The 128,863-nt window shown below is 40.3% G+C and overlaps 1 protein-coding gene across 7 annotated transcripts; it reads right to left on the bottom strand.

Moving 5' to 3' along the window:
• Window positions 1-42,872: 42,872 nt before the first annotated feature.
• Window positions 42,873-118,432, bottom strand: ARHGAP12 (Rho GTPase activating protein 12). 7 transcript variants are annotated; one of them, XM_083858566.1, is made up of 18 exons: window positions 118,350-118,432; window positions 112,158-112,909; window positions 86,154-86,417; window positions 80,986-81,126; window positions 79,337-79,417; window positions 70,981-71,106; window positions 67,724-67,798; window positions 64,895-64,956; window positions 63,196-63,277; window positions 56,560-56,664; window positions 56,109-56,207; window positions 53,441-53,543; window positions 52,340-52,459; window positions 49,381-49,479; window positions 47,124-47,201; window positions 46,209-46,343; window positions 45,842-45,944; window positions 42,873-45,419 (listed from the first exon to the last, which is right to left on the bottom strand). In XM_083858566.1, exons 2-18 carry the CDS (start codon window positions 112,824-112,826, stop codon window positions 45,245-45,247), a joined length of 2,517 nt encoding a protein of 838 aa, XP_083714692.1. In that variant the 5' UTR covers window positions 112,827-112,909; window positions 118,350-118,432; the 3' UTR covers window positions 42,873-45,244. The 7 variants fall into 7 exon arrangements, with proteins under 7 accessions (XP_083714692.1, XP_083714693.1, XP_083714694.1 ...); XM_083858567.1 differs by having other exon boundaries at window positions 56,560-56,661; XM_083858568.1 differs by lacking the exon at window positions 67,724-67,798.
• Window positions 118,433-128,863: the final 10,431 nt, after the last annotated feature.

Raw genomic sequence — 128,863 nt, 5'->3', positions numbered from 1 at the left:
ACATCTTGACATTCACATCCATTATGTGAACGGATTGCGGAAATAACTCAGCTCTTACTCTCTCTGTGATATTAATCCCCAGCTGCTGGCTGCAGCACAGAGCTGCCTCAGACCTCAGGCACCCCAACAGCCCACCAGCTCCCCAGCCCCTGCTGCTCTTGGCTGCAAGGAAGGCAGAGGAGCATTTCCTAAATCAGCCTTTCCCTGCTTCAGAATCTGAATCCAAGTTGGCACATTAGAGCTTTCTGCCTTGCTGTGCAGCCACAGGTGCTTGGGGTGAAATATAAGGCCTTTAACATGAGCATTGTGATAATATAATTTCCCATCATGGGAACCAGACGGGCTTCATTAAACAACGGCTCAAAATTGTACAAATGAGAAAGGAGCCTGCAAATTAGGATACACAGCTCTTGTTCACATGGCAAAACATCATTAGCTTTGAGGTGGGAGACTCTGTTACCTTTTACACCCTGTTGACTTTTAATGCTGGTGTTTTTAATACACACGCTGCAAGCTGGTTTGGAAAATACAAACTGTGGTAATTGCTCCAAAGCTCAGTTCATCATTCCTTGGAACAGATGTCAGTGGGGAAGGAACCTGCTGAAGGAGAAGGGGAGGAATGATCTAAAGGGCTCAGGAGTAGAAAAGGAGAGTCATTTTGCGTGAGTGAAATGGGTTACCCAACTGGACACAGAGACAGGGCTGGCAGTGCTCAGGGCTCTGCCATGGTACCTGGTACTTGATTTTACTCCTGGGCACTTGCAGATTCAACAGCATTTAGGAGAAAACACATCAGATGAGGGATACATCAAAAGCTGAAAAACAAATGGCCCCTTTGCTTAAGTGTTGCCTCAGCTTAAACCTTGTCTAGCCCCAAAAAGCAAAGGTAATGCATTTTCTTTCTTTCTGTCTTTCTTTAAAGATGGAAGGAAAAAAGAAGGGAGGAAGGCTTGAAGCGGAAAAACAAAAGCAAACCAAAAAAAAAGCCTCCATGGACCTGTATGTGTGAATGCTGCTGAGAGCAAAGACACGCTGACAAAACAAGCCAGGAATGCTGAGGCCCGAGTTCTGAAACACATACGGTTTATGTTGTTCTTACCACAAACCAAAAATATGTTCCCATTTGAAATGGTTGAATCCACAGCTGTTTTAAAATCCCTTGGTACTTCTGAGACAAATGATCCAAGTCAGACTGTGCTAACAGGGTCAGTTTTAGAGCCAGGCGAGAGCTGTGACTGATGCAGAATCACTGCAGCTCCATCCTTTTCCACATCAATCATAGCTCAATGAAAATCCTGTGGGGCTGTCGGGCTCTCTTACAATATTGTTTACATTACAAGATGATGTAAAGCTCCTCCAGCAAAACTGCACTGCTGGATTATGATCTTCACTAACAGCAAAAGAGCTTAAGTTGCAGCTGCAGGACAGCGCAGGGAGATGCAGGCACATACCCCTGAATTTACATCTACAAAAGCAGTCATTAATGTTTCATAAAATACACCCATTGATTCATCTCTGCAGGCAAATTCTCTCCCTTTAAACCGATGATTATAAAGCACCTTGGGGCGACTCTACATCCTAGATGCTCTATAAAGTAACCAGCTTGTATTGTCATAAAAGCCGAAATGGCTTTAATCCATTTCCTCACAATAGCCATTTTAATTCACTCCGAGAGGGCTGGCTGTCAAGAAAATAGTATTTTTCTCAGATTCACACCTGAGGTCAAAACCTTGCCCTCTATGCCAAAGCTAATAAATCACATTTCTTTTTTCCTGTTCCTTTTGAACAGTGAGGACAGTCTTTTGCAGAAAGACAAAAAAAAAGGGTCTTTGCAGGAGCGTGTGCAGCATTGTGGGGGAGGGATGTGGAAAAAGTCCCAGCAGCATCCCATAATCATGTAGCAGGGAGGGCAGGCTTGCAGCTGTGCCTGGCCTTGAAAAGAAAGACTCAGCACCTGTTTACTCTTGACTGAAAGGTCTCAAGTTATGGCTGTAATGCTCTAATACACCCCATTAAATATTTGCATATTAAACATACAGAAAATAAAACCTTTTTGAAGTGACAAAGAGTGAATAGCATTGCAGCCTCTCCCACTCTCCACAGGTCCCTCTAATTGGTCCCTCTCATCCTGACACTTGATTGCTCTGGAGACAGGGTGGGTTTTAAGGCAGAAATTCCCCAGGCATTCCAGTGGTGCACAGCAGTAGCTGCTCACAGACAAAGCCCTGGCAGTTGCCATCACAGGAACTGGAAGCTGGCAGTCCTTCCCTCAGCTGAGGAGAGGAGACTAGACTGTCTCAAGCAGTGTCAACAGGAGCAATCACAGCAGGTCATGACCTCCCTTCAGCCCAGCTTTCTCACCATCAACATCCCTTTCCACATCAAGGGGATGTCTGAAATCTAGAATTACTTCTTTCTACCTTCATACTCTGCCTGCATCCTCTAGGCCCCTGTGAAAGGTCCTCCTAACTACCACAGCTCCTGCTCTAAATAAAGCCATATAAAAAAACCTCTGGGCTCTCAAGAAAATGCTGAGATGCCCACAGAGCCTGCTGCCCTCAGCCACCCAACAGCTCAGCACACCACGATGGTTTGGGACCACCCTGCCCACCACAAATGCCCTGTACTGATGCCAGCAGACAGAATTGGGTCCTTCTGCACTTCCCAGCTCAGTGGTTGAGCACTTGGACAACCTGCCATGGACAGCCATGGGGCTGGGGAGCACTGGCAGCACTGGCAGCATTCGTACCAAAGTTCCAGAGGCTGGTCCATCCCCTGGCCAGCACTGTTGGGATGAATGCTCTGTTGGGATCAATGCTCTGCTTCATGGCACCACAGTGCCTGGGCCTGAGGACAACAGGAAGTGTGACCACACCAGCCATTTTGCCATACACATTCAGCAGTCTCAGCTGAAGTCAGGCTTGCATGTGGTTTCAGAGGTAGTCAATGTCTGGTCTGATATTCTGTTGACATGGTTTGTTTTCAGTTGTGGTTTTAAACACCAGCCTCACAAGTGCTCCTGCCTGTACAGAGTGTTTTTCATTTGAGAAGAGTGGCAGCAGGGGCCCCCTCAGCTCACAAGCTGGGTTTGGACCACCAGCAGGACAACATTAAAGAAATTGCATCTCTTCCTGGGCTATGAACACTTGTTTTGGGCTTTTCAGCTCTCCAGCCTGCATGTGAACCACAACCCTGACCTTGTAGGGTGCAGGAGAAGAGATTACCAACTCCTAGTATCCTGGCCATATCTGGCATCCTTGCCAAAAGTCCCAGGATGCACTAGAGCAGCAGATACCAGCCACCTCACGCTTTCAGAGACAACCCGACAACCCTGCAGCAGTGAGTCCTCATCTTTACACTCCTGAGCTCCCTCACAGGGCAGTGAGATGATTGCCCTGGCACAGCTGGCCCATGGCCTGGGGGCAGAGGCAGGTGCAGGAGAAAGCCCCTTTTGGTAGCCTGTCTCTTTGCAATCAATGCTGCTGTGTGCTCTGCAGCACCACAGAAAGATGCCTCGTGCTGGCAAAGGATGCCTGATGCTGCCCTGTCTCTAGGGGTGTTCCTTCCACTGCCACACACTGGAAATGCTCTGCTCCTGGCACAAAGAAGCTTTATTCTTATGGCAGAGACTTTTATTGTGCCAAAGGAACTCGTTCAATACAACAGTCCCCTTTGTATGGCTGCTTTGCCCATGAGCCATATGCAGTCCCAAGGCAAGGCCTGAATGCTGCGGAAGGCATTACATGGGCTCTGTGCACAGAGATACATTCAGCTCAAACAGTGTTATTTTTGTCTTACTTCTTGGTGACTGCCAGGGGAGACTGAGATGAAGACAATGGCAGGGAAAGTGTGCAAGAGCCCTGCAGACACTTTATGTCTTTTCACTTACAAACATGTAGAGAGGGGAAAAAGCTCAGTGAGTTCCTGATGTGCCTAATTGCCCAGCAGCAGCAGAAAGTGAATTGGCAGTGTCTGCCTCAGCCCACACCGGCTGGTTCCTCGCCTCACCATATGTCTGCTCAGACACTCACGACTCCCCTGAACAAACCACATGGCAGCTTGGACACTCCATAAGGGCTGTGCATGCTCTTCTAGAGGAGTAATCAAAAATAATTCCAAATGTTCAGTGTTTCTGTCCTTGCCAGAGACTAGAACTGGGCTGTTACAGTGTCATTTTCTCCCGTAGTTTATTATAAGCGTTACAGATGTTGGGAATGTAACCCTGCCCTCTTACAAGTCACATTTTAAACAAATTATTTAGTTAAATTACCAACTAGGTTGGCATTTCCTACTGACTGGATATTTTTTCAGTCAAAAAACATCTTTAATCACAAGTTAGCCTGTAAGAAATGCCCTCTCTGTCAGGCACTACTGCTAAATGACCTTGAGCTAGAATGATCACAGGCTCTCAGAGGTCTGGAAGGTTCAGCTAGTCTTGCTGCTCACCTGCAGGGTAGGTTTCTGGAGCAACACAGCCTTGCCTTCTAGCTAACTCCTGCCTCCATTGCACCAGCAGAAGACAACACACTGTTGGTGTTACAGCAATTGCCCCTTCCACCAAACCAACATTTTTCAGAATTACATTCAACCCTACTCTGAGCACCTATCCCACTGCACAGAAATACCTCTTTACCAGGATATGCACAAGCAACACAGCAGTCTCAGCTTCTTGGTTCTTGCTTCTGGGAGAAGGAGAATGCCTGCAAAATCTTTGTCACTAGCATACCATTGTCATCAGCTCATCAACATTAGGTGCTCCCATGTGATGGAGGGTGTTTTGGTCTGACACTTGCTGTAAAGATTGCATGCAGCTCTCTCTCAGCATTTAGCTTCCAGCAGCAAAAAGCAGACAAGTACATTTCTCTAAATCTGCTGCCCTGTTACAGGCTCAATCAGGCAAAAATCTTGATTCCCTTCTTGTGGCAACGAAACAAAAAACTTTACCAGCAAATAGGACCACAGATACAGACTGAGAAATTCATTACTGGAGGCTCTACATTTTTCTTTCTCAGCCAGTTTTATACCCCATGGCAGTCAGATATGTGAGCTTGTTTTTTGAATTACCTTCAATGGGTGAACACTGTGTAGAGGCAGGGAGAGAGCTCTACCAGCTCTAAAGGCACTGGGAAGAGCTTGGATCTGGCCATGCAGTCACCCAGCCTGGGGCATGCCCCCGGGAGATGGGGTGTGTGGAGCAGTGTCATGCTCCTCTCCTCCAGCAGCTGTGTGCAGAAACGCAGATGGAAATGTTTTCCAAGCAGGCACTTTGCAAACCCTCACCCAGGGGGCAGGCAGCACAAATCCTCAAACAAACAGCTACCAGCTGAGGAAAAGTGAGCAGCGTGGCTGTTGTCATAGCTTTGGGCCCACCACTACTGCTGTGCCTGGCACCTTGGCCTCCCTTCCACCCCTAATCCCTCGCTGCTATCTGCTTCAGTGCAAGGCTAGCCTTGGCTGGGCTGCATTTTTTTTAATCTTTTCAGGCTGCCAAACCCCAAGCTGTCAAATACAAGTTAACAGACCGAAAACACAGATGTCCGTTCTTGACTGAGTTTCCCATGCAGACAGGACGTGCTCAGAACGGCTTTTGAGGTCAAAGCCCTGGTCCCTTTCATCAGGGCTGGTTCCCCAGCACTCAGTCCCTCATTGCCAGTGGTGTCCCCCATGCCTGTCTCTGTCAGCATCGCTTGTCATGCACTTTGGTTTGACAAAGCACTGCCTTACAACATGTGTGGCTACAATTTATTAGGGACAAAAGCAAGGACTTCATGACACATGCACTTTGTGTGATACAGTGCACTGGGGTTCAAAGATTTCTCAGCTACAGTTCTTGAGAGTGGCCTGAGGCAGGGGGATTCAAAGTGTGCAGGAAGTTCATCTAAGGGCTCATCTTACTCACCTGGAAACAGAGATGCTCTGCTTGCCAGAAGAGACTTCACCTGCACAAAGATATGGTATATATGTATTGTTTGTGTTGCCCATGAAGAACATAGCATTGGGTCCTCTTAGGTTTGCTAAGAGCCTCTATTTGGCACCAAGGCTGGGTACTGAACACCTTCTTCATCAGCAGGCTGCAGATCTTCTCCAGAAGGCAATTATTCCTGGGCTGAGATCATCACTCAGTTTCCATTCCACTGAAACCGCAGTTTCTCTCCTGACACTGCCAATAAAACCCCATACTCAATGAGCAGATCAGATCTGTCATTGTACCAGTGTGGGAGAATCTTGGTAATTTTTTCCTGATGAATGTAGACATTTGCCCTCTACCTTCCCTGCTGGCTTACCTATTATATGCACTTGCCATGGATTCTGTTCAGGACAGTAAAGCCTTTGAAAGCAGGAAGTGTCAAAACTGAGATAGGCTTGGGCATGGGCCACCACAGTGGGTCCTGGGCAGGGTGACCTGATGAAGCCTTAACACAGGACAAACTGCAATAATAAAAGCAGAACCTAATTGTTGGAATCAAATAATTCTTGCCAAGGCCACCCAAGCTGGTGACTTCAAGGGCTTTTGAGCTGTAAGTGAAAGGCAGTTCTTGTGTTCAAACTGCCCGAGTGAAATCTGATTTCTGAGACACTCGCCCACAAAATTATCCCTGAGAAGCCACATTTCATTTCATTTTCAACAGTGTCAGGGATACTCAGAACTACATAAATATTAAAGTAGGATCTCTCCTAAAGAAATGATCAATAAAATGAAGCAAAAATAAAGTGAATACAATAATTCCCTGTAATACTGTATTAAGGTATTTTGTTCTCTGTTACTCTAGTCCCAACTACTTTGAGATGAGGTAGTAAGTCTGAGCTAAGTATTTGGGATGCATTTCTAGACAGGTGCATTGTTTTTTAAATTGTTTTTTTTCTTTTGTCTGAAGCATAAAGAATGGGCCACTGCCAGAGGCAGGGTACCAGGCTTGACAGACCAGTGGTCTGATCAAGTCTGGCATATCCTTTGTTCTTCTGTTCCAATTTAATGCCTGCTGGGAGTGAATTCCAGTCATGTGGGGATGTTTTTGCCAATGAATATTTACCAACATCCTGACTACCTGGGGAGTGCAGTTAAAAAACTAACTGCCAGGGAAGTGAACACATACTAGAATAAACACTTAAAGATAAGCTATGAGCTTTTTTCTGTAACACTGAACGGAACAACATTTGGTTCAATTCCCATATACATTTAAGACTAAACTAACACAAAGGCACATGCTCCATGAGTCATTGTTACTAGACCTGGATTTTTAGGCCATTTATAAACATGTGGATCATGTTTAAAGAATATATTATTTTAACAACCTACTTCATCCTTACAGTCCAGGAGACAATAGGCAGGTGGTAATCTGATTTCATTAACTGCAGAGAAAGTAACTTGTTAAAGACACAAGGTTTGTGCAAATAACCCCAAAAATTCTAATCCCTTATTAGTTCCAGGAACTCCTCCATCATGTTGACTCCGTGGATATGTCTGTACCTCTCATCTTTATCAACTGCTGTCCCAGTTATGCTTTGAGGATCAGTTGGTACTTCTCTGTGAGAACTGGTTGATGATGTAAGGTTTGTTCTACCTCTCTTCTAATTGGAGAGCTCCATTAAAACAGGCAAGTAATCAAAGATATTCTTCCCTGGTGTTGCATGGAAGAGTAGGCAATTGCAGCAGCTATGGGAATGGCATGCCAACAGTTGAAGATGAGGTGGGTTCTGTGATCATATGAAGTGGTGGAGGATGTTCTCACTGAGTGATCTCTGCTCCAGTTGATGAGTTTCAACCATCACACTGCATTTTTTCGTCTCTTGAAAAAGCATCAAATGTGAGCTCTTCCTGGCTCCAAACACCTCAAGTCAAGCCTGTGAGAACAGAGGCCATCAAAGGTCTTCTTTCCTGCATGAAGTTCACAAGGAAAAAACCTGAAGAGGATCTTTGTAGCACAGCTCTGCTAACACAGTGGCTGGAGAGAACTCCAGGAATACAAAGCTGCCCTGGCTTGTGTGGTGCTCAACAAACTAGTGTTGGCAGCCTCAATATTCAGCCTGTCTGTCTGCTTGAAATTACAAGATTTTACAGTATCTCCCAACAAGGATGGAAAACTTTTGAATTTTAAGTCTGTTACATGGCATTTGCTCATCTTTTCTAGTATTTCTCTGTAAGAAGGGTTAGAAAGTTGCTGGAGAGTTTTGTATATATTTTGGTTTGTTTTATGCTAAAAACATCCTGTAAAACCTTGTTGCAGTGCCTATGGCTTCAAGAAAAAAGAAATCAAAGCCTCCCCATGAAAGCTCTGGTGCTGGCAGCACAAATGCTCTGTTCTGCTCTGTGATGTTGACCTGGTGTCCTGCACACAAATCCCCAGTCTCTAGAGGGGAGAGGGTTTCACCTTCCCACTTTCATGTGCAAAATGATGACAGGGTCAGGATTTTCTCAGATGGAAGCTGTTTTGGGCAGAGAGGGGTCTAATGTTGCCAGTTTCACCTTGACCCATAGTACTTTGGAGCTCTAATAAAACCCAGGAAGAGCATGCTGGTTCCCCTGCATGCCTTTGCTGGCACTGACCTCCTCCCTGCCCATGCAAGGCCTCACCACAGGTATGGAAAGAGGAGCAGCTCTGAGGACCTTCTTCTTCTTCCTCCTGCCTTATTTGGGCCTCACATGCTCGACTAGTGAATATCTGCATCTCATCAGTGAGAACAAATGGGCAGCACAAGGGTGTTGTTAGTGAGCAGCCTGACATGGGAATGCACATTTGTACCTCCTCTGGTCCTGGATAATTTGGGCAATGAGGAACTGATCACACTGGAAGGAGTGAGATGGAACTCCAATATTTATACAGGTCACCATATAACCACAAGAAAAGTAGGACAGACAATTTTGCATTAACCTGTAATGTTAAGTACTTAATCAACAACTTAAATATTCTTCAAATTCCCAGCTTGACTGACAGCATCTGAATAGCTTTCTGCAAATTAAGTGGGCTTAAATTTAAGCACATTAGGGCTCTCTAGTTAGTATTGACAGTCATAACCAGGACTTCAGCTATGCATATTTATGCTACAACACAGATAGGGTGTTCAGTCTAGATTTGGAGGATTTAGGAATTTTTAGAGTTCCAAAAATAAATGTAATAGAATGACGTATCAGAAATATGACATCTGCTCTTGTGCATGATTTGCAAGAGACTGTAGGTCTGTTCCTTTGATAGCATTATCATTGCCAGAAAATACTAAATCCTAAAAAAGTGTCAACTATAATTTGCAAATACTAAGCCACATTCCTCAGCCATTCCTTTCCAGGGCAGCCTGTCTACTCTGTATCCGTTCAGGATGCTTCTCTCTTTTTAGTGCCAGAGTCTCAGAGTATTAAATGTACATATCTTCATCATCCTTGCAGGGCAGCAAAGTGCTGTCACCAGCCTTTAAAAGATGGGGAACATGAGCCTTTGGCTTGCCCACAGTCTCTGAGGTAAAGCAAGGAACAGAAAGACTGTGTTCAAATCCTGGTTTCCCTTTCATCTTTCCTACTGGGTGGCTCGGCTGTTTAGGCAGCAGCTTTTAATGTGTAGGTCTGCTGGTGAGAAGTGCAGATGAAAGCAGTGGTTCCCCTTCAGCCACAGCAGTCTGGCTTTGTGCTACTGGCTAAAAAAACAAAGTCCATAAGCTTGTCAGAACAGGCAACCTCTTTATTTTTACACAGTGTTCAGCAAATAATAGGCAATTTGCAAAATGTTAATATTTTATACCAGTTTTTCCAAACTTTGCCTGTCATTTCCTCAGGTGCCCTGAGTGCAACTGCTACTTTGTCATTTTCAAAGTGATGAAATCAGAAGTCCTGTTTACATGGACACAGCTTTTTGGCACATCTTCCACACCTTTAAGAGCAAGTCTCATAACTACCAGCAGAAAGGAACTGCACAAGGACTTTATAGAGCTTGTGAAGGCTGGTTTTAGTGCCTCTTATTCAGTTCCAACTTGCCAGGAGATACAGTTCTGACTTAAACACTTACATGATTAAATGCTGCCTCTACAGTGGTTTTGAAAGTCTATTTTTTAGCATGGATTAAACAGAACCTTGATTATAAACAGTTGCTTAGTCTTTCTGTCTTCCCCCTACCCCAAAACTGCATAAATATTTGATATTTACTATATCTCAGAGCCTAAACCTTGCCATATGGGACATGTATACTGAGAGATTCTGAAAAGAGATGTATGAATAATGTTGTTTTTTTTTTTAAATCTGGCAACCAAAACTGTTACAAAAGAGTGAACTCATAAATACTTTCCTCAGGTTGGAGATAAAGGTGGGGGTTTTGATTCTTTTCTGAATTACCTGCCCTTACCATTATGATTAGCATAATTCAAGGTTAAATAAAAATAAGAAATGTTGACTTTTTAAAATACATAAATGAATAATCTAGACGTTTCGAAGTTTCCTTCCTGTTTTGGGGCAGCCTGTTAGGGTCCAGCCCAGGTGGTTCACTGTTCACACTTACTAACAGATTTGATTGTCTTGCAAATTTCTGGACCATCCAGATTGGCAATGGCAGCTGCTGCAGCCTGGGCTGAACAACATTGCTCAGATAAAGGCTCTACTTATTGAACCACCTGTATGGCAGTGGCTGTTTTTTCCTGCAGCAGTTCCTTGGAAGTCTAGCAGGGCAAGTTGTCTTTTAGGCCAAAGTTGGGTGCTTAAAAAAGCAACACATTTTATTATTATATTTAATAAATACATTTATTAAACACATTTATTATTATATGGAAACAATTATAAAGCAATCTTTAAAACATAAAGTCATATTATCAATCTCTGTATTCAGTATGTCACTGACAAAATGGAAGACTTAAGGTACAGACCTATTAGACACTTTGAATAAATACAGTTTTGTGTTTTCAGAAGTGCCCAGTAACACACTCTGCCAACATCTCTGAAAATGCAAAAGGTGTCTTTTTTGTCATTTTTTCCCTATATGTATATTTGAAATTAAAATAAGATAGTACTTTGTGCTTGATGCAAAAATACCAAACTGAAGGTATCTGCGGGGGGAAAAAAAGCCAGCAGGTTCCAGGGGTGGCCTGCTTGGGTGGCGGACTTGGCTTGAATGAGGGACAGAGGCAGAGCACATCCCTTGTCCCAGTCATGCTTGCTCAGAGCAAAGAGTTCTTCGAGATCTGCCTTGGAGGGGACAGTTTGGTAGAGAAAAAGGACATATACTAATGTAGCTGTTAGCTGCCATTAGCAGGAAACCAACCAGGTGTAGACTGTGTGAATATTTTAAGTCTAATTTAATTTGGTGCTGGGATTAGATGTATGTTATTTATAAGCAAGCAATGCCAAGTGGTTTCTCAGGTGTTGCAGCAGGTGGGAGCCTATTTAGTGTGAGGTCAGGGAGCACTGTGCACACTGCAGGGTGAAGCTGGAGCTCTCTGTGGCTGGCACTGCCAAAACCCAGCACACAGAGAAGAGATTTACGTTTTCTAACCAACCAAGGGGTGATTAACAGGCAGGGCATGTGCGTCCCCTCGGCTCTGTAATCGCATCCCTGAGAAACCGCGCAACCTTTTGTGCTGAATAACATTTACATGAGGTGAGGACAAGTGGTTTGTTCTTGCTTTATGGCTCTCCCCAGTAAAGGAGAGGTTTGGTATATTCCTCTGGACACAAAGAGCCATTCCCAGCTACCCTGGCAGAAAGCTGTGGCCAGGAGCTGTGCAGCACCAGCAGTGCTGGTGAGTGGAGTTCAGGCTCGGTGTGTTCTGCACACAGTTTGCTTCACTATCTAGATACTGAATTTTATTGGACACACAGCCCTAAAAAAAGTTTCCAGAGGAGTAAAACATTGTCAGAGATAGGAACAGGGCATTTAACCCATCAGATCTGGACCAGCTGCAACTTTTTCAGTGGGGGACACCATTGGTCCCAGCAAACCCTCTCAAAATCTGGATAAAAAGTTCTATAGGGAATGGCTGAAATCAGGGGAAACTGTCAGCTCAGTTAGTGATTCTACTTCCCATGCTTCTTTGTTAGGGCATGGAAAAAATTTCATAGTGTAGTCTGATGACAAAGAAATTGATAAAAAAGAGATAATATCATTTTGTCTCCTGCTTACCATACTAATATTACGTTATTGCAAAAATAAATCCTTCCGATGGAGCACACATTCCCTAGACATTCAGTCATGGCAGCCCTACACTTCTGTCTGTCTGAAACATGACAGGCACCCAGAAAGGCCGTCTGCTAGTGGCAGGAAGTTTGTCCTGGCTGTCCCTGCACTGCCAGGTGCTGTGACTACCCACTGCTGACTCACAGGTCTGTGCATGGCTGCTGCTATGTTGTCCTGCAGAGAAAACCTCAAATATGGCTTGTCTGGGGTTTGGATGCACATTGTCCCACTAACTGCTTCCTTCTTCTATTCCCTGCAGTTTGCAGGTGATACTGAAATAGGAGGAGATAGATAATTTATATGCTGGAGGGCAGAGCTGCTGCACTTCAGGGCTTAATTGAGCAACCTGGAGGATAAACTGAGAAGAATCTCATGAAACTCAAAAAAGACAAACACAGAGTCCTGTACCTAGGATGAAACAACCCCACACAGCAGGACAGTGTGGGGGTGAAGCAAACAGAGAGTGGTTGGCAGAAAAGGATCTGGGAATCCTTGTGGACCAAATGTGGGACATGAAGCCACAGTGCGCCCTTGCAGCAAAGGCAGCCAGCTCCACACTGAGCTGTGGGAGCGTGAAGCAGAGGCAGAAGGCTGAGAGATATGAGAATGTATCTGGAGCACTCTGTCCACTTTTGGATTCTACAGTACATCAACAAACAGGATTGAGTACAAAGGAGACCACAGAGATGGTGAGGGAGTTGGAGCAGCCGATGTATGGAGAGAGGCTGAGGACTGGGTTTGATCAACATGGAGAAGGGAAAGCTTCAGAAAAGGCAGAACAAAAGGGCAGATGGAGTCATACTCCTCAGTGGTACACAGTGATGGGCAGTAGACACCAGCTGGAACATGGGAAATTCAAATTAGGCAGTGGGAAAACCTGATCCATCAGCAGGGCAGAGGAGGGTCTTGACCCTGCAACAACTTTCCCAGGGAGGCTGTAGAGTCTCCATCCTTGCAGATGTTCAAAACCCAGGTGGTCAAAACCCAGAGCAACGTGCTGTAGTTGACCCTCTTCTGAGCAGCAGGGTGACAAGATGATCTTCAGAGATCCCTTCCAACCTAAATTAGTCTGTGGTTCTAAGGTACTATCCAGGCTAACTGCTGAGTTGGTCTCTTCAAGCATGTGCTCCAGAGCACAGCTCCAGGTTAGGTTCTTTGAACTGACCACTAAGAAACTTCTTACTCTTTATTGAGACCTTAGAGAGATTATGTAGGTAAATAAGTGTGCAATATTGGATTGTGGGAGTATGCTCCTTAATTATCTGTATGCCTGATGGCACAAATAGGGGTGTGAATGCTTAATTCTACTGAAATTCTAACTCCTCCTTTTTCTGGAAATCACAACCTGATTTCTGAATCTTTTTATTCCTTAAAAAATTATTATATACTTATTTTTTCAGCTTCCCAAAAACCTCAGATTAATTTTATTAGTATTGTACAGCATTTGAACAGATGCCCAGCTTAATGATTACAGACATTATTGGTGAGACCAAAGCACTTGTATCACATCCCATCTTCAGACAAAAGTCAGAAATCTGATATACCATATTTTTCACTGGGATTTTCTGTTCACTGCTTGTTTTCACTGTCCCAGTCATTTGCTGTTCACAGAACTATGCAATGAGATGTGAGAATAGTGTTGGTTTCAAAACTGCAGAAAAAACCAACAAATTCTGGCATGAATAGCAGTTTAGGTTTTCCTAGCATTCTTTTATCAAACTATCTCAGTATCTTCTCCTAGGTATTTTTAGTCATTTGCCATGAAACTACTAATGCGTCAGTGCATAAGCTATCTGCAGCCCAGTCCACCCTGCTAATTGAGGTGGAAATTAGGCCAGGAACTTTCTTATCCTACGTTAATTTACATTTCAGCCCTTAAACCTGGGTTATAGAGTGACCTCCCACTATGATCTAGAGCTTTCCCTTGCCCCAGAGTTACTGGCCTATGAACTTCTTAAAGACTGAATTTTTCCCTTAAGAACCATTAAATTGAGAGTAGTTTTCCTTCCTGCTGAAGAGAATAGTCAAAGTTTTGATGTTCCAAGTACCTGAAGCTATTATGAGCTTAAAAAAAGCTCTGGCAAGTTCCTATGACTGGTTGTATATGATTTCATGGCATGGAACTGTAAACCAAATACATTTTAAAGCCTTATCCTTGCACTGCCCTGCATGAGAATGTTTCAGTCAGTCGTGACAGTGTCTTGAAAGCTGTGCCTGCAAGCTCAGGCCACAAAGCCATACAAATCCCTTTTCTGCCCACATTCAGCTTGGTCTGAAATGAATAGAGGTTATCAGGTTGTACCCAAAAATGGGAATCCAGCCTCCTTCTGGCTTACTGGTATATGCAGTCATTTGTAGCTGTAGTGAGATTATGAAACTGAAAGAGGTTTTATCTCCAAAAGCAACTCATGTACCTGGTTATGTTCTAGCTCTGATTGTCTTGAAAAGCAGAAAATTACCTCCCTTTTCCACTGGCTTTCAAACAGCAATGATTGCTTTTGAGTTTTGAGGCACCTTACGTGCTAAGGTGGTTCTTAGTGCTTTCATTAGACCAGAATTAAATTAGAAAATTACGGACCAGAAAGGTCTGTTAGATCTTTCTACCATTTCCCACCAATAAAAGTTACAGAATGGAGTGAAATAACAGCAGCACATTTCACCTCTTTATTTTAGACAGGATTGATTGTAGCACAGAAAGTTTCTGCTTAAGGTTATCAAACAGGAAAATTCTGGCTGTACAGGAAGTGGAAGGACTTGTCAACTCTTCAGAGGCACTTTGTTTGTAAAGGTGAACTCTTTACTGGAGTATTTGACACACGCAGAGAAGAAGGTGTTAATCTGTTCACATCCAAGGCACAGTCTGCAGGCTGCTGGTAATTGCTGCCCCATAAATGTGCCTGTCATGCCTCCTTAGTCTTTAAATATCCAAACTCAAAATAGATGTCTGTGCAACATGTTGAGCCCAGCACTATTGTTTTGTGAGGCAGTATTATTCATTTAGCTTCAGCCAGCTGCTCTCTATATTCAGCCTGGAGGAACAGACTGGAATTTGTAACCAGACAGGCAGGCTGGGAAGCTATAACTTATTCCCTGGGCTGATAAACCAGTGCATCGAAAGTACAGTAAACAAACGCCCACTGGAAACCCATTCCAGTGCTGTGTCCCCTCCTTTCCCCCGCCACAAATAGCAGTGATCACAAGGGAACCTGCCTTCATAAACAAATACCCTAGACCTTAATTCTAGTATCAGCTGCATGACATAGTGTTGCTGGTATGTTAAACATGGCACATAACAGCAGGATACACTATTAGGTCACACATGGCAATATAAAATACTAGGTAAGGTCTATGCCTTCTGCTGGGTGGGGACCTGGAGCAGGTCGGTTGTTTGTAACCACATTGCCCTCTGCTGACAGACGTCCAAAGAGGTTGAGACCCTAATTCTCAGGGGCAGACTGGCCTGCCACTCGTGGTGAGGCAAAAGCAAGAGGTGGTGTCATGGCCCAGCTTGGCAGGAGATACCAGCATTCATCTCCTTTGGTAGAGACACCATTTATTCTAGTCCCAAAGATGGGTACTTGGCTATGAATTGATGTTCTCCGCTGAGAGAGTCTCCTTCTTTTCCTTTTTTGAAAACAAATAAACAATTGTCTGAGCTGTTTTCTCTGCATTCTTCAACCTTTTGTGGACATTGGAAGCAACCATGTGCATAATCCAGCTGTAGGCAAACAACCATTGTGAGTGGGAGTGCCTCCAGCTCTTCTGCAGCACCCTGCAGCTGTGTGGAGCCTCAGCACAAGCACATCCTCTGGCAGCTGTTACTGCTGCTTGAGGAACAGGAATCTTCACAGGGCTCCACAGGGATAAACTAGGAGGTCTGTCTCCGTATGTTCCTACAAGAAATAATAAAGCAATGGGTGACCTCTCCTAAGCCAACAGCTCCCAGCTGATGGCTGTGCTTGCCTGTGGGAGTTGCCAAGGCTGACAGAGCACCGGGCTGAGCAGGAACAGCCTTGACTTCATCTGTGCATCACAGGCTCTCAGTTGGATTGTGTCTGGCCTTCAGCAGAAGCTGTGCTGTCTGCTGCTTGTAACAGGCTCTCACTCCCCATATGTCTTTGAACCGGCTCCAGCAGCATGTGGGTTGCAGAGGAGATGGCACTTGTCTGTGAGGCTGCAGTTTGAAAGGCTCAGAGCTGGCACACCAGATTAAGAAGCCCATGAACTCCTGTTCTGGGACAATAGTGTGTTTTACTGAGGTACTTCACTTTCTCTGGCTTTTATTAACTTGAGGTGGCAACAAAGTTTTAAAGAAAGCAAATGCAATTCTACAGCCATGATAGCATTGTATCTTCTCAATTAGCAATTCATACAATCAAGAGTCATTTATATATGTTCTTTAATGTAGGGAGAAATCTCAGATGCTGTTATTTTCCCAAGGGAGATTTCCACTAGTGCCTTTGCCATAAAAAATCAAGTAGTACAAACTTCTTGTGGTGCTGTGCAATTTTTCCTGTCTCTGAAGATACTATTTCATACCAAGAGAAACCAGTAGAAGAAATATATTATCCTCATGAGAAAATATGTATACATGCATATGTCTGAAAAGAGTGCATAAAGTATGTGTTTGTGTCCCTCTCTACAACAGGATTCATACAATTAAAATCGGCATATTTACTTCAGGCATGAATTATTTTCATTCAATCACTGGTGGATTTGAAATGTTTTCAAAAATCCCATGAAAACAAGTGGGAACATCTGCGAAGCCGACGGACTGTGGTGTGTGTGGGACCGGGTGAATTCAGAGGAAGGAAACCAGCCATTGATCAGCTCACCATCAGGTGTCATCTCCATGGCTGGAAATGCTGGCAAGGAGGGAAGCTGGACACGGGAAGGAACTGAGCAGCAAACAAGCCATGCATGAAGCCCTGGAATAAAAAGTGCAAAAACAATGAAGCTTAGGTAATGGGAGAACTCCTGCCATGTAGGAAGAGGAACAGGCTGCAACTCATTCCAGCCCAATCACTCCAGGACAAGCATGTAAATCATCCGAGGGTGCACACAAGATGCTATTTATAGCTGTTAGTTGAAGTACTTCTTATTTATTGTTGTGTTTATGCAGAAGGAAACTCACCAGTACAGGAAAGATGCTTCTCCAAGACTCCAGTGTTTCCTGCAAATTTTATATATGTGCTTTAGCCCAGCTTTATTTATCTTCATGTTCTTTATTTTTAAAAGCATATGGAATAATGGCACAGTGCTGATAAATGTTTATTGATACCAGTGTGGTCCCCTCCCAGTGATCCCTCCGAAGGTGGTGTGGGGGACCCCTGGGCTGATGAATGTGTGCATCTCCTGCCAGGTCTTCCATTATCTCCTCCCTCAAGGGCACGAAAGGCTGAAACATGAAACGCCCCAGGCTCATCTTTACAAGATAAATAAATAAGTAGCAGGCAGAGGGCTCGACGGGCTCTGGGCTGCTGGAGGGCTGGAGGAGGAGGAGGTGGCAGGTGAGGGCACAGCGAAGGTCAGCTCTGGCTTTCCTCTGGGGAGTTTGTTGTTGTTCCTCACTACATGCTCCAGGGTGACAAAACGCTTCAGTCTAAGAGTGCCAGGGGCCTGCCTGAGGAGACCAGCCCAGCAGCCCTGCTTCCCCCAGGGCTGCTTCCCCTCTGCCACCACTGCCTTGCTGGAGCACTGGTGTAGGGGAAAGCTGGAGCCCCAGACACCAGCCTTCTGGCCCAGTAAAACGCCTTTCAAGCCTGCTTGTCTCCTGTCTCCAGGGGCTGGGAGGGCTAACGATGCATCCCTAAATTGCCAGCTCTACAATGTGGCAGGTCTGCATAGCTCCCAGACATTTTTCCTCTGCCCTTTCAGACAGCAGGAACCGCCCCCAGCTGGTAATGACCATGCAGAAAGAGGAGTGTTTGTGGGGCAGATCCATTTACACTATTGCTTCTCATGGAATGAGACATGAGACTGGGTGGTGGCTCCCACTTCTCCTGTGCCAGCTGGCTCCCCAGGGGAGCATTTCTGTCCTGCCTGACTGCTACAGCCTTTATCTGTTGGGCTGGAGATCTCCTGTCCGGCAAGGAGCTGGCGTATCCTGGATAACATTGTTCTGATTTGGTAAGAGGGAAGCAGAGGCAGTGAGATAGCGCTGAGCTGTAGGAACTGTCCTCCCCATTTCCATGCCTGTGTAATCCCATTTCACTGCTAGTCCTACTGTAACCATCCAGCTCGCCTTTACTGAGAATCTCTGTTTAACCCTTTCCTGAACTGTCGGCTTCACTTCTGTCCTTCCAGAAAGAAATTCACAGATCTTTTATTGACTGAAGGTGTCAGGAGTCCCTGCTAGCATCAGTGAGGGAATACCATTCAGTTCCTTGCTAAACAAACATCTAATACATTTTTTAAAACCCCTCAGTAAGTGCTATTTAGAATAACAGTGCTTTCGTTTTAAACAAAACCCATTCAAGCAGTAAATCCATCAGCTTTTCTCATACAAAATTTCCCCTTTGTTACCACTACACACACTTGTAGTGAAAGGTCACATCATAGCATTGCACTTTGTATTTCAGTATACACATAGAAACACAGTCCTCTCCAAATGTCTTTCAGAGGTAATTTTCCTGTCTTCATAGTATAACTATAACTTGCAGTCTAGAGCTGAATTTCTTAGAGCTGGAAAAGAAGAGTATCATCTTATTTGTTACCTAAACACTTCAAAACCCCTTCAGCAAGCAATCTGGGTATCTTCACAGCCAACAATATTTTCCTGTCATGACTTGACCAGCCTCTTCAGCTGCAATGAGACTCCTCTGGAGTTCTGCTTTTGCATCTACACTAATACAAACTCATTTCGCCAATTAGAGGACACACCTAAATTTAATTTCTAAATTTATAACCTCTCTCCAGGCTGAGACACCTGTCTGTCTCAGCAGAGCCATAGTCAATGAAGACAAGACACATTCACTTGGTAAGTTTTTTGAGTTGGGTGAACTTTGTTAGAAGGTAGAAATTGAAGACTGTTTAGTTAGGGTCTTCTGGCTGAATTGTCCTGGACACCTTATAGTCAAATAAAAAATGCATCATTTTTTTCATATGATTCCTTTCCCTTGCTTTTGCATTTTCTATCACAACTGAGCTGTGAAGATGATGGATTGTTCCTCCAGTTTTGACATTGCAGAATGGTGTAATCTAGAAGTAACCTTGGGAGATCTCACCCAAACCCCATTCACAGCAGACAACATCCAACTTAGTACTGCTAAGTGGAATTTTCCAGGCTCCAGATTGTGTTCATTGCCTATTGTTGTGCGCCTCTGGCTCCCTTTTCCTTCTTCCCTGCCCTCCAGTATCTGTAGACAGCAGCAAGAGCCCTGACAGCCATCCAGCTCCAGGCTGGGCAGGCCCCTCTCAGCCTCTCCTTGTCCAAGTGCACCAGCCTCCACCCATCTTGGTGGCCTCCACTGGGCACAGTTCGGTGTATCAAGGTCTGTCTTGTTCTGGGCACTCCAAAAGTGGACATGCTACTCCCAGTGTACATAATTCTGAATAAAGATGGCTTTCCTAGAAACATGAGGAAAAATTAAACATAGTGGGAGCAAAAGCAGCCATTGCTGTGTTTCTGGGAATGGGGTCATCATAAACAAGAATTTTCAAATCAAAGCAACCTCTTCTTTCCTGTCTTCAGCTAAGGCTTTAAGCTGAGCATCTGGGAGCTTCTCTTCAGTAGGAGAAACCTGCTTGGAAGCCACCTTTCATGCCCAATGTCTCCTTTTAACAATTCAGAAGAGGATTCATTACAAAGGGTAGAGGAAATCAGCTGCTCTTAACTTTCATTTCAATGCTTTATTTGTCCACAAAACCCAAAACAAGACTCTTTTTTAATGTCTTGGCAGCAAGGAAGAGGAAGCATTTAGCCCAGATGCTGTATTCTGTGTACATTGTTTTATATCACTTGCATTAATAATGTCATTATAATAAAGTGCAAAGAAGAAATTTGATCTGCTTTGCTCTCCCCTGAAGGGAATGCATTTCTCTCTCTCCTGAGTGAACCTCCCAGCATCTCACAAACATATGGTCTCTTAGGTGTAAGTGATGCTCACCTGCTTTATTGTCTTTAGCAGGAAGGAACTAAATATATAACAGATGCTCAAGTACCTTGAAATGAATGTATTGTGCAAACAGAACAGTCATCACAGCTCTTGCAGCCACATTTTTCACCTGTTGTATGCTTGTTTATCTGTAGTTTGTTTTGACAATGTGTAAAATGTTTTTTCAGAAGCTTGGAAAACTCCCAGTTTCACAGCTGGGCTGGTGTCTTATGTCGTCATAGGGGGCACCTTCGTATCTCAGCTATTTAGTATCTGCTTAAAACTCAAGTAAATGCATTCCACTCCCCCTCCCCTCCCCTTGGTTTGTTGTGGTTTTTTTTTTTTTTTTTTTTTTTTAATTTTTTTTTTAAATTGTGCTAAATTCGTGCTTGGTAATAGGCATCTTGGCAGAAAAAAAGGTGTTCAATCTTCAGACAGCAGAAGACTTAGTCCTTTTTTGTTTTGCTTGGAATGGAGCCACATATGAAGTCTGGACCTGAATTTGAATTCCTTGCATTTCAGAGGTTTTCAGATCAGACTTCAGGTTTAGACAGAAACCAAAATATACATTCTGGCTCCTGACTCAGTTTTTTCTTTCTTTTCTCCACATCACTTTCACCAAGAAGAGTTTGGATGAGGATTTTTCCTGCCCTCATGTTCCTCTTTGCTGAACTAGATCTGTGTCATGTCAGCAAGTGAGCCAGGTCCTCAGCCCAGGGCCTTCAACAGGTCTTGCATGTTATCAATTTTCCTGTGTTTATCAAATGTCTGATCTTCATAAAAGAAGAAGAGGAAGGTTTGCCCTGGCATTTATGGCCACGGCTTTTATACTTCTGTCTGTTAGGTGATTTATACTACAACCCTTTTAGCACTGAGAAGCAAGAAGTTGGCACTTGTGTCCTCTTGAGCTCCACTTCCCAAGGTCTCCACCACTGCTGCGATTTCAGTGTGAGAACAGCACCCATCCTCTCCTCTCCCCCTTTGTTTCTCAGTTGCCTCATGTCCATGGCTGTCAGCCATGCTGCACACCGTGTATGATGTGTACTACAGAGTTTACCTGCCCCAGAGCTTTTCTCGTGGAACACAAGAGACAGGAGATTTGTTTTCTCTCCACATGTATAAAGCTGTGATGGAAATTGTGGGTCTGTGGATTGAGACCTCAGTTTGAGGTTGTGCTTATTGCACTGTTGAATTTGAGCACAAAGATGCAAACAGCCACATGGCAAAACTGTGGCTAAGTGATGAACTCCTGGGAGAGTCCATGCTGCCAAGCATCCTGGGCTGTGCCTGGTGGGCTGTTGAGCTGCTCCACAGATCACATGTAGGGCAAGATCTCTGTCCAGATACCCAGTGTAAACTAAGTGAAGGCAGTAAAGATTTGCTGATATTCAAGCAGTTTTAGCCTTTATTGTCTCCATAGAATGTTTGAAAGCCTCTCTCCCCAGTGCAGCCAAGTCAGAAGGACCATTTGAGGCACTTCATTGTGATGGTTAAATGGATAGAAGAGAGGAGCTCAGTGCAATTTGCCTCAGAGCTGCTGTACCTGACTTGCTGAGTGAGTTTTGTGTCTCTAGTTTTTTCTCTTTGATCCACTCAGGCTCCAACTCCCCACCCTTGGCCTGTATTGTGAGGCAAAAGAAATGGCTTCTGCTGTGGGGACTGGAAGAGCCACCTTGCCTGCAGCTCAGACCCTTGCTGCAAGTGCACCTGGGGCTGGCAGGGGTGTTCCTGAAGCTACACAGCCAGGGAGAGCTGTACCTCTGCCTCCTACCTCACCAGGCAATGTGCCATTGCAGGATTTATAAAAGGCTGCAGACAGCTCTGCCTGGGGGATATAGGCTCTGTAGCTCCAAGGGTGTCAATTTGAGATACAGATAAGCCACTGCTCTTGCTGCAGGACTTCTATGTTTTCTGGGTACATGGACCAGTGCACAAGACAGATCTGAGTGTTTCCTAATTGCTGTGCAGGGTGACTCCTTACCCTGCAGCTTGGTTTTCATCACTCCTTGTTCAGAGGTGCTTGACTCCCTGCAGTCATACAGTGTGCAGAGAGCCTAGGGATGTAACTCAGGACCATGACTTCTAGTTGGCAAATAAGGTCTTAAAAACCCTTTTTGTCCACCTTACCCTGAGAGATGTGCACTGGGAGTGTGCTGTTAGTAGAGGGTCACTTCCCATGCTCACACACCCCTGACCCATAGCTGGCTGCCACTCCACACCAACACATGCTGGGCTCATTTTTAAGCTCTACAGAAAGTTTTTTGAGTTGTTCAAAGGCTTCACTCTGACTCTGGGATGTGACTCCCAGGCACTGTGCAGCTGTGTTAGCTGACTTGCCTCCTCTTGTATGCTGTGGTTGGGGCACTTAATCCTCAGCAGAAGAGCCCCTTCCTGTCCAGCTCACAGGGGAAATGGCACCTCCCCACCAGCTCCATCAGCTCCAGGAAATGGTACAAATACAGCTCTGCAGCTGCAGGAGCATTGAAGCAGCACTCAGATAGAGTGGCTGGGTTGGGAGGGGGAAAGGCTTTCTAACATTAGCACATTTACAGTCCAGCTTCCTTCTCTTTAGCTGCTCCAGTATCTGCTTTACCTTCAGTAGGACTACCTGGAAAGCCAAAGTGAACAGAGCCTGACTTTTGACAGAGTCAAAAGAGAGTGTAATTTCTTCAGCCCAGGCTTTCTTCTGCTTTACTGTGCTCATCTGTATGTCACTTAATTCCTGGTACCAAACCATGGCAATCTCATTTTAAAAAGTAACGGCCTCCAGGATCAGTCCCTGCTTCCCCCTTCACGAGTGACAAGGTGTCTGGAGGGCTCAGAGATGCAGGTCCTGAGACTGCACAAGCAGAGTTTGCAGGGATAAAGTGGGAATTGTGTCTCTGAAGACCTCTGCTTCAGGGCTCCCTGTGGTCAGGCAGGCCTGGGTGTCTGCTGAGGTCCTCTAAAAAGTGGGCAAAGAGCCTAAATTTTAATTTGATATGAGACCAATCACCACTTACATACTGGAAGTTTCTCTGTTTAAACAAAAAGGACTCTGTCTTGTTAATTTATTTACTCTTTTTACATAGTTTAATAATACATAGAAGCAACATGATGACTGTCCAAATCCTCATGCATCCAAATACTTTCAGGATGAGATACTACAGAGAGTCTTGTATTGGTAATAGAATATTTTTCGAATCCAGAAAAATATTTGGAAGGTAAATGAGAATAATTCTGTATGTTTGTTTGCTTCATGAAGAACATATCTAAGAAAAACTCACCTTTACAAAACTGTTATGATATACCACTGTTGTGGGTAGTTAAGCTTCAGCCTGTTTCTTTGAGTTCTGCAACTTCCAGGCATGGATTAGGTGGCAGAAATTCCCACCTGTCTTGGCGCCTGTCGTTCAACTATTTCAAGTGGCATTTCTCATGGATTTTTTGTTTACAGCTTTATTAAAGGCAAGGCACTCTGAACACCACTTAATTTTGAAGAATGTGTTACATCTTGCTGCAGTGACATCTCCAGCATCAGAGAGTTTCATTTGTCACAATAAGACCAGAACTGTAGAAAATTGAGAAAATTTGCAAAACACATTATGCTCTGGCTGAATACAATTTCAATGTGTATTTATATATTCAAGTAACAATGACCAAAGTTAATTTGACTCTCATTCTCATCTACAATATTCTGCATTTTTCCAAATGTAGGTTTTTGTGGCTATTGTTTAAACTAAGGCCAGCATTGGTCAACACAGGTTTGAGTACCAGCCAAAATACCACAAAATACAACTGTCTGCAAATTCTGAGAAGCTGCACTTTGCAGGTTCTTTACAAAGTTGGCCTGCTGTGATCTACTGGCCTGAGAACAATTCCATGAACAAGGATTGAGTCTGCTGTTAACACCAGGGAGGGTTTGGTAGCAGAGCTTGGCCACTGCAGTGAGCAGCACCCTCTCGTGGGAGCTGGCCCTGCTCCTCCTCTCCCTTCACTCACAGTGATGCAAACATCCTTTTCATCGCAAACCTGGAGGCTGATTTTTCAATCATAGCATGTCTAATTTCCAAAATCCATTATGGTGCACCTGCAGATGTCAGTATAGCCTAAAAAATATATACTCTAAAAAAGGGATCCTAATTAGTGAAGGCTAAGCCGTTCGCACAAAGCTCATGACCTCAGTCAAGACTTGGGGCTTCTATAAGGGAAAAGGCTCCTACAGTAAATGTCCATATGCTTCAGTCCACAAAATCAAGACAACTGAAAGGAGACAAAAAGGGAAGACACTGGAGAAAGTGGCTTGCATTGCAGAGGTAGGAATGGATTGGGCTTTCTGGTTTGTGCAGTAGAGGGTGTGGCTCTGGAAAGCACAGGCTTGACTTCGCTTAGAGGTGAAGCTGTTGTCCATCAGTGCACCTAGAATTTATCTTTAGGCCATACTTCTAAAAGGAACACACACTGAAATAGTGTTTCAGGACACATTATTTGCTTTTAGAAGCTATGCCCATCTGTTTCAACCTGGGCTGTTAGCCCAACACATTTGCAGATAAAATATGGGCATCTTGCATCATCTTTGTGTATTTGCAGGAGGTTAAAAGTGTGCCTTTGGGTCAGAAGCTGGACCCTTTTTATTTCATGTGATTTCTGCCTAGGAGAAAAAGGTAATTACAGAGGTCATATTTCCTGCTACATTCTGAATTTTTTAGGCTAATAATGATGATGGGATGGTTATTCTTAATTTGTCACTCATTAAGTTAATCCTCTGTGCTCAAGGACACTGCTTGCCATGTGAGCTGATGTCTGTGCATAAATTCAATCCCAGTAGAGGCTATTTGCTTGAGGTTTGGACTTGGTGGTCCCCTCTTATTCAGAATATTCTGTGATTCTGTGAACACAGCAGTCTTTCTGCTGCCAGGGCAGACAGAGCACTTTGCAGGAGGGTTGTGGAGGCACTTGCTGCCTTTCTCCTGCAGGCTCTGAGGTGGGTGGAGGTGAGTTAGCTCAGTAATGTAAAGCTATAGGTATTTACATCATGATTTTGCAGCCCATCTGAGGTAACCTTCCTTGGAACTGAGCAGCAGATGAATGCCAAATAGCTTTCCTATAAGGGACTACACGCTAAGCCTTTTAGGAGCCTGGCTTATGGCAAATACCGTGAGGATATAACACAGCAGCAAACAGCCTGTGCAAAGAGCTGGCACTACTCAAGCATGATGTCTCTGGAGATTACTCAGAGGAAAAGCAGCATATCTGTCTGAGCCCATGTGCACAGGTCATTTTTCCTCTTCCCCCCAAAACCAAGGGGGATTTTTTTGCTGGGGCTTTTTGGGGTTTTTTGTTGTTTAAAGGTTGGAGGGCTGCAAAAACCAGTGTCAGCTAGTGCCTCAATGCTGCCAGCAGCCTGCACACCAGCATATGGCCTTTATGCCCATGGAAATCAGTGCAGGGGTGTCTGGTAAAGGTTTGCCTCCTGCATTAACTCCATCCCATGCCAATCATCTGGTTTTGGCTAAACAGGACCATGAAAACCTGTGACTTACCAATGCTTGCATGTTCTATACATAGGGCTTTATGTCATGGGCCCTGAGCTGAGTTCACCTGTGTCTTTTTCCAGGACAGACACTGCAAGTACTTGGTCTGGGTCCAAAATCATGCCAGATCTCTAGGCAGGTGCAGACACAGAACAAATGGACCGGCACAAGCCTAGAAGAAGAGTCCAGGAACAGAGAACATGGATGTGACTTCTCACCCAGGTGTGTGCCGTGGTGTTGCCCACGGTGTGATGCCCCCACAGAGCCATGTCCACAGAGGAGCAAAGCTCCCAGGTGTGGGTGCTCTGCTGGCAGCCTGCACAGCACCACCATCTGTCCCAGCCTAGTGGAGCTCCATGCCTGTTTGTTGATTACTTTATCCCCTTAATCTGTATGTTTTAATCAAATAAACCAGGGCATGCAGCAGCCAAGTACAGTAGAGGAATGAAACAAAAGCTGTTTATTCTACCCAAAACAGTCACACCAAGCAGTTTAAAGCTGACAACACAACAGTAAAACCACTTTCTTTGGCTCTGAGAGTTTGCCCTAAGCTGAACAGAGTTAACAGAAGTCTTCAAGACTGTGATTGTTTTCTGCTTTGGTCATCATTTATTCATAGGATAGAGAGAAAAACCTTTGCAGTTCCTCCTGCTAACCTCCCTCCCCTGATGTGGGAGTATACCAGCCCTTGCTACCCTCAGACTAAGTTGAAAAATAAAGAAATGACTGGAGAAATGAGAATTTGACTGAGTATGATTTGTCTTGCTCGTCTTGATCTAATTCAGATCTCCTGGATTTATATTTATATTATATTTATATTTATATAAATAATCTTGAGGTTTACACCAGACTCAGGATATAGTTCAAGCCTTAGGTCTAAATAGAAAAGCAACTCCTTTGGGGTTTTTTTTCTAGGACCAATTACATCACCAAACTGCTCTTGTCAAGAGTTTCTGAGGTTGTGACAAACTGGGGATCCACAGCATCTTTGTGCCTGGGGTTGGGGCAGCAGAGGATGTCGAGGCAGGCTGAAACACCAGCTGCATGATGCTCTAAAAGTGCCATTTTCCCCTCCCTGAGCCCTGGTGAAGCTGCCAGGGCTGCACCTCCAACAGAAGCAACAACTTTTCAGGAGCCATCTCAAATTTATCCTTTAGGATAAGCTGTGTCTGAGTTGCCCAGTGAGCTGTGGGTGGTGGCAAGTAGTACATGCTGAGAGCAGGAATGTGTTGGATCTGTCTATACTGTAAGTGCTCCTGATTCATTTCTACCTATTATTCTCTGTATTTGGAATCTTCCTTGATGGCCTCAGTAAACTTCAGTTGAGTGACAGACCTTGAAAAAACCTTTTTTTCCTGCCAAGCAACATAATTTAATGAATAGCAGTGGTGCTTAAAGGTCAAGTTCTACTGGAAATGCAACAAATTAAAGGCAAAATGGTGCTAAGTTGTGTGGCCTTGTGTTCCTAGGAAGGCTGTGTGATGCTGAGCTGCCTCACCCCCTCTGCTCTCTGGTGGCTCAGGTCCTGTCTGAACCTCTGGCAGTTTTAGATTCTACAGCTCTTGCAGGCAAAACCTCCAACCACCAGCGTTGCAGGCAGGCAGGAGTGAGAGTCCCAGCGGAGCACTTCCCGGCATGGGAAAAACACGCCAAAGAGAAAGTTCTTACTGCAATGCTTCCCTCCTATTAGGTTTTCAAATAACAGATGTTTCCCTCTGACATTTCACAAAAACTTCTCTGTGAGGTTTTCATTGCTTTCCAGACACTTTCCAGCTAAAAGAAACTTATAAAATTGCCTACTGTTTAACACCTGTTTAATATCAAGACGAGTGGAAACTCGCGAAGCCTGTGCTAGCGCTAAAGGGCCACTCTCTAAACGTGTCACTTCCAGTTTCAGCTCCTGCTGTGCTGAGAACCAGGACATGGTGGTATCTTTGATCTCAGAGGGATGTGGGGAGCACAGGGATGTGAGCAAATGTGGAGACTTGCAGGAGCACGAGTTTGCTGTAGTGAGTATTCCAGCTGTGCCCATATGCACCTGTAGCAACAGTCAGTCAGAAGTTTCAAAGAAATTTCATAGCAGGTAACTATGGAATCACTTTACCAAGCCTTGTCACTCAAAACATGTTTATGTCTTGAATATATTGATTTAAGTACCATGAATGAAATGGCCTCATATTTCTTTAATGATATAAATATACAGCATGTTGACTTGAAGGTTTTTGGCACAGCAAGCCTGCGAGTTTGTGGGTTATGCTGCAGGGAACAGAAAAGCACCATGTTTTCAACAAAGTACAGTACTGGCATAAGAGCAGAATGGTGCTGTAGTTGCTGTAGTCTGCTTTGTGCTCTACTCGTGCTTATTGACCTTTCCCAGCTCCCTTTGGCTTCTATCTTTTTCCTTCTTTGTAACCAGCTTTTGCCTGTCATGATCTCCTTCTATTGTTGCATGATAGGTACTATTTTTTAAGGCAAAACATCTCAAAGCCTTTCTTTACAAACATGTGCCTGAAGAGAATTTTTTCGCATCAAGATAGTTACAAAAACGCACCAAAATATAGGAGATTAAACTGTTCTTCGAACACCTCTTTCCTTTGGACATGTTCATTTTCTTTTTAAGTCATTGAATCCACAACCCTATTACACTCAATCTCGCTCTTGCCCAATGCAATATTCCTTCCCATGTGTGGGTTTTGTGCATGCCCAGTAGGCAGTTTGTGGTGTCAAATCATAGTGAATGCAAATTTTCATGGTTTTTGTATTGCCCTTAAGCTGACACTTAACTGCCTTTTATAAATTGGCTAACAAGTGGTAGGATGCTCTGTGGGCTTCTCTTTAGTGAGCCATTCTTCAGACTTTTCCAAAACTCCTGGAAGGGGCAGCAAGAGAGTAACAAAAGTCTAATGGCTCTCTGTATAAAACTCGTAGTGCTGGGGGTTTTGTAAATTCACCCCATGCCTAAATACATCAAGAGAAACACAGGCTTAAAATCCAGCCGGGCTTTGCTGAGGTTCCCAGTGAGCTCCAGTCTGTAAGCACCAGTGATGTCTTGCCCAGCTGGGAGCTGAAAAACTTGATCTGCTGCATACCTGTTCCCAAGGCTCTTGGAGAGCTCTCTGATAGCCTGCCACATCTAGACACAGTAAGGTGAGCTAAGGATAGCTTAGGGTAAACTTCCATTTTTCTCTTCCTTTATTTGGACTTACAGCACAGTCTTAACTTTGTAAATGGATTTCTTTGTCTTGGCAGATTGCTGTGAACTGCACCATGCTGGGATGACATTTTAATATTAATCACAGTGAAAGACCAATTTAGGGCTTCATGTGTTTTCTGAGATGTTCCCAACATCTGTTAACAATTTGGGCATGAATTTTCATTTTTGCTTTGTCTATGGGTACAGCCACTATTCCAATAGTCAGTAAAATTGTGATAGGAAGGGAGGAGACTGGAAACTAATTGCCTGCCAGCCACTAAGGAGGCAGTGGCAGAGTGGGTTTTATTCCTTTCTGCTCCTGCTTCTTCACAAGAACCTAAAGCCTAAGTGCTCAAAATATTTTACATATGCAAGGCTTCCTCTGAAAGTGAGGAAACACTTTTTCACTGTGAAGGTGACCAAGCACTGGCACAGGGTGCCCAGAAGTGTGGTAGAGTCTCCAGCACTGGAGATATTTAAAAGCCATCTGGGCACGGTCCCAGGTGGCCTCCTCTAGGCATCCCTGGCTGACATCCAGAAGTTCCCTCCAACCTTATCTCTACAGTGATTCTGCTTCCATCAGGGCAAAGTTCCAGAGAGCCTATAGCCGTGGGCGACAGGAGTGGTGGCACTGACTTCCCATTTGTACCACAAGCCTCCTGTAGTTCTTCTGTGGCTCTTCAGCAACCTGCTGCTGGAGTTATAGTCCTGGCAGGAAAACCTGTGATGGCCACTGACATGGCTGGCATTTCCAGAGCAGCTCAAGTTACATGTGCCAGACCGGGGTCAGGCACAGGGCGGACACTCAGGAATGTCCCTCTGGCTCTGTGTGTTTTGGTGCAGCCTGTAATTTTTTGCTCCTTTCTAATTTTTGTAACAAGAAGAAGCAAACATGGAAAATCTTGTTTCAATGCCCAGTTTGTTGTAAAAGATCAGGAATGTCAAGGCTGTGTAGCTGTAGTTGTTCGGAGAGCTGTTAACAGCCTGGAGGAATCTATGCAGGGTTAAAGGTTTCCTTGCCTCCTTTTTAAAGGTTTTCCTTCTGCTCACAGTTGGAATTAAATAAAGAAAAATAGGAAAGGAGCTTTATTAACACGGAGCTCTACAGGGTATTTTTCCTTCATAGACTTTCTATAAGCAACTTTTTGTCAGTTGTATGACATTTCTTCCTATGGCTCACAGGCATTCCCTCACCTGGCCTGGATGTCTCTCTCTGGCCACCTCACACCTGGAGACTGTGGCTCCACCTTCTGCTGGCTCCACTCAGTGTGCACATGCCTGACAGTTCAGAGAGTGACTTTGGCAGAGTTTTGTACCTTCTGACCCCTTGGTGCATGCCAGTTTCTGCAGCAGCCATGCTCTCAGTGAGCTCTAGCAACACAGTGTCCTCCCCCACAGGGGTGAGCTGTGGCTGCACTTACAGTCCATGCAATCCTCCACCCTCCCATCACCAGTGCAGGAGTTGCAGGATGGAGAGTCTGGGGATTTTTTACCAAGTTCTCTTATCTGCAGAAAAATTCCCTGAGTTGCTTTCTCATCCTACCTTGGAGATGCATTTGTCTCTTGGTGTGGGTGTTGTTTTAATTTTTTTATTGCCTTGTTATTTTTATTCCTTGCTTCACTTTTACAAAGACTTTTGCTGAGTCTGGTTTCCAGACAGCTCAAGGGGAGAAACTCCTGCAGATGCTGTCACTCACCCTTCTCAGCATTCCCTACCCTCAGCTTTAGCCTGATGGGCTTATCTCCTTTCTACCCTGTGTCCTTTGCAATGTAATATTATAGACAATCCATGATAAAGCCAGCCAAGATGAGCTTATGCCAGTTACACAAGTTTTTTCTGTAAAAAAATAATTTTGCTCTTTTAAGCAACTCTGTTATTTGAACTAGTGTGTAAATCTTGGTAATGCAGTGTGGAGTAATAAGTAATTAAACAATTCTTTTGACCAACAATAAAGACATATCTTTGACATTTTTGGTTATATGAAAATGTTTCTTGTAAAATCTTTATTTTGTATACTTAAAATGCAGCCAATATTAATTTCTCCATTACAGTATGTGGTAATCTTCATCTTGTTCTTCTGCACAGCTTCAAGTAGAGTCATTGAACCAAGTAATTAATTAAAGGGACCTCTAAAATTAAGGTTTCTGAAATAACTTCAATTTGGTCCTTTTTCCCCCCAGCATTTGTGCCCCACAAAGGGAGGTGTGGAAAGCTCATCTGGCATCTCATGGCCCCTCAGTGGGAGTATGTTCAGCACAAAGATATTTTAGCTGGCACACTCCAGCTGGAATTTATTGCCCATGTGCAGTCTGAAAGTTTTCACAGACTCAAAAATTGGCCAAATTTGGTCAAGCTGGATGGAAATGACAAAATCCCATCACTAACATGAGACCTCTCAGCAAGTTTCTAAATTTCTGCCTTGAACAATAGATGTGCTAATGCTCCCAAGTCAAGGTCTGTCACCTCAGAGTTTTCCTCTGAGCTCCTCCTGAGGTTTCTCTGAGCAGGTTTTGTGACAGTGCCTCACAAACATTACAAATCAAAGTAGAAATCCCACACAGCAAGCCTTGTCAAACTATTCTGCTTTTGATGGGTTTATAATCCACTGGAAAATGGTCTTGAGAACTTTGGACTGCCTACAGTATTCATAATTATAAATGCTGAAATGCCTTGGGAAAGAGGTGGAGGGAGGTGAGTGATTCTTGCTGATTGATGGGAAACATAAAAATTGAAGGTGAAGAAAAAGAAATGGAAGCAGATAGAGAAAAGAGAGAATTATTAAAAGGATCTGGAGATAAAGGCAAATTGCAGCCTTTATCATGTAGGAGAAAACCCCAGAAGTGTCCCAATGGTTGAGCTGAGATGAGACACCCCTAAGCATCTTGCCTGATCATGTCCTGCTCCCAGGTCATAGAAACTCACAGTTAGTGCCAGGTACTGTGACCTTAAAGCAGCATTGACTTTCTCTGGGGCAAAGCTTTTTTTAAGCCCTGTGAGTAAGCAGAAGCTGCTTTCAAACACCTTCTAACCAGAGAGCTGCTCTTTGGTCCAAGCTGGATTCTTCCTCTGTGATTGTGAGCTGGGTTGCAGAAAAGATTCTCTGTGGGTAAGACTTGAACACACTTCAAGGCACTGACCATAAGCATGGTCTGTGCCTCCTGTACACTGCTTTTTCTTCCTTGCTCACTTGACTCATCATTTTCAATGGCACATAGGTCTCATTTCCTCTTCTTCCCCTCCCTGCAAGCTGCTATAGTTTTGGTGGGTCATCAAATACCCATGTCAGGACTGGTGGAAGATGGTGATGCAGTGCTGACTGGAGCAGAGGGAACTACACAAAAACAAACAAACAAACAAACAAACAAACAAACAAAAATATATATATATATATATTCTGCCTGAAAGAATCTGACCAGCACCAGTGAAGCCAATGCTTGTCCTTGTCCCACACAGAGAACTCCTCTGCTTGGCTCTGTGCAGGGTCAGGGTGTCACCAGAGATCTCTATTAGGGATTAAGAGGACCAGGAGCTCATGGCAGCTGCAGGGAGAGGCAGCATGAGCCTCGAGTGATCCTTTTGGGATGTGATGCAGCATCTAACTGAGATGCTTCCCTGTGTGAACCACTTCATAGTGCTGATCTGTGCTGACTCACAGAGCTGAGGCTGTACCTTATTTCAAGCTGCTCTGCTCTCTTAGGCTTCCTTTCAAATATCTTTTGTGCAAAGATGAAAGATGCCTCTCAGACTCCACTCTCTCTTATATATTATTCCAATAACATGTAGATGGACAGAAGTTTTCAGGGGATACAAAGTGTTCATTTAAAAACAAACAAAAATCAGTCCAGTTTTCAAAATAAAACTCTTGAAACTCACAGCACCTCTGTCCCCAGTACCAGAAGGCCTAACTAAAAGGCAACTGCATAGACTTCATGAGCATGAAGATGCTTTTCTTACTTTCTTGCTTTTAAAGCTTATAAAGTATACAAGAATTTTAAAATAGTGCTTTGGAGTCAACACACCATTTTATTAGCTCACCAGTTGGAATGAGTGGTGGTTGTTTACAACCTTAATGAATCTGGATCTCAAGACAGCAGGACTACATGTGAAGTTTAATTAAGATTTGCAGAGGACTTTCTGCTCCCACTCTCCCACAAGCTGCTGGTACAACACTGGAGGGAGGTTGAGGCCTCACTGCTGAGCACAGATGGTGGAGGTGCAGAGGGTAGCACCCATCTGGGAGCAGCATCAGCAGCAACAACACACTCAAAATCACCCCTGTGGGGCTGTAAATGTGTTAACATCAGCACCAAGGCTGTGGACAAGGTAGCCAGTCAAACACAAACCTTTTGGCACCAGCCAAGGGCAACTCCTAAAAAAGAAGGTATTGTCTGCACACTGCTTTTATGCACTTACGCATCATCATGTTCCAAAAGGAGAAAGAGGAGAATTTTTAAAACATTCTCTACTTTCTGTGTTTGCTCTGGGAATAGATAAATATTTCACATTAACTATGTACGTCTGCCAATTTTTGTCGTGAGAGCACTATCTCTGAATTGTAGACCTGTGAATTATAGTGGTAAACGCTGCATTACTTTGACCTTTTGAAATGTCTCCAGCATGACTGGCTGCCTGTCCTCCCCTTCCCCCAGAGGTCAGGCAGGTTGTAAATATAGGCGAAATGGAATAGCCAGATAATCAAATTGAACCCATTTCGCTGCAGTGCGGTGCAATCACAGCACAGCGAAATTCCATCAGCATCGGAGGCTGCATTCGAGTGCCACGGAAATCGCTTTGTAACTGTCCACACAACCTGAGGAGCAGGGCTTGTCGTCTGCCACACTGTGGGCTCTGCATTTTTAAGCCTCCTTTAGCAATGAAAAAAAGAAATCCCAAAGCCACACAAAAAAAGGATAAGGAATAGGCTGACATTTAAAAAAACACATCATCTGAAAAAAATTACCTTGACATATAGGATGATTGATAAGTTATATTTGCCTTGTTGGTTGGTTGCTTTTTTTTTCTTTTCTTTTAAAGACTCTAAAATGATTCCTCTGCTCTAGAGCAGATAACAGAATTGCTTGCTGCATCACCTGAGTACGCCTTCTTCAAAGAATAAGTACTTTAGTTATTATATTAGCAACAGCATTGAAGTACAGCGCATAAGCAGTTATACAAAGAGCACCATAACTGTCATTATTCATGAATATGGAATTTTGGAGCAATGTCCCTTGACCAAGCAAGACAAAAACCTGGAAGTTGAAATCCGTATTGATGTTTTTTTTTAGTAATAGGAGCCAAGCACAGCACTGTGTTTCTGTTTCTTGCAAGCCCAGAGATGTTAGCAGTGGGGTACCAAGGCATAATTGATGTTTACTTACAATCAGCATCTTTCTGTGCCAGCAATCATGGCAGACTGAAACTAAGCAGGGGAACCAGAAACCCTGCTGCTTTCAGCTGTCTGGAACAATAATTACACAGTGCCACGGCACCTCTGGGAGTCTGGCACCATTTATCCTCCCCGACTCTCGCGTTGGTTACCTGCCACAGAGCAATCCCCAAAGCAACCAATCCTCAACATCATTTTCATACAAAAGGTGGAGAGAATGATAATGGCTATGCCATTACTCTGCCTTCAGAAACCCAGGCTGATGGCTTAATTGAGGTTAAAATAAGCTCCAATCAGAGAGGTAAAAACTTAACAGGGCTACTTAATCTTATATAAATACAAGAGAGATACAAGTGCATGAGGAGAGAATAATAACTGACTCTGGTGAGGTTTCTATGGAGAATAATCATTAGCCAAGCAGTGAACAGATTGGACTGGGAACAGGCTATTTAGCATTCATGCCCTGGTGGTAAAGGCTTTGAGCTGGAGCCTAATTTGAATTTTAGGGTTGGGAAAGAGAAAAGAAAAAAAAAAAAAAAGAAGAAAAAAAGAAAAGAAAAGAAAAGAAAAGAAAAGAAAAGAAAAGAAAAGAAAAGAAAAGAAAAGAAAAGAAAAGAAAAGAAAAGAAAAGAAAAGAAAAGAAAAGAAAAGAAAAGAAAAGAAAAGAAAAGACCCATCTGGAGCAAACAACATCAACCTAATTTTTGCCCTAGACTGTGCCAAAGACATTCTACTGACTTTTACTCTGTCACCTGAGTGCAGATTGTCTAATACAAGAGAGAAGTAATTGCAGGGCACGAAGGCTTTCAGTTGTCTCAGGAGCAGGGATTTGCCCTGCCCAGGGCAGTGTCCTCAGACCTGTTTGTACCTCCCTGCTCTCCTCATATTCTGTGTAAGGCTGAGCAGGCAGCCCAGCCTGCCTGCCCTTCAGCAGCAGCACTGGGAATGCTACCAGAAAATTAAATGAAAAGAGAGTTTGTTTTTTGCTGTACATTTTCATTCTCAGAAATGCTTCCCTTTTTAGAGCTTGAAATTAAAGTATTTATTCTTTTGCAAATCACTAGAAAGGTTTGGCAAAACTCTTTTTTTTATTATTTTTCAGGCTTGCAGATTGTTGCTTATCTGTTTTCTTAAGTTAAATTAGATGTTAGATTTCAAAAGTATTTGAAAACACTTCCTTTGTGTAATAGCCCTTCAAATAGGAACTGTAATTTCAATCCTTTTCTGCTCTGTTTTATTTTTATTTTTTTTACCAGCTGCTTGCAAGAGTGGTTTCTGTTACAGTTACTTTCTTTTAAACAAACTATGTGGAAAAATGCAATAACTAGCTGGAGATGTGCAGATCCTGCCAAAGTACGGTTTCTGGGCTCTGTTTTCCTTAGTGCGTATCCCAGAGATGAAGTGATGTCTTTCCCAACCAGCAGCTTAGCTGACATAGTCCCATACCAGTTGCAGCTGGATCTGTCCTCTAGATCTGTAGCTGGAGACAGAAGAAGTTAGAAGCATGTATGATACTGCTGACTGTATTTGAGAGTTTATTTATTTTAATGTAACTTGAGATCTGGTCTCTCCTGTTACTTTTTACTTAGTATTTAGTAGAGCATATCTTATTATTATATAATTTCAAAAACATGTTACATGCACTGTGATAGAATCTGTGGTTTGCTAGGGGCTTCTTCTATGTACTTACTAGCTTTGCTTATATATCCTCATTTTCTTGATCTTAGCTGGAAGTCCTTCAGCTTATGCCCATCAAGAGATAAAAATAAACAGTAGGCTGCAGCTCAGTGTAGCTGGATGCTCTATTACTGTTCCAAAGTACAAGAGTCCTCAGGAAAGCAATGAAAAATTACCCCTCTCCAGGCAGTGAAAAATGTCAGGAGCCTCATGGTCTCTGAGGCCTTAGCAGAGAATAATTATGCTGTGAACAGATTGCTCTGTGCTGGAGACCTCGCTGCACTCTCAAAGGGAAGACTATGAGATCCCTTTAAAAGGGAGATCAGAGCCCTCTCATGGCACTTTTTTAGGAGAAAGCAGGTGACAATAAAAACACCGTATTCCCAAACTGGCTGCCTTCTTGAAGTGAGTGGTCCTGTGCCTTCCAGGACTACTTGCAACCAGGAAAATAAAGGATAAATATGATCCAACACATAATTGGGTGGGTATTTTTAACAAACTGGGCTGTGACCCTCATTGTGCTAGTAGTCAATCACTGGACAGTCAAAAAAAGAGAAATGGAGTGTGAGGTCTCAGGCAAGGAGAGAACTTGGCCTGGAAATTTTCCCGGAATACCCACTTGCCCCTGTGCTTGTAAGCACTGCCTGTCCTCCTGTAAGCGTTGCCTGTCCTGTTCAGGGCACTCTTCAGCCAGAGGATCCAGCCCACCCTGGCCTGGGCTGTACCTCCCGCTTGTGCCCATCATGGTAAGGCCCAGCCCAGAACTTTGCCTGGTTGTTGTGCCTGGAGCTGGGCCCCCCCTAACCACGGGAAGCTGCACCCAGTGTCTGGCTCAAGGAGCAGGATGAGGAGAGGGAATTTTTTTCAGCCTGGTAGCATTCATAAGTGTGCTCTGCAGAGGGGGTGTAATGAGGATGATGACCAGCACCGAGGATGACCAACATGATTGGGTCGAGGCAATTCTGAAGCAATTTGTGCTTGATGGGTAACAGGGGCCAGAATTTGTTAGATATTTCACCTCCCTAGGAAAGGGTCTGACAGAGCCAAGTTCATTATCCTGGGGAAAGGTGACAGTGCTGTTCTGCCAGATTGAACAGGAGCAGGGTTAAGGTTGCAAAAAGAGAACTAGAGTCCTTCTAATTGTGTCTTCCCTCTATTTTCAGTGCTTTAATTATAAAATGTGTTTGTGCAAGACTGTGAGATGCTGCTGGGCAGCTTGGTGGGGAGCAGAGCTTTGGAGGAAGGCAACAATTTTGCCCAGGGTTTGTTTGCAGGGCAGGTGGGAGGGGGCCCAGATGGTGGGATCAAAAGAGCAGTAACTCACTTACTTTGACTTGTACCATCTGCTCTGCCCTGGGTTATAATTTCCAGCTCTTTCAACTTCACCCAGGATTTTGTGACTTGTTTGGGGACTACTTTGTGTGAATCAAAAGGGAAATGGAGGCTTTGCTTCACAGACCTTGAATTTTTGTCAGGAAGAGGATTTGCCATATCTTCCACACAGCAATGTGGGGAAATCATTACTAAACCCCAAACTAACACTGAATGGCTTTACAGGGTTTAAATTAAAGGTTTTTCATGGGTTCCTGTAAATGACAGGAAGTTCAGCTTTGTCGTGCTTTTCCTGGTGTTGCAGGCGTAGTGCTGATCACCAGCTCACATAAAATAGTAATAAATAGCACCTCTGTTCATTCTTTTAATGTGTCAGCCAAATCTGCTAGACTAAGCCAAATGTGCTAGTACCTTATTTTTACTTTTATCTTGGTTCTGAATGTTCAGAGCTTTAGTTTTTTGTACATAATTATAAGATGCTGAGACCCGTTACAAAGTTAAATAGTTCATTGTCACAACAAAATTTGTCTTCAAAATAATAATCAAGCTAAATATGTTTGGTGCTTCTGTGTCCAAAACCTCTTCCAGCTGCCACAAGGTAGCTAACAGCATGGTCCTTCAATGCTGGCTTTCATGCCATGAGCAGAAAGGTAATTCCAACTTTTCCTGGTCTGTCCAGTGCACAGCTGGTGGGGCAGCTCTTGCCCAGATGACCTGACTCATGGAAACTACAGAGCAGGGCAGGACAACGTGGCAGCTGTCATGGTACTGACAAGAGAGGGGAAAGGGAACCACAGGGTTGTCCCCATTTTGTGGCCCTGGCCTTATCCAGGATGTTTGTGAGGTGTTCTAGAGAGACAACAGCAGGTTGTGCCAGGGCTGCTGCTTTGGTGACAGCTCCTGAAAGCCATTCTTCTTCTTCTTCCCTCTACAAAGTCTGTTTCTGTGAGTCAGTGCAGTCCCTTTGTAGTACCCTGGTAACAGCAGGGCAGGCAGTTTGCCAGTGCTGCTTCAGGCTCAGTCACCCTTGCACACAGCCCAGCCCATGGAGCAGCACTTTCTACCAGTGCTGTGGTCCCTGGTGCTTCAGAAAAGCTTTTGTTCACAAAGATAATAAGAGTTGCAGTTACCTACCTGAGTGTTCACATAACCTAAACTTGTTGTTCTGGAAAGGAGTCAGAATAAACAGCTCCTCTGCCCAGACTCAGTGCAGCTGCCCATGATGGTTTTCACTTTCCTCCCTGATAATTAATGCCAGTTCTCCTTGCCAGCATTTCTAAGTAGATGTATAAATTTTGGAGCACTTTGATACATCAGTTGTTAATGTGAGCTTTTGCTCCTCCCAAGGACATGTCCCTACAGATGCCAAGCAGAGTGATCTGCACACCAGCAGGGCTCTGAGTGCTGCCTTGGGTGATGAGGCAGGTTTGCTCAACTGAGCAGTGTTCCTTTAGGACAAAAATGGGAAGGAAGCCTTTGGCCAGAAGTGCTTTCATTTGGTATAGACAGTGAATGGCCAAGTAGGAAAAAGGAAGGTGATGGCTAAATGGGAGGTTACTGCCAATTCCGTTCATAGATTCTCTAAAACCTGAGAGGACCATCACAGTGATGATGTCTGGCCTGCAACCTGCCATGCGCCTTAGATCACAGCCGAGCAAATGAGAAAGGCGGAAGGAAGGAAGGAAGGAAGGAAGGAAGGAAGGAAGGAAGGAAGGAAGGAAGGAAGGAAGGAAGGAAGGAAGGAAGGAAGGAAGGAAGGAAGGAAGGAAGGAAGGAAGGAAGGAAGGAAGGAAGGAAGGAAGGAAGGAAGGAAGGAAGGAAGGAAGGAAGGGCTCTAGTCTCCAGCCTCTGCCTTGTATGACATGGGCAGCACTTCTGCCATCTGAGACTGATGCTGGCAGAGTGGAATTTGCTGTGCCACCAAGAGCAGCACTCATTGTGCTGCATCCCGCCCTCACGTACTCAGGCTTTCTTTTCATCTCAGGGATGCAGAGAAAGCCCAGAACACATTAGGAAAACCACCTGGGGAGTTAGTTATGATTTTTTAAAGCTAATGATGCCGCCCACTGTTCAATGTTTATAATAAACTGTCTTCTCCCCCTCTTAACTAAATTGTGTATATACAGGGTAAGAAGCTGTACCCAAGGACCCTGAGCTCTTGGCTTGCTGCACAGAGCTGCAGTACTCCATAAATAGGAAAGGTAGGCAGAAAGTTATTAATTTTCATGCATTTGAATGGGACAGGCTGGGAAGCTCAGGCAAAAGAAAGCAACAAGCAGGATCCTGGCCTACAGCTGCAGTGTTTTAATACAAACCTGAAGATTGTGCTGTCCTCTTGGCAGCTGGCTCATGGCTCAGCCTACACAAGCGATGCAGACAGGGACTCAAAGGTTGCATGGAAACACATTGCTTTCCTTCAGCCCAGTGCCAAGTCTAATACCTAATTGCTCAGCTTATGTACATTTCTGCAGTACTGGAGAGGAACAGGCACTCTGCGACACGGAGCAGCACACAGCTTGCTTTAACTATTACCTGGAAAGGAACATTTTTCTAATTCTCTAGCCCATGCTTTAATGCTGATGACAGCTTTGTGATGAAGTGTCCTATGGCTCAGTGACCTGTGCCTCAGCCTCCGCCAGGGAAGCAACGCTCTGGGCAGAGCACAGCACATTCCAGCCCCCGGGCTCCAGACTGTTGTACAAATAAGGAAGCAAAAGGTCCGAGCTGGATTAGAGCAGGACTAGCATATCTGTGACAACAGCACTTCAGCTCTGAAACAGCTTTTTCACAGCACGAAATACAGTGGCATCCTTCAACCTGCCTTTTGCACAACCGTGTGTCAGTTTTTCTTCACAGAAGGTGGCTCTGAAGCTGGGCAGGTCACACACGGGTGTTGGCAGAGGCCTTGGCAAGGCCAGCACCCACAGAAGACGCACTCAATCCCTCAGTGCCAGGGGAGAACACCCCTGCAGCAGGCAGGCGAGCTTGGTGACAGCACTGTGCAGGTCAAGTGGCCGCAGCTCAAGCACCGCCCAGCCCAGGCTGATAGGAGAGTTTTCTTGTAAAGAGGTGATTTTTCAGTTCTGTTTTTAGGTTAGTAACGTCCTTTATTGGAACGACTAACTAGTTAGGACACTTGCATGCAGGAAGCCACCAAGCCACCACCAGCTCAGCATCACCCTTTTCATAAAAGCAGAGAGCACTGGCACATCAGTGGCCAGGAAATGCTGCCAGTGGTTTGATTTCAGTTATTTGGCCACAGCACTTGATAAACTAGACAGGCTGACCAATGTTTAACATGTATCTTCCAATGTCTGATATAAGAAATTACAGGTTTTAATTACAGTATTTTATTTTTTAGAGGACAGCTGTTTCTTTCACACTGAATTAATGAGGTATTCTGAAGAGATTTGTACTGTGCATGCAGATCTAAACTAGTTCTGAAGATAGTTTAGCTTGGAGATTTATTTCTTTGGCATACTCCCACTTTTGAGCCTCATGTATTTGTTTCTTCTGGTGTGCTGAGGTTGTGACAGACCTGTGCTTCTCAGGATCTGGTGCCATAAGGGTTGGATCTTGGATGTGGTCCTCAGTGCCACCGGAACAACACTGCCAAACTGAGAACAAGTTTATTTTTGTATGACACAGATGCTGATTGAAGGGACATAGTTCTTGACTCCCATGAGCACGCAGGTGCTTGTGTCCTGGGAAGTCAGATACAAGTGCATCCCACAGGAACAGACACAGAAGCCACTCCAGAAAAGATGGAGAAAGGCAGGTAGTGCTGCTTTGCAATGTTACTTAACTCCACCTGTTTGCAGAGCAAATTACCCTTAAAAAACATAGCCTGGCCTTCATCTGTACTCTAAGATGTGCAAAGGAAGAAAAAGAGAAAATAAAAAGGAACTCCAGCCCACACTCTTGGCAGCCTGGCTCTCTCCCAGGTCTCTGGCCTGGATTCCTGCAGTTCTGAGTGAATGTTTCTTTGCTATCTGGCTTGTCCATCACACCTGCTTTGTCTGTTGCCTTCGGTGTTCTGCATTTACTTATTCCCACACTCAGGATCTCTCTCCCTTTCCTCAGCCCACTATATTTTAGTGTAATAAGCTGTAAGATGAGATTCTATGAGAAATAAAACCAACGCTACACCTGCTTGTTCCACTTTGCAGTTCTGAGTTTGCTGAACGCAATACAGATTTCTTTTATTTTTTTAAAGAAGCAGCTGAGTACCTTAAGAAACTAGAATCTGTTTGGGGAAGTTGTAGGAAACTAATATTAAAGCTGCCATTTAATTCTCAAGGCAATAAAAAGGACTGAGAGGCCAAGTTGCCTATGAATGTCTTTCATGTTGGTTTGTTACACAGTGTGAGCTTGTTTTACAAGTGCTCTGTTTACAAGAATGCTGGGGGAGCTGGAGAGGGGGGGAATGTTCATTTAAGTCCCACATTCACATAGGGCTACTTTTGTAAAGGCCTGATCCAGTCCTACCAGCTGCTTGCCCACAAAACTCCACAATTGTGGAGGCTAATTAAGATTCTTCAGAGGAGCTCTCCTCTCCCCAGCGGCTGCAGGCAGCCTCATCAGACATGCTGTCCCTCCCCCCGGGCCTAGCAGAATGCCCTACTGTGCCTGGGTTACGTTATGGTTTATGAATTAACCAATTGATTCTGAAAATATCACTACTTTAGGGCTAAATAAAGCTGTTCCCTTTAAGTGGAAAAAGTCAAGGCTCGGCCTAGGAATAAACTGATACTGTGCTACCTATAAAATACTTTCTCATGCTGCAAGGCGATAATTCATTTGCCAGGATACAATGAGTTGAGTACAAAGGGAATTTATCATGGATTTGTGTGAAGACAGGGAGGCCTTCCTGAGCCTGGACAGTAGGCATGACCTATCCACTTGCAGGTAAATTAAGCTTTGTGCATGCAACTCTGACTTAAAAAATTAGTTTACATTAAATGATTGTGCATATTTGGCTTGTCTTTTTTGTGTCCACTTCTCTCTCCAGATTCAAAGTAAAGAAACCTGTAACCGGTACGGAACAGAAATTTCAGCTGGCACCAATACATAATGCTGGAGCTCCAATATCCTTTGAGTGGTTATGGCCCCAAAAAATTTGCATTCAGGCTTTAAACTGACTTTAAACTGACTTTAAACCAGAACCAAATCTGATATAGAGGCTGAACTGAGGAATATATAAAATTAACTATGTTTCATCTGATAAACGTAGCTTTCCCCTGGTATGTTTGTGCAAATCCCTCATTTTGATTATTTAAAAGAAAGCTAACTGCAAGAACAAGACAAGATCTTTTAAGCAGTGAAGAAATCCAGTGTGGTAACATACACGGTTTCAAGTTGGTCACAACAAATGTACCATCAGCTTGGACTTCCTCCTCTTCCTGAATGTCTCAAGTGTTTGCCTACACCTCTTTCAACTAAAAAGAATCCTCTCTACTCTTCCCTAACAAAAAATTAGAATATCAAGACAACTTCTCTGCACAAAACCATACCAGATATTGTAATAACAAAATGCTTTATTTTTGGGGAATACAAGGAAAAGTGTGACATCCTAATTATCAAATTGCTTTAAAAAGGCATTCTTCCTTTGAAAAAGATAACGCTCACAACAAAAGGTGACCGGTGAACAAGCCCTCTCATGTAGCAGCAGGAGTTCTTTCTTTACAGCCAAAGACAGGGTTTGAATAATGTACAGCCACAGATTCCAACTCTGTCGATATTTTCTAGTAGGTGAGGGCACAGGCTCAGCACTGCTTGGTGTGACAGCCCAGAGGGAGGCACAACACACCGCTGAGACGGGGCTTTCGCAGTTCTCACCCAGTTCGCTTTGCTACAAACCACAAGACTTCACCATTACCACAAGAAGACACTGAGAAAGCCACAAGGTTACTAATCTTCTTGCTCATCTCCAAAAACTTTTCATGCAAGCCTTATGCTCATGAAATTCGCGTACCATCAGTCTGGTTACAGCTCAGTGTGTCACCACACATCTCCTCTGCTGCCAGCCAGGGCTGTGTGTGAGAGGGACACAGCGGATTGAAGGCTACTGACACAACCCCTTCCTCAACGTATCTGTTTCCTGTACAGCAGGCTTCCAGCTGGGATGTGTTTTAAAGATTGCAAATTTATATCCATAAATTACTTCTGCCCTCTCTGAACCTTATGTTAGAATTCAAGTTGTTAAAGAAGGGGACTGGGAAGTTCCTAAAATTGTCAGGTTATAAAGCAGGCATTCGTATTTCAGTCCAGTGTGACAGCTCTTTGTCACAAGTGGTATCCATCCATGCTAAGGGGTAAGATAAATTGGTCTTGTTTAAAGGGAGTTCATGTTGTCTGAAGTGGGTATGGTAAACTCTAAAAGAACTATTGGTTTTCTTTATTCAGGTTAGACATAACAAATATGTCAGATACAGCAGTTAGTCTAGAAAAATACATTTAAAAAAATCTTCAGCAGACCATGCTCCCTGTAACAAAATCTTTCAAAACCAATTTTACAAATTATTCTACATTAATGTAAAAAGAAAATCTTAATTTTAGCATTGTGGATTCCATTGAACATCTATCAAAACATGACTTTCACTATCTGTAGATGTTAGAATTCATAATACATTTTTCTAATGTATCCTGTACATATTAAATAACCTAAAAGGCTCTTCTTGTAGTGCATTAACAATTTAGCAAGCACACTCAGTATTTCTTCAGTACCATTTGCATTACAGTTATTTGCCCGCAAATGTAATTAACATCTAAAAGTGCACACAGTTAGATCTCCCTCCCTCCCTATAACCTGTTTCCCTGTTGAAACCCAGACATCCACTGGAAACATTATGCTACTGTAGCTAATCTACCCATGATTAGAAATGTGTGACTAAAGGGTTCTTAAACTATACAGGAACTGAATTATATACAGGAATCAAAAGGACAGCCTGTATTTACATCAAGAATGAATTCCACTACCACAGCATTATACCAAATACAGTGTTACAGTCAGTATTTACTTAGGATTTTAGCTTTAGATCAGTATAACACAGAACTTAGCTCAGGACATACCCTGAAAAAAATGAACATGTTTATTAAATATTACTTCTATTATGCCCCAAGACAAATAACCATTGCTGGATATTCTTACAAGTTCAGTGTTTGAAATAGTGTAATAGTGTGCTGCTCTATGAAGCAGCAAAGAACTTCCAGAGAGGCTGCTAGGAAAAAAAAAAAAAAGAAAGAAAAAAGAAGAAGAAAAATTTAAAAAAAAAAAAAAAAAAAAAAAAAAAAAAAAAAAAAAAAAAAAAGAACCAATGACAGAAAAACAGGAGAAAAAGAAGGAAAGAGGGCAGCAGATATCAAGTGAAGAACTAGATTTGAATAACTAAACCAAACTATTAGCACAAGTCTATGACAGTCACGGCATGCAGAAACCCCTTGGAAAAGTGTCATATAGATCTAAGTAGGTTGTAATAAACAAGCTTAAGATGTAACTTCACTGAATTTTTCCATACCAGGAAAAATGGTAGGACTTTTCCCCATCATATGGAAGAATTTTGAGATTAGATTCCAGATTATCCAGTCTGAGATTGTTAGTTTTACTCTCCAAGTAATCCAGTGTATGAAGCTATATTAAGTTCCAATGATACTTAAAAAAGGCAAACAAACTTTTCAATTCACTTTTTATATTGAGCTTTTCAAAGAAATCTGAAGTGTTGTCTTTAATTCATATTAAAGTGGTCAAACATTTCTCCTGTTTCTCCCCTCCCCAAAAGTGCAAAAAAACAAGTTACTGCTTGGTCCACAAACATAAAACATCATATACAGCAAGCGGTTTTCCTTCTGATGGAGTACTGCTGCCAACCCATCTCTTCCAGTTTCTTCTCCAAGAAAAATGTCAGCGTCCAAAGATGGAATTCAATTCCAGTAGAATTAACTCTACAATCTGATTCTGGTATACTGTGTGGACTGCTATGTTACCAGTCTCTTTCTCTGGTTTTAATAAGGTTGGACCAAAAACTATTGCTATACTTTGATAGGTCATTCGGTTCTTTTCTCCATTTTCTACAACTCTGAAAGAGAAAAAAAATACACAAAAAGAGATTTATCAGTGTTAGGGCAATAGGATGACAGAAAAAGACACATCTCAAAGCAAATGGCTATTCAGGGTATTTATTTAATGAGTAGTCTTGCTATTAGGACATACAGCTGCTGTAATTCTCCTCTCTATGAAAATAAGTTCTGTTTTGAAATGTCATTCTTGGTCCTCTCACAGTCCCTCTAAAGGACTTGGCAGCAAACATCACAACTATGAAATATACTGTCTCAAGTCTGGCGCTCTGCAAGCTCATATCCAAATAGACTGATACACTGCTGTTATCAAGTCCAACATAAAAAAATGCAGTAAGAACAGTCACTTGGTACTTTTAATTAGATTCTTTATCTTTAAGGGAGGATCAGCAACGCAAAGCCTTTCCTTCTATCTGTTACTTACCTTTTCAGGTGTCTAAAGAGTACCTGCATCGTGTCCTGATTGGGTTTTGGCAACTGTTTGATTAGATCTTTAACAGCAGGAACACGGTGCCTTGGTTCTTGCTCTGTAAAAGGGTGAGGTTGAGAAACAAAAGTTCAGTATTTTTGTTTAAAACTTCAGCATAAAATTTAGGAGGCTGGGAATGAAAGTCGCGGTTTGCTAATCTGAAATAAGACACTGCCACCTCCCGGCTGGCTGCGGCATCACGGACAGGCAATCCCGGACAAGTCACCCCGTTCACAACCAAAACATTCTTCTTATGCCCAAAATAATTTTAAAAATTGTGCAGGACTTGTTTAAACACCATATGCAAGTTCTCCAGACTTACTAATTGCATTGACAAAGTCATTGAAGTGGTTGTAAGTGAACAGTGGCTCTGGCAATTCTCTGAAGAACATTTTTAGAGCTCCTGTAATGACATGTATATCTTCCCATTTACTGTCATTCAAGTCCAGCTTCTCATCTGAGAAAGAAAAATAAACAATTAATGATAATATTTCAGCTATAACATCTCTTCTTTTTTTTAATTAACTCAACTATTCTTCTATACTTATTTCTTTCAAACCAGCGAAGACTTACTCCATTCCAGCACACTCCATATCCCATTCTGGTATACAGAGCTGCAGCAGCAGATGGAGAAGGCTAAACTCTGCCTACTGCACTACATACAGTTCCCCTACTCCTAGGGCATTTTCCAGAAGGGAAGAAGAGCTGCTGACATAACACAAAATTTACTGTTAGATCCTGTCAATCAGGAAACGAGAGGTCAGATTGTGGATGGGCTACACTAAGATACTGCCAGAAGAAAGGGTTTTATACACAGAGTACAGTGAAGAAGAGCTAAGCCCTCTCCCCCTAAAAAGCAGTATCAAATCTTACCAAAAACCCATTAACTTACAGTTTTAATGCTAGTGGAAGCTTAACATGCTTGCTCTTTTGCCATAACGTAGTGAGTTGCTTTGTTTGAAGTAATCTCCCTTCCTCAAATTCTATTACCATCTTTTTTTTAGAATTCTGTTCCAGCAATGCCTCATGGTCCACATGAGACTAAGCCTCCAGAATATCAGGTTTTTCAAGTGATGTATGTTACAGAGTCATTTCTGTAATTCTGAGGTAACTTTACTTTGAAGATGACAGTCATTTCTCATTATATACTACAGGTACAGAGAAATCATTTTCCTTAGCTTTCTATGAACTTCAACAATCTGAAAATATATGCCATTGTAATAAAATTGGAGCTTACCATGATTGACTGCAAATCTCAGCTTCTGTATCACTGCAAGATTGCCACTAACTCTGTATAAGCCATCAATATCTAATCCTGAAACAAAGGGATAAATCCATTTTAGTGTCTTACATATGTATAGGTCTACTCAGTAAAATTAAAAGCAAAGGAAACCCACCTTGTAACAAAGAAATAAAAAGTTAAAACTAGCTTGTTTTGATGGGCAGGGCATATAAGACAGAGGAGGTTTAATTTGCTGAGAAGTTTGGCAGCATCAAGCCCAAAGTAATCGCTAAAACATCTTATTCAAGTAGTAATGAGGCAACAGTTCCAAGTTTCCCCAATGAGATCAGATGTCTTGTTTAAGATGCTCTTGGTGAGTGGGCAGGGAATACCTGGGAGTCCAACATGCAATAACCAGGCATTTTGTGGATACAATGTTCCATTTTTAATGTATGGTTAAGAAAAACCCAATCAAGTCATGCATAGAGAGCGTCTCAAAGTTGTCAAGTGACCACATTTACATGGAGAAGGAATGATGTACATGCACACTCAGAGCTACCCAACAGCCTACAGAACAAAAATGGGCAGCCCTTGCCTTACAGTACTGGACACTCAACCAGAAAAGAAGAAAACTGTGTCTCTGTGGTTGCTACTGCAGTTATTCAGCAGTGATTAGGACACAAAGAATTTATCTGAAAAGCCACTTGGAATGAGCAGGTGAGTCAGTGCCTCTGAGAGAGCATGTTGCCAGAATACCTGCAAGTCCCTGTAGCTCCTCAAGGAGTTGTCTGATGCAACACAGCACAGTTACCAGCACATGTGACATATCCCTTTTCCCCATAATCCACTAGTAAATCCTTTACAGAAAGAACTGATTTGAAGTGTATTGGTAGAAGGAAGAAGAGTTGGAGAGGTAGGAAAAAAAAGCTGTTCATTTCTGTCAGCTTCCCCTCAGGTATTTAAAAAAGGAAAACTTCACTATCTTCACTGCAGTCCTGCCTTTAAAATAAAAAAGAAATTAAAAGGAAAAAAAAAAAAGGAACAAAGCAAAATAACCCCTTCCTCACAATCTTCAGATCATAAATGGAATAAAGCCTGCTGCCACAGGCAAGGTGGCAGTTTGTCAAACTGGAGTAATGCAATGGAACCAGTTTTTCTCCCGTCCCAGGCCATAAGATTGAAGCATTGACAAAGAGGACTACAAGCTAAATGAAGTTCCCACAGAAGATGCCTTTAGAATTCACATGTACTCCCTCTGTAACACTTACCCTGATACTCAAGAGAATGTTCTCAGATTAACGGACTGGTAAATATCTGAATGGTGATTATGGAGATGCCATAATCCCCTCTCAGTCATCTTTTCCAAGAGATAAGGCAAACACAATAGCAAGAAACAGGCAAGAAAACCCAGAGAGACTACAGCCAAGTCAGGAGTCATGAATTTTCAATAAAAATGTGAAGATGTGTTTTACAGCAGATAACCCAGAATGTCACATATAGTTTTCACACAAAGTGTTCTCAGTTATTAGGTAGGAAATACATATTTTCAATGAAAGCAAACAAAAATTGAGTCAATAAGTGGACACTGATAATCTCCAGAATTGCATAAAATTTAGCAATTTGTGTAACTGGCTGAAGGGCATCAAATCAACAGACTGGTCTTCCGGCAGTCAGTGCATACACAGAGCAGGAACAGAACTTTTTCCTAAAAGTTCATTTCAAGGAAGTTTTAATAGAAGTGATTGTTAGCATGCTTAAACCTTCCAAAAGTGAACAGTTGCATTTTGATAGTCCTACTTTTAATAATTAAAAAACAAAACAAAAACCACAAAAAAAAAAAAAAAAAAAAAAAAAAAAAAAAAAAAACCAAAAAAAAACCAAAAAAAAAACAAAAAAAAAAAAAAAAAAAAAAAAAAAAAAAAAAAAAAAAACAAAAAAAAAAACACACACACAACCCAAAACTTGATGAGCTGAGCTCTTCTACTACTTCTTGTAATCCCTCTTCCCTTGAAGCCTTGCTGCCAGGAGGCTGTCCTGCCTCTCCTCAGCTTGAAATATACTGAAGCAGATCAGTTTCTCATATATAAGATTTCCTCCCCTCTCCCCACTTTGGATCCCACCTATGTCCTCACTCTTGAAAATCCAACACTAACTCCAGATATAAGTTTCAGATTATGTTCCCCAAATAAACCAACAGCATTTCAAGATTCAAATGTCCAACATTAAGAGTGGTGAGCTAGAGAGATTTGTAAACAAAAAAAATCAACCATACCATGTTCCTCAACATGCTCAATGCACAGCTTCACGAACTTTGGCACCGTGCTGTTTTCTCTTTGACACAAGCTGGTGAGATTTGAACCAAAAACTTGATCTGGAACCAAGTAAAGAGACTGATTTACAGTGGAACAGGACTCAAGTGACAGAACTAGTTTAGGTTAAAACAAACCTCTACAAAGGGCAAAGTCTGTTGGATACAATTGTTGCAGTATTGGAGAGGAAATAAAAAAGTTTTGAAAAGAGTTCTCAGCAGCTCCCAGCAAGAAAAAGCTCCCAGTAAGAAGAGCGTCAGCAGCTACACAAACATGAGCCTCCAAGAAAGGAAGTTTTGCTTGAAATCATTTTAATCCATCAGGTGATACTTTTAAGAGTAATTTTGTCAATAATGTTATAGAAATTTAATGGATTCAAATGTGTCCTGTTACACTCCATTCCTGCCCCAAGTTCAACATGCATTTATTGCAATCTTTGTTAAAAATTCGAAGAGATCATGAACTTTAACCTGAATGAAAGTTTTTGGCATTGCCTGGAAAAAAAAAAACTGCAAAGTGTCATCTTTCACCCACTGTTTAATACAGCATTATATATTAAATTTACTTTAACATAGAGTCTTCTGACCTTTTTAAGTTCTGACACAAATTTGTAAATGGCAGACTTTTACCCTCAGAGCTCTGAATGGATGCAAGTCTGACCATGCATAGACAACCTGGCTGCAAGGTCAGAATCTAAATACAGATATTTATGGGCAATGGTAAATCTGAGTCTTATTCTCAAAACTACACAATCCAGGGGGAGTATTTTCCACCATAAAGTGGAACAAAAATGAAAATCAGCTTGGACAGAGAGGAGAATCTTTGCAACATCTCAGTGAATTTTAGCAACATGCTAATTCTTCTTGCCCAGATTGTTATCACCAAAATCTTTGATAGATCCGTTTCTTTGGCTTTCATCAAAGATGTCAAAATAATAGATGGCCTCTTCTGTTCAGATGCCTGAGGGTGACATGGGGTCTTGAGATAGAGAAGCAAAGATCCCACTCTAAAAGGGAAGGGGTGTTTGTTGGTTTGTTTACTCTTAAATTAGGTACATAAGTGGCCATCTTCCCATAATGTGGTGTATCTTACTTCAGAGCTTCTGCAAAAGAGAGGCTGCTCTTGCATTTGCATCATGCACAGCATCTTGCCCATTTTTCATGCTCAATAATTTCAGTAGATTAATAACTCTTGCATCTTGATTAGTGCTTTGGGAAACCCAAACAGCACACCAAACATTTTTTACAGTATGAAATGGGCATTTAATGGCATTATTAGCTGGATATGATGAGGCCAGTGGTCCACACCACCTCAGTGCTGTGGCAGCTACTCACGCAGCGAGCTTTATAAGCAGAATCAGTAGCAAAGGATTGAAAAAGCCCACGCAGCAGAAAGCCAGGCTAGCATGCAGCTGTGGCAGGTAAAGCAATGCAGATTAGGTAGCAGAAGAAAATAGTAGCATGTAACAAAGTAATTTGCTACAATTGCCTTCAACTTTAATAATTTCAACATATACACAAGAAGTATTTTTTCTTTACATCTTAAAAGTAACTTCTGTACTTTTGATTTTCCATGTAACAAAACTTTAACTTCCTTGTCCACTTAGTGCATGCTGTTTCAAGTGGATTTTTTCTTCCAAAACTTTTCACTAGTTTTTCTGCTCATACTTGATTTGCCAAGCTTTCCATTTAATAAGCTTGTTCTGCAGCAGCCACAAAAGTACACTGGGCTTTTAAATGAAGATTTCTGTATTCTTCATTAATATGATAAATGTTAAGCTGTACAGTGCACATCCAACTTTTAAAACTTACACCATGCTTTTAAAAAAAACCCAAACTCTTCATTCCTTAACACCTTTATTAAAAATCCAATCATTAGCACGCACATGTACAAATTAAACTTGGCTTAGTGTTCACTGTTGCCAATGTCAGAAGTTACGTCACTGAGCCATAACATGAATACTGAGTTGTAAAGCAGAGCAAAACGTCAAAGTCTCGGAATAATACTTCCTTATTCCAAACAAAATTTCCATCATTTACAAGTAAATTATATTTGCAGATACACAAATATATCAAACGCCACATGCAACAGAAGCACACCTGTTAAAGTATGCGGTGAGGCAAATCACAGTAGGATTTGGTCTGGTATTTGCCTACCCATATGCTATTTTGACCCTAGTAGAGCACCACCTACAAGTCCTGCTAAAGCATACAAATAAATAAATAAATGAAGTTTTACAATGAGTACCAAGTCAATAATTTATACAAACACATTAACTTAAACCTGTGCAAATACTGTTCTCTCAAATTTTTACAAGTGTGACAAAAAGAAAACTTTCATAACTTTGATTCAAGAGTATTTGTAACACTCTTCGTAAAACAATTAAAACAATGTATACATTCAAAAAAGGTTATGGGAAAAGGATGTTTAAGTTAAGACTCCTGTAACCTCATCCTGGTTTTCCTAAATATTTCATTTCTTATGATATGGCACATGATTGTCTGGGACTAAAACACCCTTGTGAAATGGGTGAGCACTCAGCTTTGTACCAAAAGGGCCATTCTTTCCCCTGTTTGCACAAATGAGGTCAGATATCTGGATTTCCAGCTCAGAAGGGTGGAAAATGCAGTGCTTCTTAGCTAGAGTCCAAGTCCAAACGGCCTCCTGGGCCCCCAGTTTTCACTGCAGTTTGGCCAGCAATGAGCTGAAGGAGAGGGCATCCTCCGAGCAGTTTAATGGCTAGTAACAGCACTCAGAAGTACAGCAATCACCAGTTCCACCATACATCCAAGACATTTGTTAAACCAACTATACACAGGTATGTATTTTACTCTGAAACTAGACCATTTTAACCCCATTTTACACATGAACTACAAAATTCAGCTTTTCAAATTATGTCCTTCGTTAAAAAGGTTCATTTACCCTTAATGTAGCCTTTTTCACGGACAGCTTGTAATGTAGGGCGCCGTGTAAGAAACTTCTTGAGCTTCGTTTTGGTCTTTTTCTGGTCTGTGGAGTCTATATTGCTGGGTGCTTTCACCGCTAAAAAGAGAAGCACATTTAGCATTACTGCCCACAGAACCAACACTGCATTTATCAGCCAAGGAATCAACTTTAAAAGTAAAAACCAATTACGCTCCAAAACACACAAAAAACCTATTCAAATTTGCAGTGCATCCCTAATTTTTTCCTTAACATTCTGGAACTCCTTGTAAATAGCATCCATTTTTCAAACTACCAAGAGACAACTCTGTCACTAAAAACTTGCTAAACCAACTAAATGATAGCTTATGTAAAAAAAAACTGATGTGGAAATTTAAAAATTCAGCTATGTTTCAAAACCAGTCCTGCCTTTCATTAGGTTAACTATTTTGAAAGAAATACTTTTTAGAAAATTACTTACAGGGCCTGGAAGGAAAACACAAAAAACAGTCTGCCTGATTAATGTATTTCTGTGCACAGGAAGTTAATTCCTGCATCTAAAAGCTATTTAGTTCCAAAATTCTGAAGGTGTAATTAAAAATGTTTTGTTTCTCTAAACAGCTGATACATCAGCAGCAACTAAGTGAAATTGCAGCCCAAGTTAATTGTGCAAATATTTACAGATGCTGTGCCACATATAAAGCACAATTCCAATGAGAAAAATGATAAAAGAATTCTTATTCAAAACTATTTATAAAAGTCAGGTACTATTTCTGTGCATTTGACAACACCTTGAAAATAATTCATCTCACCACTGCTTATTTTCCCCCGTTTTAAATGTGTCATACAACAGGAGCTAAAGACATTTCACGCTTCTTTTCTTCTTCTTCCTTTTTTAAAGTATGATTAATACAACATGGAAGAAAATTTACCAAGTAGCATCAAGATGTAGAATGAACTATATTAAGATTGTTTCCAAACTTCAGTAGTTTCATTTTTAGCTGTCCTTTTGAATTCTCCCCTATTTACACATAATACTCAAGATGCAGAAAATGAAAACTGGCATTACTAGAATCAATTAATGGAAAATTTTCAACTCACAACGAAGTTTCTTAGAGTCTTTATTTTCTTTCTCTTTGTCTTGTTTTTCCACTCCAGGGGAATCTGGTACTTCATCGTCTAATGGTTCATCAGACTCTATTACCTGTTGGATTTAAGAAGATATGCAGTGCTCAGTTTGCCAGTTCAGAAAATACAGCATTAACACACACATTTCCTGCAGACAGTTCTACAATACATAATTTTCTCCCCTATAATGATATTCAGTTTGTTCTTTCCTGAACTCTAGATGTTAAACATCTTCAGAGACAGCAACACTCTTCACTGGCAGAGTGAGTTAACTTTGGGAAACACTATTTCATCATAAGACTCAATAAAGAAAACGCTGCTGGACACCGAACAAAGGTACAACCAGCCTTTCATGATAATGCTTCATTACATCAACCAATAAACCACAGAAGTGATTTTTGGTTGGGCTTATTTTCCAAATCAAACAGACAAACATCAGCTATTTAATGGTCTGCCACAGAAATACCTGACTGTGAAGAGTTGAAAAAATTTCTAGAGCATTTACCCAATTTATTTTTTTATAAGTAAAATTTTCTTAATAGAAAATAGAACTATCAGCTGAAAAATCTCACTACTGTCAAAACATACACTGAATTCATTCTGAAAATTAAGTGTACCAGTGCCTAAAATTCTTGCCCTGTGTTTTCACTATTTCAGCATGTTCTCATTAAACATTGTCAAGTGAAAACACAGATCATGTTGAAGTGTGCAGGCAGAAACCAGACTTTGCTGATCTTACCTGCAGCTCATGCTATGTGTGTGACTGCAGACAAACCAGGAAATGGGGAAAGAAACTTTCCCAGTTTCAGTACAATTCCCTTCCCAAACTGTGTATGTCTTACTTCACTTCAGCTGAAGTGAACTGGACTGATACGCAGTTGCCAAAATCTGACTGCAGAGTTCCTTCTTTTACAAGGAAAGAAACTAAAAATGAGGCAGGGTTGGGCACTCCAGAGCACTGAGTGAGCAACAGCATGAATTCATGGACTAAGCTGCTCTTTAGCCTGTAGGACAGTGTCACCTTTAAACACCTTCATTCCTGTTCCTTTCCAAAAGCTTTGGATGGCAGTTTTACACATCAAAGATTGATTTATCCAACTGCCCAAATAATGTCCCCATTAAGGATCCTCTGCCACTCTTCAAGAGGCCTCAAAGCTTTTTAGGATTGGCATATTTTAAAACTATTAAATGCTTTGGAAAAAAGTCACCTGGGAAGTAGTTTGTACTATGCAACAAGTCTAAAGCAATAACTTGAAAAATTCTGTATTTAAAAAAGAACAGCCACATCCTTTGCAGGTAGATGTTCCTCTTGTACAGAAAATTGCCACAATAGCAGCCTGAGGGAGCAAAGAGAACAAAATCTGATCTGCCCTTTCTTTTGAGGAAGATCTTGTCATGCTAGCAACAGTGCCTCAGCCATGTGAAAGAGATCACAGCTACTATTACCATAAACTTTCCAAAATTACAAGTTGGCTTTAGATCTGATAGATTTTTGTACCTAAGCTTCAGTGCTTGAAATTATCAGGTAGTCTAATGCACTTTCTTGACTTATGCCTTGTAGTCTTGGGTCTCCTGGCTACCGGCTCTCAACAGTATACATCATAATTTCTTCCAGAGTGCTGATAAACTCTCCTTACTCCATCATTCACTTCCTCAACCAAACACATAATATTCGCTCACATCTCAGCATATCTCATCCTTTCCATCTTCACTCATTTTTAAGCAAGGAAGCAGTGGCCTCAGTTGTGTTACACAGGGCAGACAGGAGAAAGGTGTCACTGGGTGACACTGCCTTGCCTGGTTATTAAGAGCCATGACATTTCCATAGCAGGATAAAGCAGAAGATTAGGAACCTAAATCACGAGCACTCAGAAAGAAACTGAACCATTCATATTAGTCTGCTGTGTTTTGTTGGAAAGCACCCATATGCGAAAAGCACTATCAGAGGTAAGAGAAATGAAAGCCACTGACTGGCATTGAAAGCAACAAAACTGGAGCTTATGGACAGCAGCCAAGCCTGGAAGTATTAAAAAGTAAGAATACACACCAAGTAAGCTTGATATATGAGAGCAATATTTTCTCCAAGATCTCCTCCAACTTCTGAATTAAAAAAGGGTTAATCTTTTTTGGCAATATCAGGAGCAAATGCCTGAGCATTTTTCTGATAATTAAATACTTGGCATTATGCTGTCGGATAAGAAGAGATAATACAGTATTTTGCCAGGACTTTCAATTTGCACTTCAGTGCAGCCATAGTAAGTGAAGAGCTGTATCAAAGGCTAATAAATGTATGCCATGAAGTTGTCCCTTGGCCATCCTCCTCCTTTCATTCCCTCTCTATCAGAACCTTTCAGGTCACTGAGACAGAACAAGTATTTGGGCACGGAAGTAAGTTCATTTCTGGGATGGATGCCAGCCCACACCTCCTGGATCTTAAGCCAGTGGACCATCTTTCTCCCTTTGCCACTACTAATTATATTTCACTCACCACCACCTGGAACTGCCATATCCTCAAACTCCTGCCTGCTCTCAAGAAAATCAGTAAATGAAGATGCACGTAAAGCATTAGAAGCTGTTATATCAATTAGTTTACTAAATAATATTACTGTGAAAATAGAACCTTCATGATTTAAATACATACCTGATTATTGATGGTGTAGTTAAGAACTTTATACCATTCATTAATAAAGCTGTCATTATCTGATTGAATTAAGAGCTCAGTACCTTGGCGAGTTTTCAGCTTTAACAAAAAAAAAAGTATCATCAGAATTGATAAACACACTACAGTTCAAAAGTAAAATTACCTAAATCAAACTAAACTTCTCGCTAGCAAAATTGTTAGCTAATAAACAGTCACTCAAACAGTCACTCAGTGAGAACAGCCATTAACAGTCTGCTTAAAATTGCAAAGCATATCCCATACAGATATATTAAAAATGGACATTTCTTGCAGGTACTAAGATAACAGCTGCATTAAGCAGGTAGAAGTGGATAAAACTCAGTTTTATTAGGTTTTGATTATAAGTTTAAAGAAATTGTCTTACATCAGTAATTGAAATGCATATAATCCTGCATTTAAATAAAAAATCTACCTCAATAACATTCTTTTTGCTGGATTTGTCCTTCGAGGCCCAGTCAATCAATGCCCCTTTAAGATCCACTGTAAATTCTGGCTTAGACTGATTGACACCAAATTTCTGGAAAAAACAGGAACAATGATGATAAAATTAAACCTGAAGAAATTCTTTACAATCTTTCAATCTTTTAAATATAAAATGTATTATTTCCAGTCTATACAACTTAAACCAGATACAGTACTTCATCACCAATCAACAGGCATGACACCAGGAAAACAAAAAACCTTCCACAGAACAACCTTTCACGAGTCTACTATAAGCTGCTCAACTTAAAGCCCTTGAAATGCCCTAAATTTAAATGCCCATCAGATTCCAACAGAGCTTTTTTTCCTATCACAAGCAGTAGAAATCCATACATCATTTGACTGTAGCTTGATTTTAGTCAAGATAGTCCCAAGCTTTAAACAAAACCAGCTAATAAGTAACTGAACAAAAAATCCCCAAACATTCTGCCACTTAATCGGTGGTTGTATATAAAACCAAAAATCAAATCAGAAACAGTAGGCTTGCTGGACAAGAATCACATCCCTCCACACCGAAAGAGCACTTTCAGTTTGTACATTTATCTATTTACAATTTTTTAAAAACATTTATCCCTGCAATGCTTTTATACTTTTCTGTAGTGCTTCTATTGCAATACTGGAGCATGTCCTACCAAGCAAACAGAACTCCCTGCCTGTCTATTAAACAAACAGCAAATAAACAAAATGATGAGTTAAAAAAAAAAAAAAAACCCTAAACATTTAACCCACAAGTAAGCCTTCAAACAATTTAGAGGAAAACATGAGGGGGCTATTTTTACCTCCTACTTTTACATTTATACTAGGTATCAGAAGTTTTTTTTTTAAAGTACTTTTACTATGATTTCAACATACACTACACATATCTTTGAAATGTAATTCCTCAAGGAAACCAATTCAGTGGCCCACACAAACAAAAAGCTCTAATTGCGAGTGACATGAGTAAAATATGGAACAGGGAAAGCTGGAAGTCACTCAGTTATAGCACATAAAATTCGAGCTGCCATTCCAGGGAAAGCTTGTAGCATCTGCTCCTCTCCTCTTTTCTTATTTCTTCACAAAGTCTTTGATGTGTGAACACTGTTCCTGTGACAGCTCTGGGGGACCTAAGCCCCAGGACAAGCTCCTTGCTGCAAACGTAAGTTTCCAGCCTGTACAAGAACAGCCATATCCAAGGGGAGAAAAGATGGTTCAGAAAACAGGATTAATCTGCTGCTTCTGATTAAACTCCCAGCATGGATGTTAATTAATGTTAATTGTGTTTCAGAAAGGCTGTTTACCACTGGAAGATCTCCATGCCTAGAGTCCTAAGGGCAATGAAGTGTTGAATGGAAAGTAATATCTTAACTTTTTTATTTTACCCATGAAATACCAGAATAGGGCTGTACTTCTAATTTACCCTATACCAATTAGCACTTGGGAAAAAAATCCCCACCACCTTCCGCTTTCTAACTTAATTCTCAGATACCTCATCCAAGAATATTTCTTATTAATTATAGTAGAGCTTTTGAGAGAAGCCCAGCTCAGCAGCAGAGTCCACAGGAACACTCTCTGGGCTATTTTGGCTCTTGCAGCAGCTAACCATTCAAGAGAAAGTGATGTAACTGCTGCACACACATCCAAAGTGTCCAAGATACGCACTTCCTGGCAGTCTAGATCAATCTTGCTGCGTGTTGGAAAAAAAATTAAATCAATTTATAGAGTTTGGGACCGGAGAGGACAGAAACTAATGCCAAAGTCCTCTACAGGATTGGGGGCAGGGGAGTTATTAGTTAAAACCATGGCCCACACGATGCTCAGAATCACAGGACAGGACTTGCTACAGGTGACATCAATATATAACAAGAAAAAAATGTTACCTGTCAGTCCTGTTTTGACCAAAAGAAAAGCCCTCCACTACATTAGCTTGCTGAATCCATACCTGACAGATTACAGCACTACCTCCTACAGCTTTACACTCTACACATCTTTTTGGCCTGACTCCCCTCAGCATTTCAGAGCAGCACAGAAGAAAGCAAAAACTAAAGCCAAAAGAGAAAAAAAAGAAGTCATTTACCACTCCTTCACTCAAATGGTGGCCAAACTGCTGTGTGAGATCCAAGGATGGGGAAACCCAGTCAAACAATCCACCTACCCTGCAAAGCTCTTTTTAAATACCAACACATTACATACTCGTCACGACCTTTTTATTCAAGGACATTTAAAGTTTACCAGGCAAGCTCTCCTTTGAGCTTTCCCATCAAGGTTCTTTTCTGCTCCTGGGTCTATGAAAATGAGATGCCAGCAGCCATTTCCCTCCTCAAAGCTTTCAGGAGCAAACGCTGCACAGGGCTCCTCACACAACCTACACACAAAGGTTGCCGAAGGCAACTGAACCCTCCTGAAGCCAGCAGGTTCTGCTGACAGAAGGCAAAAAAAACCACCTTTCCTTTTGCATCTGCTGCCACACAGACATTAAGTCTGCTTTCTCAAAACAAAGTGTTATCTAGTCAGCAACAGTCAGGAGAAATCCAGCTCTTACTGAGCAGACACCTTACTCTTACTGGATTTCTCTTTTGAGCTTTTGAGGAATTTTGGAAAGGGCAGCAGTGCAAGACAGAAAGAGAGAGAGGTCTATACATGGTGATGCCAGCTGTCCTAGATATAAAGCTGTCCTACAGTCACTTCTGACAGCTTTTTTTAGACAAAAAACATAATCATGGGATGTACTTATGCTGGTTGTATGGGAGAGGTAACTTTTAGGAAAGAATAGAGTGCTTTCTTTGCTTTAGATAAAGTAGATGCTCTGCGGCTTAAAGACAACCTTGAAGATGAGTACTGACATCAATAAATAGAAGGCCTTTTCAATCTTTTCACGATTTTCTCCAAGTCCTGGAAGCCTGCACAGGGACAAACCACACAGTTTTGTACTGTGACAGATTCTAGCATTCTTTGGAAACAGAACTGGAAGTTATTTATGGGAAAACTTTGGATGTACAAATGACACCTGGCTTTCTTGGCATTCTGTTTCTAATTAGAGTTGGCTAGGAGGTTTTAAGTCCTCCTCATCCACAGATGGACTGTGCAAAGAAAGCTGAGGAGACCTGCACTTTTTTGGTTGACATGGGAGTTTCAAAACTACAGCTTAAGCACAAAAAAAAAAAAAAAAAAGAAAAAAAAAAATTCTTTATCATCACAGCAAAATGATGGATTGTTTTTAAACCAGACTGATAGGAGCATTTGCATTCAAAAAAGTTTTCACAAAACATCTGAGCTCCTGTATAATCAGCAGTGCAATACTGAAGAACTGTAGTAATGTACACGTAACATCCTTGGCTAAAACCACATTGTGTAACGCAGACAAGAGTTTGCTCAGATGAATCTTGAAGAGCATCTATTTCCTTGATATTTGGGAAGTTTACAGGTTTGGTTTGCCACTACTGTGCTCGTCACCGAGGACATGTGCCTAACAGAAAGCTGACAGATTAATCCTTCTAGACAGTTACCATTTTCTTTGCTTCATAAAGCCCTGACACTTTGACAATAGCTAATACATCTCATTCCCACCAAAAAAACGAGTGAAAACAACTAAAAAAAAAAAAAAAAACAAAACAAACAAAACACCAAAAACACCCCACAAAACACAAAAAAACACCCAAAAATCTTCTTATAAATAAGAAGATCTCCTTATAAAAAGTAGCCTTTTACGTGGTTACCTGACCGCTCACAAATTATCTGTTCCAGGCTTCCACATACAGAGCAATTAATTTCACAAACAAGAAAGAGACAATTGCACAATTTTAAACACAAAGTTAATTTATGAATTTTTGATAGACAGCTCTTCTGTGCTTGGCATTTTCAAAATATAACTGCAGATGCTTAAATTACATATAAAAATCCTACAAATTAACATCAGCTTTCTGTATGTGGAATATAGCCAGAACATCCTTGTGCTCTTTTTCCTTTCACCTCTTCATGCATAACACTTACATTTTTGGATATTTCAATTACAGCTAGAATTATCAAACAAAATGTACATCATTGTATGTATCAAAGGTATCACAGGCACCATACAAAGATTCTAAATTAGTTGTGTTAGAAAGAAACAGACAAAATATCAAAAATATCAAAAAATATTAAAAAACTCAGCATATCATGCTGCTTATTAGTCAAGGTGGTTCAAATAGTAGGCAAATCTGGGATTATAATTCTAGCACCAATGAACCAGATTTCTACTTTGTTCCAGTGGAATAATTACAGGATTATTACAATAAACTTGTGTTAATTTGCATCTTAGATGACTTTCAAAAACAAGTTACATGAGCTGTTATATGAAGTGTCAAAACTAAATCTTGGAAAAATTCAAGTTTACTTTCAGGATTAGTGACAAATAGCCTTACAGTGACAAGAGGCATGCAACAAGAAAACATACAGTGATAGCTGAAACTTGGGCAGAGTTTACATAGGAGACAGCAGGTCGATGACTGAGAGCATTTTTCCAAGAAGAAAGCAGCGAGAGCAAGAGCTCAGGAATTGAGCCCCCTTGGCAAAATGACTTGATGAGAAAAAGGAAGAAAAGTGATGAAGTCAAAAAACAATGCACAAAAAAAGAAGATATGGTTATATCAATCACTAGATGAATGCTAAATATTCTTCTCATAAGATGAAGAGGAAATGTAATTCTTATCGTATGTCAGACTGCTAGACTTGATTTTATCCTATTAAAATGTGGACATGGAACAAAGTTCGTGAGGTGAGGTGGAATTTTGAATACCTAAAAAAAAATTCCTACAGAGACCAAGAGGAGTGTTTGCTGAACACTCAATTACATATCTACAAAGTCAGCTATGATTATGCGGGTGTAAAAAACATGAAGTCCTTGAAAGAGATTCTCGCTTAATATTTCTAGCTTCATTTCATTCTGTTTGTACTGTTGATACTTATTTTGCTGACCCTACCTAGTGTTTGACAGTACACACAATTGATGGTGTCTCACAGAAATATTCTGACTATAGGACTTTTGCTGCACTTAAATTATCAAAAGAATTTACACTTTCTTTTTTTTTTTATTTATTTGTTAAGATTTTTATTTATTTTTAAATTATTATATCTGGCATAACATGACTTATACTAGTGCCCACAAATCATGCAACTCTGCTTATTGCTTTATCTTTTATGTGTAATTAATTTGGGCACACATCATTTATAACATTATCATATATTCATTAATGTTTAGCATCGTGTGTTTTAATGATATCAACATACAGTTGAAAAAGACAGTTCTTTTGATTTACAGCCACATCTTAATTAACAGTATTAATAGCTGTAATTGAGATTTTGGGACTTGACTAGTTACCTAGGCAAAACTTTTACTTTGCAATATGCATATTAATGTCTGTAAAACTAAAATACTTTTTGGATCTTTGGCTGCAAAAGTCAACCACAGAAGTCACCAAAATCCACTTCCTGCCATACAGGGGAATTTACCTTCTCTCAAGCCTTTCATCTTTATTGTTTTTTCTTCCTTTCTTTTCCCTCTGCTTGACCATCTTGCCCAACTTTTCCTTTTTCATTCTCTTCTACTCCAAACTTTATTTATCCATCCTCATCTATTTTTTTCCAACCACTCCTTCTACAGAAGGGGGGAAAAATTTATTTACAGGTCTGGAAAAAACTCAATAGTATAGAAAGGAATTGTCAATTTCAATTCACTATCCATAATGAAGCCCAGCAGGAAAAAGTGAGCCAAGTAGAAAGATCAGTAAAGCACAGCAAGATAGGAGAGATCTGCGAGAGGCAATTTTGCTGGAATTCACATGACAATACATGGAAATAACGGACACTGGCTCTGGCCCCTCTTTAGTTATTACAAGAGATCCACACAGTTTAATGTCACACCTCCAAAAGAGGCTATGAAAGCCATAGATAAAGAGCTATTTCTGTACCTATTAATGTAGAAATGCAGCTGGATAAATATAGAAAATTTAATGATAGTGTTACTAGAGATAATAAAAAACTGAATAATCATCTTCAGTGTGATGTTTCTCTTTTGGTCTTCATCAGACAACAAAGTAAGTACAAGTGCTTGTCATGCACTATGAAGATCTAAAACAAAATATGGAATCCAGCAAGACAAAGACTAAATCATAAGAGAACAACACTGCATTGCTCAAATAGGCCAATGCAAGAAGCCATGTGTCAGACTATTTTCTTTATTACATGTATCACATTCAAAATTACCTGGAATTCACGAAAAATATCCAAGAATGGTAGAACACAAAAACTTTTTAGACCAACACATCAGTAAAGAACACAGAAGTATTTGGCCTGGAGAAATAACTTCAAGTCTAACGAGCACCTGAATGCTACCAGTTTCTTGCTAGTCAAACATACATATATACAACTGGTTTTCTTCTTATGCTACATCAAAATTGTTACATTAAACTATTTTCTTGCCAACTTACACACAGGTATTTTTTTCTCTATTAGGTATATATACAGGTATTTAGGCCCTGCAAATAAGAGGGCTTTAGTTCATTGTGCTTTACATGACTAACACTTCAATGAGCTTGAGGGTTGTTCCTAGGCTTACCCAGCCAGTTCCACTTCCTTGGGTTTTAGTGAACAGCAGTGATGACCCTTGTAATACTGCCCATGATGACATCCAATTCTTTCTGTAAATAATTGTAAACAAACATAAAATAAATTGACTCTGAAAGCAGATATTTAAACTGTCAATCATTGTTGCTCAGCTGACCTGTATGTTAATATAGTTAAGTACATATATAGTCATTAGTGGCATCAGTAAGTCTTAATTGCTATCATATTTGTAGAAGAGAACATATGTTAACAATCCCAGCCTGACCATCAAAGTCTAAATCAAACAAAGCTAATTAGTAGTAGAAGCAGTTCACCAAGAGAAACACCATGCAATTATAATTTCAAAGGGGCTAATCTGGAATGCTCAGCTCACTGTGTACTTAACAGATCATGCCAAACTACTGCATAATTCTGAAATTCACCGATCTGAGATGCAACTGTCCCATGTTTATATAATAAGCCCATTTATACTGGCAATAAAGTATTTTCTAAACATCTAAAAAATGAAGAGAAAGAATGAGTTGTTCCAGTTGTCTATTTGATTTTATGCCAGTAGACCCATCCTCCTGAGGTTATTAAAAAAAAAAAATCTTGACAGCCCCTGAATATCTATTCCCATTGCCCAACATGAATTATTACCAAACAGCTCTCAAAGTGACAGGATGGCCACGTTACATCTTTCTGTTCAGCAGTGCAACAATCCAGATCAATGATTCCAGCAGATGCAACATAAATGATGACAGGACATTGTACCAGCAGCAGCTTACACAAGCTACTGTCTACCCAGCCCTACCAAACTCTTAGAAGCAGCTCTGAGGAACCAAACTAGAGGTCGGATGTGTGGCCCAGCTGCACTGGACTAGGTCAGGGTGGGTCTACATTAACAGCTGGGTGTGGCTATTTAATCCTCAGGACAAGCATGCTTCATGTATCACAAGTCTGGGAAACACTGAACTAGATATAACACACTATTAGATCTAAAAGATTAAATTAACAAAAAAAAAAAAGGGAGCGGGGCCGGGGCAGGGAAGGAAAGAAGCAAATCAAAATTAACTTTGAGGATGTGCCACACCTCTGCAGTATTTGCCATTGATTTTTTGCAAAACACCAGAAATGTAGTTAGACAGCATCGCCTGATTACACACTATGATTTATAGAGCAAATTGCTGCCTGGGATGCAGGGAAAAGTTGGAAATGAGGTCACTCATCACCTACAGGAGACTGATGTTGGGCAATACACTGCTCCAAAGCCTTCGGAAGCACAGGGAAGGAAGACTTGGGGAGCACATGGATGTATACTCCTTGGAAGTTAAAGGACAGCAAGTGAAAATCTGAAAGCTCCTCTTACATTGATTTTATCCAAGGACCAAGACACACTATAACCTATACGGATTTGCTCTTAAGTAAATCAATCAATCCCATTTTAAAAAGCTGTCTCTCATCAATACACCTTCATGAAACGGCTGGTCTGTGTGAAGCCTTGACACATGAGCCTCTGGATCCCTGCAGTCCATTATCCTTAGCTCACTTTGACAAACACTGGTTTAACACAAGGTTAAGCTGTGTCATACAGGAAAACCTCTAAGGCAAATTGACAAAAAGTAAGAACTTGCAAATCTCAGTATGCTGTCCTAATACAAAAGACCTTTCATAAACCCTAAGCACATGCACTTTGCAAGTCCAAGACTTACCGAACTTTCTTCCCATTTTCTGTAATTTTTGTCACATTTAATAACCCATACTTTTCTTGACCCTGTAAGATAAGAATAAGACATAAGAAATAGAAGAAAAGAAAATCTGCTTCTATTAGCATCATATCACAGAATTCAATCCCCCAAATAATCCATTTCTGGCAATGAGCCATCTTTGCTCATGTTATAACTTGAAGAAACTGTCTTTAAGCATATTTAAATATTCAGAGATCAGCAAAATCAAAATTCCTCTGGGAGAGTACTTATTACCATTCAGACAGTAAAAACGTTTCCTTCATCAAGACCAAAGTTCTTTGGACAAGCCAAATTAAATAATTTGTGATAGTAGACAGTGAAAATTATGAATGTAAATTTATAATGCTTTGTATAATGGCACAGTAGTCCTTTACTAAAAAAGGAGGTGGCTGATAAAAAAAAACCCCTAAACTCCTATATTAATTATTCCTAATACTTTTAATATAATTTCATATTTTAAATAAAACATGGTTGAAGTGCATAAAAATTAACATATTCATGTTAAAAACAGAGGAGTGAGGCATTTCTTTGATGTCCTCTTTTTTCCCCATCCCTATGGAAATCAGTAGAATTTTAAACTACTTAGTCTTGTTGATGGAAACAATCTATATAACCATACCTACAAAAAAATTTCAAAGACCAGTCAGTGATTGGTGGGAAAAGAACACTGCTGAACAAGAAGGCTGTTCGCAAGTTTCAAATATTTGGAGTGAATATTTCTACTTTCTGTGTAAAAATAATAAAACGACAGAATGTTCGAAAAAGCATTCTAGGATAAAAAGATTCACTTAAACCATCATCTTAAGATGAGGTACAAAAATCTACCATTTTCTTCTGACACCCCAGCCTTGGCCTACCATCCAGTGGTGCTAAAAGAATGCTAAGTCATTTTTTTATCAAATCCTTTTCAGTAACAGCTTCTAACAGTTCCTAATGTATGAAATAAGCTATTAGTTGAAACAATCAACTAGGGAATGGATCCAAATTAGTTTTATCATTTAAAAAATGACCTCAATTCTAAATCCAAGGGAAATAGAAGATGAATCCTCTTCAGAATTTTTCTCTAAATCTCAAATTTAAATGGACCATAACTGCACAATACAATTTGGAAGAATTTTTTTTTTGCTGGGATGCCATGGACAGCACTCTTGTAAGAGACATAGATCTGTTTTTCATGGACCTTAAAAATTCTACTTACATGTTTCAAGCCCAGCACATAAAATACAGAAAAGACACATTATCAAGAACAAAAGTATTTAGCTGGTGGATCAGATGTTACTTCAGTCCAATAATATCTGCTGCTCTTACTCAGTTTAATATCTTCACTGGGCTGAAATGCTTTTCCAAGCCAGTGACAGATGCAATATTCTCCAAAACCAGTACTTTCAACAGAAGAATTGAGTCCCTCCCCTCACCCACTCTCCAAATGGCCAAACAAATTAATTATTCCAATCTTTAGATTACTCTATCTGTGATCCATGTAGACCATGGACCAACAATCCCATGCATTGCAACCTTTTAAGCAACCTTTGGCTTTTAACCAGAAGCAGAACAGCCAGCCATCAACTTTCACAGTGACTGGGAAGGCCTGTGCTCACCTCCCTAAATAAATCATGGTTTTAATCATTTACTCTCGGTGGAACCAGTGGGTGTGTTCCAGATAATTATTCAAAGTCTCATACTGCCCTACTTACCAGCAACACTAGGGGGTACTAACGGGAAAATTAATGGAATCAGGAAAAAGAAGAGGAAAGCAGGTTAAGGATCAAAATTCTCAAAAATTTACCAGCTTTCTTTGGAATATTTAAATCCCAGAAAATAGCTAAAGAAAATACAGATGTTTTCTCTATTATCTGAATCAGGAGTGAACTCTTCCACGAAACACAATTTAAAAAATTCAAGATTTGAGCCATATTTAAAGAAATTAGATCACATGCAGCAATAATTGCTTCTGTGTAAAGCCATCAGCTATGCTTGCTTAATAAACAATGATTATTTTATTGTGAAAAACTGCTTGAAGTATTGTAAGAATGGATTATCACGACTAAGCCAGAGAACTATTCCCCTGCATGCAGAGTAAGAAAGAAACAGAAGTTGTGCCTTTAATACCCTGAGGTCCCTACTAAGGAGCTGATAAAACTGACCAAGTTACTTATTTAAATGCTACTGTAGTACAGTTCCAAAATTAAAAATAAAAAAATATAAAAATTAAGTTTTTTATACATTTCTCACTGTTTGAAAAGGAATGGTCACATTTATAATATAAACTGAAATTTAAAAAGCTGTTTAGCAGGCTTAGGTTTTTCTCCCAGAAGTTATTCTACTAAATCAAAACTACATAGTTTATTTATGCCAGGTCCCCTATGTCTCTTTAAGAAGGGCAAAACACAAGCCAAAATTAGAGATATCAAATACTACAAAGTATTATTGACTACTAACATTGAGGGATTCTGTGAAGAGAGGGAATTTGTTTCTGTTTTTACCTTTCAAGATGCTACGTAAGATGTGACTGTTAGAGGAAGCGAACTGAGTTCTACATAATTTGGCACAATTTGGCCACAGTGAATTTTTAACTTAATCTACTATCACTAAGTTGCATTTAAACAAAAGACATTCACATTTTTTTCCTGAAAGCAGAGCTGGATGTAATGCACTCTTTTTAAAATGCAAAGCCTTCAAAGAGTTTTATCCCATTATTTTTCCCAACAAGAAGGCTTACCCTCAATTCTCTAACCATGAATAGCTCAGTTTCTACAACATCTACTTATCTATTTAAACACTTTGTATACTGACTGTGGCTTGATGCTTTGGTGAAGAAGGAGATGATTCATTTTCAGGAAAATTGGCCTTAGAAGCAGTTGATGACTCCTATAAAATTCAAATAGTCAATGTCAATGTCAACAGATACTGTTATTTCATACAATTTTTTTAACCTGAAGATGTTTTCTATCTCTCTTTCTTTTTACATACTCTTCTTTTTACTTCTTCTAAGCATTCATAATATTCTCAGTTACATTCTAAACTTGCTTACTAAACAGTGTTCTTACAGACAACACTCAAACTGGGTTAATTAGTACATAACCATTTGAAAAAAAGATGTTAATCAGCTTCAAGCAAAGCCTTCATCCTTACAAAGGGGTAATTTTTTGTATGACACTGCTATCAAATTTTGCTGTATATTTAAAATAATGGCTTATTACAAGGTAGGATAATACTAAGATTTTAAAGAGCACAATATGTTTCTGTGTGGTTAGTCAATACAAGATTAGCATAAAATTATATATGTAGAAAAACACATACCAACTCTACTATTTTTTGTGAGTCATGATCATTAATCTCCTTATAATGAAACACTGAAAATCTCTAGAGATTTGGGGTTTTGTTTTGAACTGTTAACTACAGACCAAAATAAAATACTAAATCTCTGAAAACTAGAAAAATTGCCCATCTGGAGAAAAAAAAGCATGTGAGTTTCCTCTGAAGTAATGATTGCCTTGCACAAACACACTGCTTGAAAATCTGGTAAAGAATTTCAAATGGAAGAAAAACATCATTTGTTCTCTGTTACTGTTAACACATTTCTCCCCCTCTCATTAAATCCCTTGATAACTCTCCTTAACCCAGTTTGTTTTTGCAACACTACATAGCATTCTGCAGACTTGTGCTTTATAAATCACTTGCAAATCTATCTAGAGAAGTGGCCCACTAGTTCTTCTAGCAGCATAATAACAGAGAACTTTAGTGTTTCTAAGTAGAACAGCCTAAATATTCCATATTTTCAGATGTCTGCAAAGAAAAAAAAAAGTTGTTCAAATTAAGAAAATCAATTGTCCCTCCCCGGGAGGTATTTTTTTCCTCTGCTTATGAATTTTTTTAGCTGATGGCTATATGCAGATATGTGCCACAGCCAATAAACTGTTAACCAGTATGTTTGGTATCATCAAATTTTCATGAGCCATGGCAACCCATACTTTCACTCTGACACATTTCAAGAACTCTTTTGACTGCCCTATTTTCATACAATTGAGTTCCATTGTTTCTCCACAAAAGAAACAAATAAGGAAAATAAAGAGAAAACAGCTTCCCTAGGAGACAGCTAAAAAGAAAGCTTGGGGTTCATGTGCCCGTCCAGACAAATACCAGTTGCTTGCCTTTCTATTTCATTCTGAATTTGAGATAGCTTTCATACAGCAAAAGCAACTCTGGAACAAGAAATCCAGTATTTGTGGTAATGAAACATTCCCTTTCCACATACTAATTTAAAGCAGAATATATTAACAGTGTGCCTGGTAGAGCTAATAAAACAGCTGCATTAATGCACTAGAAATTATTTGTCTTTCCATAAAACATTAGTTTATTACTCCACTACACGTTTTAAATTTTCTCAAAGCATTAATGTTGTGCTTCATATAAACTATTTTTTCCTCACCAATAAAAAACACATGCTGCCTACATGTTTGGAAACTGTTAAAGGAACTTTAGGCTGCTGACTTAAGACTTCACAAATGCAGCTCAAATAGTTTCTTTTGCTTATTACCCACAACATTTGTGCATTTTCACATTTGCTTCACTAGGTTTAAGCTCTTGATATGTGAACACTGAGCCTTGAAGAAATGTAAACAGCTTCACTTACTCAATGTTTTACAAAAGCTTTTTCATTCAGTGCAGCACTACATAAAGTTCTTTCCAAAAGAGCAGCACATCTTATGCCAAAAAATAAAAAGTTAAGTCTTCCTTTAAAAGTGAAGCCAGAACATCTCCAGCAAAATTGTTCACACCTGGGAAGCACAAGCTGCACATGAGGCTAGAAGTGCCAATCAGCTTTAACTTATCAGAGGCCCATCTAGGCTGTGTCTCACAGAGTGTCCCAGCACACTGAGTACAGAAGGATGACTGAGGCAGGGAAAGAGGAGGAGGGAGGGAAAAGGAGCAGCAGCAGGATCGCAGAATTGCTCGAGCTGAATTAATGCTGAGAGGTGCAAAGTCTCCAGCCAAGCACAGCCCACTGCCTCCTCAACACCACACATGATATATCCCAATCTGACAACTCAAAAGCTCAAGATCAAATCCAATACATCCTGTTCTGAAGAGGTAAGTCAACTCATGGAAAGCATGTCCATTAAAATGGAAACAACAGGTTGAGCAAGTAACATTCTGGGCAGCAGATCATTGTCATTACAACTATAGTGTTTTGTCCATTCAAGTTTGGTTTTGACATCAGTGATTACACAAGGCCACTCACAGGCTTTTCATTACCTTTTCAAACCTGCATTAATTTATTTGTTTTTTCTCAAAATTTAGGAAAAGGGAACTAACAATACCATTTCTTGGTATTTTATTCTGAGAAGTTTGTGCTAAGATTTAAGCACCACAAAGTTATTTCATTTTCCATGAATCTTGGGATGGACGGCAGCAAAGTTACAGAAGTCAGCATGTCACCACCGTACAGGACCCGTTTCAGTTCCTCCCTGCTCAGCTCCTATCAGCCTCTCCTCACTCACAGACAGAATGGCCCAGCACAAGCAAAATGGCTAGGAAAAAGGTCAAAGCAGAGGAAGAGCAAGGGAGAGACCCTGTTTCCTTGCTGGCCTAAACATCTGTTACGGTACAGCCCAAAAAGACTACCAAGAACATGCTCTAAAAATGGGCAGAAAACAGCTTTTGTTGTTACTGACTCACAGCATTTTTCAGACTAAACACCAGCTCAGCTCTGGAGAAGATCAAAGCCAAGTGTTTCAGCAGTTTCAGTACTGTTCTCTGCCCTTCAATAACAATATTACAACTCTGTTGTAACTATGCACAGCTTTTCCCCTGAACTAACACTAGTTAAAATACTTCAAGGACAAGAAAAGAGCTACTATTCACAAAGTAACAGTAGTGAAGTTACTGAACAGTCCTAGTTTTGCTGCATGTTACACACAATGATACAAGAGACCCAAAGAAAAACGAAATTCCAAAAATTCAGGCAGAGTAATTTCTGGTACGTTAAATATATCATACATCAGAGACAAGTGGCATTTCAGCACTTTCAGCTGATAACTTGCTCCTACCTTGTCGTTGCTGTCCAGCACAATTGAGCTGTGCCTCCATTTTGTTAAAACTATTGGTTCCTGTAGCCTCCTGTCCAGACTCCTACTCTTTATTATATCTCTCTGCTGCTGTGGTGAAGCATTATACTAAAGAAAAGAAAAATAACATTTTAGTAGAATCTAATTCATGCAAACAAGACCTGGACATACCGTTCATATGCCTAAATAGTGCAAACTTTCAGACTCCTGATGTCACCACCCATAGTGTGAAAACAGCCATGATTTTATTTTGCATTTAGTCTTCAGAATTGTCCTTCCTCCTGTAGTCCTCTCCGAAGAAGTAACTAAGACTGGCATCTCAATTGGCAGAGAGATGTTTGATTTCTTCTGCAGCAGATGCTGCTAATTTTGCAACCCAATAGGATATTGAGAACCACCAGGGAATTACAGGAAATACAAGATTTCAACATTCACTCTTCATATTGCATTGACAGTACTGCAGCACCTGACCAGCTCTTGTGTAAGAAAAAGAGTACCTATTATGCTGCAGTAAGATATTTAGATTGTTATGATTGTCTGGTATCTTTGACCCAAAGATTTGGGATGCCTAGGAGAGGAGACACAGGGGTGAGGACTTACTTTTTCAGAATAAACACATCAAATTGCTTATAAAATAATTTGCTAGTGTGGAATGTACATACCACATACAAATGTACACATTCCATAAGCCTGGAACATAAATATTCAACAGAAAGTAATTTTAAGACTTAGCAGATCTGTAACAAGCAAGGAGAGACCATATTTATCATAACATAGGTTTTCTAGTAACTAAGAGCATGCAAACTTGCTGAAAAAATGTGAGGGTCATGAGATGGACATAGCATTTAACTAGATCTCACAACTGAAGTGAGTGTTGGCAGTTTACATCATCACAATCAAAACATAATAAAAATTCCAAAAATATTTCAGACAAAGTGTTATACTGAAAACACAAACAAGGAAGGACAACAACAATGTATAGGGGTTTTAAGTAATTTATGAAAATCTCAATATTTTTAGTCAGTATCAAAAGACTAAAATATGCACATAGAAAGAAATTTAAGACAGGATTTGTGGAGTTACATAAAGCATTGGAATCCACTAGGTAAGAAATAACAAAGAAAAGTGAAGTGCCCCTTTCACCTGAGAAGGCTAAAGCAATAATCTTAGCAAGGACACCAAGTTCTACAGTTTTGCTACTGATTCCTGCCATAAGCTCAGAGCCTCAGGTGTTCAAAGACAGAATAACCTATACATGCACATACCAACAAAGCATGGCAAGGTTTAACCTAAACAACATAAGCACTAAATTTAACCAAAGTTGAATAACGCAGTTATATTTATTGCCCAAATAAAGAACCAGCATTGCTACTGCTGTAGCACTCACGATGCTTGAATTAGCTTCCTATTTTACTATGAGCAGAGTTAATGCTCTAATAAGCCAACAGATTCTTAAAAGCTAAATAACATTAGTATTTTGTTACATTATTTTAATATGCACAAGACTAGTAAAACACTCCCAAGTGAATGGATGTTGCAGTACTGAGAATAAAATTCAGTAGTTCATGTACAGACAGAAATCTATCAGCTGTCACTGCAGAAAGTCACTTCTGAGCCTGCCTTTGTACTGGCTTCAGCACATTGACACTCACATGACAACTGCTCCCCTACAATGGTGAGGTTTAAGCAACTCTCAGTTTGTCTTCTTGTTAAATCAAAAGCTGAGCCATGATGCATGCTGAAAGGACCCTAGTACTGGCTTGCTTTCTTGTTAAGGAAATACCACTCTGCTGGTACTCCTGCAACTCAAACCACATCAGCACACTGAGCAACATGCAGCAAAATTGTCTGCCAGAGCATTAAAACTAAAATCTAAACAATTTCCAGCAAAACTATGTCTAAAGCGCAAAGGCTGCAACAGCATTCCTTGCAGCAGCTCTAACCCATTTAGGTGGGCAGTCCCAATACATTTCTTGCTATGAAACAGAACTGTTTATTTCAGAAACAGATTTACACACTACTGACACTGGTATATGTTATTTATGAAAGTCTTCCATGCACTTTCCCTTTGAGTAACTCAAGGAATTGAATAAACAAATATGTATTTTGAAGTAATTGATCTTGAATTTAAGTACATTTTAAAAGTTAGAATATGGGCACAAGTGATCTGTATTTAAATGGTGCCGTTGATACTATCACAAGCCATCAGGAGTTAACTCTCTAACAACCCCACCTTGAAGGAGAAATGAACTGTAACATGAAATTCCAGTTTTACTAAACATATTTAACAAGAAAGCAAAGCAACAGTATATGGAGCTCATTAACAAAGCACTGCTAACAACTCAGGAACACTGAGCTCTATGCATCTTAGCAGCTTAAATAATTTGCATTGGTGATACAAATACTGTTAGTAAACTGACATGTCTTTAAAGGGAACATTTGACATTTCTGCCCCATTTTCTCACAATAGAAACTTCAACAAAATCTTTTTTTCTCAGATGTCTACGAGGTTTTTTGTTTGTTTTATTCATTATAAATAGTAAAACACACTGAGGGGGGAAGGGTGATGTGGAAATAAAAAGTTTTGTGTTCCTTGGCTCAAGACAAGTCTCCACTTTTAAAACACATGAAGTGGTCTGTGACTTCCAAAGAGAATCAGAGGGAGACAGAGACACCACTTCCTACTCCACATTGTCCAGCAGAATTCAGCATCCTCTAGAGCAAGCTGAGTCCACTGGCCAGGGAGAAATGGCCAGAGCTGGTCTTGTCTGGTTGGATGATACCATCCTGCTACTCTTAGCTCTGCCCCCACCCAACCTGAGTTCAAAAAGCCTTGCAGAACAGCTTCATGCGCAGTTCCCTTTCTGATGCTCTACAGGATTCCTACCTGCAGAGGAGCTGCTCTCCTCCTGTAAATACTGCAGTATTTACCACTGTTTACCAGAAACTAGGTTGGGCTTGCCTTCCCTCAAACAAAATCTTGTTTTTATATAACCATAAGTAGGCTTTCTATGCCAAAAACTTGGTGTGATCCTGAAGACGGAGATCAGGCAAGGGCTGTCCTCTGCAATAAAACTGACCCATTCAAGACTGTGCATTGCCTGGGACCAGCCCTGGTACACCACCTGCCTTAACAGCATCTCCTTGGGGTGCAATGTTATTTTCCTAACTCTAAAGCTTTTTAAAACATAGAACACAGCTCCAAATTTACACACTACTGCTCCTTGGAAATCCTCCACAAACTCATATTTGTCCCATTACACCTACCCCTCTGGTACATCAGCTTGTTCCCACCTCAGCTTGTTCCCTATTTCATTGGGAGCATCTCCTATCACACAGGGGACACATGAGCAAATCGTTCATTCTGACTGCACACACCAAGCTAAACAGGGAATTTTTTTTGGTAATAGTTCTTGCCGTAGTTCAAGGACACCAGTGGTGCAAATTTAGGTCACACAGTATTCTTTTCATTGCTGTATTTGTTCAACACCTTCTCCAGCTACTTAAAGGCTTTCACTGCCTCAGTATAAAATTTTCTAACCTTCTGAACTGGCTGAGTGATTTCTATTTAATTTTAAGCTGATATATGGCATGGCTCAAGGCTCTGTCCTAGCCTAATTGTGGCTGAAACAAATGTAACACCTCCAAGTTATTTGTAGCAGTTGTCCCCATTCTTACAGAGATGGCACAGATCTGTCAGCTTTAAGAAACAGAAAAAAGATTCTTCTTGGTTTGTGTTAGCAACATCTTCAGCCAGACAAAGGAACCGAGTGGGCTAAGGCAGAAAAGACTGGGAAGCAATCAATACTGAAAGTTGATAAAGACCTGAAGCGAAGCATTTTACCCTTCTTACTGCAGTCAAAGATTAAAACAGCAGCATTCAAAAACATTGTGCTATCCTAGTACCCTTTAGCACCTCATATATGTTATTTGCAGTTGTCCCAATAGACTGTCTGAAATAGAAGAACCTTCTTTAAAAAAATTAAAGCTGCCTCAGAACAAAACGACTTTCTAAAGGTCCTGCTGTCCTTGGGTTTGAATAAACTTTGTTGTTGTTGTGATAGATGTAATACCTATGTTACAGCTTTTGCTTTTCTTATCAGTAACACATTTTTCTTAAACCTCCATAAATAAATTATTTAATAAGGATTATTTTCATCCTTTTAAGGGATTTCATTCCCTTCCTTTCTCTGAGAATGAAGATTCCTATTCTCTGCCACAGAACGTCAGGTTGGCAGCGGCTGGAGACCTCAGCCACAGGGATGGAACAGAACACAGGCAGAATGTGACCACTGGGACAAGCAGCTGTAGCTCAAATGTACCAGTGACTGAAAGACACCTCTGGATAACCTACTTTGTTCACTTTGCTCTCTTGGACATCCATTGCTTCCCCTTTTAATCCTCAGGGTCACCAAGACTGATCATCTTTGATGAGCAGCCCCAAGTCCTTGCTGACTACCGCAGGTCCTGCTGTGTGCCCCAAGCAAAAGCTGAAGGGAGGTAGGAGCCACTAAACCCCTGGACAAATGAGGAAGAGCAGACCAGGTTTTGGGAGTTGAAATACATATATTAAAGAGAAAGAGGAAAAAAAAACCTGACTGCAAAACCTGACTGCCTTCTCATACTTAACTCAGGTTTGTTTTTTTAACAACTGAATCATCACACCAACTGAGGCTGTCTCAACTTTCACAAGCCAATCCCAAATTTTAGGACAGGAATGTCACTACTGCTAATGAAATTGCCCAGTGCATTGACTTGCAGTAGATTCAAACGCCAGCACACAGGGTAACCTCAAATGCAGCAGCACAGCTCAGAACAAGACAAATTTACCGTAAGACAATCAAGCTTTATTTACATGTTCTCATATTTATTTTCTTTCACCATTTGATTATACATTATGTTCCTGACATTACCTGCACCCTGTTTTACTGTAATTTTTTCAGCTACCATACTCTGAGAGTTTTCAGGTCACCATCAGGAAAACCATTATCAGAGGCCTCAGAAGTATCAGAGGCCCCTGAGCTCACCCCCCAACACTGGCAGTGCACAGAGTGAATTAACAGACTGCTGATCCATTAACACTGCCCAAAAACGAAGATCCTCCAGCTACTGCTTCCTCTCTGGATACAGCAAGGAGAGCTTATGCTGCAGGAACTTGTGAGAAGAACACATGCAATTGCAATATCACGGTCTGTAAATATTAACACTAAAACTGAGTTCACTCCTTATAGTACACACATTTTCTTCCAAAGGCTACTCTTGGATCAGTGAACTCGCTCAGCAGAAGGCCAAGCATCATCCTTTTATGCCAGGTGTAGGCCTAGGAATGCATTTTGAAAATCTGAGATTTTTAATCTCTACTTTTTATTAGGTTGTCCCCTCTAACTCTCATTTGAGCTATTTATTTCAATATTTATTGGATATATTCCCGACTTTTTTTTTTTTTTTTTTTTTGTCATTTTGATAGGGTAACTTCTGTTGAAACTTCAGAAATTAGGCAGTTCTTATTCCTGAGATGAGTTTAATTCCCCTCACCCCTATTAGAGATTTCTCTACTGCTTAAGTCACACAACTCCTATTAGAAAACGAGGTTTCTGGAATAGGGTTGTAGCCCTTCTTAACTTGAATTTACATAGTATTCTTTCATTACATAGGAAATAAACATATTTTATTATAGTGATCTACCTTTAATTGCTTGTTTGTTGGGGTTTTTTGTTGCTCGGTTGTTTTGGTTGGGTTTTGTTTTTTAATAATTGGCAAGAACCAAAAACTGAATACAGCAGAATGCTGCAGATCAGAAATCTCAGTCTTCTGCAAGATCTAGTAGAAACTATGATTAAAATATTATTATCCATTTTAAAGTTTAATTCAGTATGTTCTTCTCTTCCACTGCAGACAGCTGGGTCACACTCATCATGAGCCTTAATAGACTTTTCACCAGTTGTCAAAGCTACTCCATCTGAAACATCATTTCTAGCCAGAGGCATCCAGCTATTCCTAGATGTTATTTAAATTCACATGACTGGAGGGCTTTCTGTGAGACTGTCTAAAGTAATTTGTTTTGTAACTGTCCTCCCTTCCCAACGTATACCCTCACAATTTTTAACACATGTACAAGAACAGTGTGTTATTCCCAAGCATGTGCACATTTATAGTTAATTCTATTACTCTGAAGATTTTTAATGTCACAGTATTAGCTCAGCTAGTGTGCTATTTCCAGAAATCTCTGTACCATTTTTAGTTCTAATGAAATTCAAATTATTAAGAACAATCTAACAAAAAGATTATCTTCTTTTTCTGGTTTAATAGCATTACATGACCATGCTATTATATCACTTTATTTCACAAGATTTGGAAGGCAATAATTGAGCTAAAAATACTGTGAAAAAACTCCCAAACTGAGCAAGAGTAGGATTTTTCCTAGTAACTTTTCATTTAAGCAAGTGTTACAATGCTGAGATCTTTCTATGGTTTTCTCTCACTACTCAAGAGAATTTTCAACATATATTATTTTTCTTCAAAGCAGTTTTGTGGTCTGAGTGGTCTTTATAATTAATTTGTTTTAAGTACTTTAGAACCAGCTCCAACAAGATCTTTGAGAGACTGATCTTCAGTCATGCTTAATTATCACAAGCATAACATCTTCAAATATACAGTTACATAAACTAGCTAAATATTTTGTTGAAATATTTAATCTGTTCCACAGAATTTAAAGTTAAAGCCGAAGACTTCTGGAAATACAGAGGCTCTTGGATCATGAATCTAAGTGTCAGTTGCTCATTTTTTTCTGTTAATCTTATATTTGCCAGCAGTCAAGATTTACAAGATTCAAGAAAGAATTTAAAAGTACATTGTGCCCAAGTGGATCATGAGAAATAATTTTCAAGGGAAAATTTTAACAGGAATATTTGTTATCACTTTCAGATCACAAATTACAAACCAAAGGCTATGTTTCATTTTGGAAGTGGCTACTACTACAACAGAACTCAGACTTTGTTTAGAATCACTAGAATAAGATGCATTATTAAACAAATATTAGAACCCACTCTTTTATGCCTCCTAATGTACCTCAGGTAATGGTTCTGGATTATCTTTGTGACCTATTCTAATTGGATTAAAAGCATTTGCTATTTAATTCAAATCCAAACTCAATCTATTTTTGTGAAACAGTTTCCTCCAAGTCAAAACCTTCTGCACAGCAGAAGTCATAGAATCAAGTACTCATGACATTATTCTCTGAAATTATTTCAATTATACGTATTGAAGTAGTAATTGCTTCTGGTAAAATCTGCTCTATCAGATTTCTAGACTTCTAATAAATCCAGTAACTAATCTAAAGCTAAATAGCTTTTAAGACCAATAGGTACAAATTGTATTGTTCATTGAGGCATGTTACAAAATTCAAGTCATCTAACACATCAGACTAATATAGGAGAATTCTCAAAGCTAACTCAACTCTTCAGTGATTCAGATGCACATTCTTTTACTGACATAACAAAACATCTTAGTGTATAACTCCATTCATAATTTTCAATGTAAATATTTTCTCACAAGTATTATGAAAGCACTACCTATTAAGGTTGCTCATTTCTAAGTGGGAAGTGACTCATGACACTGATTTTTGTACTGATAAAACAATAACGGAGAAACATGCTTTTTCATATATTTATGCACACACTTTTGTGTGAAACAATTTTTTTAATGGTCACACTTTATTATGTAGTATTGAACAAATAGTAGGGAAGACATAGATAATATATCCGTAAGACAAACACCCTGGTTTTTTTGAAGTGAATATAGGAATTAAATAGTATTAGATACATTTTCAGACTACCAAGTGTCCCTAGATCTGTCATTTCCCTACAAATTTCTATCTTCACAACAAAATTAATAAATACTAGAACACGCTTCTGGTGAAACTGTGTCATCCTGCTGAAACTTTTGTTTTTCAACACTTGTTTGTACAAGCACTTTGGAGGGTACTAAAAATAGACTGCTGTTTCCCAGTGAAGATTTCTTTTTTTCCCATACAGGTTTTCTTTATCACAGCAAAATCACAGATACTATTCTGCAGTCCTGCATAAAACCTTTTCTCAGTTCAGCAAAGACACCAGATCTCCTTTGACATCTGAATAGTTACACACACCCATTTTTCATGTCCTGGAGTGTACTTTTTTTTCTCTTCATAATCAGAAATTCCACAAAATGCAACAAATAACAAAGAGCAATATCAGAGTCCTCTGGTGGTTAATGTCTCACATTAAAGGCCTGATAGAACACATATTCAGGAAGAGAGGAAAGTCCCAAGTTGTTGAAGTTTCTTTTTTAGGTCACTCACCTTAGGTAACTCCCACTCTGATCTGGAACCATCAGCACTGTAGTAGTATGGTCTGCCTTGTTCATCTGCATGTTTTATCCACTGCAGAAAGAAATGTGATGATAGAAAACGTAATCAGAGTGACAGTCACAACAGTAATTCTCTGAGACTAGAGATTTAAAGTTAATTTTTAATTAAGTGTCATCCACTTCAGCCGTGTCTAATGCACAACCTCCATTAACTAACCAAGGTTATATTGCAATGAGAGCAACAGTTTTCAGCATCCTGATTTTTTTCTTCTGTAACTCCTCAGAAAAAAAACTCCTGCAATATCACACAAGAGATTGTGATAAATATTTTTTAAGATGCCATATATCATTCTTATCGACATTATGCTGTCAGTTTAGGGAGGCACAATGTTTCCATCAGATTTGCATCGGGATCTTATACATAAAATTACAAAAAAGCAGCTCAACCAGCAACTGATGATAATTTCAGATACATGCACTTGTTGAACAACTTTTTTAAAACATCAATGAAAACGTGAGGTGCAGTGCCTAGAGAAATCATGAAGAACACAATACAGTTTCTGAAACTTCTACAAGCAACTCCCACAATCAAAGAAGTAAACCCATGACAACTGGTATGGTCATGCAAAAAAAAAAAAAAAAAAAAAAAAATGTAATGAGCAAAATCAACAAGATGATTGCAGAAAAATACAGAAACACAGCAAGGCTCTTGGCTCAAGCAGGTTTCACAAGATTGCCTTTCTATAACTGTGGTAGGAAAGGCTGTTTTTTATCAATTGAGTGCAATTAAAAAAGAAGGCTGCATATTTGCTAAAACATAGGAATGTGCTTTACAGATGTTTGCTAGAAACAGATTAAAGAGGATAAAATTCTAAAACAGACAAAAAATCCAACTATTAAGAAAATTCTTGCAAATAAAACTTGCCTAATTCGAGAACAGGTGGTGCTATAATATGATAAAGCACTGTTTCAGTGAACACTTTAGAAGTTAAAAAAACGCAAAATGCAGCTTTAGTGAACAACTAGAAAAATGGACTGCTTTACAAATACAAACAAATACTGTAATTTATCCTAAGTGGGAGAATTTTTTATGGCATGCCCAGAATCACAGTCAGTTGTCAATAACAATTAGACAGTAAGAATAGGGCATAAATCTGCTGATATGGCTGTAGTTTAATTAAGAAGTTTGTTTACATTTGAAAGCGGTAGTCAAAATCTCTAATAAAGGAAATTATTAAAGTGATAAAGCAGCATTACATTCAGTTTAAAAGCATCTTAACTAGAAGGTCTCTGTAGACAAGAGCAGTTCTTAAAAGACAGTAAGAAAAACTTATTGGTGTGATGTTCATTCCTGAAGTATAACCAAGAGGAAAGGGGAGGACAGGAACTAAAAAGATTATACATGGTATGTTCATTTAATATAATCTGATATGCAACTTGAAACAAAATTTCTTCTAAACAACGAAAACCTACATAAGAAAAAAAGGCAGTTCACTTGCTGAAGGTTCATGCATATTTAAAAAAACCCAAAATGAGATACTGCTGAGGTACGCTCTTCACTTTTGGAAATGCAGGTTTCATTTCTAGAAGTGAATTAGTGGAAAAGATTTAGAACACATGATGAGAAGAAGGAAAAAGTACCTTTTCATTAGTATAGTCATTGGTATATAAGGTTTGACCATGTTCATCCAACTCTTCTGACCAACCCTTTGGAGGAGAACCATACTGACTATCTGACTGGCTGTAACAAGAACTGTGGTCGTTTTCTTCTGATGAAAGATGCTACAAGTAGTCAGAAACATATAAGGCAGTTTTGAGAATGAAAGCACTTTAAAATCTGAAAGATCAAAGATTATTTGACTAGAAAGAGAATAGTAATGAAATCAGGGAGTTCACATTTTTATATCTTATATGAGAGAATGAGATGCATTTTTACAGTGCAGACAATTCAAAGTATTTTCAGAACAACCAGCTTTTACTGATACATTTTTTTAATTTCCACTATACCAGATTTCACTACTCAAATTTAAACTCCGGGGGTTTTGCCTATCCAAATTTTATTCCTACAAATTCACATTACCGCTGAAGAGAGTTAGCTTTAGTAATTTTCATTGCCTTAAAAAAGCCTGGGAGACCTGCCACCTCCGTTTTCTACCACCTAAATTTCATACCTAAATCCTTCTCCTTTTCTCAAATACATCTGGAAACACAAGAGTAATTAAGGACAACTTGAAACTCCAGTTCCATCTTCTTAGATACCAGCATTTTACAGTATTTGTCCAATGCATCTCAAAATATTATGAATTTCCACTCTCCTCCTTCCAACTCTGATGTACATGACAAAGAGCATTGCAAAAGCAAGGCTTTCCACCAGGCACAGCTAGCTGAAGTGAAAAATTGTTTCCTGAAGGCAGAAGTAAATTATTATGCTAGGAACAAGTTTGATGTGTAATGCAGAGAAAAGATTTTTACACACACATCAAACAATTTCTGTTCCCTCATAAACCTTGTTCAACCTCTTGCTAACACACTGTGGTCTTACTGTAAGCATCCACTCAATGCATTAAAAAAAATCTCCCTTCTTTTATCTCTCACAACATCTCTATGCCATGGTCTCCTGAGGAATTCTATGCAGATTTCCTTTCACAGTGTCTTGGATCCTCAGCTAGCAGGAGGCATAACATTTAAGACACCCTGCTACTCAGAAACTACAGGAGTAAAATACTACAGGGTTCAATATCACTGGTGTAAGGGTTCTGAGAAACTGTAAGGCAGGAAAGAGACACAATTTCAATTTTAAATAGGAAAAAACCTTCCCCCCAAAAATTAAGTCTTATTTTAAAATATTCAATTATCAGAAACTCCCCAGTTTTTAAAAGTCAGTGGGTTTAAAGACGTTATGTTTAGTGACATATCCAAATGATTTCTACTTAATTTTTTGGTGTTACTTTCCTAAATACCTTACCACTTGTGTGACATGAACTCCCTCAGCTGACATAACCCAGTCTACCAAGCACAGGAAAACCCACAGGAAATTCTTAGGCCATTAAGGAACATGAAAAAAATGTTAACATCCTCTACGGCCTACAGAATGTGAGCATGTAAACTACGGATTAACCAATGCTACCTCTCTCGCACATGAGGCAATGTGAAATTCTCCTGTGCCAATTCTTAATCTCTGTGGAGAGGGGAGGAGAGCGGAGGAAGCAGGGTGGGGGGAGTTTTCAGTCCCACTTTTACACTTGTAAAAAGAGTTGCCAACAGTGCTGTTGGCCCCATTTGAACTACTGTTTCATAGGATAACTATATTGTATACACGTACTGAAGTTTACCTGGTTTTAACAGTTAAATATTAATTGCATTGACATATGGCAAATCAGTGTAGAAGACTTTGGACATTTTTATTATTACTATCTACAGAGATTATGACTTAATAATATAATACACTGGTATTTGCCTCTTCCAAGCTACTTCTGATATTGAACAAACACCCTACACATGTAAAACTAAACAGAGGACCTAAACCTGAAAATTCTCCTAGAAAAATTGTATAATAGAAATGTTGTAATAGTAGAACACTGTTGTATAGTAGGAATGATTGTTAATGTGCCTACCTGCATGTCATCCATATAATAATAGTTCAGATGCTACAAGGTTTAACTCATATCCTGTACATTTGCACACCTAAACTTAAACAAAATTCCTGAGTTGTTACAAATTTTACCAAGTCAAGGCATTCTTTGTCCCTCAGCTGTCATGAACAGCTGCTAAAGCCTCATCAACAGTTTAGAAAACACTGGCCAAACTGTGTTCCACAGCTTTCAATTTCACTTTCAACATTTTTTCAGCTTCAATGGCCTATATTTTTTTTTCATATTGTCCATGCTTTATCCCAAGTCTCATCCCCAGTTACACTACCCTACACTTAAATAAAGCCATCTTAAGCAGACAGCTGCCCAACCTTACATTATAAGAATTTTCTGTGACATTAGAGAGAATTACAGAAAAGGTCCCCCACATCATTGCTTCTATTGTAATTCTTGGCTTTTTTCTATTTACATAGAAAGTTCCTGGGGGCAGAGATCAGTTCATCACCATGCATTTAACAGGAACAGCTGTCTCCCTTCTATCACATAGCCTTTCTAGCTTTTAACATTACTACTACTTGTGAAAGTAAAAATAATCAGAAGAATACTAATTAAGGAAGCTACCATCCCTTCATTACCGTTTATACTGAATTTATGAATATTGTTTATATTTATATTGTTTATATTGAAACAAAAAACATGGAATGAAATTACATTCTAGATACAACTTAAATCTAGTTTTGAAATTCAATTAAAACCCGTTGCTTTTCTACAGCTGTTGGGTAATTTGTGGATGTTTACTTCACATTATGACGTCCAACCTAGGTATTAAGAGTTTGTCTTCTCTGATACTGTGACATCTCATTCCTTTTACAGTTCAACTTAATTAAATCACTTTGCTTGACAAATTTCTCCTAGTTACTGTTAAGCAGTCCTTCCTCAGATACATTAACAAGTCACTGCCTCTAATACATTTTATCTGTAATTCCAAAATCTAATACACTTTCTTAAAGGCCCTGTTCATAGGAGTTCACTGCTTCCTTCATCCCATCCATGTAACATAAAACATCCATTTAATTGTCTTGACCTACAACTGTTTCCTTTGTGCCTTGTCTGTGACCAGCTACTTCGGCAAATAAGGTACAATTCTGCCCCCTTTTTCATTATCCAATAAAATTCAATTTCCTAATCACAAAGTTCAAAGACCAACTATAAACTATGTCATGTTTCATATATTAGAATATGTGATCTCTCAGTTCTCATTTTCACATTACCTTCCATTTTGCTACTTAATACAAGCTCCTCTGAGGACAAATCAGTAGAAACTAGCATTTAATCCTTCTGCATGTACTCTTTTATTATTAAAAGAGCATAACTCAGACCAGCAGAAAAGCCAGCTTATAGTTATTAAGATACATTAGCTCTAACTTTTCCTAATCAGACAAAATTTGAGATGTCCTACAATTTACTGTAGCTTAGGCTTAGATCTCAACCTTTACTTTATATTTGATTAAATACCCAGAGGTTCCAAAAAAGAAACACAAACAGTGGAGTGTGAAGCATGTTCCCAAATGCAGAACAGAAAGGGAAAGAAACGAAAGAGGAGTGGGGGGAAAGGCAACTTCAAAATCAACACATGACTGCTGGTAAGTGGATTGACATGACCACACAACGTGTATCTCTCCCTAGACTCATATTTTGATAACCCAGTCAAGACACAAATTAGCTAAGGAGCTTATGCCACTGGAAATACAGACTTAGTGTCTAGTTAAAAATCCAAACATGTATCATCCACTGGTCTCACAAAGACTGAAAACTTGATAGACATAACTGTCTGATGGCCAACCTGTGATACCTGAAGCATCACAAATAAACAGAAGACCTGAGATGAAAGAAGTTATTGACAATTAAAAAAAAAAAAAAAAGCATTCCAAAGATGCAACCATGTGAAGTGATGGTACAGACGTATGACTAAGAGTCAGAGGGTCTGCTTGCAGACGGGGAGGGAGGGAGAAAGAATTCTTGCAAGTCCTTCCATGAAAAGAAGGAAGAACTACAACAATAAAACCATTACTACAACAAGGAGAATCACTAGTCAAAAAAGCAATCGGCTTATCCAGACTAAAACCAGTCTTATCCAGCAAAAGGACAGTCAGTGATAAAATAAGAGACCATCAACAGAGATCCCAAAGGGACAGGCATGAACATTCCCTCTGTTTGCCTGTTGCTGCCATTCACCTGAGGTAAGAAAATTCAGCTATTTAAATGCTTGTGGATGTCATGGTTGCTGTGAAGGTAGAAAATGAAAGGTTTCCATTTCCCTTTCTCTCCAGTTCCTGTTACTACCTTTCCAGGGTAAGATTTCTGTGACAGGCTTCCAGCAATCAAAAAATTTTGAGCAGTCCACAATTCAATTTTAGATCTAAACTCTGGGTTTATAGCTTACATATATATATATATATATATATATATATGAATGAGATATATAGAGGCACTATATATAGTTGGCGCAGGAGAAATCCACCCGAAAGAAATTTTGAAAACGGTATATAAAAGTGAAATATGTAGAAGACTTCTTAATAAATATTTGCTTTTCCTTTCCATCAGGCAACTGGTTAACTTCAGTACTGTTTGGACACAAGAACACTATTTTAAGTGTATCTAAATAGTAATATCCATCTCCCACCTATTCCTTTGCTTTGTCTGGACCACTGCAGTTCAGATAAACACACCCCAAAATCAGACTTTCCCTAGCAACTGGCTGCACATAAATTGGCACCTCAAATATTAGTCCAAACCATCTTGTAACATAAGTAACTTCACTTTACACTTCAACTGTCTCAAGCAAGGTCAGCAGCAAAGCTTTACCAAAAGGCTTTGCAAAAGCAAAACTTTTACATAACGAAAAATTGCATTGATATACCTAAATAATATGTTTATGGCCTGAATGTAATCTAATCAAAAGCAGCAATATCTGCTATTGGGCTGTTTTTACAGGCATTTTCACAAGTTGCTACTCTTCCACACAGTTCATTTACACATTCCTGTTCAGAAAAGCAACTCAAGAGTGAAACTGTTGACTACTTCATACCAAGACACATAACCAAAAATACAAAGGAAGACACTCCTTGATACCTTGAAACTACGAGATACCAAATTCCACAGCAAAAGACCATTCATATGCATTACAATCGCATTGCTTTTGATCTCAGAAGGAACTACCTCATGATCTGCATGGCTCTGGGAATCCCCTTTATTAATGCTTGCATCTCGGGCCCACCGCGGAGGTTTCCAGGTTCGTTCCTGTGATCCTCTGTTGTAGTAATAACAGCGTCCTGTCGTGTCTTTATGGGTTTCCCATTCCCCATTTATTTGGACTGGAGCACTTGTAGGTAGTGGTGGAAGTGCAGACTGAGATATTTTCAGTTCTTGCAAATTAGCATAAACTGGTGAATCAGGCCTCCCTTGGCTTGGTGGAGTAGTTGGCTATTGAGAGAAGAAATGCACTGTTAACGAGCAAATGAATTTTCGAATGCTCCCTTACAAATCAGAATACAGTAGTAAAACAAACCAACAAACTCCTTTTTTTTGTTGTTAAGTACAAAAGCACAAAGGACAGCCATTAAATGCTGGGGTGTAAGAACATTAGATTCTTAATTCTAAGGTAGATATCACAACCTATATTTATTTAATACTGAACCAATTTTTCAGCATTTCTCCAGATGACAGCTGATAATTATGTCTTACAGGGGATTTGAAATACACTGGAATCGTCATCAAAAAATTATATGCTTGCCATGCCTTGCTGAAAAACTTCAGCTTTACAGTTCAAGTATTGCTCAGAAACTGTAAGTAATGTGAACTTATTCAAGACAATACACAGCATTTCTGAGATGCCACTTGTTAGGCAAAGATTGTTCCCCAACCTTTCCATCTCATTGTTGATACTGTGGGGGTGAATGTAAAGTAGTACTTTTGCATTCTCAGCAAGGTCTAAACAGGCAGCTCAGTTGGAAAGATGAACACAATGTTGTGACTAAAAAATTCTGAAAAACACCTGGACAGTTCAACTGTCGAATATGCTTAACTGAAACTATTTTGGGCAACATCACCAAGTGTTTCAATTACCCCTCTTTTCTTGTAGAAATTAAGTGCATATTCTTATCCACCTGATTTTGTTCACATACATGCACAAAAGTAGAACAACAAATACCGACAAGAAAACAAAACACTAATGAAAATTGCTTATTAATAAATAGTTTGCCAATGTGACAGCAGAAATTATGGTTAGAAGACCACGGAACTTACTGAAACCACAAGTACTTCCAAATGAGCCCCTACAGTGTTTAGGAGAGAAACAAAGCTTCAGATGTTCAATTATTAAAGTCTAATACAAACATGCCATGCAGACTGTAAGAGCAGGTTTTCACAAGAGCTGTGACTATGAAATTCTGAAAGCAGCTACTTATTAGATCAAACTAAAGAGTTTCCTGGTAATGCACTGCCATTTCTGTATTTTGGGGCACAATATTTAGGTACTCTAAAGGAAAAACTATACAGTTTATACATCCCCTTGGTTTTAATTGAGCAGCTTTGCTGTAGGCAAGTCCTTGTGCCTCCTGTTGCTACTGCATTGCATAAAAGATCTTTTATAATGTACTTTTAAACATTAAAATCATAAGATCCTAATCTAGGCCACATCTAATCATAAATTATCAGGGTTTGCTCAGGCAAGGCAGCATATCATACCACACAATCAGACATAAACTGATTGCACCATAGGTAGAACCAAATATGGGCAATATCCACAACCAAAGGGGGAAACAGCCAGAGAGGAACTTAATGAGATTATAACGGGCATGGACTTGTTTTGCGTGCCTTTAAAAGAGACAACGCAGCTTACCAGATATAGCAAGTACAGTACAACTCAGGCAAACTACAACTGCTGAAAACAAAACAACAAAAAAACAACAACAACAACAACAACAACAACAACAACAAAAAAAAAAAAAAAAAAAAAAAAAATGCAGCACTTGGCAAAATCTGAAAGCCAAAACCAATCAGTATCCTCCTATACCTCATTCAAAGGAAAAATCTGTTACAAAACTTGATGAACAGTAAAAGGATATTTTTATACTATCCAAGTTACATATCCTGTCTTTTTTTTTTTTTTTCCCTCCCGTGAGGAGGGTAGAACAGCTGCCTTTGGTAGAGTTGATCTTGAGAGCCCTGAGAGTATAAACAACACTACTGTGAATGAAGACCACTCCACTGTCTTCAGGGATAAACCAATTCCCTGGGATGTTGAGGCAGTACTCTTGATGCCTCCTCTTTCAATAGCACTCTGCCTTTGTGTCCAAAGAGCCTGAGCTGCACCTCCCACATAAACCACCCTGCCATTAAACCACGGGGTTTGTCACTGAAATGACACCACAGAACACACAAACCTCCAGCTTTTTCCTCTCTTTTAAGGAAGTGGCAAAAGAGGCACCACCAAGCGCCCTGGCTGCTGCCACGGAGGGGCTGGTGGCTTGCACAACCCTCACCTCCTCCTGAAATTCTCTTCTACACAAAGCAGTAAGGCAGCTTTGCTATCCGGCCTGCATTAACAGCTACTTTTTTGTTTTAATTAAGATAATTAAGTGCCATCATTAAAAGAAGAGTACTCTGTATTAATAGGAGTGTTTTCCAAATAGAAAGTCTGCAACACAGAATGCTTGGTAAATTTTTGCTTTGGAACATCTTCTCAATACATAATAAGAATACACAAGCAATACATAAGAATATGGCTCAGAGGTTTCACACTGAGGTTTTCAATCATTTCAGCATTATAAACCAGCACAATCCCAGATGAAACTGCAGGATGTGGATGTGTTCAGCCAATACTGGGAGCTCACAGTCAAACTACTGCCACCTAACTCAGGCAATATACAAGTAATGTTTAAAACAGAAACACGATATGAAAATGTAAATGAGGGATTTTCTTCTGAATGCTTTGTGCTTCCAAACTCAATACACCAATTTCTGGTTTTCAAGGAAAAGACATAACTTTCCTCCTGAGCAACAAACAAGACAACTAACTGTCCTGCCAAGCCAGCCCTCCAGCTACTTCCATTCCCTGCTATCTTCTCTTCTGACAGATTCCTCAGGGAGAACTGCAAGATTTCTGAAAGACATTCAGAAATTACTGCTTTCAGTGAAGCATTAAGAAAATGCAAAGCCACCAATCTGACTATAACACACAGCTTAGCTCATAAGTAGGTCTTTGAGGGATATGACTTCCTTATCAGGAACTATTTCTAATAACCTTGTAGCACACAAGGAAACTTCCTCCCACCCTGAGCCATGTGATGAGGTTTGTTGCTGTGTCTAGGATTTTGCTCAGTTCAACAGCACTCAACCTAACCAAGGCTAATTTTGTCAAGAATATCTTATTTATTGATTAAAAAAATAGCTCTTAGAAAGTTCAAAGTTTCCTGAAATTAACATTAGTGTATGCTCTATGCCGATGTTGGCAGGAAGGCCAACCCCTCCTGGCCTCCACCCCTCAGGCTGGGAAGGGGAATCCCACACAGGCAGGTCACAGTGGATGTCCCTGTAGAGCTCCCGGGCACTGCACCACCCCTCTTTCCTTTCAGATGAACATTTTGTGAGTTCACAATGGAGTTCTGCAAAAGACTTGAATCATTTCAAGCCAAAAAGCAGATTCATTTAACTTTCATTTATCAAAATGATTACTCACTGACAATATATTAATACAAATAGACAAAGCATTACCTAGACCAAAACAGTTCCTGATCACTTCCATGGGTGTGTGCCCCAAACCAGAGAGACACAGTTAAGGGAGATTTAAATATATGCTAAACACTAAATGGGACTTCGAGAACTTCCCTCCCTGAGGCTTGTTTTTTCTTGCACTATCAAACTCTGAATGCTCATAGACATGGAATTAAATCTTCCCAAAGAGACTCCTTGTCTTCTCACTATCAGAACTGCAAGAACACATCCTTCAACATGCCCATGCATGCACATACTAAACGCCTTACACTCCCAAACATTTCAACATTCATTCACTACTTGATATGGATTTCATTTTTTCATGTTGCTTTCTCCTGCTAAGAGTGAAGGACTCTTGCTGGAAAAGTGATGTAGGAAAATTAGAAAGCAGAAATGCTTCTACAACACTACAACATGAATGAAAATTGTACAGCCCATTAGGCACTCTGGCAACTTTAAGAACATAAGGACCTCTCCCAGAGCTCAGTAATGCTCTCTATAATACTGTAGAAATCTGCCACATTTAACCTCGGTCTCTCAGAAAACTCTGCTTGCACTAGATCCTTGCTAATTGATAAGAGAGTTTCATGCAGGCAGGACCAAGTTTCCAGGATCAACACACAACATTCTTCAAACACAGACTGCACACACAGCATTTTCAGAACACAGTTTTTATACTGGCACAGTAGGAAGCAGATACTGGCCTTTAAAAAAACAACCTGTTAATCATTCATGAATGAACAGTCAACATTTTTAACAAAGGCCACAGATATGCTATCAGGCCGCTGGAAACCTGAACTCAGTGCAATGGAAAGCAAATGTACACATTTTGGTAATGAAAAGTACCTTGTGAAGTAGCACAGTGTGCCAGTAACAAAAAGACAGAAAACAAAGTTTGCTTTTAACTGGTAAGTTTTCTTCTTACAGAACTTAAATTCAAGACAAAAACTTCTAGAACATAACAACTGCTTAAAGAATGACTGCAATGTTAGCCTGCAGAACACGACCTACAACACATCGAACTGCTTTCACTGTGGTGCCTGTTTGCAGCTTCTCTTAATGTTATGAACCTGAATGTAAAAGCTTTCATTTCAGTAGCAGCATACAGATTACTGTAAGTAGCTGCTAAAAATGAAGAACCTTAAAAAAAAAAGGAAAGGCAAATCTCAATACTTCTTGTGAAGTTACAAACAGATTGTCCACACTCATGCAAAAGAGGAGAGCATTATATTGAAGGAAAGCAAGAGAATACGTCTCTGCAGTAGCAAGCTGAAGAAAGGACAACAGGCAAATCCCACAGCATCCTGAGACTGGGAACGAAGCATCCCAGTTCCCTCAACAACTGAGCTTCTTGCCAAGGAATTCCCACTGTCCTTTTAGGAAGGCCTGGGATTTCAATACCAGCTTTATTCAACAGGAATGATACAAAAGAAATCTCAAAAACTCTACGGTTTCGTTTTCATAAAGTGACAGCTTCAACTGGAATAATTAGCTCATCTTTTCCTTCCTCTTTCTGCTTTTGGTTTATATTTTTACAGACATGTTCTGCACTCTGTTTTCTTTCTAACAGATACAACCATATCTACAATTTATACCAAAAATTACAACGGGGGAGGTTTTTAGTGAGTCCTCTACTACCTCAGAGGTGAATAGAACAAGTTAATTTAACAAGCCAAATGTAAATGGGAACTGAAACAATTTTTATGCTCTAACCTTCTCCAACATAGGCTAGATAATTCATACTGTAAGTCTAAGGAACTAATAAAACAACAAGAGTAAATATTATAAGCCTGTTAACAGCTGATTATAAATTTCAGACAAGTTCCCTTCTGTTTTAGCTCTTGTATAACACAAAAAAGAATTTCCTACTGTTGATGAAAATATAAATCTCCATCTAGTGTTACTGTAATCTACCAATATCTAGGTGCATAGCAAAAAGCCCCTCAAAATAAATACATTCTCTTCCCTTTGTAGCCCAAAAAAATGACTAAGATTATTTTCATACTCATCAAGATAATGATTTATTTAACTGTATTGGAAAATCCTGCAGCACATAAAGCTAAAGGTGGCTGCTTCTGCCACATTCACAAGCAGTCAGGAACAGGAATGGAAAGTGGCTGCAGCAGCAAGACACAGCCTGAGACAGGAGGGAGCACTTGGGTGAGTCTTGGAGTGCCAGAGACCACTCCCTGATCATCCATCATAAGTGACTGATGAAAGAAAATTGATGGAAAACCATTTTCTCCCCTTCACACTCTGCAAATTTCCCATTCACATTCCTGCAGTTGCTCACTGCATGAGCAAACTATTACATATGAACGTAGGAAGTTTATAACAATAAAAGAAAGTATACTGAAGTATGCAACAGTGATGTCAAATATTTTAAAAAACGGAAATAAGATCTTACAATGGGATCCTTTGTCAAACATGCACAAAGATGACAGTGTTTACCACACTTGTACTTTGCCACTTGCACAATCTAGCTTCTCCCTTCCATAAAAAAGCTTTTGTCCAAAGATATAGACAATGCTGCTTTTCCTATAGCAGAAAATTTCAATACCATATGAAACATTTTACATCATACATGCTTAAACAGCAAGCTTACCCCAGTTAGGAAAGAGAGGCCAAATCTGACAATATTCAAAAGTCAGTAGTCAGAAGACAGTAAATCTTCACTCCTTTTTCCCCCTGTTCACCAGATCAAATGCTGATACTTTCAACACACATAACAAATTATCTGAAACCTAATTCAGAAATTTAGTCCACATCTTGAACAACCTGGATATGCCATACAGAAGGAGATTTACACTTTACTTTTCCTCCACTTTTAGGGAAGTTAATTTCAAGTTGTTTTTGCGTTTTAGCTCAATTGCTGTCAATTCTTGAGCTCCAGGAAGCCCTCAGTACATGGCTGAATGCAGATTTGTGATTAATAAAGCTGTTGGGAATAATTTGTGATGTCTCTCAAGGATGTATTCTATAAAAACTAAAACAGTACACTAAGAAAACACAAAAAAGCCTAGCTTGCTTTCTCCAGTGGAAAACTCTCCTGTACTAGGCCAATAGGTATTGCTTTTCAGATGGCAAGTATCACAAGAGCACAAGCAGCCATTCAGTTGTTTTATAACTGTTACAGCAGAATAATCTCTTCAAGTTTCAGAAGCAGTGGAGACTCCTCAGTTATCAAAGCATTTACTGTTTTAGCTGGTTTAATGTATAATGTTGTACATCTCATTTGCCTCAGAGGGGTGAAAGTATTCTTAAAGGCAGGTTATTAAGATCTTCATGGAACGCTTCTATGTTGTATCCATTACAGAAACACAGCAGGTCTAAGAAATTGTGGGAATAGTGTAGAATGGTATCATTTGAACTCATAATAACCTATAAAGGTCATGGAAAAGTTTCCATTACAGTCACTTCAGACTGAATAGCAATTTTTTCTACACTTCACATTTTCGAAAGTACAGATCCCACAGCCTTCAAGAGTACTTTTGAGGGTTCAGTGCTTACACAAAGCACAGTAAAGCCAGGAACCCATGAAAAGTGCAGATGGGAAAGTAAACACCAGCTCTGATAAAATTCCCAAGTTACTGGAGCTGTAGTACTGAGCAAGCTCAAAAACCTAAAAGATAGCTTGAGAACCACTTGAATAAACAGAATGAAGTCTAAATACTACCACACAAGTTACCAAAACCCCATCATTCAGTAGAGCAAAAACTGTAATATTCTTCTATTAGAAAGAGAAGGAAAACCCAGAAAAATTAAGAACTTTTTAAACTCTATTATAATGGTTCACTTTTACAATATAGAGTTGGGGAATTCTGAAAAAAAATAGAGAAAATAACAATTTGCAAGAGATAGTTCTAAAACAGACCAGTCATCAAATATGTGTTCTCTTAGAAAGGGTACTTCATTCCAAACACTTGACAAGAAAATGCAGAACTCCCACTCAGTTTACAGCTCCTGTCCTTTTACTCTGCTTGCAAAAGCAGATTTCACTTGTGTGAAACTCTGCTTCATCAAATGCTGCTTGTGGCAGCAAATCTGGCAAGCCTCTGTTACGGTGGTATTTCTTTGTTAGGTGTTAGAATAATTCCAAAATATCTTCCTGATCTTATGAACTGCAACACTTAGAAGTTTTTAATAACATATGCAGCTGCAGAACATCATCAGTATTCAAAGAGTACAAGCAAAGTTGATGTCTGACCACACTTACTGGAAATATCTTATGGGATTAATTACGGTGGCAAACCCCAGTGAAGAACAGAGTTAACTGGTGTAGGAAGCAAAGTATCAAATCAGATACTAGAATGGCATCTGTTGGCTTGCCTTACTAATATATTAACAGTAATACATTCTAATTGATCAGTAATACAGTCTGTTGTGTAACTGGTAGGCTCCACTCACTTTTAGCCCTGTTACCCTCCACATCTGCCTCTCCAAGCATTCCCTGAGTTTATTACCTGCAATTACCATTCACAAGCTACTACACCTCTCACGTGCCCCAATGAAATTGCTCCAGAGGGCAATTTCCTTCATTAAACTGCCCACTTGGGAATAAACTTCAGCTGATGTAGCTGTAGGTATTCACATGGACTTCCATAAACATTGCATTAAAATCTTGAAAAACTAATTTCAAAAGTGCTCAATGTATAAACAGGAACACCTGAAAAAGCATGTTCTAGGGATCATGACTGGCTAAACAGTTTCAAAATACATGATTTGAAGAACCACATTTTCGATACTGTCATGCTAACTCTATACCTTTACAAACCAAAACACAAATTATGCACCCAAATTCTAGAAAAATTATGGTAAAATCTGTTCATCAACTAATGTATTCATACTCTAATATAAAACAAACTTGGATTAGGGAAATAAGAATCTCAGACTTGTTCTTAAGTCTGTACACACAAAGTCCATGTTTCTACCTTCAGGCAAATTTTTTTCAGAGCCATCCTTTCTAACACATCAGAATGTCTGCTATATAAAAAAGCCAAAACCACTTTCTTCACTTTTTCCTTTTGAAAAAACTGGTTTGCTAATCTTAGGAGAAAGGGAAGCCAAGAGAAAAGTAACTTGACAAAGTAACTTTAAATGAGTTAGTTACCCTAACTACCCACGCACACAAGAAAAGAATTTCTTTCGTGCAGAAAGGCAGAAGCCACACTGACACTTCTGCTTATACAGAAATTCAGCAAATGCTTTTACTAATTCAGTTCATGTAACCAAATCTATAAAGCACATAGTTCAATGGACCCAGGCAACAACTTAAAGCTTAGAAAACAATAAAAACCACAAATTTATTTGTTTCAGAAAGTCAAAGATTAATGATACATTTTTAAGACTTAGCTATGCTGGTCTATTGGCCACCAGCTACCAAAAGGAACAATCTCATCTCCCTTGCCATCTGCACCCTGATGCTGATGTGGCCCTGCAGAAAAGGGAAGGCCTAACCCAGAATGACAACAAATTAATCCTGCTGCGACTTCAAAAACAAAGCAAACAAAAGCCCCACAAACAAACAAAAAGCCCTCCCCTATTTAGACTCCTTCGGTGTTTGCAGGTCACTGCAAGGTCAGCCAGAGATACCTCTGAAGTGTCTAAGGTGACAGGAGAGCAGGACCTTCTCTTTCAGAACCTCTCTGTTAGTTCTTAAGGAGGTTTTAGCTGCCTAATTAAATTCCAAAGGTAGCTGAAAGAAGGAATTATCTTCAAGTATCTAAAACAGAATCAGTTATAGAAACAGTAACAAGTAAAAAACTGTCTATTTATTCCAGGGACAGGTTAAAAAACCGGCTAGTTTGAAGGAGGGGAAAAAAGTTACTTACGTATGGAGCAAATAAGGAATTAAATTTTGCAACAGACTAATCAGTAAAATAGGGAACTTTCTTTGACAGCATAAGTGCAGTTTAGTCCACAACCTTCAATAGCTCTTTTGGTATTCTTGCTTCTGTCCCTATGCACTGTGAAAGAACCACAATGGGATTGTTCTCTATTTTCCTTCCTCTCACAAAGCTTTGTAAACAAGGCTACATTACATGTAACCCTCATCCTGAAAAGCAGCACATTCACATCTTAACTTTGAAACAAATGACGAAGCTGTTAAAAGTATATAGTAAGAAGCTGATTTATTGTACAAGTATGGACAACTGAAATGCTGGGTTTAAGTTCTTGGTTTTTTTCTTAAGAAAAATCAGCAGCCCATAAGAAGGAGCAATACAGTACCATGGTGAGCAGAGCATTAAAAAACTGCAGCAGAAGAGACCTCATGCCTTTAAAGAAGGAAATAAGTACTCCAAGTAGCTCAGGCAAAGAATAACAAATATTTTTAAGATGACTAAGGATAGCTCTTCCTCTCACCTCAGAGTACAGAACACAGCAGTAGGATGAAAGACTGGAGTGGAAAGAGAAAGGTATTTTGTTTGCTAGCTTAAGTCCCACACTTGGAATGAATTCTGAATTCTGAAGAACATGTTTTTTGTCAGAATTTTGAGAGAAACTGTTTTAACATTAAATCTAACATGTGCAGTACTTTACATATGGAGTATAAAATAAGACATTTTCCTTGCAACATCTTGAAAATTTGAAAAATATTGCTAATACTAGTTTTTAGTAGAAAAACCTAGGTCAGGAATGTCGAGAATATCTTAAATCAATTTAAGCAAGGAAAGATGCTATATTCTCCTCTCCTCTGCAAACCACCAGGGTTTCTCAATACTCTAGGTAAATTAAAACCCAAAGTGTTATAAAAGCATACCAGTAAGGAAATAGGAAATTTTCTCTCCCCTCCCTCTGTGTATTTTCCCCTAAAACAAAAATTTAAGGACAATTTTCTTCAACCTGTAGCAAAACTGGCAAGGATAAAACAAGAGGCTGCCACTGAGTCTAGTCATCCTTCCAATTTCAGGCATTCCCACAAATCTGAGGGATGAGTTATGGACAATCAAGCTTTTCAGTTTTCAGAAAAAAAATAGGGACATATTCCATTTTCAGTTCATTGAGGTTGTTAACCCCAAAAAACTCATAAGATGCAAAACAAACCAGACAAGAAAATATACACAGTGCTGTACTTTGTGATGTTAATTTTTTTTCAGAACAAGCAAGTTCAACAATGGACAAACCTACTTCCATGTCCAGAGATGATCAAAAAGGCAGTAAAATTATCTCTACACTAAAAAGCTTTCCAACACAGAATTTAAGTCACCCAAGGCAATATCCTGAAATGTGCCAACAGCAAGTGGGAATACTTGTGCTTCAACTGCACTTCTCTGACTATGAATTATCAGTTTCACCATCCTCAAGAACTGCAGCCATTAAGTCAATTCCCAGGTACAATCTGCAAAAACAACCCCAAAATGTTATGAGCTGTAAAACCACACATATTTAATTAAGAGCAGTTTTACTGGGACCTGTGGCCATTTCCCCCTGGCTCACTTTCACAGCTGCAGCACTGACAGGAAACCTAAAGTCATTTTTCTTCCCTGAGAAGTTGCAAATAAGTAAATGATGAAACAAACTGCATTTTGTAATACAAAACAGAGGTCCTGCAAACTAAATTAACTGGGTTTTGGGGGTTTTGCTTAACTTCTTTATGCTTCTGAGTAAATGCAGTGCAATCTAAAATCCAGTATTCATCTATTCAGAAGCAGTTAATTGTAATTTTCACAGTACAAATACAACTTCTACAAGGCCATGAGGAAAAAAAAATCTGTTGATGGTATGCTACAGAAACCAAGAAAGAATGACAAAATAAAATCAACACATAATGCCTACAGCATGTCTATTCTATCTTACATAGAACAATTGGTGAAGGGACTAAGGCAGTGTGCCACACAGTCTACAAACTGACTTTAAAAAAGGGAGGAGATAAAGAATGTATGCCATAATATCAAAGAATAATAACAAATGAGCACATCAACAATTTCCCCAGAAGCTCAGCACAGCTATCCACCCTCCAATGCCAAAACTAAATCTGAGTATCTCTCCTCTTCCAACAACAGTCCTTAAACATTACCCAGTTACACATTTCACACAGAAAATTACTGCATGATGCCCACTGGTATGTGTTGCAAAACAGGTGTCAGAATATGTTCCATGGTCCCTTACGTTCTACATGGACTGCTGAGCAATTAAAAGGCTTGGTACTATCTATTCAATATAAAATACTGTGTTTGCTGTAGATGCCAACTGTGTAAGTAACAGCATACACACACACAAAGTCTTACCCTAGTCTTCTGTGTGGATTCCATTCACTCAGACAAGTATGAACATCTACTGTAATTAAATGTTTAATCCTCCTGCTTGTTTTCAGGTCCTTCTCAAACAGTTTGAGGATGAAAGACCTCGTATGAAGAGCTGAAACAAAGAGGTATGGCTTGCCAGAAAGGAGAAGAGGTGTGTATGGGAAGGGGGTCAAGTATTTTGATATTTGAAGTAGACTCCATCTCCCAAAGCCTGCTGTCACAGTTATACCAACCCAGAGAAGGTTTGCTAAAGATGCACTCATCATAAAGATTGCATCTGGTCATCCCAGGGATGGCACTGCATTCCAAGTAGAGCCATTCTGACCAAGTCCAGCACTGCTGGATTAAGACCATAAAAACCTTTTTTGAATTCTGGGCTCAAGGAATGAGATAAGACTCTCAGAAGTAAGAGAAATGAGTGAGAGCAGCTATAAGTGAACCAGACCCTGCAATAAAAATAGGAAGCAGAGTTCTTTGTCACATCCCTGCCCATCATGCGAACTGCCTGGGCTGACTGTCTGGTACCACACTGGGGGGTGGGAAAACACAGTGACCCTTCTCACTTCCCCCATGATTGAAAGACAAATTCTCAACTTACTAAAAGTAAAATAAACTGACACAACTGAACTCCTTCTGCTGTGCAACACCATTTTTCATGGCTGACAAGAAAAACTGAAAATTATCCCAAGCCCTAAGTATCAGAGATTCATTCCAAATCTATCAGTAAAATGAAGGACTTATTAAACCTTAAAAAAAAAAAAATACTGCCCCTAAACAAAAGACAGGGAAGAAAAAAAGAAACAGTCAGATTCAGATATCTGGCACTAACCCTCTCTGAAACTTCCTCCTGATGATCCAAGTGAAAGAGGCTACACTAGCACACGCACTCCCCTGCGCACTGTGTGCTCCACATTGCAAAGCATGTTCCAAAATACTGGGGGGTAAACTAATTTTGAAAACACCAAATAATTTCTGTGATTTTTTTTTTCACTGAAGTAGGATTTACAAAGTCTTCTGACAGCTACAAAACTGTGATTAAATTTAGAGAGTATGTTTAAATGGACTAATAATATACAGCTGTTTTTGTTGCCAGGAATCTATTTTGTAAAATAACATAATTTTAAATTCTAATGTAAAAGCTTTCATGTAAGAAGAATTGCATTAGAAAAGACACCAATAAATCACCAGCACGCAGTAGATAGGAATACGTAATGGTACTCCTGTTATACAGTGTGAGGGAGTTCTGAAAACACTGTCAAACTTCATTAAGAGGAATGTTAGGCTTACTCAAAATTACTAAAACATTCCAGGCTTTTTTGACTGTCCTAGGCAATAAAGCAAACCTATTAGCAGTACATTATGGCTGAGATGGCAAGAATCTGCTAATAGTTTCATGCTGATTAAGCAACAGGCAGTGAGCGGTGCCCTGCGCCGGCCACAGCGAGCACAGCCCTCCCCCGTGCTGCTGAATTATAATTCCATGCTCAGCACTCAGCGGATCAGCCGGAGCCACCAGCCTTTAGAGAACATTCTCATTGAAACTACAAGTATAATAAAGTATGGCAGCATTGTCTGCCAAGCTGTCAGGGGAAAAAAAAATGTTTCAAAGTACATACATGTATACCTGAGTGTATAGTAATGCTCAGCACATGAAGCTGTTCTTGCAAGCTGGTGTTTATCTGCAGAAGACACAGATGGAATGGAAGCTGAACTTCCTGGGAGTCTCCAAGAGAAATATTAATTAATAATTAATGTATTTAGAACTACTAGATACACTAATACTTTCCCATTGATTTCTATGTTGTTTTCCAGCGAGATTTCCATCGAGCTCATATAAAAAGGTGTATTATGCAACTGCAGGCATTGTAGGAGCTCTGGGTTTCAGGTCCCACGAGGGTCTGTAGAGTAACAGTGCTGAAAGCTGATCAGTCCAAGGCCCAGAGAGCCTTCTGCAACACTGCTGGCAGCGTCAGAGCTTATTCTGATTGATGACTGTTAAGATTTTACTCTTCAGCCACATCTAGTACAACAGCTATATAAAAGATATAAAGCTTATTGGGAAAATTTAAGTGCCTGAATAGGCTTTAGGCTAACATTATTCCAAATGCTTTTGTCTTCACAAGAGCAGCAATTGAGTATGGAGGGTGATTAGCTGTATCTCCTAAATAACACTTACTGGAAGCGTTAGAGCTGTGCATTTGAGATTGCCACTGAAATGGGGGATTAGAGGATGGGCAAACAATCTGGCACAGGAACAGTACAGCAATCGTAACAAAACCTCCAGTGAAGCCTCAAGCTTCAAGATGAGCCTTGCAGCCATAAATCCCCTCAGAGGAATGCAGGGAGATGTTAAACTGCTAAACTCTGCAAAGAGCACATACTTTCCATTTCAGCGTATAAATTTGTCTATTTTGAGCAGAAACGGAAGTTTTATGCCCCCTTTTGCCATGGCAGTACAGAGCTTTGGGCCACACTGGCTGGTATGCTGTGACAAAATGCACATGGTAGCTGCAAGAAGTTACAAGTATCATTTTTTTTTTAAAGTCACTTATCATAAATTATGCCTTTATTGATATTCTTATATAATGCATTAATATGAGAACATTTTTCAAGATGAAGATTCAGACCAAGCAGCTGTTTGATATGATTTTGATGGCTTTTCATAGGCTTTCTCCTCCATGTAAAACTTCCTTCAATAAAGACTGAAGCTTAGAGATTATACAAAAGCAATTTTCCTCACACTATTCAAAATTTTTAATATATTTAAGCAATTTCAGCTAACAAGTAATTTTAACTTAACTGTTTAAAAGGTTAGGACATCATGCTCCCACTTACTCATTTATCTTATTATTAAAATAATCTAAAATTTCATTACTTTAAAAATCAAATTTCATTTTCACCAGGCAGATTTCAAACGGTCAATACATTAGACTTTCCCGTCTTTAAAACCCACTAGTCCCTTTATTAGATTATCCTTTATTAAATCTGTATTCAGATCCAGTATCCTCTCACATGTTTACTGTGTAACACTGAATATAATTAGTGGGTTCTATGACAGACAGCAAGACTTTTTTACAAGGTGCAAGACAAAGTCACTGTATAAGGACTTAGAGAAGAGATTACAATTCCATTTTCAAAGGAGTATTCGGTATTTTAGGATACTGCATTTCTTTGGAATCCTCCCTGTCTCCCAGTTTATTGGAATGGGACATTCACCAGCCTGCCTGAAGCAAACAAGCTTTAAGGATGGGAAAAATACTTAACATGAAAATAAATCTATTTTTTCCAATACTTTGCATGTGCTTTGTGTTTAAAACTGCTCTGACCAGGAAAAATATGTCTGATTTTGGCACTTATGGAAATGAAGTTCACAGCTCCACTAGAGAAGTATTTTAAAACTGAATTCCTTTTGTAAGTTGGGCTCTTAACAGGCTGTTTACATATTGTCACCTCCAGGATACATAAGTACTCAGCTGTTTAGTTTGCATGTTGAAGTTTCTAACTAAACCATAAAAATCTCACATATGTTGGCATCTGTCACCAATACTGGAGAGGAGAGAGATATAAAGAATTGAGACAGAATGTCACAAAGCCTTGTAAATTCCCAGGACACTGCTTCTATTCTCAAGACAATGTATGCGCTACAGCACACAAGCAAAACTGAAGTTTTGTCAGGGCTGCTTGAACCCCTCAACCTCATGTATTTTAATGACTTAGGACAAAGAACATCACGTATAACATTCTTTCTCCTATTACATCGCGTATAGCATTTCTTTCTGGTAAAGAAGAATAAAGTAGAAACCCAAGTCTCATGCCAGAGAAGACATACAGAGAACATTAGGTCACAACTTCAGTCTAATTTTTTTCCTTGAAAGATATAATAAGATGAGCAAAGTAAGTGTTATCAGTTAGCATATTTATATATTTATATGAGGTGTTTCAAATTTTGAGCAGAGCAAGAATATTTCCCTCAGCAGCTCTTTAAGACCACATAAAAAGAAGCCTGTGCATAATTACACCATGGTGTTTCTAGGATATTTTTAATTTTCAACTTTTAAGTGAGCTAGAACAGGCTATGATCACGCCAGTTTTAACACTGGGAATTCTGTTTTGCAAAAGTATACTGAATAGCAGGAGGAATGTTTTTAGAAATATGATCAACTCACTGTGCCTAACCTAAAGAAGTTAGATATTTTTTTAAGATCACTTCTGAGGGCATTTTAAAATGCTAAAGCAAAGTACACAATTGTACAGACTTTTCTCAAAATCCCAGAAATACTCAGCAATAGACTGTATGTACTGCTAACAGCAGAATTAAGCAAAGCAGTAAAATTCTCATGGGAATCTCAACCAGGTTGCATCTTTTTTTCTCTCTACAACTACTGAAAATAGAAGTATTTGTTCTTTGACTGTATTTCTTAGTCTGTTTCTCTCTATTTGCGGACAGTTTGTTGGCATCCAGTGTAAGGACAGAAAGCATGAAACACTCAGCCATGCATTTCTGCAGTTTTTCTTCCCCTTTATTTTCCTTACACTAGCAAGAATCTTTCATTTTCAGTAACAGCTATTTCTGCAAATCAGTATCTAGAAAAAGAAGTACACCTTTGTCACTGAATTTTGTGTTTCGACATGAAAATGTTAATCTGAAACCACCACTTTACTTCAATGAATATTAAACAAGCAATTTCTATTTTAGATGGCAGTTAAGATGATATAAAAAGGCTCATTGTTTGTGGAATTTTATTTACTTTATAATTCTGAGGCTGCACTGAAGCAGATCCAGCCATACCAAGGACAACACAGAAGGCTGGCTCAGGGCTCAAATCACCATTTAACATAATACTTTGAGAAGTAAAGCAGCAGTTTATAGACAGACAGTAATGATGAGAGCACAGGATAAGCACACAATTCCTGAGACCATCTACGGGCACAGAATTTAAATACAGCCCTTCAAGCTACTTTTCCCAGAAAACTGATTGCAAAGAAAGGATCTGTCAGTATCGTACCATCTTAGCACAATGTTCACTTCAATTGTTTTAATGAACAGCACACCAAAGACCTGCAGCAGCTGGAAAGAGCTGTTTTACAGGCCTCACAAAGGCCGCACAGAGAATCATTACAACTTAAGTTTGGACACAATCTGCTGAGGCTTTAAAGATTTACAAAACAAGATAAGAAGAATAAGAGAGTTTAGAGCTACAATTTTAGCACAGCATTTGGGATTTGGATTTTTCTGTTTTTCCATAAAAGAAAAAAACAAACCACAAGCCCAAGTACATATCCAAGTTTTGCTGAGCTAATAGTTACAGTAGAAAAGTATGAACTAGCAAAAAGCAAAAATGAATGCAATACAGTTTTTACATATATAATTAACTGAAAAGTAAAAAAAAACTTAAAAGTAAAATTTACGCCTTGGTGGATCACAATCTTGTGAAACACCAAGACAGGTCTCTCCTTGAGACTGAAGCATGGGAGAATAAAAAGAAAAATGATCTCAGGTTTATCCTCTCTCACGCTGTGCATCTCCTCAGGCAGTCACACAAGCACGACCCTTCAGGCTGGCAAAGGCAAGAAGAACGAAAGCCAGAGCAGCTGAAGGCCGTAGCTTTTGCTGAGGAGGCTGCAGTGGGTGATTGATGAGGAGCTGCCAGGGACACAGGTGAGCAGAGGAGCCCAGGGAGTGCAGGGGAGACGAGCAGAGGGTCAGAGGGACAGCGCTGTGTGACCACCGGGGCCCTACAGGGCCACGCTGCCTCTTCCCAAGCTCCTGCTCCCTGCCCAAGGCAAGGCAGCCACAGAGCCTGGCTGTGAAAAGCTCTCCTGGGAGGAAGCACTGCTGTCTTCTGGCATAGCTCGTGGGCACAGCACCATAGGGTAACACATACTACAGCAGGAAAAGCACAGAGCCTCAGGGAAGCATGAAAATGCCATTACAAGTTGGAGTGCAGCACCTGGGAGGGATGAATACAACAAAGTCACAGCCAGGACAAATGGACTTACCTGGCTGACAGAAAAAAGACAGTATGGATAAATACATCTCATGAAGTTGTGAGGAAGCTTAAAGCAAGTTGTCACACTACACGAGGTGCAAATCAAGATCAAAGTGCTATCAAGAAACAGAGCAGCTGTCCCTGTTATTTTATAACTTATATATACAGAGAACATAGGTATATACATATATACCCACACACATACATAGTCCCCTGTGCCTAAAGCACAGTGCAATTATGCATCACAGACATCTATTAGCTTTTCCAGTTGGATCCAGTGCCAAGCATGTTGATAAATCTTCTGTTGTGAGGGCTGGGGAAGGAGGAAGCACCTTTACTCAATTTCAACAGGAAAAGCAGCCAAATCAAAGTCACTCAAGAACCTCATTTACTGTTACAACCCTTGACTGCAGGATAAAGCTCCTTCTAAATACTTATAAGTTGAACAATAGTTATGTGGAACACTAATGTTTTGGTTGTATTATGAATCATTTCCAAACAATATCCTGGTGATCTTTCACGCTCTCCAGAAAATAAATGTGTATGCAATATTACTAGACATGTTGAACAACCAGTTAAGAGTCCAGAAAGTTTAACTGTATTTTTGTTTTTATCAGACATTTTATTACAGTATTGCATAAGCACACTTGTTTTGCCTGAGTCCCATCACATCACTGACAGCAAAAAAGGCAAGTGTGTCCTCAGTCCTTCAGATCTGCTGACTTTTGCACCAGACTGTGACTATTCAGGCTGCCATAAAGGAGGTACTTACAGGCTATTGACACTCATCACAACACTGCCTAGGCCAGCACCACCACCTCCCTGCACCACTGGAAATAAATATTTGTAGAGCCAGGTGGTGATAGAGGAGCAAAGTGATTCAGCTGAACAACAATCCACAAAAGCAAAAGATGGCAACTGTATACACTACACATCAGCAAAGAGCAGACATAAAACTCTGCTCTCCAGCACTGCATTTAAACAAAATACAGGGAAGTTACTTAATTAAACTAGATGATCTGAAGATCATCCAGAAGCCTTAGGTAAACCATTTTAAAAGGGAAGAATTAAAACAATGTTATATAAATTCTAAATGTAATATGTAATTTCAGATTTAAAATAGGAGTCCCAGTTTCTAATCATGATTTTGATTATAAGCAGAAGGTGAAGCCAGATAATTTAACATCAAAACTCTACATAAGCAATAACCTTAAATTCAATCAGACAGCTGCTCAACTTCTAACTTTCATTTACAAAACTGATCAGATGGAAAACTAGAATTAATTAAAATACAGACTCCAAACACCTATGCCAGTCTTCACAGCATCATTGTACACAAGCTCCAAATCTCTGTCAACAGAGTTTACAAAGACAGGACAAACTATCAAAAGATGGGGAGAAAATATACCAAAATTAAGGTCACTTTTTACTTCTCAACAATCCCTCAGACATTCAGCAACAAACAGCCTAGAAATCAGGAGGTCTCTGCATGCAATATTAAATGTGCATCCGCCCTCACGTAAGATTTTTGCAAAGCCTTCACGGAATTGTTCCATGTTTCTGCTTGTGTTCTTCACCTCTTCTACACTGTTTTCAGCACTATTATCTCCTTTTCAAGATGAGAGAGGCTGGCAACTATATGTTAGTTAGAATACAGAAACACCAGGAAATCTGCATTTTTGTTTTATACCATTTCCCACTACTGACATTGTCTATGCTTGTTTGAATGCCCCTCCGCACTCACCTACCATATCACTTTTCATATCTACAGGAATAGAACTATAATCTACTAAAAATGTACTGTCTTTCCCAAGAACTAGGTCAGAAGCCCTTTTAAGATAGGCTAAATTCAAAACTGATACAAGTATTCTAACAGTATGTTTGTCCAGTTACTCACGATCACAGAAGTCATTTGAAAATCCTCAGTTCTTACTGTCCTGAAAAACTTTTGTCCAAAAATATTGTCCTTAGCTTTAAAACAAGCTCCACATAAAGGCAAAACCCATTTGTCTCTATCGTTTTTAAATCAAACATACCTGGCCAGGCATGTCAGAGACATATCGGCTGTTTGGGTACTAGATATGCACAGATTTCGCTTTCTTTTTTTTTTTTTTAAGCACAAATGTCTACTATTCCAGAGAGCTGCCTAAAAAAAAGGAAAAAAGTGTTTTGCGTTTTATTCTACAGAGTCATACGCTCCCTGATGTTTTGTCACACTGCTGTGAAACAAATGATACTTTCTTTAGGATTCTACAGAATAACAGCACCTTTGTTCTATAGGCAAGCACTGCAATATTAAACAACTGCCTAGATTGTAACCAGGTAAAGACATAGCAAAAGCAATTGTTTGTACCCAGAGTTATGGGAGAGAACAAGGTATGATCAAATATTCTCAAAACAGTCTCAAGCAGAGTTTTACCTATTACAAACTTTTCTGTGTCTGGTGGTTCCCTACTTCAAATGACAGCGGCACTGCCAACAAGAAAAAGCAAGTCCCCAGGATCTCCAGCTGCTTTCAGCTTAGGCAGCAGTGAGACAGAACACCCATTCCTTTTCCTAGGGCTGCTTTCCTGTTCAAGCATTTACTCCACCATCCCTAAAGATTCTGTCATCACTCTGCTGAGGCTGGCACTTGGCATGAATTCAAAAGAAAAGGCAGGTGGGACAGCATTCACCAAAACACACACCACACACTAGAAATTACAGTTTTCTAGATAAAAACAGAAAAATCTATTCCATACTATGACTATTATTCCTTAAGCACTGCTGTGCAGCTTAAGCTTCATTTGAGCTAGGAAGTAATTCTACCAGGATAAAAGGCACAAGTTTATTCATCTAAATCAGCGCCTTCGAAGTTCCATTTCATCATTTTCTGCATGAAATTAGGGTAAATAGGGGTGCAAGACTCAAAAGACTCTGTTGGCACTTGCAGAATTTTTAACAGTGCACTGGTTAGATGTTTGGTAGGTGTTTGTTTCACTCCTGAAAGCACAACACAAAATTGCATGTACCAAGTAGATCTGTAGCTTACTCAGCTGAGCATTCCAACACCAGTATTAGAACAAGCCACTCAACTAAAACCAACCTGTCTCACACGTCATGATTTTCTGACAACTGCCTCACACAGATAACACTCACGCTTGCTGTTTATTTTTTTAAGGAAGGTCAAGCTGATTTGCAGGCAGGGATGTTCAGAGGAGCGTATCAGATATGGGCTGTAGGCAGCATTAGTGGCACACAAGGGCTGCTCATTTTAGGGCACCTAAATCCAGAATTACTCACCTGGACCGAGAGAGGGAACTATCTGCAACCTGACTTACATATTCAAACTACAGAGACCAAGCTGATCACAAACAGCACCACTGTAAAGTGAAACTATCCAGACCTGTTGACACAGTGTAGGGAAAAAAAAAATACAGATACACAATACCACATACACAAAACCAGCCAGGAAAAACATTCCCTAATATTATCTGTCTTGGACCTTTGAGTTATTAATGTAATTTAGCAAACATTTCAAGCTGTTTACAAAGTCCTAGCAGCAGCTACTGAAATTACAGAAAAAAATATATTAAATCAATGTTTTAGAAAACTCCTTAAATTATAAAGCTTCTAGTTCCTTGTCATTGGAAGTTCACCTCATTATAATGTGCATATTTCAGCATTTAACATCATTAGAGTAACAAATGCTGTTTTTAAGAAGTTAAGAGATTAAAGGATGGTACTTAAAACATAATTTCAAACTATGACATTATGCATATCACCATGAATCTGCAAATGTGTTCAGTTTTATTAAGAAAAAAATTTTGCATACTTCCTTCATACTATCAAATTATTCATCTCTTAGACAAATGAATGAAATAAAAAAACAGCATGAAATTTCTTACTGTAGAAGCAAACTGATTCTGTGCCCCACAAAACAGTGATAGCCATTTATTTCAGAGGTTTAATGTTTGACCAGCAAGGCAGTCTAACACTAACGATTTGCCCCTCATCTTTCAACTAAGTGACAAAGTCAAGAATGCCACGATCTCCAGAAGATACACTCTGACATCCACAGACACACAAAGTATTTTGTTGCCCTGACTAAAAAGTTACTGCAATCCCACAGAAATTGGAAAGGCAAGACAGAAAGAGCTCTTTAAGATCTTTACTACTCAGAATTAATCAAAGCAAAACAGCCATCCTAGAGGTAATCCCCTTTAGTGCTTCACAGTTTATGCAATAGTCAATTACTAAAGAGGATGAAAGACAGAACAATCTTTGCAAATAGGTCACTGTCTATATTTACAATGATTAAAACCAACCTGTGCTAAAAGTAACTTTTAATAAACATAAAAAGTAACATTAACACAGTGCCATGTATTTACTCTTAAATACTTTCTATGCCTCCTATGACAAAAGAGGAGGTAACATGCATCAAAAACAAAGTTATTTCCCATAGGTCATCCATTAGCATTGCCAAAAGCAGATTTTAATTTCTGCTTGTAATGACTTTATGCCAAAGTATCATCCTCAAAGATAACACCTAAACATTCTCAACACGATTTCTGAACTCGCCCAACTCTCTCCCTGTCTGCACACCTTCTCTCTCAAAACTTGATAGGAAAGCAAGCATTGCCCAGGGTGCTTTCTAAAGACCACTTTGAATGTCATCTTCTTTTGCTTCAGCTTTTCCTGCCTGTTTAGGCATGCCTGAACATGTAAATTCTTTTTTCTTATTTTTTTTTTTACTTCAGAACAATTACTCAGGTCTCTGCTTCTACTGCATACTGCTCAGACATCCCATCTGCTTCTTTCAAGTACTGTCCATATCTGCTAAAGAATCACTCCTTCAGAACTCTCCTTCTTCCCCACATCCTTGGCCTGCCTGAGGAGTATTTTTGCCCCTTCCTTGGGATCAGGAAGAAGAAATGACACCATTTTCCTAAAATTTTATTGAACTTCGTTGATTCTCACAGCTTTGAGTGCCACCATTGTGTCAGTGATTCTTACACCCAGCTGTGCATCCACTCAAACCATTTCATTCAGTTCCAATTCAACCTGCAGTTACTGTCAACACCAGAGATTTCAAATCTGGTTAAACTGAAGCTTGTTTCCTCTCAAGCCCTACTTCCTCTAATTACCTCCAGCCTTCCTACAGTTCAAGTCCATAAACTAACATATGGTTCTTACAATGCTTTATCCACCAGAGTGGCAACCAACAGTTGTAATTTCTTTGCATAAAATGTCAAGAACGTTCATTATCCAGTTCTGATGTTTCTCTTGACCAGACCCTTTGCTTGCATCTTCATTAGCAAATACTTCTGCTGAAACTTCTACCTCTCTGTCCTTCATATATTTCATCTGCTAAAAAAAAAAAAATCTTCCTTTATGCACTACTTTGGAGGCTCTGGATCTTCCAGTATTTCCACAGCCAGCAAGTCTCTGATTTCAAGACTGTACAGTTGCAGAACCTGCACTTCATTACTGGAAAGGAGGAGGATAATCTTCAGGGAATAATGTAACCACTTCTTAGAAAGATCTCACAAGAGAAGCATTCCTCTGTATCTCATATATTTGCACCCAAGGACAGTGAAAACACACTGAAGGTCAGGCTAAAGCTGAATACTATCACCTCAACACCACCAAAAAACTTCTTAAATGAAGGCATTAAGGTAATTCTAGCTTCTAACCTTACATATTTAAGAGAAAACACCTGTAGTTTAGAGTTTATTATAATGCAGGCTGCATAAAACTGAACTCCACAGCAGGCAGGGGAGGGAGAAGCAGTCAGTCTTGTCAAGTGAAATCCTGTTTGTGCGTGAAAGCCAGGAACTTGATGTTCTCACTACAGACTAAGAGCAATAAAAACAGCTTTCTGAGCCATTAATTTCTGCACAGCTGATTTCTACTAGACAATGCTCATTATTGAAAGAATTCTAAAAAAACTGCCAAGCTGTTCCAGTGAGAAGGCTGGCACTCTGAACATCTAGACTGAGCTAACAGTGACATCAGTTCTACCACTGCTTTAATCCCCACGGCTACCAAATGTCAAACATTTTCATTACATTTAAAGAGCTTGTGGTTACACAGGATGAGATTAAGTTACAAAATAAGGCAAACTGCAAGGCACGGTGAGCACCCGCACTCTTGTTGCCCAAGATTCTGATAATGGCAAGTTCTTCAGTAACATCAGTCAAACTGCCAAGCCTTTTCCACAACCAAAATGTGGCATTTTTAGCATTTGTTATGCTTAAACACTGTGAAAACTGCCCCTCTTAGACCTCCCATAACTCAGTGTCCACAATACATTCATTGCTGCCCCACTCAAATACAAATTTATAAATCAGTTGTAGCATTGAATAAAGTATAGGGGGGAGAGGAGAGAATGGTGAAAAGATTAAGTGTCACTGCATCAAGAGGCACAAAGTCCAGTGGAAACTGAGCTGCAGGCCATATATTTATTATTGACAAAAGACACTCATGTAATATTAATTCCATCTGCTTTAGAGAAGGAAATGCATCAAATTATAGTCAACACAGAAGAAGGAACTGTCCTACCATGTGATATAAATTTAATGTGGTAAACTATTTAAAGTAGGATATACTTTCTAATCATTTCTTGGTATTTTCAGAATTTGTTTGGCAATCGATTAATATGGCAGTAACATGCCAACACAAGCTTCTAAAATAAATATCTAGTAATCATTTTATTGTGCCAAGTTCTAAGTGGTTCATATTTACTATGCTGAGCTAGGACAGTGCTGTAAAGAAAGTGCAAGGAAACTCATGGATTCTCATACTGCATAAGAAAGACATCAATGAAGAAAGAAATTAAATTCAGTAATCCTATTCATTCCATATTATTTGGGGGAGGGGTGATGAAGTTAAAACTAACACAAAATATACAACTATTAGAGACATGATGCCCCATAACTACAGAAACTCTAAATATCAAGAATGAGGCCAAGAATACAGTAGGATATTGAAAAGCTACTGATTCTAAGTATTTCAATAAATATATATACACACAGTTTAAGACTCTGTAATTCACCAAATCAATCTTGTATCTTTAAGACCTTCCCATACTGACTCCTTCCTAAGCAGCTTTGTCTTCATTGTTTCTTATTAGCAAAGTACTGATTCACAGCTCTCAATAGTAAAACTTTTCATGTCTAAAGTTAGCATCAAGTATGATTTGAGATCCTCTGGTACTCTAAACACATGCTGGCCTGTGAGATTTACTGTAACAATCAGTTTTTATGCAAGCAAAACCAGTTTCACACTACACATTAAGTTCGAGAGTAGAGGGAGCTTCTAACAGAATTTAAGATAATTTAACATGTCCCTATAGAGAGATGGGGGAGGCAAGTGTGAGGTGGGGGAATTATCTACATACACACATCTATATAAATATATAACTATGTGTATGCACACATACATCACTGGTTTAAGAGCAAACCTGGATTACAATAGACTAATTAACTTGGTTACCCGTACCAGAAGTGACCTGATTAAATCAGAGTTCTAATCTTTTGATGGGGGTGGGGGATGCCCGTTAAAAAAAAAAAAAATTAAGTGAGAAAAACTGCTTTACCAAGGACAAAGGCCGTCAATGCTCAGTTTTAGCCTGAAGTAGGAGTACATCATTCCTGAGATTCTTCCATACTAATTAACAAACTCACATGTTTTGAGTTTTAATCCAGAGTAAAGTTGTGAGAAGCAGAATTGACTCATTATAACAGTCTACAAATAAAATTACCAAGCCAGAAATTAAACCCCAAGTAAATCTTAAGTGTAACTAATCCACTAAGACATTAATTTACAGTTCTTATATAATCTATACACACTTAGAGAAAAGTGACAGTAACTAGCACAATTATTTCACACAAGTCAAGTCGTGAGGAGTTACAGCAGTAAGCTCCCTTCCTGTGAAAGAAAATATAACCCAAATTCAGTGTCACATTAAACCAATCTTAATATGGAAACACTATTGTTCTTTAACGTTAAATCAGAGAATAATGTAAATGGAATCAATTCCCATAGCACAATAATTCTGCAAGGACTAAACACACCAACTATTTCGATTCTCGTAACGATTTCATGCTGAGAGAAGACATTTTTATTTAAACAATTGGAATTTTTTGGCGGTAAGTCTCAAAACAGCAGCAGACAACTACAGCAATAACAAAAGGAAACAAACCAGACATGGAGGCCATTTTTTAGCCTACCTGCACTTGTTCTGTGGAACTACTACTGAGTTCATCTCCAGACTCTGAATCTTGGTGAATTTTTTCTGAGCCTTCTCCTGCTGAATCACAAGATTGTTCATGCAAAAAGCTGGTCTTCTCTATTTCCAAGAACTCCGGGCATGGGAAATGACCCATGGAAACGGTTCTAAACTGATTGGAAACCTTGGGAGATTGCAACTCATTGTTAAGTTTTCCATTGTTCTGGGTAAGGTCCAGACTCAAACCAAAAGTTTGACAGGGGCTATTGTTCGGTCCCAGATTTTGATTGGCATCTCGAACTAAGCAAGATACTTGAACTGGAGAAGACTTTCCAAAACTAGAAAGCTCTGGTGACTTATTCACATTTTCTGTTGATCTCTGTAATCCATGGGTCAACTTCAAGGTGTTATTTGGCAGCATGCTTGCCTGCTTCACAGGTGGCATCAGTGCTTTCCGTGGTATTTCCTTCACATACTGTGCTGGCACGTAAAAGGGTTTGGAATTTTCGTCTCTTTTGACTTGCCACCAATCATCATTTGTCTTTTTCACTAAGATGTATTTCTCCCCTTGCTTGATTACAATTTTCTTGTCCTTGGCTTCATACTCATAGTCATACTCCACTTGAATGTAAAATTGTCCTGGAAGCATCTTCCCACCCTTATCAGCCATTTCTATCTGAAAAGATTTCACCTTTTCAGACAAAAGGTAAGCGACATTCTGTTTCAGTATTATTTTCCTGTTAATGTTCAGAGCTGTAGAAAAAAAAAAAAAAAAAAAAAAAAAAAAAAAAAAAAGAACATGTAATCGAGTGGCTGTTTAAGAGCATTTTGGAGAAAAATAATTTTTAAAAAATCTTGCCTATTCAATTCATGTCAACCTTAGACTAATTGATGGGAAAACACAGTATTTTCAGATAACTTTTTCAGTGTTCAAATAGAAAATCAGTAGAACAATTTAGGTCACCAATTTAACTGTCCTATTCACACAAGCTTCCTGCTATCAAGTGGCTCATTAGCTTCATTAATTAATTAGTTATTGTTTCTATTACTGAATAACATTGATTGATCATTGGGGATTTGATGGGGTGCTGATCTGAGTCAATCTCTTGCTTACATCTAGGCATAACTTCTTTGTGAAACTCTTACTACACTAGTTTTAATCAAAATATTCCAAAGAAGACTTATTTACTCACAGAAAATCTGATCTAACCAAATGTTTAAGAGTTAGATCTCAAAAGGCAAACAAAATCTCAACAGTGACAAAACAGGACTATGAACCAAAATGTGTAATGAAATAATAATACTTGAAAATTCTGAAAAGTACTTTTCAGCATCTTTATAATCCAGACAACTGTCACTGCATCCACACCCACGAACAAACATTTAATCATGTAGCATCAATGCCCAAATTCACGGGTGGGTAAGCATTAGTCTTGCCAACTTGCACTGAACACAATATAGTAAATTAACATGAAAGGTAGGATTTTTAATCTTGAAAATCAAAGCATGTAAGATCTCCATCATTCACACGGAACACAGGATAATTCAAGGAAAATGCTGCCATATTTAATCTTAATAATATTAACAAACACATCTTTTTATTTTTAAATGCCTGTTTCATGAATGAGAGAAGTTATGTAGAAACTTGCAGCTCTGCAAGTTAAGACTTTGTGATGAGATTTGTAGCCTTTACCCTACCATGGAGTGGAACTAATGCAATTCCATGCAGGCACACACATGCAGAGTGAACTCAGCTGCTAAATGGGACTAAGGACAGAAATAACAACAGAAAGAACTTCTGGGGAGATCTAAAACAGAAACCCCTAAGGATTGTTCAATTTTCTTTTGCCATTTCTGTTATTTGATCTGAGCCTTGAAAAAAATACATTTGCCACATAACTCAAAGACAAAATAGAAGGTAAAAAGTTCAACTATTACACCAAGACAGAAATGCCCATCTTTAATCTGTGTCACTCTCCCACAGCCCATCTTCTTTTATTTCCAAGAAGCAGTTCTTACAGGTAACTAGGAAGCCACCACTGTTTTCAAGGCTCCAAATAGAATCACAAAGTCAGATTTACCATTTTATCAAAGACTTGACAGAAAGAATGATGGTACCACATTCAGCAAAGCTGACAATAGGAACACAAGGTAGAAAAGAATGCCAGGATTCTGGTGTTTACTCTCTACCATTAAAAGGTAAGTTGACATTCAAAAGTCTATTTACAGCCTCAGTACAAAACAACTTGCTTACCTGCTATTCTACATAAATAGGTGTTTTTAAGTGCAGCTCTGCAGTTGTTTAGCAACAGCAGCAGAAGGTAAACATGAACAACTTGCAGCCATTCCCACTCTCTTTCTAGTTTTGGAAGCTCGGCATGCAAATGCTATTTTTTTTCTTCTTAGCAAATCTGACTCCTTCCAACACTTCTTCAAAGCTGCTACCAAACCCCTTTCATGGCTTGAAGGTCCAGAAAAATGCAAGTCTTACCAAGCTGCAGTCTACCTGAAAGCCCTGTTACCTCAAAGAGCTGAACCATCAGACAAAGATCCATTTAGAGGCTCTTTCTCCCACACAAAAACCAAAGAGAGAACATAAGCCTGTGGTTTCCCACAGGGCTAACAAGTGTTTAAAAGCTTGAATTTTCATTCCTCTTCTGCCAGTTCCATATGACTATTTATTGAGAATGCACGCTTAATATTTTTTCAAGACAGAAAGGTTCAACAGGTTGCCTGTTATGTTTAAAAAAAACCCAAATTTTTGAATAATACAAGTTAAATAAAACAGAACTGCTACAAAAACAGCCCTACCCACTTATGAAGTCAGTTTAGCAGCCTAATCCCTCTTTAAAAAATAACAACAAAAAAGAAACAACAAAAATAAGCAGCACAATCTTTGGTCTTTCATCCAAGCCGCAAAATTATCAAGTCAATAGCAAACATTTAGTAATGTTGAACATATGATTAAAGAGAGACAGGCTGTGTTCAGCCAGAACACCAAAACAGTTTTACAAACAGATCACATCATCAGGATCAAGCAAGGCTCTAATTCTCCTCCTCAACCCAAAAAAGCAAGAAATATGTATCGTATAAGGTGGGAAATGAACCCTTGTAGATCAGCAAACTATCACGGCCTTAATTTCACAGATTTAAATGCATTAATTTTTGTTTTGCTTTGATTTTTTAATGCAGCTCTTGTGTCACACAAGGTAGACTGCCTGTACTCTCTGTGCAGCCCGGGGCACAGCTAATCGTAATGCCCTTTCATGAAGCTGTGTCATAGAACAGTTTAAGGAGCCACGGGAGCCTTGGTCAAACCTCTGCTGTAAGGGGTTCACTACAATGCAGGTGTGAGTGCACAGTATTGACACTTGGAATACTGACTTCATTGTGCCAACAGCTGAAGTGATATGGTCGGGCTGCCCTTGTAACCTCACAGTATTTTTTGTTCCTTACCATTTACCTGCCATGCTGGATTGCACACACATTGGTAAAGAAGGTTGAATTACTCTAATTAGAGGATAAGTATGAAAAATCATTTACTTCCACAGAGAACACCTGTAAGCTTTCATACCTTAAATAAATAATACCTTAAATAAAGTCTCAATATCTGATTGAGAGATTAATAACAAATGGCCTCGCTAAGAAAGCCTATTCAGGAACACCAAAAAAACAGACTCAGACCTCGCTTTTCTCCTGGTGAAGAAAACCCCAATCGCTACTGGCAAGTGATCTAAGGGTGGGTCACATCCCCGGGGGACACACCAACCCCGTTTCCCGGAGCATTCCCGCTGTCCCGGGGAGCGGAGCCCGGCGGTGACGGGCCCGGCCCCCGGTGCGAGAGGCGAGCAGGGCTTTCACCGGCACGGGGCAGAGATCCCTGCGGGCTCCCATGGAACCGTTCCCATCTCTTACTCAGCTAAGGCTGACTAAGGCTGGCAGCGCTGGGTGTTCGCAGAGGTCAGCGCCGCCTCCCCGCCCTCCGCCCGCGGGCGCGCCCGGGACCGGCCGGTACTGCCCGATCAGATCTGCCAGGCCTGGCCGGTACTGCCCCATCGGAACCGCCCCATCGGAACCGCCCCATCGGAACCGCCCCATCGGAACCGCCCGGGACCGGCCGGTACTGCCCCATCGGAACCGCCCGGGACGGGCCCGGGCCGGCAGTACCGGCACTCGGCGCTCCGGGGACACCACAGCAGGTGCAGAGGCAGCACCGGGGTGTGCCCTGCCAGCACTCGCCTCTGGCTGGGTTTTCATGTGTCCCCACAAAACGAGACCGTTTTTATCCAGACGCGATGTGAGAGCCCCACCGCCCTCGGCCAGGCAGGGTGTGCAGGGCTCAGAGATGGCCCTTTCCTGCAGCAACACAAACCCTGCACCCCCAGCACCTGTCCAGCACCCTCACCCCCCCACAGCACCCAGCCCTAACTACAGAACGATGCTCTCTCCATTGATCCTGAAGTCCGAGCAAGTGCTTGAAAGAAGTACAGTGCCAAGACACGGAATCATAAATATGATCATAGATGATACACACATACTATGCCCATGTATGGTATGAGATATGATCACCCCTACCTTCAGCATTATCCTAGAAATCAAGACTCCTCCCACCTTCACTTTTGAAATTATCAAGCACAGAGCATTTATTTCTCATCTTCCAGAACCAGGTAACTGAGTCTTGGGAAATGACCTAAAATACTTTTTGCTAATTCTTTTGTTTTCCTCTAGGGAAAAAAAAAACAAAAAACTTACTGGGGATAAGTAATTGTTACTTACTTTCTAATAGAAGCAGATGATAAATTGTTAAAAATGCCCCTGAGTATTAACAAATTACCTTAAATTTCTTTGTGTGACCTTGCTCGCAGCGTCCTACAAAGCAGCAGCACTTGACTTGTGTAATCTTTTTCCATTTTCAGCATCAAACTTCACCCACTACTGAAATGAACCCTTCCGCAGTGCTGATACAAAAATAAACTCAATTATGAAGGCTAAATTAGGATCAATTCTTAACAGTTCAGGCCAGATGAGATACCCTGCCCACACCTCAACAGACTCTATGATTTTGCTTCTCCCTAGGCAGTTTTCTCAGGGGTTCAGGCTGTATCTGCACGGCCCCTGCCTGGGACACGGGTCCCTTGTCAGAGTTCACCCCTATCCGTACCTCTCTTCCCAAGGGGCGCCGCAGCCTGTCCAGCACACCTGAGCGCCCACCCAGCACTGCCGGGATTGCCGGGCAGAGCAGCCCTGACCGCCTGCAAGAGCCGCCCCCCGCACAGCGTGCGTTTAGAGCAGGCTAAAGTACAGACAAACAGGGGCAAATGGAAACAACATACATAACCAAAACACAGACAACTCACAAGCTGCATGAAAACAAGCTCAGCCCTTCGCTCTCTCCTCAAACACAGTCAGAAATCGAGCACTGCTTGCAAGTGAACTACCTACCCGCAGCTCACACGTCTTTAAACGCTAGAGGCATAATAAGCAACCATTTAATAATTGCCCGTGACTCAGAGCACTGAATAAGCGATGCATTTTAAACAAGTGTCAGGACAACTTTTCAGCGCCGCTGCAGCCCCCTCCCCCCTCCTCTGGCTCGCTCCCGGCCCCGCTCGCTGCTCGGTGCGGGCTTTTGTTGGGTTGTTGTCTGCGGGCTCCGGTTATAAACAGCGCGGCCGAGCCGCCCCGGGCCCGCCGCCCGGACCTGCCGCGCTCAGGTTCAGGCGAAGGGCGGCGGGTCCCCGGCCCGGCGGGGGCGCCCGGGAAGGGCGGCGGGCCCGGCGCTGCCCGCCTTTGTCTCCGCAGGTGAGCGGGCGCCGCTGGCCCCGGCAGCGCGGGCGGCCCGGCCTGGCCCGGCCCCGGCCCAGGTGCGGAGCTACCCCCGGCGCCGCCACCTCGGCGCTCCCGGCGCCGCCCGCGGAACGGAGGAGCCACGGCCGGGGGCAGCGCGGGGCGGCGCCGCCCGGAGCCCCGGCGGGAGCGGGGGGCGCTCCGTGAGGGGCCCCGGAGAGCAGGGGCGAGAGGGGCGCCGGGGGCCGCGGCCCCTTCCCCGGCCCGGCCGTGCCCCCGCGGGGCCGCCCAGCCCTGCCCTGCCCTGCCCAGCCCCACCGTCCCGGCGGCGGCAGCGCCGCGCTCGCCCCCCGTTCCCGTTCCCGTCCCCGCCCGGCGGGCCGAGGGGCGCGGTGCAGACACCCACCTGCCGCCCGGGCCCCGCTCCAGCTCCGGCTCCCGCCCGGCTCCCGGCGAGTGGCGGCCCCGGCGAGCGGCGGCCCCGGGGCATGGCGGCGTCAGCACGGGTCACGTGCCGGGGCGGGGCGGGGCGGGGGCGGGGGCGGGCCCTGTGGGGAATCGGCGATGGCCCCGCCCGGCCCGGCCCGCCTCCCCCCGGGCTGCTCCCCTCACCCCGGGGTGCTCCCCTCACCCGGGGCTGCGCCCTTCACCCCGGGCTGCTCCCCTCTCCCCAGGGTGCGCCCCTCCCCCGGGGCTGCTCCCCTCCCCCCGGGCTGCTCCCCTCACCCCGGGCTGCTCCCCTCATCCGGGGCTGCTCCCCTCACCCCGGGGTGCCCGCCTCCCCCCGGGCTGCTCCCCTCATCCGGGGCTGCTCCCCTCACCCCGGGGTGCTCCCCTCACCCCGGGCTGCTCCCCTCACCCGGGGCCGCTCCCCTCACCCTCACCCCGCGCTGCCCCGGCCCGCCTCCCCGCGCTGCCCCAGGGCTCCGGTGCAGCCCCTGGAGCGGTGCCAGAGCCCCTGACTGACACGGCCGTGAGGAACACCCAGGCCTCTCTGCCCCCGGTGAAACCAACAGAAGGAAAACAAAACCCCGCACCTTCCTCGCTCCGAACAGGGGGCTGGTCTGACTGTCTAATGGACGATACCTGTAGAAACCACATTTTCTAAATAGTTGCCCAAAGAGAAATAGTAAATAGTCCTTGACATTCATTTCGAGTTAACTTGTTGATATCTCTTATTACACTAAAAAAAGTTTTCAAGCATTGTTTGAAAATATTTAGGTGGCCTTCATAGCATTTCCAAATTGTAAGTAATCTTATCTTTCTCTTTGAAAAAGCGGTATCCAGTTCTCTTGGTTGCCAAGATAACCTTGAAGGCACGAACTGACTGTAACTGATACAGCAGTATCTGAATGAATCTGCAAACAGCCTGAGACAAAGGCACAGAGATGTGTGAGATGTCTGCACTCTGTTAATCTAATGAAGGTAATGCTGGTCTGACTTCCTCTTCGACTGTTTTAACACACGGAAGGAGGAAGGAGACAGTAAAACCATCAAAAGGTGGAAAGAACAGGTTTGCTGAGGGAAGGACAAGCAATGGAAAAGACCTGAGAAGTAGGAGCAAGAGAGAGAAGCAGACTTTAATTGAGGAAAAGATTAAAACATCAATAGGTTTAATTGAACGTGTGAACATATTTTCATACGGAATTGCAATCCATCTTGAGCTTCCAATACTGATATTTCCTTGAAATCTCATATGTGTTATGCAGCAAACATGCAAGATGAGTAGAAAACACTGCATATACCGTAAAGCTTTTTCTTCTCAATCCTGAATACTTGTGAGAATGTCCCCTTGACACCAAGGATCATTCAACTTTGGGCTGTCTGTTCACAAAACATAATTATTAAAATTCTGTTGGTGTTGTAAAGTTGATAACACTGTCACACCAACTCATTCAGCAGTTATTCACAGAGTCTGGAAAAAACAGACTAGGCACCAGCATTTCTGAATGGGAAACAACATCTTGTATATAGATGTCCATTATTTATCATTAAAAGGCAAAAGAAATGTGTAAAAGGACAGTTGCTTTTTATTCATACCTACTCTTCATAAATTACACATATGTGAAAAAGATACAGAGTATTTCTTGGATGTTTGTCTCTAGTAGGACTCTATTTGTATGCTCAGTTTTGTGGTAAAAAATAATGTACTTGGGACATTTGGGTATTTCTGAACAAGCTGACTGCATTTTACCTGCTGACATGCCTGAGGTGTATATAAAAGCATCTCAAAAATCAGTCATAGTAACCACATTGTAATTATCCTTCCTTACTGCCAAGGCTTCACTAGAGTGCTGCAGGATACGGCATTAGTGATTCAGTCTGAGGCACTCTTCCCTCTGAGTCAGGGTTGAACCAATGGTCCCACATAAGATCAACAGGCATAATAGAGCTGAAGGTGCCAGAAGATATGTAATTTTGAGTCCCTGCCCAAGTGCAGTCATGAAAGATTCCACATTACAAATAAACTGTCCAGCCCAAGTTCCAATTTTAGTATCTGTTGCGTATTCTGCCTATGAAGGATTTCTCTGCCATTTCACTGGAGCAGAACTAAAGTTCACAACCTTTACTCACTGTGACTTGTTTTTCCTGGAGGTGGAGGAATGCTGCCATACTCATATCTCAGATGGGACCACATGTATTATATTAGTTGGAAACATCCAGTACATGTATTGACCTCACAAATCCCAGATTGAAAGAACTGCCAACTATAATTGCTTTATGTAGTACATGAGAACTATGATAGAGAGTACAGGACTCAATTCATGTATCTATTGTGTTCTGACTGTTCTGTATCATACCTTGCACACAACTACATCAATCTCTCTCCTTGTAAACTGATTCCTTCAGTGTTTGAAGTGCTTGTCTGTTCTATTACACCAAGCCTTCAAAACCTTTGTCCAAATTTAACTGTGTTTGCCAAAAGGGAGTTCCCTTAAAGGTAGTTAAGCTCCCACAAGGTCTGTGGAAGCAGTCAGCCATACAGAGGTGGAGAAGAATCCACGTGAGAAAGTGACATTCTAAATGCTGCAGTTGTGAAGATGATAGTTCCTACTTATGATAAAACACTAATCCATAGGAAACAAGCTTCGCAGTTCTGAAAATCCAGTCTTGAAAAAAATCCATTTCTGGTGTTTGAGTTAGACATAGAAATGTTGCTTTCACTCCTCAGATTCAAAGTTCTTAAGTAAAAGCATTATATGTATAAAAAGCTGAGCCTATTCATTTTGAAGGGCAAATGCCATTTTATTTCTTTTCCATTTTTTCTTGTGAGTCTATATCAAATCTCTGCAAGTTCAGCTGTCCATTATTTTATGCCTCAGTCACAGTAATTCTAGATGTGTGTCATGTTTTAATTAATTAGAAATGCGTATCTGAGAGTGGCTGCTGCCATCCTGTTACTCATAGTGCCAGAACTGGTGTTAGGTAACCAGCAGAAATGTGCTGCTGAAAACGTGATTGGTATTAAATCTAGGTTGTTTATTCATTGTTTGCCACCCCTCCTTACCAAACATAATCTCATTATGAACTGTGTTGATTCTTTCTTTCGGAAATGACCAAGAAGGCAAATACAAAAAGCTTTGTCATATCTAACAGGCAGATACTGCAAATATCCACCTGCTCATTTTGCTGTTTCCTCAAGTTTTCACCCTTTTTTAGAGACTTCTTCTCTTTTTGGTCTTATAACCTCAGCAGTGACGTGCTCTAGAGAAACCATTCTGAATTTAGACAAATGCACATTTTTCAACAATTTTTTTTATAAATAGAATATATTTTTATTTTATTTTTAACACTACTTACAAATGTATTTTATACAGTGGTTCAACTTGTCTGATATAAAACACATTACCTGGGGCATCTCCTATGTACTTTGCTCCTACTCTCAGTTTTTTGACAGCTTCCAGCCTCTCACCTCTATCTAAAAATACTCTTACCACCTACACATAGACACACAATCAATTCCTTCTTTCTGTTCTTTCTCTGTACTACAAAAGCACTTTTTCACAAAGTGCAGATGCTGTGGGCTTTTCCATGAACTTGTCAATTTACTCCCCATCTCCTGACTCAATTAATAGATGAGCCATTTTTATTTATATAACTGTGCATTACAAGGAAAACCAATTGACGAGGGAACAACTAAAGTAAAGAATATAGAAAAAGGAACTCAGATTTCTCAGAAGTTCAGTAAAAAACTTCTTTCACCATGACACCATAAAGGAATATCTGCCTTAAGGAGGAACTTTTATCCAGACTTCAGAAAAGGTTATTTGTTTTACTGTGTAAAATCAGCAAGGAATTTGTAAAATTTTTCCATTTTGCCAGCAGATTATTTTTGCAAATCGTATTAGGCAGAGTGGACAGTGGCCAACACACAGTTTTTTACTCTATTCTGTTTGTTAGCCACATCACCATTGTGATCTTCAGTATTCACATCTCTCTCAGAGCATCCAGTGGAAGCTGTAACAAAAATTCAGACATACCTATTGTTTGCATTTGCAGTCTCTGTTTGCAAATGAAGGACATTTTTTTGCAACTATCTGATTGTCAGCCTTACTAAAGAACAAAGTGAGATTTGTTTTGGTTGAACTGATTTTTTGATTCTGTTCTTGTCAAGACCTGGCTTCCTACTTACCTATGTAGTTTTAAACTGTTAATCGCTTTTCTCTTCTTGAGCACAGTATTCCAAACTCTATCACTTCTGTTTGGAGCACTAAAATATACCTCTGAGTCACAGAATTAAAAATAGAGAAAAGTAATGAATAATTTTCTGACTGAATAGCTAAAGCCTACAGTAGATGAAGGCAGACACTAATTTGTGCTACCTTGACCTAAGAACTTTGCCTAAATCTTAGTCATTTCTGCACAGCTGTTTCTTGATCTCACCATGGTTTGAGCTAACAGGCAATTAATCCTTTAAACAGTAGTATCTATTTTTATAAACCTATAATGAAAAATGCTCATATTCAAAGACACAATGTAAATGTCCATTTATACCATGGAGAATTAAGAATAGCCCACAAAAGTGTCTTTAATTTCTAAGTACCTTGTATGTTTTCTAATGAAAAGGAAGAATTGTTTATCAACCACTGATAAGCAGAATCAAAATAATACATAGCTTTGTAAAAAGAATTAAATAAAACCTAATGTATTAAATGTTTTACTCACGTTGAAGTTAATTTTATTGTACTGTAACTGAAGTTAATTTTATTGTACCAAAATCAGGCTTAGAGAAGATTCACAGGGGAGTTTCTGATTCCTCAAACCACAGAAGTTCAGAATTTACTTCAGTGCAAGGGTCTGGCATGATGTAAATACCCTGGTCACTGGTGGGTGCTCTGAAACTGGAAGCTCCAACTCATACTACACATTGCTAGTGCCATGTAACCACTGAGGCTCCTCAAGGTCCAGCAAAGCTCCCAGTGGATGGTCAAAGTGAAGTGAGGTTGTTTGGTTAATACTGGGTGGTTTTTTCTGGGGAACAGCAGGAACTTATAGCCTGGATAGATTTCTCCTCAGCTTAACACACATAGCTAAAAGTCAGGGAGAGGTTCATCCTGTCCAAGTTTTTTTGGTTATCTATTAGTGTATCTACATCAAAGTATCTACATCAAAGAAGAATGACAAAGCTCCCTTCAGACTCAGTGGAGTTCTATTTATCACAGTCAACGGACTCTGGGGAGTAATTAATCTCATCCTAAAGTAGGCACCTCTGTGTGATCAGATCAATTGCACTCTAGAGTCTGTTCATGTACTTAGTGGAAATCACTGCCAATGGAAATGGTGAATGCCAAAAGTTTTCATGTTCATAAAGAATTAGACAAATTCATGAGAAAAAAATGGGTAACTTAGATTTTAATTTTCAGCTCCCTGAAATCAGCCATATGAAAATTAGACACACATGTTTTATTTCAGACATTCTCCAAATCCTTTTGTTATATGAGCCGGATATTTTCTCTTAAAGGTATTGCCTGGTCACCATGGGGTTGATCTTGAAGAAAACTGAACTAGAGAACAATCCTGGTGGAAGAGGTATCACACTATGGACCCCAGTGACTCAGAAAAATACTTAATCTGGTAATTGTGATATTCAACTGAGTAAATATTCTTGCAAATCACAGTCTAAAGCTTGGCTGGGAATGGTCCCATTGCAGAACATGTGTGGGAGATGGCAAGCCAGCCTCTCACCAAAGCCATGGAGAGGACTGCTTTCACAATTTCACAGCATGGATGATCAAGTTCCAGCACCTGTGACTGTGCTTAATTGACTAGTACAGATGCCACCTTTTATTCTTCCTTCTCCAGTTCCTCCTCTGTTCTATCACAGGCCCTGCACCAATTCTTCTGAATTTCATTCTGCTTCATAAAAGAAAAAAACAATTTTCTTGTGCCAATAGCTACTGCAGAAAGAGTCAGGTAAAAGGCCATAACATTACCATGACAAGCTGTGTTTTTATCTTTCATTTCTGTGTTTTGCTTCTGACAAAAAAAAAAAAAAAAAAAAAAAAAAAAAAAAAAAAAAAATTTATTTCAAGTCCCTGAGTGGGCTGGTATGAAGGAAACTATGTGCTGGCTCAGAGTTCTTAGTAATTTCAGTATATCATAGTCATTCCCAAGGAGTCACTGGAGTTCAGGGCCCAAACCCCTTCCAATTCTGTCACTCCTTCAAACAGAGATATCTTAAGGAATCCGAGGCCACGTTTTGTCTTGTTTGCTTTCTTGCAAGTTTTTCTGCTGGTTTTCCTTCCTCTTTCCATCAAAAACTGAACAGAAACCCTTATAAAGAGTTTCATTGCTCAAAGGCTGGCCTAGCAGTATCACATAGGTGACACAGTCAACGCTGCCATTAGTTCTGCTGTCTCACCTGCTTCTGGCCAGAAATGAGTCATTCCAGCTTTTCACTAGAGAGGAAACCATGGGAGAAAGTGGTAAAAGGAGTTTGGCTGGGTCTTTGTTATTTTCATGTGGTTTTTAAATAGTAAAATAGAAGTTTCATTAGAAAGAATGGAATTTTTTTGTGTTTTGACTCAGCCAGCATAGTTTTACTTCCCAAGCTGATGCAAAGGATCCCCTTCTACATTCTACATGAATGTTTCATGTAGATCATGGTTTGACCATTACAATTGCTCTCCAATAAAGAAAGATAGAAATAAAAAGGCTGTGTTGGCTGTGACACTGCATTGCACCTCTTTACCATAGCTGTGGTCCAATGCCTTTTTTCCCCAGCCTCAGCTATTCACTGAGCTGACACTCCCTAAAATGTTAGTGAAAACGTCTTACCTTTATCAAAGTCATTAAAGCAATCCCCAAACTCTCATAAAAATTGTTGATTCATGTAATCACAGACTTAATTTGAAAAGTCAGGTTTCAATTTAATAAATGCTAAACCTTTTAGAGGCATATATCTCTTTTGAAGCCCATGAAATAAAAACATGTGCACTACATGGCCATTTTAGCCCGTTCTAATTAGCTCAGTCCCTAATTAGAAAGTCTAGAGGCCTTGTGCATACTAGGTCATGACTTTACCAGTACATAATATGCTCTCTCCATCCACTGTTTTACATAACTGAGGTCATGATCTCTTCCTGCAGCGTGGGAAGGAATATGGTGAGCACCTGTCTGCCCCATGACAGGGTGACGCCGTGCAGGATGCTGGTTTCGGTCAGGATGAAACTATGTCCTGCAAGGGAGGAGCCCCCGAGCAGTTGCTGAGCCAGGGTAAAAGGTGTTAACACCAAGGCAGATTCACGAGGAAGCAGTGGCAGAGCTGTAAGTATCTATTATGCTACTGATAAAAGAGTCCCTCGAAGGTGCTTCCCATTATGAAATAATAGCTCTACCTTAGGGATGAATAAACTCCAAAGCTGAGCGAGAGGTGTTCACTGGCTCAGAGTTTTGTTAGCATTATGTTTGCCATTAATGAAAAGGGAGGGAAAGTTCTCGGGCTTCCTGCCGAGAGAAAAAAAAAAAAAAAAAAAAAAAAAAAAAAAAAAAAAAAAAAAAAAAAAAAAGGCAAGGAGGGCGGGGGGAGGGGAACAAAATTAAAACCAAGTCCTGACAAGGGTTAAAACAAATTTAAATCTCAGAGTTTTTATAGCAAAACAAAGACCTTGTAGTTTAGTTCAAATGAAGCAGAAATTTGGTTTAAAATAATGTTTATAATCTCTTCCAGATTAGCTTCCTAACCACAAGAGTCACTCTAAATGGGCCACCTTTGGTCCCTCTGACTGCCACAGTTTTGGTGTATGGAAAATATATGAGCAGTCATTGAAACAAAGGGTGTGAATGCTTCTCAGCCTGCAGCACTCCTCGAGGATGGAAGATATCTGAAGCTCAGTCCCTCTGCAATGAAGATTTAATTATTAATGCTAAGTGGAACAGCAGCAACAGGATTGCAGGCACCCCAGAATACTAAATGGCGTGGCAGTTAGTGATGGACTGAGAAAGACGTGGTAGAGTGGGCTTAAATCCCCTCAAGCCGATACTGAACCTACATTTTTCATGCCAAGTGTGAATGTTCAAAAGAGGCGTGCCCCTCCCCCAGCTCTGTGATAGGAATACAATGACACCGCTTTTCCTTTGCTCTCCCTAGGCAGCATCGTTCAAATGAGTTCAGATCAAATCTGAATGTTTTGAATGACTGAAGCCAAATGTGTTGTTAATTTACTATTCACTGGGAAATATATCACCCATTTCCACTCCTTTTTAATGGAAATTGTTTTGTGCATTAATAACCACAAGTTATCCTCAAAAGAACCACAGTATCCACAGTCATCTCTTGGTTAGAAAATAAAGGGCAGGACAGTTACTTCTGAGCAAGTCTCTCGAAGTGCAGTTTTCTGTGCCAGTCCATCTGGCATCAGATGATCTCTGGCATTCACTGCATCAGCTCCATCTTAACAGAACAGCAACAGAAACGCAGAGCTGGTAGTCTGGACCAGGTACTCTGTGCATGCCACAAATTGAGTGTTTTGTTAAGTGCTGGGCACACCGTAATTCAGCAATAAGCATGAGACAGGTTATTGCTGTGGAGGCTGAGAAGCTGCCATGACAGCAGAAGTTAAAACACACCTGCTAATATTACAATGAAGAAATAATAAACAGTTACTAATTTCTAACAGTTATAGGGCTTCGGCTATTGCTCCTGCAATCAGATACCCACCCAAAACAATAACCTTCCCCAGCCCTTTGCATTTGCTTCTTGAAAGAGGACAGGGGAGACATAAAAACTAACGTGTTGCCTTCTCTTATGTGAGTAGCTCTGTAGTTTTCTACTTGTTTTCTGAATGAGCATTACCCATTCTTCCTACTTCATTGTGCATTTTTTTTTTTAAGACATTGAAAACATTCATCTTTGGAAAAGATCAGTACCAGGAAACTGAAATAAAATATATCCATGGTAAGGACAACTCAGATCAAAAGTTTCTAAGAGCGTTTTTTCATAAAAAGAAAAGAAAAAAAGAAGGGAACATCCAGTGATACTGAAATGCTACAAAGCAGAAACTGAGAAAGGTTTTCACACAAACTAGAACATGGAACTTATTGCCAAAGTCTTTCATTGATGCCAAGAGTGTAGCAAGATGAGAAACAAAAGGCGCTTTACGCAGGTAGCCCTGGAACAGCGGCAGTCACAAATGCTCAGGTTTTACAGCAGAGACCAGCCTTTTATCCCTCCTCCCCCCCCAGTGATTAGGAAACCAGGGCATGTTGTCTCACTTGCTGTTCCTCCAAAAGAGCTTAATTTTTTTGACTTTCAGAGACAGGATATTGGCACAAACAGAACTCTGAGTTGAGACCATGGGCCTATATTTATGTGACTCTATGCAACGCAAATAAGAATTTTGTGGTGTTTAATCTTGACAAATGAAGGGTGTACGTTATGACATAGGACCAACACTTTCAGACACAAACATACTCAATTCCCAAGGAAACGTCCTTTACAGACTCCAAGCTAGCCAACCTGTGTTCCCTTGTTCATTCTGCAGGAACACAAGAAAGTGAGGCAGGTTTTCATTTGCTGTGACAAGAGTCAACCTCACTAAATTTTATGGTTTGCAAAGTGAGCAGGATGATTAACCATGAATCACAAGATAGAAATTCCTTCGAGGTATTTTCAGGAACTGTGAAATAGCCATTGACAAGATGATATCAGCATTTTGTCCCGGTCTTTTTAAAGGTGTATCCTCAAAGCTCACCATTTTGGGCCTGTAGTATTACAGGCTACAGTAATTTTTAGGTCAGGCTTCAGTCACGCCTTGGCATCTCATGTGTGACCACCCCCATCACCTGACAGATGGCAGGATGGTAGCTGGGTCACCTTTGAGCCCTAAGGCCAAGACAGGTGAATAAAACCAAATTTACACGGCTGGAAAACTCAAAAGAGAAACAAAGGGAAACAAAACCCAGCTCTCTTCTTTATTTAAAATCCCCCCCAAGCAATTATAGATGAATTATGCACTCTATTCCTCTCCTGTGTATGCACTTTCTCGCTGGCTAGATTTTAGTAATCTATAATTCATTGCCTTGCTCTCTCTTCCTTGCTTTTCCCTCTCTCACACTGCAGGGATTTGCAGGGCTGCTGGGGGGACTCCTGCCCCAGAGCTCCCAGTATGGGCTATTGCCATCTGCTGGAAAACCAGCGGGCACTGCCAGGGAAACTCATCCCCCTTCCAGGAAGTCAGGTCAGGCGCCTAAGTCAGGTGGATCACTGCAGTAAAAGGGGCATCTTTGGGGGTGTCGAGGGAACAAGTTGCCCCCAGGGCTCTGGATGAACCCCAAGCAACAAGATTATTCCACAGAACTGGGATGTCAGGCAGGTGAGTAGGCTTGATTTAAATATAGATCTTTCCAGGGTACTTTGTTAGGTATACAAGAAGACTTCTTTTTCCCCAGGGTTCAATAAATAAACACAAGTGAGAAGAC

This window comes from Zosterops lateralis (genome assembly GCF_965231275.1).
Source record: "Zosterops lateralis genome assembly, chromosome: 1".
NCBI lineage: Eukaryota > Metazoa > Chordata > Aves > Passeriformes > Zosteropidae > Zosterops > Zosterops lateralis.
Note: the sequence above shows the minus strand (reverse complement) of the source record. Positions and strands in the feature narration are given on the sequence as shown.

Excerpts from the sequence above, each read along its gene's own strand:
- ARHGAP12 (XM_083858566.1), bottom strand. The coding sequence starts at position 112,826 with ATGGCTGATAAGGGTGGGAAGATGCTTCCAGGACAATTTTACATTCAA. Across the intron at positions 79,418-80,985 it reads ATGACTATACTAATGAAAAG|TGGATAAAACATGCAGATGA; the intron begins GTACTTTTTCCT and ends TTCTTTCTGCAG. Across the intron at positions 45,945-46,208 it reads TGACTTTGTCAATGCAATTA|AGCAAGAACCAAGGCACCGT; the intron begins GTAAGTCTGGAG and ends ACCCTTTTACAG.